Source organism: Strix uralensis, chromosome 1 (assembly GCF_047716275.1).
Source record: "Strix uralensis isolate ZFMK-TIS-50842 chromosome 1, bStrUra1, whole genome shotgun sequence".
NCBI lineage: Eukaryota > Metazoa > Chordata > Aves > Strigiformes > Strigidae > Strix > Strix uralensis.
Window position 1 is genome coordinate 53,635,251 of NC_133972.1, and position 117,382 is coordinate 53,752,632.

Below are 117,382 nucleotides of genomic sequence, written 5' to 3' on the forward strand. Positions count from 1 at the left end.
CTAAAGAGACAAAACACAAACAGAAGTTTTTCTTACCCCAGTGTGTTGGTACAGGCTGATGCCATTTACCTTAAAGTGCCTGCTCTTGGAGAAACTGGTACCAATAAAATACGTACCCGTAAGAAACCAATTTATGTACCAGAAATGACTACATGTGTTACATAATTAGAATACCTGCCCTGACTTCTGAAACCTATCGCTGCTGGGCCTGCTTTTAATCTAGCGTCGTCTCTTCAGCTTACGAGATGAAATGTAGCTGGGGAGCGTTATGAGAACCAGATGGAGAGCCTGGCTGGAGGGCTGACAGGGATGGAGACTACCTTGGCCCACTCCAAGCCAAGTGTACTGTGTACCTTCGAACGATACCTTAATCCATGATAAAGACAGACAGCTCACTTTTCCAAAATCAAAACCATATTCATCAGTGGTAGCCTCTTTCCAACACGGCACGGGCTACTGCTCAGAGAACTGCAGTCTGGAACGGCTTGATAGAGGCAGAGCTAGATGGCTACACATGCATAAGATAAAATCATTCAGCTACCTAATAAATAAATTTGAAAGATGTTCAAAGATGATACAAATTCAAGTACTAACTTGATTTATTATCCCAGAGGGATGGTTGCTCCACCTTTCAGTCACTGAATCCCAATTTATAGTACACATTTTTAGGCTTGATTTTTTTTTTTTTTTTTTAAGAAAGAAAACCTTTAAAATATAATGGTTGACCTAGCTCTCTCTGCCCAGCTAGCTTCATGCTGCTTAAATTAATACAACTCGTTCAAAGATGTAGTTGAATGGATGGGGTTTTAAGTCAGCAAGGATTCAGTTTTGGTAACTAAATGTTATTCCTACATGGTAAAATACCAGTAGAAGTAAAGTCAATAAACTCTAAAGGCAAATATATTAAAGAATTCTTATGCATCATGATTTTCCTCTTACCATCGAGGGAAAAGATTGTATTTTATACAGGAACTGAGATGTTTCCCTTTCTGTAGTCCTGTGTGGATTTAACTAAAGCAGCAACTAAGAGAAACAAGAGTTTCATAAAGAAAGCCTTGTTGGTAATTATAGAGTGGATGTAAGCATACGTTCATAGCCTTTATTTTTCTTGTTCAGAACTTTATTATGGATCTTTAAGTTTCAAATGACTCTTGATACTTCGCATGTGTGAGACAGATTTTAGGTAAATAAACATAACTTATTATTTTGGGACAATACTTCAAATATGTATTTTAAAGGGTGTGTTCTTTGTTTGACCACATACGACTCTTATAAATCTATAAGCTAGCTATTCAAAACGAGATTACCAGATTGTAAATAGGATAGGATGGAGCTAGAAGGAGAAATAAATACTGGTTTTAGTTAACAGTTCTAGTTCTAGCAAATCACCCTTACGTTAAGTCAGTATAAATTATGTGTTGATTGTTCAAAGTTTTCATCGTGGTTGGAGTTAGAAAAATTAACCATAAAAACATAAAACCGTTGTGTTCATTTGCCAAATCACAGGCTATATCTATGTTTGCAGAAAAGTAAGAAACTTTGACAGCTGTCTTTTGAACAATCTGTTGTTTCTTTTATCATCTGCATATTCTATTAGAAATTCATTGAGGAAAATGTGAAACTTAGATTACAAGGTCTGTCTACAAATATAAAATATCTTTTTGGGTAGGATTTTGCCTGTTGCTTTTTAAATTCCTCTTGAACTTCAGTAGTGTCATTTTTATAATGTAGCCCTGCACATGTGAACAATTTGGTGGTAGTAGTAACCTTCAAATGATTCATTCATTGATCTGGAAGAAAAACTTCAATCTATGCAACCTTTTTTCTTTCCAGGTAGAATTCTCTTTGGTAAACAATTTATATTAAACCCACAGTGTCCTCAACACCAAGAATATGACTGATGCAAGCCCGTACTCTGTGTTATATACCATAGTGTTTGAACCATTCTCTGTGTGTGTTGGTGAATTATTTTCACAAACCATTGATTCAGAAGGTTGTGAACTTCAGAACAGCATGTTTTGAAACTTTGAAGGCTTAACAAAAGACTCTCAATCCACCAGAAGAGTGTGATCTCATGCGCACAGTTTGCAGTGCTGCTGCTTACAGCATTTGATGGATATCCAGATACAAGCTCCATAGATTTCTCTTTGCTGTAATTTATTATGTCCAATTTTTGCTGGAAGTGGTAACAAAACTAGTCATACCTGTCCTTCTTTTTTCATAATTAAAGTTCAAAATTTCAGAGAGACAGGCCTTAAGCTGTATTCCCTCTGTTTTGAACTGGTAGTATCTCCATTTGCATATGACACCATGAATTTCTCTGATTTATTCTTTTAGTCAAGGAAGGATAAAAACTTTGAAAAGCTGTTTTAAGTTATGACAAATAAAATTACTGATTTCTTACATGCTGAAAAGCCAAGAGCCCATAGTCTGGTTGGTTCAGATTTGTTCTCTCCAAAGGTGTTATGCTGCTCTTTATTCATGCTTCATTTGGGATTCCAGCCATTTAAAGAATGCTATCCTACTAGTATATACAATGCATTTATTTTATTGCACATATTTACTTTGTTGTTTAATGCCACCCAGAGTTTTCAAGGTGGCTTAGAGTATAAGGGCAGTGTCAACTACTAACATCTACAATTTAAACCAGACCTGATACAGTAAAGGGAGAAATATTAATCACATGATGCTTGAGTGCCAGCAGTGGAACTTGTCCTTGCATGGTAAGACAAATCACATGGGCTGATAGAGCTTTGTTTTGGTCTGACTCCTTGGTATGCCTTGAGCAGCAGGTGGCCTTCTGGTATTGCTGCACCAAGGAAGGTGGTGGCAGAGCATCTCTAGAAGGGTGGCTCAGACCCAAACCAGGTGATGGACAGGAGGAAGAGAGGCATGATGCCCCATGACAGATCTACCAACAGGGAAAAGCACAGTCTTGGGAGTAAGTTACTCTTAAACCTGAGGCAGTGCAGAAAGGGGGGCTGTGAATGGCATCAGATGTGGAGACTTGCAGTGTGAGAGCTAAAACCAGTTTAATTTTTTATTTGTAGCTTCACTGCCTGTGCCTCAAAGGGATGTTTTGCATGGCTTAAGACAATGTGAAAGTAGGAGATGGTGAGGATGTGGGTGAGTTAACAGTCTTGTCTGAGTCGACATTCTCTGCCTGTCATTTGCTTCATATACAATATACTTCAGTGTGAAGAGCCCAGCTAGAGTGAATTGTTCCACAAAGAAGAAAGCTAAGCTTTTCACCATCTAATCAATATTTCCTGAAGAGGTGCCAATGTCTACTGAGTAGAATTATGATCTTTCTGCCATAAATCATGTCATTTCTAACCCTAAACCTTCCCTGCCCAGATGTCCTCTCTCCTGACAAGTGACATTTAGAACAGGAATATTAGCATTTAAGACAAGGACAGTGTGTGCTACAAAGTACATACTTGGGTGCTCTGCAGATAATAAACTGAGTTACTCATGATGATAATTTTGGGGAAATTCGGAATGCCTCAGTACATATGCCAGATTCCTGGATTTTGACCAAAAGGGTATTATAAATAATAAACATCAATATCATTGCCATCCACTGTAGCTAACTACCATCTTGGATGCAGATTAGTTTGTGCACTTGTATTGCACACAGACATATACAAAGTCTAGATTTCTCTTGAAAACGCTTGGTGTTTTGGTAACTAACTAAATGAATAAACATATAATCTTTCAGGAGCTGGCAGAACAGCATCTAGTTCTCGTTACCCTCTTTGTTTCTCTCCACCCTTTGGCTCTCACCATAATTGAAGACAACTGCTCTGGCCACTCAGCTCAGCATCTGCAAGATGAAGTTATACATCTTCCAGACGTGGCACCCAGTTGCCAGCACATTTCTTACCCTCTGGTATGCTTTGGGCCTCTGCTTTGGCCTCAGAGCTGTCTACCTGTCTCCAAGACTGCTGCTGATGCTCTTTTAGCTGTGGCGCGTAGTACTGGATTCCTGTGTTGCTCTCTATAATACTATGCAAAGGGAAAGAATGGGGAATGCTGTGAGGGACAATTACATGGAGCTAACAGTAAGCTCATTTTACTTGCAAACATACCCAGAGCAATCCGGTTATTGCAGAGCTTATGCCCAGCATTTTTCTGTGAAAGAAATGTGAGCTGAAGAGCGCTCTCTGCCATCGTGCCATGGTTCAGAGTACCTGTGTATTTCTGTAACAGCAGCAGTTGATTTTCTGTTTTATTTTAAGTAGAATGGTATTATCAGAAAATTGTTAACATTTGCATAGAGAAGGTTAACTCTTTTAAGTGGCTTCATGCCATTAAGTAGGAATGCAACTACTTCAGTATAGCAGTTTGTCCACGGAGAGGAAAAATAACCCTTCAAAACCCTGGCACCAGTTCCACATTAGAGCTAAATTACTGTAGCAGATTGAAATGACAAGACTCACATTTTTAAATGAGCATGTAAACGAGGCATGTGCCCAGATTGGCATGGGACAGGGATCCTAATTTGCACATATGCCTTGGGATTTGTGCACACACACAAAAACAATTAAAAAATAATCTGGACAAGAATATATAATACAAGACTGAAGGGAGGAGTTTAATATTCTTAAACCAGTGGTGCGTAAGAAGACTTAAGCAGACTTGAAATATTCAGTGTTTTATTTAATAGGTAATACCAGGACAGCTGAGGACAGCTCAGCACAAATGACCAAGGAAACCTGTTATGGCACATATATATAGAATATACAAAGTCTAGAGTATTTATATATAAATATAATCTAGAATAGAGACCTCTTAGTTGTCTTTTGTAGCCTTCTAGATACAATGCAAGAGATTGGACAGCCTGCACTTACCGGGCAGGTCATCTCCTCTCTCAGCAGGTGAAACATGGGATGTCATTCTGTCCTGGACTGCAGCAGTGCAATACATAATTTGAAACACTTCTTCTTGTTCTCCATTTCAGGTTATGTGTCCGGTAGTGTTACTTTATGAACAGCTCTTTAGGGGCCTGTTAGGTACAGCCAGCCCCATTGTGCTTTCCTGCACGTTCAATGAGAGAATCTGGGTAGCCTCAGTGAGGTTGAGGGCAGCTGGGCTGAGGACGTGGTATCCTGCTACACACCGGCGAGTTTTCTTCGTGACTAGCAAATTCAGGCTTTGTAAAATTATTTTCTTTAGCCAGCCATAAAAAAACCCACCTGTTTGAACTGTGAAGATCTGTTTGTCCTGGAGCACTGGGTGTGCAGTGGGGCACAGTGACAGTTAAGGCAGTATGATCAAAGGGAGAGGTTGAGCCTGGCACTGGTGCCATGCTGAAGACCTGTCTCTGCCACCACAGCCAGCCTCAGCTGTGATGAGTGCAGCAGTTATTTAGGTTGCAAGGTCAGCAGTGAAGCTGGCTGTACTGCAGCCTTGAGTACTAATTAGTGTCTTATAGCTTGTTTCAGAACTGCAGTGTCTTGTTTCCATTCTGGTTTCATGTAATTGCTTTATATACTTGAAAATTTATAATTGGACAAGTGGAAAACATTCTTTAAGGTGAAATCCATATATTTCTCAATGGAAAAGTTGTGTTTTAATAGTTTGCTAACATCAGACTGACAGCATTATGCTTTATTGTTATAGTGGCTGACTTTCAAATATGATGACACTGAAAAAATTGTAAGTGTCATTTAGTAGAAAACTATGAATAGAGGATTGGATCTCCATCAATCTATGTATAAGCACAGATGAAGTAACTGACCCTGATCCAGAAACCTTTCAGTTGAGCAAATGCAAGAGCTTTATCTGCTGCTCAAACCCAGTTTACATATCATATTTTTGCCTTTTTTATCTTCTATTTTGGGGAAAGCTGCACAGAAAGTCTTTGCTCTGGTTATGTGCATATGCATATACTCACTTACAGCCCAATCACTGGCAGCATTACAATGCACCAAATAATCACTTTTTAAAAGTTGGTTTTAAAGATGATATTTAAAAAAAAACCCCAACCCACACATAAAAAAAGTCATGGGGTGGCTTTTCCAATAACATCTTGAACTTGTAATTCTGCAGTGTTGTCTCCGAGCCATTAATGAAATCCATATTGCAGGGATGGCCTTGAAGTAATGGAGGAAGGAAAGAGCAGCTGTATTTGCTATTCTATGGCTCTGTGTTTTTCATTATGTTCTCTCTCATTTTTGTTTTGGGGTGTATTTTTTGGAGCAAACAACCTCTCTGGGGCTGGTCTGCCGCAGAGAGCAGGTTGAGTGCCTGGTACTGGCTCTCCGACGAGTGTCAGTTGTGATGCTGCAACCTGTTAAGCAAAGCACCGACGTGCTCAGAAGGGAGGAACAGCATTTTCTGTGGGTGAAAGTTCTGGCACAAGTATTTGGCTGAACAACTGTGAGTGTATTACCGAAAAGCCAACCCAACCAGCAAGATACTGCCAGAGTTAGCCTAATGTTCCAAGCATTTTACATAGCTGATGACCAGGACAGGCTTATCCTCTCTCAAAATGGCACACTGGAATAATATTAGCTGTCTGTCTGTAGCCTGGATGGGGCGTCTCCTTCGACATATAATTGTTACTGTCACCTCTCATGCTGTATGGTGTGCAAGGCTGATGCCTATGTAATTTGCCCATATGCCTTTTAAGAGCATTGGAGGCAGTCAGCCTTGAGTTCTGAACAAATAGTGATGGCTCAATTAATAACGGACTGAAAAAGCACAAAATTAAAGTATGTGTTAGAGTGCCTGCATTAGCTAGATGGTTTTTCAACAAGCTGTCAGCCAGTATATGTAAGAAAAGTAAAGCCACTATGGTAGAGACAAAGAGATTCCACTTAGATAACTAAAGTCCAACTCATCTTTGATCAGATTTGCAAAACTGGATTCAGTGTGCTTTTTCCTTACTTCATGCAACAAGTGATTGTTTATAGTCATTATGGTGGAGCAAAGGTTTGGAGCTCACATGGATGAAGAGAGCCCCAGAGAATGGTTTAATCCCATTCAGCTCTCTATAGTATGCAAACAAATCTTCCCCCTAATGAAAGACTACAAAACCGGAACAGAATTATTAGACACTGGCTATGTTTTAAAAGGATTAAAATACTATAGGCACATCGCTGCTTGGTTTTTGGCTCTCTAGTAACTAACTTCTCCCAACCTGAATCTGCACATTTGTAATGCAAAATGTTTTACTTCACATTAAAGTAAGAGTGTTTATTTATGCAGTTTCATTTCCAATAACAGCTATGCTTTACAGTGCATTATACAGAATGACAGCGGTGCACTGAATTGCAAGGTCACGCTATAGATCATACTTGCTCTGCCAAACACCCAGTAAGGAATTTTGAAGTAAGCTGTAGTAAGGGGCTGAGCGGCGAGCAGAGCCAGAAACAATACAGGTTAGAAAAATGTTTGGTTTATTTAGTGAAAGAAGAAAGAGTTTGACTTATTAGGGAGGCTTTTCCTACTGTACTCATTCTGGGTTCAGGTCCTGGAAAGAATGTTTGGGATGGAACTTCCTGTAGTTGACCCTAATCTGTCCTCAGAGCCTCATGTGTCTTCCTCTAAACTGAGGAGTATAGGGTGTGTTTCAAGATCTAACTAGCAGTTACGTTACCAGACTCTTGCCTTTTCCTATAATGAATGTGAGGCTACACGTCTAGTGAAAGTGGGGAAGTGTCACCCTCTGCACACAGATCAGGTGTGTGCTACTGTGCAGCTGAAAGTAGTGGGTCTAAGTAGTGAAAGTGCCTTATTTCAAACATTTTCAAGGGTAATTTGGCCTCCAGAGGAAAAATTTAGCCTAGGACAGAGATGGTGACAGAGGTAACACTGCACAATGCAAACACTGCATGGGTTTGTGCATTTTCTGTGTCTGGAAAACAATTTGAAGATAACTTATCAGATGTCTAGAAGGCCAAGAAGTGCCAAAGCCAGCATGGCAAATAACTTCTGTTTAGGAGTACAGTTTGCAGGCCCTGCTTCAGATGTGGAACAAGAGAAGCAGCACTAATGGTGAAAGCAGAGAGCCACAAGAGGAATTATTGTCACAACCACACAAAACATGAGAGCAAAGTAAAATTTCAGTATTGAATAGGCTGTTCTCCAGACATGGTTGGTGAGCTGCACCCAAAGCTCTGAGGTGCCTATAGTAAACTGGCCTCCCAACAGAATCAAAACTGAGCAACAACACTTGTATTGCTCAACAGACACAGCTGGATATTATTTTGGGAATACAACTTATTGGTGGGGTTTTACTGCCTGAGGGGAGCATGCTTTGGACAGCACAGAGATGGTGGTGCCATTTTAGAACTCTCCCTTTTGACTCAGGCTCTGCCAGGTTATTCCCTGTAGAAGAAAGAAATTGGAATGGATTGAGGAGCATCCTTGGTGCAGTCTGATTGATTGATTGATTGATTGAAATGCAAAGGAAGCATAGGAAACTTTTTCAGGAATTGGAAGCAGAAGATATCTCCAAGTCTCTCTTATTCACTGACTTTGGCAGAACTGCCTGTTCCCTCAGACCTACTTTTTATGGGCTCTCGTAGCAGTGATTCTGACCGGAGGTTTGGTTTGCTATTGCCTCTTTGTCTCTGTCAGGCAATCACATTCCTCTGGGTGGCTGTTATTGTCAGATGTCATTACAACATGGGATTGATGGTCCTGGGGCCCTTGCCCCACTGTTCTCATCACAAATCACGACTCTGAATTCTGTTGGTGACCTCATCCATGGGACTGAGTACCTGCACTTAACACAAGTGTTTCTGATGTGTTTTCATGAATACTGTCATCATTTTCACATGAATCAAGGTCAATCAAGAGTGAAAGATGAAAAACTGGGGTAGGGACAACCAGAACAGGTTATTAAAGAGTTGGTGATGGAAGTCCAAAACAATAGAGGACTGATGGGGGTGAGTTTCTCTACATGGATCCATAAAGATACTAAGTGTCTTCTGTGGTTGACCCAGAGGAAGGCTGGCTCTTCCACCCTGAACTTCAGTGAACCCAAGCAATAGTGATATCAGTGGCCCAAGCTGAGGAGCTTTCATAAAAATATGTTCTCCCTCACCCTTTCTTGTTATTGTAGTTCTTTACACAGACTGCACGCTTCTGAACATAGTGGGGTCTCCAGGATGTTACACCAGGTCAGTCCCTCATTCTCTCTAGCCAGTACATATCTCCACTTTTCTTGCAGCTGCAGTGGTTGTCTTCTGTCCAAAGTCCTTCAGTCTCATCATGTAGAAGGGTGCTGTCTTTCAGACAGCTTAAGGGAACTTTGCAGTGCTATGGCTTTTGTGGTGAGCATTGCTGCTGACAGTCTGATTCAAAATTTATTGACAGCTCTTCACTGAATCTGTCACATTAGTTGTTCTTGTTCCAGCCTGCCAGATGACTGAGGACCACAGTATCAGGTCAGATAAGTCACACCTTGGCTGTTTTAGCCCAGTCATGCTCTAGCAGATCATCACTGTGCCCACCAAGATTTTACATGAAATAGCGTTTACAGCTTAACACACTGAAAACATAATCCATGCTGTCTGGCAATACCAGAAGCTATTAAGAAAGGGCAACCGCTGTGCAGAGCTGGAGTCTTAGATCCATGCTGCAAAACTAGCTACATTTCTCTCCTGGATCAGAGAAGCAGGTTGTGACATTGCTCATGGGCAGTGCCCAGCTACAGTGAGCATCCCAAGTGCTGAGCTGTCTCTTAATGTGTGACCTATACAGATTAAGGCTGATGTTAGGAGCAGCTGGATCCTAGTCTGATTTCAGAAACAGTTGAAAAGTTATTGTTGATGGGCTTGTCAGCGTGTAGAAGGCAGTGGCTCAACTTACTGCTTCTCTGGGAGCTGTGCTCTTGCACAAGGTGTAAAGCAAAGGCAGTAAACATTACTGCCTCAGGGGACACTAGTCAACATACAGGTTAGGGATGAGTGGCTCTTGCTACTAGAAACTTCCTTTTGAGGAAGGCTTTCTCTGGACAGATTCACATTTGTGTCAGTGGTTAGTGCTGAAATTTCATTACTCCTCAGTAAGTGAAGAAAGACTGAATCTGACTGAAACAGAATAGATTGCTTTTATTGAATTCTTCTTTAATTAAAGTTCTTACTGGTTTCATGCTGTTTGGTGTCATAGTTTAGATTTTTACATTGAATGACAGGAGAAGGGAGAAAAAAGAGGAAATGTTTATTTAATTCATGCTATAGAATGTAATGACAAGAGATTGTTTCCATACGTACTGTTTTTGTTGACCTTTTAACATTTGGAAATGTCAGGAAATACCATTACTGTAGGTCTATCCAGCTTTAATGCTACAATAACTTTATAGCTATTCACAAGGGAAATTATTATACGTTGCCTGAAACAGTGAAGGTGTATGAGAGCATACACACAGATCTCTTTTTCTCCCTCCCTGCCAAATACATCTCAGTGGGTGCATGCAGTCTCTGTTAAAAATGCAACTTCTGTGTCCCTGTAATTTTGACTTTGCTTTCAAACCTGCCAGATTTACTGAGGCAGCAAAGAGGTATGTTTCTGGGAAGTTTAAAGAAACTTAAAATAGTGTAGAGTGCATTTTAGCTTACTGTGATTAGACAATGGCCAAAATTACATAGGTTTTTCAAATACAGATATTAACTGTTGTTTGGTTTTGGTTTTTTTGGGGAGGCCTGTTAAGATTCAGAGAGGTTCAAAAAGCGGTACTTTGATCTATGTATGTCATCTTGCTTTTAGAACTGAGGAATAGGTTCCAGTCATGACTTTGATACTTAAGTTCCAAAACCATGGGATTGCTGATGAAGTAATGCTCTCCCCGGCTGTGTTAGCGATGTAGCACACACCTGTGTCCTGTCGGGGAGCAGCCGTGGGTGCAGCCGAGTGGCGAGAGGACGTGTTACCTTGGACAGCACCAGGAGAGCCTCTGATTTATTGCTGTCCCCTTGCCTACAACCAAACCCCAAACAACGCAGAGACCCAAGAGAAAGTGATTAACAGCAAACAGGCTGCTTGCGAGATTCTGGCCTAGAAGTTGAACCTTCAGTGATTTGAGAGGGATGGGGTTTTTGTCCTTCGGTTAGAAAAAAAGAACACGGTAGGTGATAGGAATGAATCTTTCTCCTCAAAATCTCAGCTGAGGACTTCAAATATAAAACATGGGAAATTAAACCAGCAAGCACACATATGTATTTAAACAATATTTTAAAGGATTAAAATTAATATTGAGAATGGGCATAATTATTGCATGTTTTGCAGAACCCAACCACTTAAATGTTAGGGAATTACCTCTAAGTAAATTATAATTAACTTCACACTGTCTGCCCAGAATAACCTGGGCCTTCCACTGGCTGGTGGAGGAAACATTTCTGTCTTCAAGAGAATCAGTCAGTTGTGGATCTGGTCGATTTTACTTATCATGCATACAGTTAAAAAACAGTGATCCCCCAAAACACCCAAACAGAAATGCCCTCCATGAAAATTGTAATCTGAACTAATGCCAAGGTACTGTTGTTATCACTTCACAAGCTTAATTAGATTTTTGAACAAAGTAATCTTGAGATATAGCAAATGAGTAGTAATTGTCAGGTGTGATTTATTACTTTGCAGAAGTTTGGAAATGAGAACTGTGAAAACTGCTACCCTAGAGTATCAACAAGTCTCTTTTGTTGGCTGAGATCAAGCTCACAGCTGAAGTTTGTATGGGTTGATCCAAAAAACACATAAAAAAGATTTAGATTTTGACACAATTTGTTGAGATTTATTTGTATATAGTCTTTTAACTATATATATTTTATGTATGTTTTTATAAATATAATCTCATTCACACAAAATAATCTGACTACACTGAGTCTTCCTTTGTAATTAATTTGTATGATATCAGTATTACTAAATGTTAGCTTCCAGATGTACTGAACAATAGGCTGCGTTTAAGTGTTTCAGTCATAATTCACAAAATGCTTTTTAAAACTATGGATAGTATTCAAAACACTGAACGCTAATGGATTATCCTGATAATGATTTAAACTGCTTTGTTTCTTATTCATTACATCAGTTAGAAAAAAATCTAAATTAGCTTTAGAAAGTGTCAAAATTAAAAAATATCTTTGGTGGTCTTAGGATTTATACATATGTACACATGCATGTATATCTGTATAAATGTTTGTATATGTGGATACACACAGGGGATTCAGCTCTGTGCCTGATCTCAGCCAGTAGAAGAAATTGCTGCTACTTGTGGATAGCCAGTTTTCACAGCCTTTGTTTCCAAAATTTTGCAAAGTTGTAAACTATACCTGACAATTAGGACCGGTATAGTCATGCTCTCTCTAGGTTAGTAGCTTGCATGTACTTTATTACTTTGGCTTACATAGTGATTTATGATCTTTAATTATAAACTCGACACTCTTATGTTTGTGAATACTAATAGACATGCTGCATTTAGAGGTGTAATGTGCTTCCAAATTATTACATGTAATTGCTGGCAGTATCTATTTCTTTCTGACACCTTTCCCTCCTATGTATTAAAAAGAACTTTCCCTTTTTTTTAATCTGGTAGGTATCTGATGAATACAATTAAGCACAAAAATGGTCTTTAACACATCTGATCATTAACTTACTGGTGACCTACTTTGAGATACAGTTTTAAACAGGTTTTTCTGGACTATTTTACATCTGTAAAAGCTAGAAGGTTTATTGGCCCAAGTTGTTGCTGCTAGTACCTAAAACAGAAACACTGCTTCAGTGTGTTGACCTGTTGAGCGTCCCCACATGCTAGGACTGGAGTGATTCCCAGGGTGGGCCATGGGCAGGAGAAACAGCCTGCTGCAAGATGACTTAAAGGGAAACTATATAAAATAATTGTTTGGTATAGATGTCTGGTATTCCTTGTGAGAGAAGCTAAAAGTTGGGGTAACCCTCTAGAGCCCTCCAAATCAGACAGGCAAGATTTGAAGTTGGGTCTTTTATAACATAAGCCAGCTGAGATGACCGCTGGGCTACAGACAGGGGAAAGGAGGAAAGGAAGACAAACCCACCTTCTCCTCCCTTCTGGGAGCCAGTTGATGAACCTTCTCTTCCACATATGCCCGTGCTACCATGTAAATTGCCAGGAGTTGCGGTAGATGTTTAATCACAAATTGGACACTGTTTCTCTTGGTCCAAATCAAGGAGTTCATTTTCCCTTTGCAATCTGCCGAATTGAGCACCTGCTTAGCCAAAAGTGTGTCCAGCATTGCCAGCCATTTGTGCAGCCTTGTTACTTGGTTTCTGTAAAACTGTGCCTCATTAAGAGCTTTGTAGCCACATTACTTTAATTGCATAGAACAAGTGCATATCAAACAATAAGTATATGGGTGAAGTTATCTAAATAAGGTAGCAGTAGCCTTCAAAGGGTCACAAAAACTAATACCATTGAGGTACTGAGGCCTTGGTTTTGCAAAAATGTCAACAAAGTCTCCAGCTGGCTTCAGTGGCAGGTACTACAAGTCAGTAATCCAAAATGAAATATCAGTCATTAAACGTGAGGCTTACTCCCTCCTTGCCTGTACTCCCTTTGCTAGTGGAAAAGACAAATACTGCCTTTTCGGCAGAAGCTTTTGTCAGGAGCTGAACGTTCTTCAGGCACAAGTGGTAGGTGCTAAAAGGGAAAAATGTGCATAATTTGATGCATATAGATTAGCAATGAGCGTAGTGTTGAAAATTCCTGGCCGTGGGTCAGTTTAGCATAACATTTGGACAACATTTCCCTGAACTGAAGTTTCTTAGTCTGGAAATCCAAACTGGTGATAACAATTAGTTGTTCCCTTCGCTTCTGCCCTTAATTAGAAATCTGTAGGGAGAGACGGAGTGGGGGAGCAAATGAAAAACAGTCAATCATTTTCAAACCTGTCAGAAAGTGAAGGTCAACTTAAATTTAAGCTGTGGCTTATACTTGGTTTGTATTTGATCTGAGCCACCACACACCCCTCAGACTTTAATACATCCTGGCAATCAGATGTTCCAGGGCTGCGTTTTTCCCATTACTTGCCAGGCAACAGCTGGGTGGCTCCCTGCAAAAGGCTGTAAAGAACAGAGAAAGATGGGAGGTCATCAGTGACCACTAGAGGATCAAAGAGGGGGAAGTTGAGTGGTTTCATACAGTCAATCTCCTATGGTAAATGATTTTATATTGCTCAAAGTCCATCTCTGGTGCAGTCCATTTTTACTGCTTTTCTAAATACCCTGACTTTTTCAGAAATGCAGTAAAAGGCTTTCGTCTCAGCCCATTCAGCTTAAAAAATGGAAAACAAAATCCTCTTAATCCCTCCTTGGATCAGCCTGCACAATGAAGTAGCCAAACTGGTAGTCACAGTATTGCTATGGTGCTCAGGCTGCTGTGATTCCTACACCTCGTCCCTCTCAGATCACCAATGCGATCAGTCATTCTCTATGAGGCTGGAAAAGCTCAGAAAATAAAAACAATAAAAATGTTAAACGTGCTGTGGAATTTCATTCCACTTCTATAATGAGCTTAGCAAACCCTAAAGCAGAGAATACGTAATTTTAAAGATTTTTAAATAACTTTTTTGTCAGCTCTCTTGGAAGAGGAGCAGAGACAGCTGATGATACTTTTTCAGGAGCAGGAGCAGCAGCTTTCTGGGCTTGATCCCCAAGGTGCTGACTGCCCCTGGCTTCTCCTGCCATTGCCTGGAGTGAGGATGATCCTTCTGGGATCAGGACCTCTCAAGGGGATGGTAAGGGAGCTCCAGGGTGCTCCTACTTTCACCTATAGTGCAATGGTGGCAACACAAGAACCCCTGGCAACCGGGGATGGAGGCAGCCAGCTGGGCCTTGCAAAGGAACTGGCTCCTTTTTACTGGAGAACGACATTGCACAGCAGTAATAATTCCTCCACCATCTTCAGCTTCATTTAATTCCCCCCGTAACAGATGTCTGCTTTGAAGGAGAAGAGGAGAAAAGAGCTTTTTTATTATGGGATTTTTTTGGGGCACCTTAAACAGTGGCTATAAAGTAGAGGAGGAGCATTGCAATCCAACCCCATCACATCTTTCTCCAGAGTCCTTCTCTTTGTTCTTAATCTCATTTGACTGGTAACTGCTCAACAGAGCAATAAGAAAAGCATTTGAAGCATCCCATCAATCCAGCACAGATTTTTTAACACAGGCCAGTCCAATTAAACTATTATGGGTGGCCAAAATAAGATCCCCGCGCTCTTAATAAGTCACATGAATAAAGTACTGGATGGTCATGTAGTGAGCAATTTGAAGCTGAAAGCAAGAAAGTTTCTAGTCTCTGTTTCTGTCTAGAAAAGCAGACAACACAGAAAGGATCTGCTGCTCTTGATTTAAAAAAAAAAAAAGAGCTGGAAATGAAACAGATGAAACCATTAGTTTACTTCACTTGAAAGCTTCTGCTTTGAGGAGAGCTATGCCATATTGTTCTGTACAAGGACACCAGATTAATCGTCTTTTCTCTCCTTCACCTTTTATAGTGATGCTGCACAAATGGTATCAAGCTGACGGAGAAAATTGTAAATATACCGTGACTGCAATTTAGCAGCATTAATCACACAAATTTAGTAGTTTTAGATGGTAGTAGGTCATCCATTAGCTGAAAAGTTGACAGTTGTAGCATAGAAGCCTGAGTTCAGGCCTCATCTTCCCCTTTCACGTCATCTATTTCTTTCTCGGCAAAAACATCTGGTCATTTCAAAAGTGTAATTTTCATACATTTTAGCTAACAGTGGAATGTTGAAAAGCTGTTCTGAAAAACATAGTTCTTTCCTGTGCCAAACCAGTTGGCCTAGAGTTAGCAAATGTTGTTATAAATCTTCCCTTTGCTTTTTCAACAGCTCTAAAACTACAAAATTAAATGCTTCATAAAGACTAGCCAGTGGGCACAGGTTAGTATGCTGAAGAAGTTGAGCATTCAAAGCCACCAAGACTTCTTGAATGCTGCCCCAGTTACCCCAAGGAGCTCAAGCCCACAGAACCCCCAAGCTGCCTCCCAACCCCAAACCTTAGACGGAGGATCCTTTGGCTTTCTTTCCCTCCTCCTAAGCACAGCTTAGTATAAGGCATTGAGTAGAGTCAGAAAGAAAATAACAAAACAGAAAGCGTGCCTTCAGTCACACGTGTGCACACTCTCTGTTAATGTATGTCAGTGAAGATGGGCCTTCTCACTGCTTGTCCTTCAAATCTTACCCCAGCCTTGAATGTAGAGTCATAAATAATGGACTGAAGGATTTCCCCCCCACACCTCATTTATTTGCTGAAAAGAAGGAAAAAAAAGAGAGAAAGAGCAACACAGCATTTTTTTTTCAACCTAAAAGAATTAGCAATATGAAGTGAAAATTTTGGAAGTGATATAATAAATTTTTTACCTTTCCAAGGTAAATGTCATCCAGAGGGAACTGAGGACATCAGAGGCATGCCAGCTGGTGTGTTGGTTTGTCCCACTAAACAACAACCCAAGAGCCTGGGAATGGCAAACCCAACTTCTTCTTCCTCCTCCAACAGATGTGTAATATGTCAAATGCAAGGAGGGGGACACTGGAAGTGTTCTACCCCCACTGATCCTATGGCACATGGCTAGGATGTGCTGTGCACAGACCTGCTTTTGTTGGAATCCCTCTTCTGTGTTAGGCATAAGGATGTTAAATCCCACCTTCCCTCCGCATACAAACCCCCTGGCTTCTTTGTGGAGACTGGTGCAGGAGAGATACCATCCCCTATGCTGTGAAGGGTGCATGGATGCATGCACACATAGGGAAACAGGATGACCCATTCAGTCAGGGGCAGGGTTCCTGGTTTGCTGAAAATTCAAGAGCTATTGAAACTTTGGATCTGAGCCAAAGCAATTTTTTATAATTATCATTCTGGTTTTGTGGTCCTGATGAGGACAGCAGGAACGGAACATTCTCCACTACTGAGTCCTAACATGCTAACACCGCTCATCCAGACCAACAGCACCAGGACAAAGCAAGAGGAAAATACTGACTGCAGTGGGTATCTTCTCAGAGACATGACAAAATTCCTGGTCAGAGAGAGACAGCTGTATTTCAGAAGAGCAGAGCATAATACTTGTTTAACACATGGAGAAGGAAAGTTCAAGTTGCTTGTCTGTCTGGCAAATCCCAAACAAGGACCTGGCTCCCAGAAGCACTGGGGCTCGCTCACTCTCATGTTCATCATCTGTCATTGGAGCTGTTCTGCTTTGTGCAAGGATTAACCAGAGTAAAGATTAAAACCAACCACTAAGCTGTGAGCTGAGTGTCTGTCTGTGGACTCGTTCACAACAGTCACTAGCCAGCAAGCATCTCTTCTCTTGTTCAGTAGAAGGAGGCAAAGACTTCCAAAGCCTTCATTTGAGAAAGAACAGGGACTTAAACACACGTCTTCACCAGAGTAGGTAAACAGCCTCAAAACCAGGGCTCTGGATCAGGGATCTTGCAGGCTCACTTTTTCAGATTCTACATAAAATGTGAAATAAAATGTGAAAATTATGATGTCGTGGCTATTACAGAATCATGGTGGGATGTCCCCCATGACTGGAGTGCACCAATTGATGGCTACAAGCTCTTTAGGAGGGACAGGCAAGGAAGGAGAGGTGGTGGGGTGGCGCTGTATGTTAGGGACTCTTGTGATTGCTTTGAGTACAAGTGTAGTGAAGACAGGGTAGAGTGTCTTTGTGTTAGAATCAGGGGGAAGGCCAACAGGGCAGATGTTGTAGTAGGAGTCTACTATAGGCCACCCACCCAGGACAGAGAGGTGGATGAAATATTCTATAGGCATTTAAGGGAAATCTCACGATCACTTGCCCTTGTTCTTGTGGGAGACTTTAACTTCCCAGACATCTGCTGGAAATACAACACAGCAGAGCAGGACCAGTCTCGGAGATTCCTGGAATGTGTGAGAGATAACTTCCTGACACAGCTGGCGAGCGAACCGACCAGAAAGGTGCCCTGCTGGACCTCCTCTTTGTGAACAGATAAGGACTGGTGGATGATGTGGCAGTTGGAGGCCAACTTGGGCACAGTGATCATGAAATAATAGAGTTCTCTATTCTTAGAGAGGCCAGGAGAGGGGGCAGCAGAACTGACATCCTGGACTTCAAAAGGGCTGACTTTGTCTTGTTTAGGCACCTGTTTGAAAGGATCCCTTGGGAGACGATCCTGAAGGGTATAGGGGTCCAGGAAGGCTGGGCACTCTTCAAGAAGGAAGTCTTAATGGCTAAGGAACAGACGGTCCCCAGGTGCTGTAAGAGTAGCCGGCGACAGAGAAGACCACCCTGGCTGAACAGGGAGCTTTGGCTGGAACTCAGGGAGAAAAGGAGAGTTTTCAGCCTTCGAAAGAAGTGGCTAGCCACTCACAGTGCTTACAAAGAGGCTGTGAGGCTATGCAGGGCAGAAATCAGGAGGTCTAAAGCCGGGCTGGAAATTACTCTGACTTCAGCAATCAAGGATAACAAGAAATGTTTCTATAAGTATGTCAGTAGCAAAAGAAAGACCAGGGAGAGCCTCCATCCCCTGCTAGATGCAGGAGGAAACATGGTAACAAGTGACGAGGAAAAGGCTGAGGTGCTTAATGCCTTCTTTGCCTCAGTCTTTCATAATAAGACTAGTTGTATTGAGGGAATCCAGCCTCCTCAGCGAGAGGACAGAGACTGGGAGAACGACCCCCCCACAATCCAGGAGGAGATAGTCAGTGACCTACTGCATCACATAGACACACACAAGTCTAAGGGACCGGATGGGATACACCCGAGGGTGCTGAAGGAGCTGGCTGGGGTGCTCGCCAAGCCGCTTTCCATCATTTACCAGCAGTCCTGGCTGACCGGGGAGGTCCCGACAGATTGGAAATTGACCAATGTGATGCCCATCTATAAGAAGGTTTGGAAGGATGATCCATGAAATTACAGGCCTGTCAGCTTGACGTCGGTGCCCGGGAAGCTGATGGAGCAGCTCATCCTGAGTACCATCATACAACACATGCGGGACAACCAGATGATCAGGCCCAGTCAGCGTGGGTTTATGAAAGGCAGGTCCTGCCTGACAAACCTGATCTCCTTCTACGACAGGGCGACCTGCTTATTGGATGAGGGAAAGGCTGTGGACATAGTTTACCTTGACTTCAGTAAGGCCTTTGACACCGTTTCCCACAGCGTTCTCCTGGCAAAACTGGCTGCTCGAGGCTTGGATGATCGCACACTGGCTGGCTGGCCGGGCCCAAAGAGTTGTGGTGAATGGAGTTAAATCCGGTTGGCGGCCGGTCACGAGTGGTGTCCCCCAGGGCTCAGTTTTGGGGCCACTCCTGTTTAACATCTTTATTGATGATCTAGATGAGGGGATCGAGTGCACCCTCAGTAAGTTTGCAGACAACACCAAGTTGGGTGGGAGTGTTGATCTGCTCGAGGGTAGGGAGGCTCTGCAGAGAGACCTGGACAGGCTGGAGCAATGGGTTAAGGCCAACTGTAGGAGTTTCAATAAGGCCAAATGCCGGGTGCTGCACTTGGGCCACAACAACCCCCAGCAGCGCTACAGGCTTGGGGAGGAGTGGCTGGAGAGCTGCCAGTCAGAGAGGGACCTGGGGGTGTTGATTGACAGCCGGCTGAACATGAGCCAGCAGTGTGCCCGATGGCCAAGAAGGCCAATGGCATCCTGGCTTGCATAGAAATAGCGTGGCCAGCAGGGACAGGGAAGTGATCTTACCCCTGTACTCGGCCCTGGTGAGGCTGCACCTTGATTACTGTGTTCAGCTTTGGGCCCCTCACTGCAAAAAGGACATTGAATTACTCGAGCGTCTCCAAAGAAGGGCAATGAAGCTGGTGAAGGGTCTGGAGCACATGTCGTACGAGGAGCGGCTGAGGGAACTGGGGTTGTTTAGTCTGGAGAAGAGGAGGCTGAGGGGAGACCTCATCGCCCTCTACAACTACCTGAAAGGAGGTTGCAGAGAACTGGGGATGAGTCTCTTTAACCAATTAATAAGTGATAGGACAAGAGGTAATGGCCTCAAGTTACGCCAGGGAAGGTTTAGACTGGATATTAGGAAGCATTTCTTTACAGAACGGGTTGTTAGGTGTTGGAATGGGCTGCCCGGGGAGGTGGTGGAGTCCCCATCCCTGGAGGTGTTCAAGAGGCGGGTTGACATGGCGCTTGGGGATATGGTGTAGTTGGGATCTGTCAGTGCTAGGTTAACGGTTGGACTAGATGATCTTCAAGGTCCTTTCCAACCTAGATGATTCTGTGATTCTGTGATAACCGTCTTTTCATTTTGAGAAAGACGATTTTTCATCTCCCCAAAGTAATAGATGCTGGGTACCTGAGCAGGAGTTTTTGTGGTCACAGAAGATAGGAACCAGTCATACATTATGTTAGGAAGAAGAATCATGCAAAAAATTTATCTCTGGCTCCTTCTGCTGGTCCTGAATGTGGTGTCTATCACCTGCTACCTTAGCCACTGGCCTCGGATGCTCAGCATGCAACAACAACTAGAACGGGGTCATTCCTGCAATCAGAGTACAGCACTAGCAACAAAAGTTGCCTGTTTTTTAACCCTGATATTATGATTTGCTTTCAGGCAGATCCCCTCAGCTCAGCCAAGGCCTTCTCCAGCCTTAAAGTTATCAAGCAGGCAGATAATACCCACCCTTGGAGGGACCAAGAAATACAGGTACAGAAAGAAAGGTGTGAATCCCGGCTGTTGGCTGGCCAAGCTTCCAGGCTCATGTTTCAGTAGGGCCCATGCGGAAAAACACTTCTTATTTCCAAGTCCTTCAGCCAGTCATGGTAAAATTGCAGACTAGCTCCTTATAAGCCAATGCCTCCTGTTGTTTGCTGTCCAGGAATGTGGAAGCACATTCCCAATGGAAATTAATTGAGTAATGCTGTTTGCCTGCCTCCAGTCCAGGACTCTCAACACCCTGATAATGGTACAGGAGAAGGCCTTCTTACCCTTCATTTCTTCTCAGCCTAAGTCCATGTACCCTTATGCCTGTACAAACCAGTATAAAAGGCTATTTTGCTGGCATGGTGGTGTTTTATATAAAAACTACACAGATAGATGGTGACTTTGCAAGCTGTAAGTTAGGTAGGAACCAGATTTTAGTTATCTAAACAACACTTCCAGATCCTAGAAACAGCCTACCACCTTGAAGATCTGACCGTGTAGGAGAGGGACAGGTATCTGTAAGACATCTGTTACCCAGTCTCTCACTAGCACACTCCAGTCCCTCCACCCTGAAGCCTAGTGTTCAAGGCAGTAGCAAAGTTATTTCAATACCACAAAGAGATCTGGCTTTGGTTTTAGCTTGCCTTCTAACTGAACTAGTTACCCTGTTCTTTCTCACTGCTGGGCTTTCTGCCTGGGCACATTTACCTATAGCGTGCTGATGTTGCAGCTGATAGTTATTTTGTAAGAAAAAGTGTTCTCCAGCTCATCCATCTTGCCTCTACCTTTGCCAGCGGTAGTCACCAAGGCTCCTCTTCCTCTTCTACACACTGGTCTTCTCTTATAATTAAGGTTTCTACATGGTCTATAATCAGAGGACCTGTATTGAATTTTAGAAGCTGTATTTGGGAAGTGTGGACTTTTTTCCTGCCCCTTCTCCAGTGGCTGTAACCAGCGGCCCATTTATAGCTCTGTGTTGTAAGTGCTGTGTGCTGTGTTAGCCCCTTCTGGGCTGGGAGTGGGGTTTCCTGGCCGGCATTCAGGGCTGGCAATCACACAGGCTGTGACTGCAAGAGCCAAGGAGCAAAAATTTAGAAAGCTACTTAACAAAGAGATTGCATATGTGCCGCTCGACCTGAAGAATGAACAATTACTTTCCTGACTGGTCTAAAAGGGGGCTGCTTTATTTCAGTATCAGAAAAGAGATTCTGGCTTTCTCCCCAGTTTCGGGCAGAACAATCCTTCATTAGTGATGCTGCATGGAGACCTGCATCAGCCTCAGAGCAAGCTCAGCTCCTTCTTGAGCATGTCCCAGTTCATTGTCATTTTCTCCTCCCCATGAGCGTGAAATGGTTCTTGTTGTCAGCGAGGCAGAAAAGGGGAAGACAAGAGCCCTTGCTCACATCCCAGCACTGTCGGCCAAGATGATCAGGGGAGGGTGGTCTCGTGCATTGCAAGGGAAGGGTTGTCACTCCTTTCTCCCACTTTTTCAGCCATGGCTCTTCTGTTTGGCCCTCCATACAGTGCAAAACAGAAAACTATCCCTACCCACATGGGCAGAAGGCACAAAACAAAATCTTTGAAACTCAAGGCAAGGAAGTGAAATTCCTCCTTTTCATTATGTTTAAATCTGCCACTTTAAGATGTGCTGCTGCTTCTCCCCTTCCAGCTTTTTCTGCTGCTAATGGGAGCATCTCATGTAGAGCAGGACACCGAGTGAAAGGGGCTTCAAATCCCAGTCAGACCTTAGCATGAGCTACGGATCCCCTTTTTGTTGGATACATCCTTCACCTCTGAACTCCTTGCAGCAGAGAACATCTCTCATATGGCTAATGCCCTGTGATGGGGTGTTCTTTATGGCCAAAACTTCCAGAGATACTACTGTAGTACATGTCAATGAGAAGGGGCCCATGGTGACTGCCAAAAAAGTTGCAGGAATATTCTCTCTGCAAGGGGTATCAGAAGGGGTGGAAAGGACTGGAGGCTGAAGAGGAGGAGACAGATGAAGTCTTGCATTCAGAAAGTGCTGGAGCCCTTGCAACGAGCTCAGATTGCTTACAGGGCATTCTGTGCAAACTGTTTACAAAGGCCCAAGGTTTAAATTATGGTGGTGTCAGCAACCATTAAAGTTTGCTGCACTGGAAGTATTTTATGCTTGTCAAAATTCACCTTCTGCTCCAATACTCTTGAAAGAATTTCAGAAATAAAAATAAAAGATGACTTTTTTCTTTTGGTTTCATCCCCCTGCCCCCCAAAAAACGCAAAAAAAATATCAAAGTTATCCTGAAAGGAGCTTCAGTTTCATAATTAAGCTTTCACTGATAAAGTGACATTTTCTGTAGTAATTAGGACAGACTGTGCCATCCAGAGACTTTATCTCCATGCTTTCTGTGGGGAACTGACATTTTTTCCTTATAATTATTCCTAAGCATTCCCTAAATGCAGTTGGACGCTGTAGAGAGTGACTGCATAGAAAAAAAAAAAAAAACAACAACTAGGTAACTCTCTCAGCAATTGCACCACAGCCCATACAGTTTCATATAGAAGAAAGATAAGACTATGCAAGCATTTAGAAACAAGTAGTATTTGCACCATGATAACAAAGGTAGATAATGCCCTCCCCACCCCCTCCAACCATAAAGAAATTGTTAATTATCTATCTGTGCTGAATGGGATTAAGCCAAACCTGAAACTTTGATGTTGTTTTCTTCAGGCAGGATCACCTCCCAGAGGATTTAATTGATATTTGAGCCTTACTGGGAGGGCCTGAAGGGCTCACCCTGCAGCACAGTGTTTATATTAGACCAACATAGTGGGGTCACTGTTGCTCAAGTCTTAATTTTATCCCACTCCAAACTGCTTGGGGCAGGAAACTTCAGGTCTGGTCTCACGGCAGTTTCCAAAAGGCAGAACTCAATTTGCTGTTGGGGGCTACTCCCAAACTATACAGCAGCACAGTAGGACTTGGAGCTCCTTTGTGCAGGGAACACAGAGATGCTTTTCAATACCTGCTGCCTCCGTCTAACACAACCAATGTTGTGTTCCAATTAACCTGTCCTCCTTTTGTAGAGCTCAAAAGCAAGCCTTCATCTTAACTTGGGTTTCTCCAGGTAACAAACAAGACTCTCAGAAAACAAACATTTGTAATTATCCTCGGCCACCACTGGATGTCAGTGATTGCTGGACTTTAGCAGTGGTTTTGGTTAAAAAAAAAAAAGGGCAGCATTTTCAGACCTGCCTGAGCCACAGGCAGGACTAGAACCAGGCAGTGCAAGTGCAGCCAGATGGTGGGGCAGCCAGGCTGAGGACCAGATGTGCTGATTTGTCTGAGGCTGCATACTTGCCTTTGCACCCACACACGCTTGTATGCACTCGTTTGTAAAAGCATATTTTAAGACAGAGAAGAAACTGGTGAGAAAGAGATGCCCTTTTGGCTGATAGACACATTAAAGTTTAATGGACTCCATTTGATCTGCTCAGCTTGAGGCTTACGAAGGCATTTCAGAAGTTGTAGTCTGAAAATGTGGCACGGGCACATAGACACAAGGAACCCATCGAGAAAGAAAAGGCCGTTTGTTCATGCTCAGTGACTCTCCAGAGCAGAGCAAAGGAGGGCAGGAGGCTCGACAGAGCAATACAAGATCTTAGACAGGCCCCCTGATTTTTGCAGCCATAGACAGCAGAGGTATGTGGTGGCTTGTGTGTGCTCGGTGCAGTCAATGTTGATGACTCCAGACTAAGCAGACACAGGATTTGATCACAGAAGCAATACTCTCCCCTATACTGTGCGTTAAGAGCATGCTGGATGCTTCCCCTATAGATTGCTGAGCCTGTAACTGGGGAAAAAATACTTAAATGGAAACACTTGAAGACTGATCTGTTAACACACTATAGCAGCCTTCAAGAGTGGGGAAGAAAAACCTGTAGAAGCAAACTGGGGGACAGGAGGGAGGGAGGGAAGGTTAACATGCTCAGTTTCTTCTGCTTCAATAGTTAAAATGTGAGGAATGTACACAAGATCATGAATGATAAAGTAAATAGCAATGTTGCACTTCAGAAGGCAGTTGCAGTGAGCAATCCCCAGCTCTAACCACTGGGCTAGGTAGGAGCATCAGAGGTCGTATCACTGGACACATTTTAAGGAAAGGACTTTCCACAATTTTCTGCTAAAGCATGATCTAGGATGTACATATGCTCTGAGAGCAAACTGAACCCTCTGGGGACTTAGGAAGAGAAAAACCTCAAGCCCTGTGTCCCAGGTAGTTTTAGGTAAAAGGTAGGACTGCTGGCCTAAGATGGTTCAAAACGTATGTTCTTTGGGATACCAAAAAATAAGTGGGGCCTGAAGAGGGGAACTAAGCACTGTGAGGGTCACCTCTTAATAAGGGACTGTTTTCAAGATAATCTGTTTTAGATGTAGCTATTTAAATCTTTGGCTTTAGACTTTAAAAACATAAAGAATCCACCACAGCCCTAGATAAGTGTTCTGGTGGAAAAATATCCTAACACTTAAAAGGAAGTATATTTTAGTACCTTAAATACACCTTCAGCAAATACCAAATGGATTTCATGAAAGCTGGGTAGAAGAAGAAGAAGAAAATGGTTTCATGGCAGCAGCAGTACAAGATGCTGCTGATACCAAACCGCTGTAAGCCTGCCTTATAACTTATGGCATTTGAATAGACCTGTGAGATAAATGAATAAAGCTACAAGGATCTAGTCACAGTACTTCACTCTCCTCCACAGAAGCTGAAGAGTGTGCACACCATTGACCATGACTAGTAGGACACTTCAGCAAGTGCCAGAGTCCAGCTGCCACTAAGAAGAAGATGGAGGGATCCTACCACAAGTGCCAAGTATGGTGAAGTAGCCCACATCCTATCTCAGCTGCCTCCAGGCGTTTCAACACAACCAGGTACAGAAGTTTCACAGTTGTTCCTATACTACACACTTGTGACAGCTTTGAGGTATGCTACATCTGGGACTGCAAGCAAAGAAGAAGATGAGGCAAAAATAGTGGCTGAAGGAACTTCAGCTCTTTGCAGCTCTCCTCTGAGCAGCTGCCTTACACTCGAGTGGTGGCTTTGCACCATACTGCAGGTACCAGCCACATCCTATAGAACAGTGGAACAGTCATGGGGAAGCTGAGCCTGCTCCCCTCCACCCTTCCACCATTGCAGCATATTTATGACTTTGGCTGTAGAGTGTGCAACGCCTGTGGGAGAGGTGGCATGGTGGGATCCTGCTGGCAGGCTCAAGGAGGGAGCTTGGGTACCAGGGCAGGGTGGGAGCTTGCTCTTGGCCACATGTGCTACCCCTTTGGAAAGCCAGTGCAGGCAGCACTGCCTGACACTGCTGTCACTCAAGGCAAGGAGGTCCCAGGACAGCTTTTACACTCCTACTCTACCTACAGAGAACATGTTCTCTGTTTATTGTAGCTCATGCTGAAAAGACACCTAGAAACCCATTACAGAGGAAGCCACTGGGGGTACCTGATGTGGGGTAAATAAACTTTGACATAACTTACTAGGAAACCAGGAATAGAGGGTAAAAGTCCTTTGCTCAAAGCCTGTTGCTGAAAATAAAGACTTCTTTCACTCTATTGTTAATGTAAGTATTGAGACAGTCCTCCCTTTCTAGACTCTGATTTTCCCAGCCCATAGGGGCCTGCAACAGGTCAGTACCAGGCTTCGCCCACCCTCCCTTGACACCACATCTTTGATGCTGTCATTGGTAAGTGCTTTCATTAAATAAGAAACTGTTTGGATTATTTGCCACAATCACATGCTCAAAATTACTTTTTTTTACAACTAAAAATGATCCCTTGTCCTAGCTGTCATCATCTTGCTTGTGAATCAGATTTAGCCTGACTGTCATGGGATGTGAATGAATGTTGTGCTTGACTTCAGTACCGGCTCTGTAGAACATTGTAGCCATGAGAAAACACTTCTGCACTGATGGCCAGCCCTCTCCCACGCCAGGTACTGCAAACACAACAAAATCAGTGGGGACACGTAGATTTCCAGCCTGCCACACACAGGGTGTGACTGCTTTGCCTTGAAAAGACAACTATAACGAATGAAGCAGTTTTCCTTCATGACTGTATGCTTTTTGCTTTACTTTTTTTTGAGCAGTATTTTATATTTTCACATATATCCAGAGGCACATTTTAAAAGTCCCTTGGAAAAATGACACACATACCTTATTTCAGATTCAGTAATTTTATGTCATGCTACACAGAAACTTCAGTACGTTATAGCAACCGTATTTCTCTGGATGCATTTACCATCACTATTAGTAGGCTAGGGAAAGAAGAGTGAAGAAAGCTGGCAGGTGTAAGACTAAGAGGAACACATTTCAGAAGGTCTTTTTCAGAGTACCAAGCAAAGTTGTTATATGAACCCTAATCTTCGGACTAAAAAAGTCAGCATGAAAAATTTTCTCTCCCTTCTCCTCCCACCTCCCCCAAATAACCCATCATGGTAGTTGCTGCCATTAAACTTGCAGTTGGAGAGCTCTGACAAAGGGCAGCAGATTAATTTTAGATCTATCCACTCTGTCCTATCCAACAGGTCATAAAAAGTGAAGTTTCCTTTGAAAGCTCTTGCACTTCCCTGCTCTCGGGCAGTTTTAGTAGGCAACATAGCAAAAAGGGTTAGGAACACCTGTACTATTTTGGCAGTGATTGAGCCAGGTTTTTGGATAACCTGTTTGACTCACAACAAGAAACATGCCCTAAACCAAGCCAGAGCCCCTAACGTTTAGCCTGATTCTCCACGTAAACCGATCTCACAACCACACAGCCACCTGGCATCTTCCAACCCAGGTGGCAACACAGGTTTCCTGCTGCAGCCTAACCCTTACAGCAGTGCCAGAAGAGCTGGAGCAGGCAGGCCTGCAGCATTCACACAGCAGCTGATTTATTATCCTCTGGACACACACGCATGACTTCCATTGCTAATAATAGATGCTGCTCACACAATGAGGGAGAATAGACTCCCAAACTGCTGCTGACATTCGCTTGCCTCCTGATCATTGTATCCCACGTGCCCGTGCTGGTCTCCATCATACCCTGCTGAAGCGCTTTGCAGTCATTATGGGTTTGATTCTCCACTGCTTCTCACCTTGTGCAGTCATTTGCACCTATGTAAAGTGAGTGCAAAGTGAGTTTACATCTACTTTGCACAGGTGTAAATGATTACACGTCCATGGAAGCTGAGACTCTATATTGAACTGCTCTGGCCAGAAATTGCATCTCTGTTGAAGCATAAAGAATCTGTAGAGGGCAGGTGATACAATTACTCAGTAGGGGAGAATAATGAATATGCCATGGAGAGAGTCCTTTTGTTTTAGTATGAGCTTGCCACATCTTATAGAACACAACCATAGTTCTCAGAGATGCAATGGTAATATGTAACTTGGTATTTGATTTTTTTTAAAGCAATTCTGACATTTGGTGTTTTGTTACAGGGGAAGGGAGGTGAAGCTAGAAATAAAATATGGCTAAAAGAGTTTATTTAAATAATTTCAATGGCTTGAAAGAATTTCTAGGTAACACAGTTACTGCTAGCACACAGATGCATGTCACCTCCTTCTGAAAAGGACAGGTTCCTGCCTTGCTTCTGTTAGTGCTACAGAAAACAGGGTTTGACAGTTCTTTTTGATGGGAAAAAAGTGAGTGGTAGTTCTATCAGCAATCAGTTGATTTTATAATGTAGATTAATTGGTTTGAGAGAATCTGACATTGAGTTATATAGGTGAAGAGGGTCTTTTAAAGACAATGTTATAAATAAGTCTGCTGAATACTCACATGCAAAGTTCACGTAAGTTAATGATATTCTCAAAAGGTTTTAGAAAAAAATAAAAGTATTACCTTTTTGATCTGAGTGGCCACAACTCATAGTCCTCTAGGTAGGTTCTGTTAGGGAGAGAAATTGTTCACTAAATAATGTGGTTTTGAGGCTAGCCTCTTCATTCACAGTGATCATCCAAAGCTTTTTCTCAACACAGGAGGAATTGAACAGCAAGAGTTCAGCATTCTGCTCACAGTTCCTTGTCCCTTTTGCAGGACACTTGGCCAAAGAATTATTTTTTTTTCTGAGCTTTTCACCAAGCTTGTTTGGTCAAGATACTCAATTTCTTGCTCTTCTGTTATATTGTGTCCCTACTTCAGACACCCAAGTTTCACAAAATAAGACCAAGACTTGTCTTTCCATATACGCATGTGTAGTGATGTCCATGTTTCATATGGTGGCTGTTGATGTTGAGTTCCACAAAAGGGCTTAACTCCTCCCAGTTGAAAGGCAGCAGCTATGTTTAATCCATAAAAGCACCTTTGCTTCATTCTCACCAATGTCATGAGTCTACAATGGTGGGAGTCTAAAGAGTATGTTTTAGACAAAAGGAAAAATGGTATCTATTATAATCATATTTTAAGTAGTTATTGTTAAATAATAATCTATTACATAATTACACAACACTCTCTTGACAGAGTATTTTCATTTTGCTATTTCACAATGATTTCTTTCCCATCTAAGCAGTAGTGAAGATATATAAATAAAACTTTTACCCCAAGGTGTGCTTCAGTAATACAATAAATCATCTCAGAGACCTGAAACTTTTGCTGCGATCAGGACCCTTTCAGATCCTGAATGTTGCTGTAGCAACCCTGTCTCTATAAGTTCAGTATCTGTTAGCATCTGTTTCTTATGTGAAAGGCATTTTAAAATCCAGAAAAGCAAACTGTGAATGGTCACAAGAGCCTTTGTAACTCCACAAATGCTAAATTGCGTTCTGGTGACCATTGCAATGGTTTTCTGTAACAAGCTCACCCAAGCTAGCTGGTGTGCAGTATCTGCAAGCTTAGAAGTAAACCTCTTGTTAGGAAACAAAGTCCTCCCCAATCCTGCACACCCAGGAGGAGCAGCTGTTTCTGGACAGCTCCACTGTCATTGTGTCAGTGGAAATTCCTCCTTCACTCCCCATCTGCCCAAAGCAAACGGCTTTTTTATTAGGAAATACTCTCTTTCTTTGGAGTTTTATTGCAGCCTGGCAGACTTAAACTTGTCTCAGACCATCTGTAAACCCACCAGGTAGGGGCCACAGCTTTTGATGTGTGCAGCAGAACTGCCCCACCAAGGAGCTAGAGGAGATAGTTCCCTCAGAGCATGTCAGCGCTCCCAGGATGAGCTGGGACATGCACAAGACAGAGGTACCAGTGTCATGTGGAGATGCTTAAAAGCAGTTTGACCATGTCTCTGCAGGGCTGTTCTTGAGGTATAACCCCTTACCCCATGGCAGGGGCTAAGCAGCTGTATTCAGTAGCCACTGAGGGCTTCATTCTGCCTCTGTGAAGCATATCTTTCTACTGAGGTCTACAGCTGTTTGTCAGATCCAGAGTGGAAATCTAGGCTGCAGTGGTCCTTGAAGCCTTGAACAGGACGTGGGGCTGCCCTCCATCCTCTGAACAACCCATGAAGCCCAAGGTGATGTGAAACCTCAGTCTTATCTTCCTGAAATTTCTAGCCACCCAGAATATCTCCTGCACTTGGCTTCAGTTAGGCAGTGAAGTGGCTGCTCCATGGCCACTTTCCTGTATTTTGGTCATGTGCTGCTTTGGCAATGATAGGGAGGACAACTCTAGAAACATCAGCAGCAAAGGTTTGTAAGGCATCCTCAGCACCAAATAACAAGCTGCATTCATTTATCTCCACTCTTCTTTCCCTGCTAATTTTCTTCTGTATATTTACTACATCTGTTTACTTCGTCATGCTTTCTGGTCCTCATTCCCTTTTTCACCCCTTTTATTTGCTCCTCATCAGAAATGTCTAGCACACAAGGGGGAAGAGATTCCTGCTTCCAATATACCAACACTTGAGCAGCTAAAATCCCTTTGAGCTCCTAGATCTCAAACAGGTTTCAGTCTCTGGGAAGTGATTTCTTTGGCTGGAAAGCTCCCATGGCATGTCACTTATAACGGTGCCGTTCCCTGTTCTTTGCAAACCAGTTGTCTACAAATCATTTTGCTCACCTGTGCCACATATTTATAAAGAATTTTCACAGGCAGGGTCTGTAAGACATGGTTTCCTGGCACTTACTCAGCTATTAGGCATAATGAAATCCAAACTGTTTATTAGCTCATCCACTATCTCGGCTATCCAGAAATCTAGCTCAAATTCCAGATGTCCAATTTGCAAGCCCAACTTTCCCAACTGTTGGATGAATACTCGTTTCCCTGTCACTGTCTCCATTTGAGACCAATTAGTTGGTTCACTTTTGGACCGTCTACTCCTTACTGTTTTTAGCATGTCTGCTCTATTAATGGTTATCCTTGAGGCAGCGTCCACTTTTTCCATGCATTTCACAGATACCAGCAGATGATTTGTAGCCAGTCTCCTCCTTCTGTTGTTCAACTGCAAGGATCTAAACAAAAACCTAGGGCCTCATTTGTGTACCTCTGGGCTTCACTGACATAATGTGGTGTCCTTGCAACTCTCAGACTGGGAAAGAGGCTTTTTACTAGGCTCTTGTGATGTTTTGTTCTGGCCCAGCCTCCTATTATAACAAGTTGACGTTTTATAGAGAACTTTTTCACTGTACCAGCACTTAACTCAACTGCTTTCTTTAGTTTTTGCATTATTGCCAACTTCTCTTGTTTTACAAACCAAATCTATCACTTTTTCTAATTGTTCAAAAATGCCACAGACCAGACTAGAGTCACCTTTTCCATTTGACGTATCTGTGCTTACGGGGCTCATGGAATTAATGTCCATCTTTCTTGCTAGCAGCTGCTTCCTTTCTTGGTTGGCTGCTACAGAGAAAAACTCAAATGGTGGGGCAAATTCCCCAAGCCCTTGGGGTGTCTGATTTCCTTTTGCCGATCTGGCCCTGCAAGTTGAAGTCCAGCTAAATGTGTATAAGTTGTTCCACTGCCCATTTATCCTGGGAGTCCTTGTTTGCACTGGTTTATGCCAAGAACAGGTCTCGTCTGGTCCTCAGCCAGGCCAGAGGATTCAGCTTTCCCCTTGCTGCTAATTCTCTGATCTGGCTCCTTCTGCCTGATGGCTGCCTGCGCGCCACATCTCAACAGCTCCTGCAAATTTGGAGTGCTCAGTTGTCTGTCATGGGCTGCTCTGTAGCATGGACAGAGCTGGCGTGCGCGGGCTGGCTGCTGGAAACCTCTCTATTCCTCTTCCTAGCCACTTGCTTGGGTGAGACACTGAGCAGAGCCAAGAAGCCTGTCAGGGAGTTTTCCCTCAAAGAAATCAAGTTTTGCATTATTTGAGCTGGACAATCTCTCCTCTCCCTGACTGGCCTCTGAGGCTTACAAATGGAGTAGAAAATAGTTTTACTGAGGTCATTTGGCTAACCCACTTGTGCAGCCAGGTGGCTGAGTGAAGTCTGCTCTGACCTCTGCCCCTTTCATTGCTTTCTCAACACAGTTTCTGAGATCTGTTATTTCTTGCTGCTACTCACGTCTATTAGCAGGTTTCAGGTTGTCAAGACACCTTTGAGTCTCCCTGGTTCCATGGAAATCCTCCTCGTTCAGAGCAGACATGTCTCTGCTTCCAGCTATAAGGCTTCCCAGTTTGGCTAGACACGGCGTAGCTGTTGCTCCAAAAGCGATTCTGGTCCACCTACAAGTCATCTCCCCACCATTATCAAGAGACTTCTGAATGCTTCTTCCTTCTTTATTTGATGCTTTCCCCTTTAATGATGCCTCATGCTGCTGGCTGTAGGTCAAGGGAGAGTTTTGCTGAGGGGGGCTTGAATGAGTTCAGATGTGCTGAGGGTTGTCCCAGCCCTTTCCCAGCACCACACCAGCAATGCAGATAACATTGACAGCCCCATGGCTGATGTGGGACAGCTCTGTCCTTCTGCCAGTTGGCACCATAGAGTCAAGAGGAGTTGAGGGTGGAGGGGCAGAGGAGCACTGGGGAGAGGAGGAGGCAGGAGTGCTGTTGGAGGGTGAGATGGAGGAGGGATGGAGGTAGAGCAAGGACTTTGGTTGCCTGCAGGCTCTGCAGGATGCAGCTGCAGATCAGATGTAGCCTGTGAGCCCTATGCTTCCCATCTGGCTTTCAGATTTGCTTCCACCATGGTTGATTTTGATGGCATCTCCATTACCCTATCTCTCTTGAACCTGTGCACATACAGGTCCTCAGGTTTTCCTCCTGGAGCTTGACATCTGTAAGGAGCGGTAATTTCTTTATATTATTTATGCAAAAAGGCATGTCTCTGTGTGGAGGCTGCTTTGTTTTTTCTGGTTCCACAAAGCATCCCGAAGGCTTTTGTTCCTTGTATTTATCCCAAAGGGTGGCCTTAGTCTAGTCCAGTTAGGTTGGTGTCTGTAGACAAACCGCTGCCCTAGCTGAGAACTATCTTGAGTCCGTTAACAGAAAGTCACAGTAATGTGTAGGTCTGGGGGAAGGAGCACTCTCCACTGCCCGTCTGAGACGGATTAGCACATCACCATCAGAAAGGCAGCTCAGCGGCTTCTTGTGCCTGCTGTGGACAGCAAATGGAGTCTTCAACCTCAAGAACAGTCTATCAAGGTATTTCTGCCAATGCTAAATTCAATCATTAGGAAAAAAGTGCTCACTGGGGACCTGTTCAAGTGTGATGCAAAGCAGCATGGGTGGGGAAGAGAGGTAGGGAACCAAAGAGTGGCTGGACCAAAGCTCTGACTTTGTAATTCAAATGGAATGAGCTCAAATCCTTTGAAGGTTGTCCATTTGAAAACATTTCTGCTAACTTTTTTCCTCACATCAATTTGCTTATAGATTAATTTTTATAAGCTTTCCATGGGGGGAAAATTGATAATGTGACCCAAAATATTTCGCTTCCAAAAATGGCCAAGTTACAGTGGAAAAAAACAGTTCAGCCACATAAAGATGTGATAGTTATAAAAGCAATGTGAGGGACTTGCACAGCTCTCCACCTGCAGCAGCTAATTAAGAAGCAGCAGCTGAAGCCAGGTCTTTCCCTCTCCTCAAAAAGGACTGCTTCCTGTCCGCCGGCATGGCAAAATTTGGGGCTTGCTTCCCAGGTTATCTGCTGCCTTCAGCAGACAGCCAACATGGGGTAAGAATTAGAAGCCCTTTCCCAACAGTCATTGCTCTTTCCTGGAGTCAGCGAATAATTGCAGAATTAGGCCCTTCTGTCTTTCTTGTAGGGTTGCAGCTAGGTGAGTGATCAAAGCAGCAGCAGTCTTAGGAAAGGATTAGGTATTTATACAGCCAAATACACTGGTCCAACACCCACACTGGTGCTGTTGTGTTAGGCCTTCTACTTCCATGTGGATGGACAAAGCTGAAGCAGCTTGTCCTTGGCCATGGCCCTCTGGGGCTCAGTTCTTTCATCACATCTGCACTGTCCAAGGCATCCATAGGGTACCACATACTGCAAGTCCTTTTGACATCTCCAGGCATTGCCAATGGTCACCTCTCACTGACTCCCCTCCACCCCTTGCTGCCCCTCTGTGCCCTGCCTACCCCATTGTGCCCATACTCTGGGACTCCCCAGGATCAGGCAAGGTGGAGAGAATGCTGAAATCTCCACAGAAGATTGAACAGGCACCAGTGGTGGTGTGCCAGCCGTGCAGCTTGTCTCACTGCCTGGGGTACAGGCCAACATAGACTGTCTCAGATGGACCTAGGGCTTGACTAGATGGGGGCCACAGCCACTTTTTGGGTTCACATTTGTGATCTAATTTTTGTAACGATTGATGCATGCTCTATATTTGTTTATAGACCATGGTAGTGGTCAACATTTGATGATACACAGACAGAGAGCCAAGTGCTGGATTCAGAGACTGCAAGCACAGAAGAGAGAAGCTGTGTGGCCCTCTTTAATTTTCCACTTACTGTACCTCCATAGGCACATGCTGGTGCCTCATATTTGTTCCTCACATGTCTTTAAGATCCAAGCCAGAGCAGGTCTACATGTCTTTTCCCTTCTCTCTCTACGTAGCATATGTCAAGCTATAGCCTAAAGAATGTCTCTGGGTACCACTACTGAATATGGGATATGATGCATCTTCTTAACTAATTTCTCAGCCAGGGTGACCTGAAATGACTGAGCTGAAAACACTTTCTAGCTCTGAACACACCAAAACTTTGAGGAAGGTGTGCTAGTCCCAGGAGGAATGCTGTCTGCTCCTTCCTGCCCTGCCTGGGGTGTTAATATTATTCCTTGCTTCTGGAGCCAGCAGTCCTCAGAGGGCTGTTTCTCCATGTCAGTTCAAGCTGGGCAGTGCTGGAAATTCGCTGCCACAGCGTGCTGGGCATGTCCCATCCAAGGAACAACAGAAGGCTGGGCAGAGCATCCAGCATGTGGCTGCGATCATCACAGTGGTGCTGGAAACAGCCGCCTGCTGCTGCGCTGTAGCTGTTATGCATCTCTGAGAAGGTTTCACTTGGTGACTAACACCTAAAAAGGGGTATCTGATGGGAGGTGTCCACAGGTGTCTGAGCTAGAGGGGAGATGTAGGCAGTTCAGCAAGGAAACTCTGTTTTAGCGGGGGCAGAATCCCTCTGCAGGCTCCACTGGCAGTTTTGATGAGATCTCCATCATGTCAATGGAAATTTAAGTGCCTGGCTCATGTGGAAACCTGAATTTTGACTCCCAGATTTGGTGTCTTGAACTGAATCATGCCCCCAGGGCTCAGCAGAATCTGCTTTCAGGAGGAGATGCTCATCCAGCTTTGGGCTGGCTTATGGGCCTGGAAGCCAGTCCCAGGAGTTCTGTGAAAGCCAGGCTGCTATCCACAGCTTGCAGTTATCCTGCCTGCATAGCTTGGGTTTGAGATATCTGCAGTCCCAGCTCCTTCTGGACTCGTTCCTAGGAAAATCCCAAGGGAGCATGCTTTAAGCAGTTAGTAAATGCCCTGTAATACTGTCTGTGGCACCCCTGTGTGTTCCTGTGGGTAAACAACATGGGAAGGCATCGGATCTGGGCTTGACAGTTCTACGTGGCAGACTAGTGCAGCTAAGACCAAAATCTGAGTCCATTCCATGCCTGAATCAAGCCACCCATTTGAACCTGGCCTTCTACATCCTGGCTATCTCAACCTTTAAACTCTGACATCCATTACTACCTCTGTCCTCATCCCAATGACATTCAGTTGCCTTTAGATAGAGACTCAAGAGAAAGATGCCAAGTGGTAGGCTCAGATATTAGGCTGAACCTGAATAATGTCCCACAGAGACTGCTTCAGCAGCTGGTTTCAGGACCAAGTGTCAGGTCTGTTGCCAGCCTCTGCCTGGTGGCAGGAGAAAGTCTAGTGACAGCTTCCTCCTTCCTCTCTTGGAGTTGAGCCTCAAGTTCACCACATGCCCCTGAACTTGGAAAGAGAATATACTTCTTGAATGTCCCAACTCGGCTACCACAGCTGTGCATGAAACCTTGCTGGTCACTGTGGTTGCAGCATGCGGCACTAGTGTAAGTTTGTTCTTCACCGTCTGCATGCATTCTCCCAGTGCCTTCTGGTGCTTTGCACAAAACCAAGCATGACCTCTGCCCGAAGGAATTCAACCAGGCAATGAGATGTCTAGCTGCTAGAAAATCACCTGCAATTATTCACACCCTCAAAATTGCAGGAGCAAAATGAGAGCCTGCTTTTCAAAATCAGGTCCATTATGTGTCTGCAAAGTATATAATCTCCACATAATTCATCAACACCATTAATCTAAACTCCTAGGTACTGAGCTCAATAGCGCATGTGTTTTCCATGTGTGTGTAATATCAAACAAACCTGTGTTTAACTTGTCAGAATATAATCAACTTCCATTAATTACTTCAGTATGAAGTCTCCAGTACCAATGGTTCTTCATATAATCACTCAAAAAGCTTTTATTGGGGAGCTAAACAGCTCAATAACACTAATTAATTGTGTTTCTTGGACAACTGAGATTGTATAAGTGGAAAGGTGGTTTTGGTACATTTCCCACTACATTGATTTTCACATTTCTGGAACGCATTTCCCCATAATAGTCATTAGTGCACAGAGAGAAGAGTTGGAAAGGTGCGGTAGAAGCACGGCATTCCTGAAATATGATTTGAGATTTGTACTGGATCTGCACTGTTTGCCAGAAGTTCAAACTCTGGCAAATAACTTAGCCTTTCTAGGCTGTTTGCCCAACAGGCTGAGTGAAAAAAACAGCAAACCTAAAAATCTGCCAATATTTATGTACCAGTGTGTGATTCAATTGTTTTATTGCAGAGTAAAAGTGACACAAGAGAGAGAGGAGGAGGACGGAAACTCTGCAAGTCCGGAGGAAAAATATGAAGCATTTCAATGTTAGTGTTAAAGAATTTTAAGACCTTTAATTAAACCACCCCAAAACTCACAAGCTCAACAAAACCGAAAAAGAAAGAGAAATAGAGCAATTGTTCTCCTGGGGCTTTCAGGGCTTTACTTCTACACATATTTTTCTAATTCCACACAGAGGAACAAAGAATGTGCTTTTCCCACCTGAGAAGTGTTGTTTGGTGATTCATGAAGCTTCCTCCCTTGTCTGAAGCAGAGATTTCTCAGTTACGTACCCCAGGGCTGTGCCGTTGCAGAGCGGAAGAGAGCTGGCTGGGAGGGGGATTGCCGGTGGGGAGGGTGTGAGGCCTGGGGAGCATTTCGGATCAGCAGGATATTACTTAGTGTCGTGTGTGTATGTATTTATATATCAGGAGTAAATGAATTGTTGCACTCAATAGCATGGAAAAGTAAATAAAAAGCCTCTCTCGGCTGGATTGTGAAGGCTGGTTGTGGGTTTGGATTTGTGTTTCAAGGCTCCATTCACTGCTGGTTTTTATGTTTTCAGGCCCTCTATGCAGCTCCAGCGTTATCACAAAAGCACCATCTTTTTGTCTACACAAATACTCAGCAGCACTCAAAAAACAAATCTTATCCACATGTTCATAGCTTTTTGCCTTTGAAGTCCCATCCGTCGCCCCCATCATAAAATACACATTCTACTCAATGGAAATGTATGGCACAGCCAGTGTCTTGGTAAATCAAGATCAAAGTGCGCTTAAACCCTATGAAATTTTTCTTATTTAGTAGCTTCTTCTTCTTTAATAGTAAACATAGTCACAAAGAAGTCATCATTTAGTCCTGTGCCCTGTTGAGCTAGGCTCTGTAAAAGTCAACCCATCCCATCTACAAGGCAGCAAAGATGCACTGGAAAGTGAGAGGAGGGAGGGAGAAAACTTGTAGACGAATGTATTGTGAAGATTTAAGGCTTTGCATTTCTCTTAGTCTAAAGGGCAGAGTTAATTCTAACCTGTAGTTAACTGAAAATGAAGTCTGCACTTTAATTCAGTAGTTTGAAGAAAGTAATTAAATAATAAATAATAATAATGATTGCCAGGAACTGGAACATCCACTGCTGTGTTGCTTTTGCTGGTAATTTGAAAAATGGGTGGACCAGCAATTCTAAGAAATAGAGAAAAATCTTGTCATTGCATATGTGCAGACCGTAATATCTTAAAAGAGCAGTTATAGATTCTTGACATTTCACGTGCTTTCATTCTGACTGTGGAGTTAATATTATATTCTCCAGGCAGACCTCTCAAAAGCCATTTGATAAAATGCTGGTGCCAAGAGACAGACAACAGTATCAGTATTATGCATTGCTCCTGCAAGGATCTCATGAGACATTTCTGCCATTTCCGTAAGTAAGTATGTTTTCACAAGTCGGTTTTTGCAACTCTTGTTAAAGGAGCAGAATCTTAATACAAGAAAATGGATGTTAGCCTAAATAAAGAACTAGACTTGTAGTCTTACTGATGTATTGCAAAGTCACAGGAAGGGTCTCTTTAATCCCTGGCACCAGGTGGAGGTAGAGAAGGAATCCTTGTTCTGTCGCTAACAGGTGATGTCCCATGTTGGTCAGATCTTTCAGATCTAGGACATTTGACTGGTTTCCATCCTCCCGTGATCAGTAGTTTAGTTTTATAACCAGCTCCCATTAGCAGTATCTGTGATATTCCTCTTTCCTACCTTGAGAGCCAAAGCCTATTTCTATCATGCTGCACTTGGATTCATTTCAGGTTTCATCATCCTCCTGAACATTTCTGACCACTTATGCGAGTCTTTTGCATCAAGAATAGCTCATTCGGCACACACAAACAGTCAGATTGTCAGTCTTTGCAGCAAACACCTTGTGAATCATGTAGCTGGCAAAGAAAGGGGATTGAATTTGCTATAGTCACTGGATCTGATACAATGGTAATAAAATTCTTGTCTCTTTCATATCAAAAGTGATTGTGTATCTCTTTGGCTAATGGAATTGCTGGTGCTTGCAAAAAAAAAAATCTTATTGTAATGAATGTATGCAAGACTCTTAAATTCTGATTTACTTTCCCCGTTTCTATTTCTGGCTCAGTCTCCATCTTTGTACATAGCTTGATTTTGCTTTGCCTCCTAGTCCCGCCTCCCCATTTCCCTATCCACTAGTTTCTTTCTGAAGTGAGCTGCTCATACCTAGAAACATATTCAAAGTGTCCCTTTGAGTCAATATACCATGTCTTTCCATTCCCAGCAGAGCCTTCCTTCTGAATGATCCATCTTGTGACATAAGGAACATTCCTGATGTTTTTTTTACACATCCTGCTGGCCTGTGCACTCTCTCAGAGCAGCTCTGGGGATTCTCCATCAGCAATTCCCTTGGCTTTGTGTCGCAGAGTGCGAATCCCCACTCGCACTACAGGCATTTGTTTTCCTGTTAGTTAGCAGCCTTGACCGCAAACCAGCCTGTTAGAAAGGGTTTCGGTTAACATGTTCAGCAACCCTTTTTGAAGCTTGAGGCAAACTGTGAAATAATTTCTTCCCCTGTTGGCATCTTTTGTGAAACTAGAATTTCTCAGCATTCACCAGAGGCTCTGGAGCAAGTGTTATTTGAAGCAGCTTATAGGATCTGTTCCCGTGTTTTTCTTTGTGGTCTGTCTGCCTGTGTCAGGCTCCAGAACACAGCAAAAACGTTCAGCATCCCATGACATTGAGTGGAGGGAATATAGGCTAATCCTGCAACGTAGCCTTCAGAAAGCTCAGTGCAGGAACTCCAGATTCTGCTCAAAACAAACATACCTTCTGGAGGATTTCTGCCCAAGTATTTTCTGTGGAGGCCAAAGCACTTACAGATCTTTCAGGAGTTGTTCCATTGCACCTAACTGGAAATTTCCTTGCTTTCTTCTTCTGGCAATTTTAACTTTCATGTTAAATGTACATCCCTCTCTGTCAGCTTCCGTGTTTTTCAAGTCTGTTGTCTTCCATCTGGGAGCCACCTTTGTCCTTTATGTTAGGCTCTGAAAGGCTGGGAAAGTTAAACAGCCTCCGATGGATGGCTGCCCAGTCTCCTCTGCTGGCTGGCTGGTGGGATCAGAACTCGCTGTCCTCCCCCTCCACTCTTACTCCTGGAATGTAAACACACCTTTGGAAAACAGAGGGATAAACCAGCTGCTATTCACTCTTTTAACCATCTATTGAGCAACAGACTCCATGCCATGTGTATAAGGCAGACTGCTGAAATGGAAAATAAGGGTGGGGAGGCGACCTCGAGAGGCCATCATGACCCAAAGTAGGATCAATTACAACTATCAAATTCCTGATTAATATGTCTCTAACTTGTTCTTTAAAAAATCTTCAGTGATGTCTGAAAGTGTACCACCCACACAGGCAATATATTCCAGTGCTTCCCCATCTGATCCCCCTTCTTCTGTTGGCATGTTCTACCCAGTAACTCATCTACCATCTCCTTTGCTGCATTTAAAACCCATTATTACTCAACTGTACTATGGTACGAAGAACAGATTATTCCCTTTCTCTCTGTGCTGGCTACATATACCTGAAGATCATTATCTTCTCTACATTTAATAACCCCAGATCAACCAGTTTTTCCTTCCAGATCATGTTTATGCCTCTGGTTGGTCCCTATCTCTTGGAAGTGCAGCCCCAACATTCACTTACATGTTATATAGTCCAACGCCTAAATATACAACCCAGGGTGTCATTTCTTTTTTCACAGTAGCAGGATGGTTTTGGATCATCTTCACCTTGTGATCAGCCGTCACCTTCTGCAGAACTCCTAGCTATCTCCCCATGCTCTGTGTAGTTCATCACTTTTGTTCACAGCTCCTTGTAATACAGTTGGTTAATTCTATTATTTTTCAGGCAATTTCTCTAATGTATCAAGGTAATTTTGAATTTTAACCTTGGACTCTGATGTACTTGCAAGGAGCACCAAGTTGACAACAGAAAATGTAACAAGATTCGGCATTGCAACAGCTCTGTTTTTTTCTGCTTGAGACCACCATGAAGAACAGCAGAGGTGGAGGGAGCATGCCCTGGCAGCAGCAGCCAGAGGCCTTTTCAGGGCTATGTGTCCCCTAGGAACTGGTTGTATAAAACTAATAGCACATATTGCACAGCTGGGGAACCCCTCCTTTATTTCTTTAGCCACACTATTGATGAAAATACTGAACACAGTCAAGGACAGACCTCTGTGGAAGTCCTTGATGCACACTTCCATTTTGACAATGAGTCCCTGATAACTTCTCTGAGTTTTCAACTTGTTTTATACAGTCTTGATGATAATTTCAGCTCCATGATATTTCCTTTACTTTTTTATGAGAATGTCAAGCAAAACCTAACTAGAGTCCCAGTAGCTGTCTGATCTACTGCGAATATTCCATACACACAGTTTGCTCTACTGTTACAGAAGGAAATCAAAATGGTTTATGTGATTTGTTTATAAGAAGTTCATGCTGAATGTTTCTTTCAGTACCTTGCTGTCTTCTAGGTGCTTATGCACAGCTTGACTGGCTGTTCCTGCAGTTCCCTGAGATGTCAGCCAACTGTCTGGACTTCCTCAGTTTGTCCCTCATGCAGATGAGCAGCATGTGTTTTGGAGGAGCAGTCGACACCCTTGTACAGTGCAAACAGCCAGATATGGGTCTGCTTATCCTGCCCTATGGGATCAAGAGCAGCTATGTCTCTTACTGCTCCGCTATTGCAAAGAAGGTGTGGGTAGGATCTGGGTGCAGGTGAGCCTCAAGTGTTTGTTCTGGTGGTTTCCTGGCTGATCTGCAGGGACTGGAAAAGTGGTAAAACACAGATGAAGGGGAGTTGGCTGCATCTTGGAGCACTTTGCCTGTGATCTACCCTCCTGTCTGGGTTGGTGCAGCAGTGCCTCAGGCTAGAGCAATGCTGAATTGCCAGCACCTGAAGGTTTGCTGCTCAGCGTCTCTCTGAGCTACAGCTTCTCTGAAGTGTATTTCCTGCCTGAGCAATGGGAGCCACCAAAACAAACTGCTGAAAGCAAGACATCGAAGTATATTGCCAGAATTCTCAGTAAGAGGTGAAAAATTGAGTCTCTGGGATATTTCATGCTCAAGTGGAAACCAGTATCAAAGCTCCATTGGTTTTGATGAAAGGAGAATTCAGCCCAGGGGCTGTGACATTTAAGACTTCTCAGATGAAAAAGTAACAAGTCCTCTTGGTTCTATATGGGACTGTTTTTCTTTTCATTCTCATAGAACAGGTTAAAAAAATTACACTTGGCATTTGGTTTCCATGCTACCATTTTGTTGCTGTTGAGGGAATGCAGCAAGAAGTAGCTAAGTATTAGTTTACATAATAATGTTTCCATGTGCCTGTATTTAATTTCCAGTTGTAAATCCAGGTTCCACCAAATCTCACTCTCATGCTGGTACATGTCTTTGTGAAACAGATACAGGGAATATTTCATGTTATAAATTGGGTATAGAGTTCCCACCTCAGCTGCCCATTAGGAAATTGCAAAAAGATTGCAACCTTGTATTTTTGTTCCGGAAAGGGAATCTGATTGATGCCTCTTAGAAGATGTTTGCTACTGACTGCATTACATAGAGATGCATATATAGTTGTTTTCATAGTAAACATTTTATTGTAAGTGGCCTTGTTTGAGATAGCAGTAACAGAAATGTGGTTTTCTAGGAACTAAGACCATAACGGAAAGCTTTTATTTAAAAGGTGAGAGAGGGTGGGTAAATATAATTTGTAACTGTATAACACTTCACACACTTCAAAGTGACAAAAGCACCAGATTTTCCAGCTGGAGTCTCCTCCAATTTGGCTCTGGGCATGGCCTGATGGGGGTATGCCAGCCTGGGCAGGCTGCTCTCAAGAAGACCTTTTTGCTGCCCACCTACAGGCATCTACTCAGCAGATGTCAGCTTCGGGAGTGTAGTCAGGGGTTTAAAGGACTGGAAATGACTAAGATTTTCTATGCTCTACATCTTGAAGCATAGAGAGACACTGTTGGCTGTTTGTGTTGCATTTTTCTGCATGTGGTTTCACTGCCAATGAAGTGTTGCAGCAAATCTTGGACCTCTTTGCATTTTCTGGTTGTCATTACACTGCTGAGAAATGCATTTATTATTGCTGTTGCAGTCTCTTTTTAAGTGATGGGGATCCCATCTTTAGTCTGATATGCCTGCTTTCTCTTGCTTTCTCTATTTAATCAACAGGCATGAACTAACATCACATAGGTTCTTCCATTACCACAGCAGGTGTCTGCTCTCCAAGGATGAGGAGCACTAGCAAGTACTACGCTCACAGTCTTTATTTTCTGGCTGAATGCATATTCTTTTCATCATCCCAGAGAGCAGCAAAAGTCTCACAGTTTCCCTTAAACCCTAATTTTTTTGAAGGCAAGAGGACACTGATACAAAGGTCACCTACAGCAAAAGCAACATTGTGCTTGCTGAAGTGATTCAGCATAAAAAATTGTACTCTCAAAATTAAGTACTGAGATACAGACTTTTATATCCACAGCTCACCATGCAAAAGTGCTCTCATTTTCAAAACACTGAGCAGTAAAAATTCTTCCATGCAACTTTGGGGGTGTGTTTTTCCATCCTGCGGAAATTTTTGAGATGTTAAAACTTTCTGGTTTTAAAATGGGTTGGAAAGTGTAAATATATAAACAAATGAATATGAATAGCCAAAAGAACATTTTAAAAAAGTCAGTAAACATAATTTGGTAACCTCAATATTTTGATAAGTTTCAATGATTTCTATTTTGGCTTTGATTTCAACCTTTTTTTACTATAATTATCTTACATTTCAAGACAAAAAAAATTAATCTGGAAAACTAGACTTCTTCATTATGAAAAAAAAAAAAATGGGGGGGTTTGAGCATCTCAAAGCTTTCTTAAAAGAAATCCAAAGAAATTAAACACAGTTGTCCTGTTCCACAAAATGTTTCTATTTTGCTGACCTGGCATTTAATTTGCAATGATCTAGCTGAAATGCTGCTGACCACTTTTCATGACTACACTGGCTGCCATTGAGTACTTGGAACATTTTAAAATCCGGCCACATATTTTGTGGCCATTTCACAAGATCCCCAAAGTTAGATTCACATTTTTTAACTGCTGCCCAAAGCGTTTAGCCATGTATTTCATTTATTCACCCTCCTGCCTTCCTGTGAATAGAAGGCTGGGTTCATTTTTCTCTGTATGTGAAGACAGCAAATGTGAATGGGAGATTTACCTTTGAAGAGAAACCCATCTGTGCAGTGCACTGAAGGCAGTGAAGTCTCCAGCATGGTGTCTATGGGGCTTCTGTCCTCTCCCACCATGCCAGCATAGGGCAGGGTTATCTTTTGCTGCATGACTTCTGGATTTCTTCTGAATGTGATGTGCCCATTCCACAGTTTTCACTTCTGGCTGCCAATTTCTTAAAAGGGTGCAAAAAAGGAGCTTAAAACCCCTTAGAGTGAAGATTCTCATCCTCACACCAGTTAATATGAGGAAGGTCAGACAGCTTTGCTGAACATTCCCAAGTCACAGGGATGGTCCTGAGTGAAACATTTTATCTTACACCTGGAATTCTACATCCACAAATTTCTGGACTGCAAGAAGTCTTTTTTAAACTGGAAAGACACATTTCCCCCCTCCTAGCATGAGGTTTTCCAGGTGCTTCAGTATGCTCCTCAGTCAATGTTGCAAAGGAAGGTACGTAGTGGTGGTCTGAGCCCACCAGGTCTCTTTATGGTGTGGGACCTAATGTCTTGTTTCTTGAGAGTGTGGTTTGTCTTTCCTGACTTGAGATGTGTCAGGTTCGGGCATCTGGTCTAGTGTAGCTTGTTCTCCTGCTGCAGACAGTGAAGAGATGGAAGTGCTGCAGAAGGTGATGCCTGCTCTGGGACATGTGTCCGCGATGCAATTTATAATTATGCTTAACATCAGATACCTACAGTTCCTTAAATGCGTCAAACTGAGTGTGCCACTTACAAAACAGCACTGGTCTCTCCTACCTTCAGAGCCTCATAGCAGCAGAGTGAGCAGTGAGGGACATCTCGTAGATGGGATCCTCATCCCACATTCCTTGGTGCTTAGAGCATCCCCAGGGGAGAAAGCCAGCTTCTCTACATGGATCAAACTCAGGAAGCCTGTGGCAGAAAAGGGCCTTCACTCCAGTTCTTTATCAAATTGTCAAAACTATCTTCCTTATGCTCAAGATAATGCACCTTTACCGTAAAGAAAGAAATGTCCCTAATTTGTGGTTATTTACAGCACTGTAAATCAGGCACATGCCACGAAGTACCAATAAAAATTGTTTAAAATCAGCCTTAAATAGCTAAACTCTCAACAGCAGCTCATAAAATGAGACTTGGCAGTTCTTAGGTAGTTATGGTTAAATTGACAGTCCTTTTGGGAGTTAAGATAGCCAAAAGCAGTAGTAGTTAGGAGTGAAGTGATAGATGGTGGAGCTTGTTGGTTGAAGAGCTTCTATTGCACACTCCTGGGTTTTCATACGTTCACTGGCCCTGGACTGGGAGAAGGGAGATACCAGATTTTGTCACTGAACACCAGCTTGTTGAATCATACATCCTTCACCTATATGGCCCTAGAAACTGCAAAGCCTGAAGAATGAGCTTTGGCGTGAAGGATTCCATTGCTGTCTGCATGTAACAGGAGACTTTTCAGGCAGGAAGAAAGACAGGAGAATCCAGTCCAAAACAGGCTGAAAGGAAAGTTAAGGAAATCTGAAGAAGGGACCAACACGACGAATTAAAAAAAGCCCATCCATAAAGAAACCAGATCTCAGCTCCTTTTAAAAAGTCAGGTGCGCGAGTTATATTAGCCTCAAGCCAGGTCTAACTTCCGCTGCCAATAACCACTTCCACTGCCAATAACCCAAGCTGACATAACACCAACATTAAGGAGGTTTGGTTTTATTTTTCTTCTGTTGCATTAGGCATTCATGTCTCTTTTCCACTTCTTTTTTTTTTTCTCCTTCTTTTTTTCACAAGTTACTTGTATTTTAGCCAACCTCCTCCCTTCTTGTTAAACAAGAGGAGTTTCAAGATGGGGCCCAAAACTAAACACTGGCTCAGCAACCCAGCACTATGAAAACCATGGGTTTGGGTCTCGATTCTGCTGCTAATGGGGATCAAGCACACCCAGATGCTGGCAAACAGACTTGTACAACATGAACTCACATCCAGGCTGAATTCCTGTAGCCTCCCTTGCAGCGTGTCAAAGAAGTGCTCTCAGGCAATTCAGCCCTTTGCGTCATGCTTCATCTCACTTTCTGCCCTAGCTAACTAGGCTAGGTAGGTATTTCACCAGAGCAGCTCCCAACTATCAGTGTCCTCCTACACACAACAGCTCAGCCACGCAGAGCAGTATTAGTCCTCTTTGAAATGCTGCACCAAAGCACAGAGAAATTTGATGACATTGCTGTGGACAAGTGAAGGCATAGAACAAGCAATGGTCCAAAAGCTGCACAGACATGTTCTCACCATGCTGAGTCCAGTCCATGCTCTTCTGGGGCCCTTGATGTAGCAGCTCAGGCTTGATGCCAAACTTGGTTACCCAGTTTCTGAACTAGGCCACCTTTCTGTCCAGCTGGCTCAGAGCAGGCATGCAACTGTTGGCACTTGGCCATGGAAACATGCCTTGGCCCTCCGACCTTCAGAAATGCTTGTATTTGTTAGATTAGGAGTCTGGATCCCTTTGAAGTTCTCTCTGATTCTGCAAGAGTCTCACAGATTGTTCATAGTAACACAGGAATAAAGCAGGGGTCTGTCATGCTTGAAGCTGTCACTGTGACCACTGAATTGGTGCCCACTGGACTTTAGAGCTGCTTGTAGAGTACTGGAGGGTCTGGCGTTCTCAGTCTGTGACAAGTCCAGGCTCCATTTTCCTGCAAGTAACTGGCCATGGTTTAAGAAAGTGTAGTCACACTAAGGACTGAGTTGAAGCACAACCTAAACTCATAGCTTCATAGCAGAATGTGATATTTCACAGCAGAAATCATTGGTACGTGTGAAAGTCAGCCATGATAGAAGACAGCTGCTCCCTTCCCTTTGCTACATAGTAAGTGGGCATCTGAGACAGTAACCAGCCGGAGGAGCAGTGACAAGCTTTGCTGTTGTAACTGCTTTTCTCTCCCAGCAGTACAAGGAAACTGGCTCTGCTGGGGATGCTCTGAAGTCCTCAGTACTCTTCTGAATGTGGAAATTATGAATAAGAGTTGTGTAGCCCTGGTGGAGTTCAATTTATAGGAGCTTTGTTGCAGCTTTGGGAGGTTGGATGACTAGTCACACTTTCATCTTCCACCCCACACAGGGGACTTAACAGCAGATACACCTGTCTCCTCCAGCCATGGGAAGCCATGCAGGGGAATATGGCCCAGAGATTCCTCAAGACCAAAAGAAACAGAGGCATAACTGAGCCTGAAGGATTCCTGAAGGAGGCTCTGATCTTGGTGGCTGCAGCGTCGCTGCTTGGCAGTGCTTTGGTAGGCAGGGTGGGGTGTGCTCCAGCGGCACACTACCTAATAGCCCTGACTGGCCCTGCGTGATTTTTCATGCCAGTATTCACTCATTGTGATGAAGCAGAAAGAGAAGGCAGTTCCCTGGTACTCTAGAGCATTCCTGGGGCAGTCACAAACTCCTTCCCTGAAGCAGGTCCTCTTTTGACTAATGCAGAATGATCCTCACACTCTCCCACAGCTCGGGATGTTGCAAGGGGTACAAAGAAGGACTTTCTGCACATTAAGAGTATGGTGAATTCCAGAAGCTCATGATTATCAGAGATCCCACTCATTTTTATAATCAAAGCTGCTTCCTGTAATAGCATCTCACATTTGGTGTTGTGGATCTCCACTGATGGATAAGTTAGGTGGATAAAAACATCATTCATCAAAGCCAGGGCACATAATGAACAGCCAGCCGAGTAAAGCAATAATGGAAGAAATAGGTTTAAGCACACATAGCCTTCTCCCTAGCCTAAGCTAAATCCATTCTTCCTTGCACAGTAGAGAGGTGCTATCAACCTTCCTTCCCCATTTTCTCCTTCTAATCCACAGTGCAGTGGTTACTTCATGCACTTGCATGTGGGCATCCAAGCCTAGCTGCCATCCTTTGCCAGACTCCAACTTAAGCCACCAAGTTATCAGATGTCCTCAAAATGGCCTATGTGTTGTCCTGGGACTTGCTCTGTCTCCCTGGTGGAACTGCTTCACCTGGCATATATATTTATACATTGGGCCACCAACTGAGAACATGAGGCCACAAAGTGATATAGTTCAGTGGTTGTAGCTGTTGTATGATGCTGGAAGAGGAGACTGTAGTCCTGATCCCAATGTATATTCTAACTACTGAGCAACATGGCAAAATTGGAGCTCCCCTTACTCTCAGTGGTTTATAAGAGACTGGGAGTGCTCAGCTCTTGCAAATTATGTGACAGAGTAGGTGGAAGCACTATGAGTTGGTTTCTTCATGTCAGACTTGGGTACAAAGTAGATGCCAAGAAGCTCAGCATCACTAGGACATGGGTATTTCTATACATTCCCAACAGCAAAAGTAATTCTGTGCATATTCCCTCAGGAACTTGCATATCAGCTGAATATCCAAATCTCCACTGACTTGTTGGACGGCCACAGTGGCATACATCTATCACAGATAAGCAGGACAGAAAACCTGGAAGTGCCAATTGCCTACCAAAACCTTAGTTATCAACCTTCCCATGCAACTGGAGGAACTTTGCTGAGGCACAAAAGTTAGGAGACCAGTTGCAGTACTATGAACACTAAACTTCTATATGGGCTGACTGCATCTCCTTCTCCACCAAGGCTTCACAGCCAGAGTGTATCCATACATGGCACTGTTGACAGATGTAGCTTGTAGCCATAAAAAACCCTAAATGACCAAAGTCCTTCCAAGCTCATGGACCTTCTCCAGTGACTCAGGACAGTGATTAGCTATGGCTTCCCTCTGCAGTCCTCCAATGTGGAGGATTTATAAACATCATGCCATGTTGTCGTTAGCCTAAACTTGCTGAACAGCCATCTTCATCAGGGATGTGCTAAACTACTTCATATAACTGTGTACCACAAGGTGTATTAATCAAAAGGGTAGCATTCTGTTTTGTCTTTGCCTATCACATGCTTGTATCCCAGTATAGAGAAACCTTGACTATAACAGGAAAACAGAAGTGCAAATTACTAAGGACAGATAAATGAATATTTAATTCAAACCAGCAAGATGTTTGCAGTTATTTATTTTACTAAAATGGTTACATATGTTGAAACAAAGAAGAGCAATAGTAATAATGTTTGTTTTTCCAATATCATAAATAATTATTGAGTCTTCATTAGCTGTTGGCTCAGCACTGATCATGATTTTTGTTATTTAAAAAAAGACACACACATCATTCATTAGAATTTGTGTTTTCAGAAAACTCTAAAGCAGCAGTAGAAAAAAAATAAATTAAAGGAAATCGTAACAAGAAATTATGCCAAGTATTTCTTAAATTTAAAACCCACTTGATGTGTTTTACAGATTATTCTTTGTGCTTTGATCATTTAAAAAAAGAACCATGAACAAGTTGTTTATACAATGGCTTGTCTTCTCCAGTTTTACTCCAGAGAAGTCCCCAAAAGTCCCTTTTTTACAAGACAAATTTTGTTGTCATTTATACAGACAAAAACACTGTGAATATTTCTAACAGAAAAGTTTGTCAAAACCATCAATTTATTGTCACAAAATATTTAATACCAGAATAACTTATAATAGTATGAACAAAAGTGAAGTATTAACTCTCTGCTATTAGTTATAAACTCACATTATTATGTCAAAATCCAGTAAAGTATCAAAAATTAATGTCATGGAATCTTAGACATATAATGATGCAAGTCAGTAAAACATATACTTCAACTGTTCATACAGTCATGACATACATTTCTTGCTTGGCACTTTAAGTCAATGCAAATCAGCAATTTAGAAAACAAAGTAAAAATATATATGTACAAAATATTTTCATATCAAATCATTTTCATTGTACACTAAATAAACCCAACAACATGTTATGTTACATCAAGAAGTTTCCTAAGAAGTCACACCAAGGCTGGTATTTGCAATGTATCTTGACTATTTTAGTGCAACTGGAACAGCCTCTACTTGCAAGTTAGTTTCATCATTAGCACAGTTCTGCTTCCATTGAAGTGGGAGTTCTGCCATTAAACTCAGTGGGAGCAGGACTAAAGTCTTGTCTTGTTCATTGATGGCTCACCAAAAAGAGAAACAAGGAGAGGGATAAGTAGGAAAAAACCTGACAGGATACCCACAGGAAAAAATCCAAATCCTAGCAACAATCAGCTCTTTTCCAGTTTTCTGTAACTGACTTGGTATAAATTGGTTTTGGCTTTGCCACTGTTTATTCAAGCTCCGTAAACCTCATTAGACTATTGTTATATGACTTAAGAATAACTTGTACATCTCCCAATAAAACTTAAAAATAAACTTGGTTTTATGCTAGTTGTTACACTCAACAGCAGTCAAGTTTAGAGACATGACACTTAATACATGGTTTAGTATCTACTTAAAACCTTCCCACCTTAAATGCTGAGATTTTTTCATGTCCTATTTGTGTTTCTAGTTTGGGCTTTGATAGTTTATATTATAGCTTTTTCTCACTGAAATGTGAACTGTCAATCAACTGTCCTCATTTATGCAGTACCCACAAAATAAAAATGCTTAAACCACATTAAAGTAATAAGTTCCACCATGGAAACTTTTTTGAGCTCCATTCCAAATAATAAATGGCACTACAGATTTAGTTTTGTACAAGAAGAAATCAATTTTACTTCTACCAGAACTTCAGTAAGTCACTAGCAAAGCTTTAAAATTATAGAAATTCAACTTGAATTAACAGCTAGTCTGGCTAGAATCTTCTGAACTAGAAATCCTTAATGAGCAACACAGCTGGGAGCATATGTATAAGTTCAAAATAATCTAAACAATTAACTTATTTCCTAAATTTGTGTGTTCTAGAGTATTGCACTTTTCAAAGGAATGATTTTGGTATTTTAATATACTGCATATACAGGTAAGAAACATGCATAACAACCTCATTGTCACTTTGACAAAACATACTGTACAATTTTTATAACACTGTTGATTAAAAAAAGAGAGTGAAAATGATGTAACGATTTCATTAAGACTTGTCAATTTGGACAAGTCAAATAAGCACAACTCTCCAGGGCCTCCAGCAGTAATGTGTTTAGCCCTAGGCTGCTTAAGCCCACTTGGAATAATATACAAAGTTTAAGCATTATGGCATTGTCATTTTGAGGCATAGTACTGTTGTACTATGCCCACGTTATAGCTTATTTTTTGAAAGCAAGGCACTTACTGTAATAGCAATGCAAACATCTTATGCGCACTTTGATTAACATAAAATAAGTTAATGTTTTGATAAAAACAGGGATTTTTTATAATTTACATGCCTTTTATAGAAGCAATTGAACATTTCATTTAACACAATGAAAACGTCTGAGTCAGAAGAAACATTATTTTTTTTAACTGACCGTACTGTAAAAGGGGGCCTATTTTCCACATTTGCCTCATATCTGTGAATCTGATTTTGCTGAAAACCAATCCCGCGAGGAAAATGTCCGTTTGACAGGAAAAAGAAAAAAGGACCCATCTCTTAAAACTGCTGAACTAATGGCACTTTAACAGTCTTTACTTCTGATATATGTGATGATTTCTGAATGATGCAGCTGGTAGTTCCCTGCAGTTTATCCTTCCCCTGGGCAAGGTTCGTTAGGGCCATAGCTGCGTTGATCTCCTTCCAGTATGTTTCATCTTTGCTGGTTCCTTTTCTGTTAGCTGCGCTAGATTCAAGCAATAACAAATATTTACACGTACAGCTTACATAGCTACGTGATGGTAGGAAAACTGTGATAATAATAATAATAATAATTATTATTATTATTATTATATTATTATTTTGGAAAACTGTGAAGTCCCTTACTCACCTTTCACACTTATTTGGTCCATTCTCCAAAGTTTCTGAAAACAGAAGAAAATAAATGTCTATTTTCTTTTAATAGTTTTTAAAACAAACAAGTTCATGGAAGAGGCATATGGAAAAATAACTCAAGATTAATTCCAAAATTGATACCAGATTTCCAAATAAAATCTTTGCTTTGACACATAAAAAGGGCCAGCTTCATGCAAGTGTCTGCCTGGAGAAATCCACACTGAACTTGGAGGAGGGCACATGTGAAAAATAATGCAGTGGGGAGGTTCCTCAGACATGACCTTACAGAAATAGGCTTTGGTGAGGCAGAACCTCACTCAGTCTCACTGGCAGAACTGGTGCTGAACTCTGCCCAGCACATCCCACACCAGCCTATGTCTGGGAAAAGGTTATCTTGGCAATAGTGAGAATAAAGCTAGTCTTGGAGGTTCACCTACATTTTGCAGAGTGATAAAGCTAGCTCTTTTAAAACATAAATCCCAAGGACATAAGGAATTGCAAAACCTAAAAATAAAAATCAGCTTCATTGCCCTTCAGTGAATGCCTTCTTGTATGCACTAAAAATAGGACTTTCACCCATGCACACATGATGTGTGCGGTTTTTAATGCGCCCCTTGCCCAGGCTGCGACTCAGTCACAGATGCAGGCTGAGAAGGACATAAGTAACAAGCACACCTGGTTAACAGCCTTCAAAGATGAAATTGCATCACAGGCATAAGCTACGCTTTCCCATCAAGAGTCACATTTGTTCATTCATTAAGTCCTCACATCGCAGAGAAGCCAGAAATATTTACCAAGCAGAAATGTATAAGCTTTATTCAGTGGGCTTGCTATCCTGACACAGAAACACATTATAGAGGAATGAGAAGCCGATGCCTAACTGCAACACCTACGGAGAACGAGTCAAACAAAAGAAACATCAATGACATGAGCACTGATGTCTACAAAAAGCCCCTAAACGCAGCATAAATCTCATAAAGTAATACACCTCTTTATGAGGCTACATTCCCAACTAAAAATCAACCTTGCTGCTTGATTTCCTTCAGATTATTAATTAAAAGTTGATCTTCTCTTTAAACAGAGCTTCCGGTGAAATAGGTCTCAAAGCATATTGCAATCCTTAGAAGCTCTCCACTTATGAATGACTTTGCCCACCGCTGACCAGCAGCCCATTTTCTCATACATACAACTCAGCCCAGCCACACTCCCCAGCACTTGGAGGCAACCACTGAGGCACAGTCTCACCAAAGAAATGCAGGGAGACCAGCTGTAATTTCAGAGGTCAGATGTTTGCCAAGCTGTTTGATTTAGCAGGCCTCCATCCTTTCGCAAAACAGCTTTATAAATAAATGTCCACAAGTGACCAAGGTTCACATTTTGTTCCAAAAGAGCACATCTTAAATCAGTATCTCTTAAGCTCTCCTAGATCAATGCTTGAAGAGGATTCAAGAGGGGGAAGATCGACCTATGCAGAGGAGAGGGAACCAAGGAAAAAAGAAACATTTGGTCCAGAGAGGTACTGAATGACACTAAAAGTCTCCTTCTTCATGCCGTACTTGGCTACAAATAATTTTTCAGCCCTGCTTTTTTTTTTTTTTTTTGTTAATAGAGACAATTTTAAAGAGGTTTAGGACTGAATAGGTCAGTAGGTATAGAAATGGAAATGGCAAGTAATAGAGAACATCGTTGCCAGAGCAAACCTGGATATAAATACACCTCTCTCAAGCATCTGTCAGTTTCTTTTGCTGTTGGAAAATATTTCCTATGAACAAAAAAATTGCTTGTACAAACTTCTGAGGAAAGTAGGTGTGAATGGTGACACACATTCCAATTCCAGCGTTTATTTGAAGGAGTATTTGCAAATATTTTTTACTGGTGTTTAGCCAGCTCTAAAAGAAAGCGGCTTGCCCATGGTATATAAAAGTGGTAGCAAAGCTAAAAAATAAAATCTAGGAGCAAAGAGCTACCCTTGCTGAAGATTTTTCCTGAATTACAAGTCTTTTTTTATTCCATTCAGGTTTTATGTTTTTTCAAACAAATAATTTATGTCAAAGAAACTCGAAACTGGGTTACAATAAAACCATCATTGATAATTTGCAAAGCTCTTGCTAATAACCGCTGTAAAAGCATGTTAGTACAATGAAGTCTGAAAATCCATCATTTCAAAGCACAGGCCCCCTTTTTCTTGCCAAAAATCCTTTACTGCTATACCAAACCTCTGACAGCATATCCCAGTTTGCACTACCATAGCATCCAAGCAGCTGTCTGAACAGCCCTTAGTGAAGGAAATAAGTCTTACCATCACTTTTTGGATGGGGATAACCACATTGAGAGAGACAAAGACCATTCCCCATGCTCTCCTTGAAATCTTACTGGTCAAACCAACTTGATCCAACTGAAAAGGAAGAGTAGGGTTCACCTCACTTGTCATGAACCTGCCATCGAAGTCATGTAACTTTATCCAGACTAGTTGTCCAGACTCCATTCCCAAATGACAGAGATGTCCTCCAAGAAGTGCTTTCAGCCCACCTGTCTAGCACCACAGTCCAACATCCCCAAGTGCTGCTGCAAAGCCAGACTGCGAAGCCCTCTTCTGTGGCTACATCCTCCCACTGTTTCCCTTTGGGCAGCATTATCATCCATGTGGGTATGCTGTGAGCTGGATGAAAGGAGGACCATATCTCTCCTTTGGAGATTATACTGGTGGTGTAACTACAGCCTTAACTGCTTAGCTCAGCCTAGAAGAAATACAGTCTGGCCATGCCTGGCTCTTCACTGACAAGAAAGGGAACATAGATGACAACATTTTATCAAATTTAAAAAAAAAAAAAGGTGAATCTTGCCTGACATTTTGCTTTTTCTTCATCTTTTGCAACCTACCTGCTCAACCTTCAACTACTAATTAAAGCTTTTGATAATTAATGCTTTTGGTATTTGCCATATCTGTACAACAATTGCAACATATATTTCAACTGTTAAAGCAACCTTTTGGTGAGACTGTTTCATTAATATAATTGAAGAACAGCATTCTCAATAAGGAAAGTGGTTTCTTGACCATCGCACAACATAGGTTTCTTCTCTGAGGCCATGAGGAAATGGCACTGGAACTGGGTAATATCTCTGAAAATGGTGACGGAAGGAATGGAAAAATGATGTAGCATACTGAATCTCACCAACTAGCCTCAGCTAAGGACTCACCCCAGAGCAAATGCTGATGGGAAGACCTTGCACTTCATTCATGAGCCCTCTCTCACTACTTGAGAGCACTTTATACAAGGTACCAAGGATGCACTGTAGCTATCCTTTCCAAGCATTGTGGTTAACTTTAATCTAACACATCTTAGGTGGCTGCCACGTCTGGTCTCTCCTGAAAAAGTGTGGTCCTCTCACTAATTGGATCAAGAGCAGGCTGTCACACAAATTTCAACCCTTACAGACTTCTTCAGCTTAGATAAATGTGTCAAGTGGCTCCAGAGAAAGCCAATGATGATGCATTATTATATTTCACACAGTTCCCCTGTGGCCCCACTGGCGAGCACAAATACCTTTCCTAAACAAACTACGGTTGTGCTCAATAGCATATTTATTAATTGAAAAAAAAAAAAAAAGAAGCTGCTGCTGAAGATGGTTTATTCTGTCTCAGAAAGCAATGTGCTTCTTGTGAAAGGCTGCTGGTAGGCTTTCAGCATATGTTGAGATCCTACAGTAAGTCTATTTAATATCAGAAACATTTTTTGTTACAAGTTCGGAAATCACTTAAAACAGCGGTCATTTGCTCTACAACTGGAAAGTTTTAAGCACTATGAAAATGGAAGCTCGATCATTTATAATTAGGGACTGTCATTTATACCTCATTTTCTGGTGTTTCATTCTGCTCCCAGTTGCAAGCATTCAGAGAATCAGCTTTTGCCTGGCCAGGAATGTCTCATTCTGCTCTCACCATCCGCCCAAAGAAACCAGCAAGGCGGGATATTTGTTCCCTCTTGTTTATAATAGGAAGTCACTATAAATCACTTACCAATGGAATCCTGTATACCTTTCCATTAGCATGAGTTTTCAGTATACAGTTTACTGTAGCATGCAGTGCCAAGAGTGTAGTCACTGGACAATACCAGCTTTGTGATACAGTATGGTATTTTTCAGGACTCACATAATTATTAATAATATATGTAGCATATATTTTTTTTTTCACCATGAAATTTCTTCATAAATATTCACTGGCTGATCCTGACAGCTCTCTTGCAAGGTAGCCTGCTGTCCCATTTTAGCAGAGATGGAAATGAGTTTCAGAAGTCCAAAGACAACATGCCTACGCAATACTTTGACCATTTCAAAAGCATTTAAGAGCAGAATTTTCCAGGATTTCTCCTATATTTAAAATGTTTTCTTTTGTTCTTCTGCTATCAGAAAGGCCCACCCAAATAAAATAAACCCCAGGGTTCTTGCAGGCAAACCCATCCTTAAACTGGACAATAGCATCACTTACCTGCAGTACACTGCCACTGCACCTGACTGTTGTCAAAATAATATACAAATAATTCACAAGAAGATACACATCTAAGTACATGCACAGTGCCCTTTTACATGCTGCATCCACTATTAGAGAAGAAAGCCAGAGCATAAATGCCGTAGCACATATACCTACTCCAATTTAGAAAATACAAAGGCTCTCTGGCTATGTGGCACTTGCGGCACATTGAAATATTTCAGAACAATTCAGACCTTTACTGTTCGCTGAGTCCAGACTAATAACTTTTACATACTTGGATGACTTCAGAGGTGTGCTAAATAATGTTAATTATAGTTACATTTTATTCTTTGGATCTAAGAATTCTGACCTAAGAATATCACACGTGTGTGGTGATGAACTGACTTCTCCTAAAGGCCCTGCTGGGACCAGCAAAGGAAAGACCAACCACTTACGTAGGACCAAGAAGCATCCACGTTGCTCCCCCGCTTGGTGTTATATACAGCTCAAGCCGAACTGCAACAACTGGCTTAAAATCCTGCTTTGTGTTATCAGGTAACACTGACAAAGAAAAGATGGCTTGAAACCAACAGGGGAAAGAATGTGTGAATGAGGGAACGAGACAGAGAGGAAAGGGTACAGAACATTATGTAGAGGGGAAAAAATGGACAGGGAAGTCAAGACACAACAGGTCAGTCCCACATACCATCATATTTCTTGAAGCTACTTAAACATGTACAGATTCCTGACGAATTACACACCTTCTACTCTAGCTCAAAACGGAGGGAAAAAAAAGAACTGCTGGCCCCAAATAGTGAACACTGTAAAATATTTGTTGGTTCAATAAAAGGTCCTGTATAACTTATCTTCATTTTAAAATTGGCAATGTTATTCAGCTGTTTCTCTTGCTGCCTCTCCTGAACTTTTCTTTTGTTGGTTTTGGAGACTCTGGCTTAACATGTGTTGACCAGCACTTTCAAAACAAGCAAGAAGAGGAAAAAGAGGAAGGAACAGGAAATAAATTGGGGCAGCTGAATGAAAAATGAAGTTTACATGTGTGAGTAAATTAGTGGTGAGATGAGGTATTTCTGTAGGTCACATACACACACACCTTGACTCTAGTATTTTCCAGACTGCAATTTCAGGGCACATATGGCTTTCAGATCTCTGGTTCTCCAAGAACAAAATTGGGTTAACTAGCATTAATATTCCTGTACTCTTCTGCATTGACATAGCTTCTTTCCTCCCAAAAGATCCCAAAGTAAACCATGAATCACACAACATCACTAACATTCACCCACATCTGGGGAGGGAAGGTGGCTTAGCCCAGGCTGCTCAGCAGTGCAAGGGAGGGGAAACTGTAGCCCAAAGCACCAGGCCAGGCCTTTGCTCTTAAAAGAAATGTCATTTAATCTTGGTGCAGACCGTAGCATCTTTTGAAAAACCCCAGCACAGCAAATGTCGGCTCCTCTAGCTTGAATTGGAGGAAGCAGGTGTTGGCCTTCCCATTCTTACACTTGCAGGGCTCCCATTTTGAGGCTGATGTGAACAGACAAATGAGTTTCTGAAGGCTGATACTGCTCAGCCACATACCAAAGGCTTTCTACACAGAGACAGGACTCATCCAATCCAGCAGAAACTCTTAAAACTCTTTTCCTTTTGCACCATCCTCTCAGGCTTCCTCAGGGACATCAGACCTATTAAGGATGAATTATGGAGAAGCGCAGACAGGAAAGCTCACGCTGGAAGAGACTCCAAACCGCAGAAATCTCCTACAGAAATGTTCCCCAAACTCACCCTAGTGGCTGACCTCCTGCAGACCCTGGGCCACCTCCACACGGGATCTGCTCAGTGTTGTCCCTCGTGAAGCCATTCCTGCCTACAGCAAGTCCTGGACTGGGCAGATCTGTGTGAAACCACCCGGTTGGGGCTGGCAGTGCTTGTGCAGCAGAGCTTTTCGGTGGAGGGACGGAAGTCCCCGCTGGAGTTTCAGATGACCTGTGGCTGCAGACACAGCGAGGCAGTGTGACGTGAGAGTGCGCATGATACCAATCGCAGCTGGTCCAATCTCAGGGGGGTACCAGATTTCTACTGACAAAGATTTATTACCTTGTCCTTTTGTTGGGTGGGAGGAGGAAAGCTGTCAAAAACTTGCAGGAACGAGCTCTGGGCCCAGGCTCTAGAGAAAACTCCTTTTCAGCAAAGCTTTCATTTCCCACTGCTCTCTCTTTCTTCCAGCAGGAGGTTATGGAGCAGCTTGTAATGAAGTCACCCCCACAACCCTGTTACCTCACTCCTTTGGCTTCACAGTGACACCAAGTATAACAACTGACCTGTCATCAGCTGTTACGTCCTTTCAAGATGAACAAACTGCATAATGACAATTTATGTTCACAGTGACAGCTACAGTGAGTATTTTTCCCTGTTATTCTGGTGTTTTTTTTCCAGGAACAGCTTTAGCCCTGGTCTGACCTCTTCTATTAAGACTCATAGGTTGGTCTTGCCAATGTCAGAAATATCCCTTTCCCACCATGCCTCAGACAAAGCCTTTTCAGGGAAATCTTTCTTTGAAATTTGCTTCTTACACCAAAACATCAAATGTAAGCTTTAATTGTGACGGACTGGTACCTCCAGTTTTTTTCCTGAATACCTGGGAAATTGAAGACTTTTTTTCCCTGTGCAGCCTGGAGCCAGCTGAAGTGGGAGTAGGCATCTAGTTACATTTTAATAGATGTGATTTTTATAAAACGAGTGTACATGCCCACAGAGACTGGGATAGGTGTATTTTATAAACCATAAAAGAGAACTGAGTTTGCAAGTCTATATTAACATTTGCATTAATAAGTGCACTGAAAGCCCCACATAATAATAGGCATGGTGCAAATGGTCTTACAGTCTTGGGCTATGCACCTGCATGTAAGAATTTATGAGTTAGCAAACTAGATACAAACCTGGTGTAAATCACTTCATTGTTCGGGCTGTCACGGCTAGCTCTAAATTTCCCATGACCAGTGACAGTGTGTTCTCCTTGGTGAGATGCAGGGCACTGTGTGAGACTTGTTTTCTTAGCCAGACTTTAGCAGAGTTTATAATGGGAGTCAGGGCTGTGTACCGTTGGAGGCGAGCTGTTAACGAACTGACGGTTATACGGTATTATTTTCTTTTCAGGTTTGCTGCAAAGCTGACTGAAATCAAATCTTTCCTTGTTGAGTTGGCATGCAATTAATAGTGTAATGTTGTCAGATTCCTTGGTGATGGTCTCCTACATGCATTTCATAATGGATAAACAAAAATCTGACCCAGGCTTCATTTTTCGGGTGTTATTTAGAAAAGGATTTAGATCAGGTGCTGTGCTGACTGGAAGGATGAAATAGCTCTCCTATTGCAAACTGTTATGGGTTAACAGTGAAAACCAAGTTAGGCAGCAGGGAAGGGGGAGGGTGAAATAAAGAAAAGAGGAGAAAGGAGAAGAAAAAAATAAATAAATAAAGGGTATGGGAGAAGTTAAAAAAAAGGAAATGAGAAAATGACAAATGAAGATTCATTAGGAAAGAGTAAGGAGTATGAAAGGAGAAAACATATCACTGTGTTAATTTTCTTCATTTTTAATATAAAAATATCTTTTTCCCACCCAGGAATCTCGCTGTTGTGCAGGCAGGCACGTTCAGGCTTTCACTCTGGATCTAAAAAGTTTAATTGGGAGCTCTTAAAGCCTAAAATAAGGCTTTAAAAGTAAAAGGCTGAAGTCAAATGCAGCCAGGGTAAGCACTATTACACTCCAGCCCGATTGTTTTTCATTAAAAAAGCAGGGTGAAAGGGAGGGTTTCAAAGCCGTATTTCAACCCTAGGCTGACACTACAGCAGTAAAATCTGATTTTGTTATGCTAGTTGGCTGTGGGTTTGGGAGCAGACCCTACATATGCGGTGTAACGTTATGATATGAATGCATGCACACAGGATATTTTCAGAAGCCTCCTGCAGAATTCAGAGAAACGTGCTCCCTGTTCCCGCAGCCCCTCTTGTAGAAGCCAGCTCCTCTCCTGCCCTTGGGAGCCAAGCGGGCTCAGACATGGCATATGCTGCACAAAGGCAATTTAAATTACAAGGTGCTGTATTTTCAGGCAAGTGGAGGAACTTCTAAGTGAATGCCAGAACTGATTTCCAGGGTGTGTTTAGCCAGCAGCATGCAGTAAAGAATGGATAAGTCTGTCAGAGAGAGGAAATTCACTGTTTCTTTCACTTGCCTGTAAGATAAAGAAAGGACTGACAAATATGATCTTTTTAAATATAGCTACTTCCATGGACTGCATGGGGTACTGGGATGTGCACAATACTTATGTCCAAATACTAAACCCCAGGCACCTAAGTTATGTCCCAAACTCAGTGCACTCTGTGTGATCACAAGCATAAAAATTCAAGCAGCTTGTATGGAAGTGCATAAGCACATACAGGGCTCTAACAGTCAAATAGCCTTCAAAATGGCTGTAAACTGCATAAGAACCGCACGGTAATCCCAGCCAACTGTTGCACAACAGATCCTACAAATCAAAAAATTACATGTGAAATTTAAAAAGTTATTTATATCTATAAGGAGATACAGATATGTTTATATATATACATATCTGTATTTGCTTCTATATTATGTGTGCATAAAAATGGGAATGCCTAAGCTGTCTGCCTTCCCACTGAGCATACTGTGAGAAACAGCAGTATGATCACATGTGGTATTTTCTGTGGTCACCACCTCCCTGAAGGTGCAGGACAGACCCTCTCCGGGGCTGAACCCAGAGCAGCAGGTTAGACCTTTCCCCACACAACCTCAGTGCCACAGCACAGCAGCTCCAAGGCTGTTGCGGGAGGGGAATGCAAGAAGATTAAAAAGATAGTCAGATGGATTTAACAATGCCAGGTAAATCATGTTAGTGATTGACAGTCTCTCTGATTGTGCTACAGGTTTGTGTGGGGCTCGGTAAGCTGTTCTAACTGACCTTTTCACAGATGCCCCAGTTCATTCCCCAGTCTCTGGACTCTGACTCAAGAGCCTGGGCTCTCATCTTCAGCAGCGCTGAGCACTTGCAGGTGCCAATGAGGTCAACAAGGGCTGTGCTTTGAATGTATAAAGAGCCATGAAATCGTTATCAGCCACAAGATCTTAGGTTATCTAAAATGACTTCAAATTGTGATTTTTTGGTGCCTCGGTTTCCCATTTGTGAAATCCTACAGACGTCATATGAAAACAAGTTTATTAAACTTTGCAAAGGACCAGATGGAATGTATCAAATGACACTGAACAGCAGATCATGAAATTAATCATCCTGTCCTAAGAGAAGCTCAGCTCTATGTTCACATTAGTGATTTTCCGGTAGAGAAATGGCAACGAGCACCCAGTGAGGATGTGAGCTGGGTTTTGAAACTTCTTTCAAACTGGGCCAGCTCATATATATCAGAAAAGTATCTCTTTCCTCATCTAGCTAGAAATGTGATGAGAACCATTTTACTCAGCATCCTGAGGAATTACAGGAACCTAGGCAGAAAGCTGTAGTCACACACCTCCCTGATCATATGTAGAATAACCAGCAGAAAGGAACATTGCTGAGTGAGCTGCAGGGAGAATAGTTGCCTGTGGACTAGTCTCACCTCCAATTGCACAAAAATTATTTTAGTGTTTCATTGCATTATTTTTGAATCAACTTTTTAGTTCTGCTCCCTTTTCTTTCCCTTGTGAAGCTATTGCAGTCTTCATGTTCCTTCTCACCACAACTTGCACTGTTATTATTTCCATTACAGGATTTCTTCCCAAACCTAAATATTCCCAGACACCTTCTGAACAGGCCCTCAGAGATTCTAGTAAACTGGGAGGTATCTCAAGAAGGGCCGTGTTTTCAGTTTTCCTATTCACCGAGCAAGTGAGAGGCAGCACAGCAAACCAGGCAAAAGGGAGAAGGCTCTTGGAGCACAAAAATCATGTGCCCAGAATTATTCAGGAAGATGTACTTATTTGCCAAGTGGTTTTGAAGAAGCAGAAACACCTCCTTCTTCTCCAAACATCATCTTGCATTTAAAATGGTTTGAGTCCTAGTGCAGTGCAATTTCATTGACTCTGCAGGAGATTCGTACTTAGAAGAGCTCAAAGACCATCCTGGCTATCATGGAAATTGGTGCAGTGCAATAAATCAGCCAAACTGAGCTTGAATCCTCAAGGAGCAGCAAAACCTTAACACTGCAGATGCTCACTAATTGAAAGTTGTAAGAGCCCTTCACAGCAGAGTCTTTGCATAAGATCAATGAGGCTCCTGCACTCCAAAGGAGCATGTGTGGGAGGTCCTGAAACAGTAGTAGGCCGGTATTTAATATTGCAAAGGCCTGGGATGTGAACAGCTTTGTGGAAGAAGATGGAATTGCTCTTTTGGCAAAACATGTGAAACTGTCTGTGATAACGGGAATGAGAGCAAGGATGACTGAACAAATATTTGCACTGAATGTCTTGTCAGGACAGGGGAATTGCTACTGATATGATCTTTACTTTCAATGTTACTGCTTCTGACAGTCTAACAGACTTTGCAGATGTTTATTGGCCACTAAATCATTCTTCAAGAATGTTGGCTCCATTCCCAAACCTGAAGAGTCTGAATGTGAAGAGGTTTGTTATTCAACACACACTGCTGCTGCTTTTGGAGACAGTGATTTTCAAGAAACCAGCAGGGAAGCATCGTCAACTGATAACAACACGGGACTGAATTCAGACTTCTCAGCACTCAGGGCCTCAGATGTTGAGGCATGCTTGAGTAAAGGAGCACCACGTAGCAGGGCATCGTGTATCCACGTGGCATAGCACACTGTCTGAGCCGCAACAGCAATGCTACGCCACATTAATGGACGTGTATCGTAGCAAAGATTGCTGCGGAGAGACAGGGCTTACTAACTCATCCTGACCTTGATATACTGCTTGCAGTTCTTGGTATAGCACAATTGCATGAATTTTGGAGCCTCTGTAAAATTCACTCCATGACGCTGCAGAGATTATTGCTGTTCCGCGCGCTACTCTAACTGTAGAACACACTGCATAACAATGAGGCGTATTCAAACCCTCTGCCATTCATCCCAAGAAGAGTAGTTCGCAAAGACGCAATTGCTGAGCTCTAGAGGACTCTAAGCCACAATATTTCAAGCCAAACAGATTTGCTTTCAAATAGAGAGTATCCGAACCATGGGCAATATGCCCAGGCTGTCTCTCTGAGTGAAGATGCCGATTCTCTGAGATCACTGCAGAGAGCTCTCACCTGAAAAAGCTACACTGGACACTGGAAACTATACCTAAATAGCAACTACACCAAAACAGTAGTAATAATAATTGTGACAGTAATAACACATATCTTTTAAATAATGAGTGATAAAAAGTAATCCATGCCTTTGTACTAATAAAATGACAAAATATTGAAGCACAATGTACTATTAGCACAGAGGAAAAATGTATTATCCAGAACTATTAAACTATTAAACATATTTCTCCCAAAAAGGCACTAATTACCTTGACAAGCATAGTCCAAGTCACAATAGCGGACATGATCTAACAGCAGCTAAAGCCAACAGTCTCCTCTAAAACCTAATTAAATTGCTGGCTAGCAGCCTCCAAGATCAAAGACAATGTTATCTAAAGCAGATCCTTGTAACATTTTTCCTGCAAACAGGGTGAATATTGTTTGTTTAAAAATGTCACGTTGGCGCAGAGATAGGGTGCTTCAGAAATATGCAAGACAGGTGCAGAAGGCAATAATGCCATATTTACTGCATATTTGTTTTGCGTTAGCTCATACATATTTTCCTGGAAGTCAGGAGATTTCTATTAGGGAATTCTCTCCTGCAACAGTTTGCTATATCAGACTTAAAACACTCATACATATTTAGGGTAAAGCCATATGGTATTTATGGTTAAATCAACCGACACTTAAAAAAATATTAATTTTGAATAATTTGAAAGATCTGTAGATCAAAAACAACTCAGAAGCTTTATTAGCATGCATAAATAACCAGTCTTCCCTCCTGCTACCATAAATCAAAAAAAACCCCTTCACTCAGCAGGGTTTGCGATCAGGGGAAACTGGGCTACATATACATGCATAAAAATATGGAAAATATCTGCATTCATAGAATGCAATTCCTCACACAGATGCAGTTGGAAATCATTGTGGACTTTTTGCTTAAGGAGCAACCACATTTATCTCACAGTAACTCACACTTCTGTAATTTGCTTATGTGTCTTCCCTGACTTGCTTAGATGCTTGCCTAAGGGTAAGCAGCATCTGCAACAATCATGTATTTGTACAGATAGCCTTGCATCCTCACCTCCCTTTTAAGAATGAAGATCCTGAATTTCCACTTCCATAGAGAAAAGCAATGAGACAGGAAGCCATGGTTCCAGACATAAATAACATTCATATTTTTGGGGGAGTAACTATGGTGAAAAAAACTGAGATCCTTTGATCCCTCCAACATAGTCCACACTCTAGGCTTTGAGCCTTTGGATGGAGGATAAGAGGAGGACTCTAAGCAGCCGCGCAAGCCAGGCAGCTACAACACAAAGGCTTTACGCTCTGTGAACTGAAATGTTACGTTCTCTAATTGACTTGCTGCTATTATTAGTAGTACTTCTGTTTCCACTTTTAAAACAATAAAAGCTTTTTCTTTCATTTTGCAAGAGTTTTTACTTTTTACTTTTGCACGTGAGCCAAAGCTTTCCCGTAGAGTGATAGCCTATACATCACAGTTTGCAATGTTTATGGAGACCTGCAAAGGATCTGCAAAGCAGATGCAGCAAATCTCATGTGCAGACAACGCCTGCTTTCCTCCTGTAGTGGTTTGAGCCCAGAGGTCAACCACGCAGCCGCTCACTTACACCTTCCCCCTCAGGAATGGGAAGGAGAAATAAAGCAAAAAGGTTCGAGATAAGGACAGAGAGGGATGACTCACCCATTACAGTCAGGGGCAAAAGACAGACTCATTAGGGGAAGAAAAGAAGAACATCAGTTTAATTCAGACACTAACAACAACACCACTTAACAGACAGAGTAGGACCATAAGAAGTATTACCACATCTTAAAAACAACTTCCCCTCCCCCTCCCGTCTTCCAGGGCTCAGCTTTGTTCCCAATTTCATTACCTCCTCCTCCGCAGCCGTGCAGGGGGCAGGGAATGGGGTTGCGGTCAGTCCTGCTGCTCCATCCTCCTCAGGGGAGGACTCCTCACATTATTCCCCTGCTCCAGCGTGGTGTCTCACAGGAGACAGTCCTCCATGAACTTTCTCTGACATGAGTCCTTCCCACAGGCCATAGCGTTTCCCAAGCTGCTCCAGCATGGGTCACTCTCACATGTTGCAGTCCTCCCAGAGCTGAACTACAACAGCAGGGCCTTCTTCCCACAGAGTCCTGACTTTCTTCAGGCACAGTCACCTGTTTCAGCGTGGGGTCCTCCATGGGCTGCAGGTGGGTCTCTGCTCCACCATGGACCTCCATGGGCTGCAGGGGGGTGGCCCTGCCATCTCACCACGGCACACAGGGGAGTCTCTGCTCTGGCACAACTCCCCCTCTTTCTCCTTCTTTCTTCCACTGACCTCTGTGTTCGCATAGGTGTCCTCCTCGCAACTGCCACTCCTCCTCCCAGGCTCCCCTTCTTAAATATGTTTTCGCAGAGGTGCAGCCACCATCACTAACTGGCTCAGCCTTGGCCAGAGGCAGGTCCGACTTGGAGTGAGGGGAACTTCGAGAAGCTTCTCACAGGGGGCCACTGCTGTAGCCCCCTCCCCTGCTACCAAAAAGCCCCGCCACACAAACGCAGCACACCTCCCCACCCTCCTTCTGCAACAGCAGGCAAACAGACCATGCACCACCAGCAAACATTATATTTGAGGGTACAGATTCATCAGGGAACACAAAACACTCATACAACCTACCTAGTTGGCTGCCATCAACTGTTTTACTTCAGATGAACAAACTAGGAAGGTGCTGGCAAAACTAGCCCCCCAGAGCACCACTGAGAGAGTGGTTCACCCAGCCTGCAGGCAGGACTCGACTAGCGCTGGCATGCACCACCAAGCCCTACTGCAACTCAAGGTTAAGCATACCTTTTTTAAATGCTTTCCTGAGAGCACTTCCTGGGCAACTACCATCTCAGGTAGGAGCATCCGGAGGGCTGCTCAACACACCCTGAAGGCTGCTGACCACCCACAGCCCCATCCGCAGCGAGGCTCTCCCCTTCCTCTTGCACCTCAAACCCAGCCAGCTGCTGCGAGCTGTTGTAACTGAAGGCAAGTTCTGCCTCATGGTGCTAAGCTTTGCAATTAGTACCTGCCTTGCAACCTCCAAACACCCAGAGGCCCACTTTGTGGGCTTAGATGGCACCTGCCACATTCTAGTTTTATTTTTATTTTTACAAGCCTCATTAGCCTTTGTGGTGAAGCAGAAATCCCAGAATAAGAAACAGGATGCCGACACTCTGAGTGTCTGTACCCTTAGTCTCCAAGGAGGAGCTGCCCAGAGGAAACAACAAAGTGTCTAAAAACCCTGTCATCAAGGCCTTTTCCAGATGATTCTGGTTAATGTTAAGAAGCCGCATTGCTCAGCCAGGCCTGGAAGCAGCATCTCCTTCTTTGTTTTTAAAATCTGTGTTTCGGTACAGAGAACAAAGTATAGGAATATGTAGGAATGTACAGGCACATCCACTCTTTGCAATTCTCAATTTAAATAGCTTTTCAGTCATGTTGTCCTCTTTTCTGTCACCTTCTTCCTCTTCTCCCTGCTCCCCATTTCAAACTGCATCCTCATTTTTCTTTTGCTACTATGATAGGGCAAGAGAAAACTGAAGCAAAAAGAGACTTCTGCTGCGGTTCTTTCAAAAAATATCCAAGACTACCTGCTGGGATGGTACCTGGCTTGAAAAGTCAAATACTGTAGCAACCCATCAAATACAAGGTGCTGTGTATGCTTGGCTGCTGGCATTAAACTGTTGTTGCCATAAGAATTTGTTAGAAATTTTAAAATGGTAATTGCTGCCCCCAAAAAGGCAGACTGGGAAGTATGACTTGTGGATATGAGGCACAAAGACTTAGGGAAAGTCTCCCCTGGCTACAATGCTGTGCACGTGTCCTACCCCTGAATTTGGTGCGTAAGCTGGTTTATACACAGCACTTAAAATTAAAAAATAACCCTTCAAAATAAGTGCCTTGAAACAGAGATACTGGCAATTGATGAGACTCACTTGCTGTAATTACTGGAAGACAAATTTTTGAGCAAGCCTCCTATTTGACTTCTGTCCATAGTCTCCCTGAGACTCCAAATGTTGTGGCCTTTAAAATCAAGGGAGCAAAATGTTTTCTGTACAAATGATTAGTGATGTAAGAGCAGAAAATTTGCATATTAAAACTGAGGTTTAAATTGTACTCCTGTTTGTCAATAAAATCAGACTTGTTTATTTTTGTGTCTCAGAGAAAAACAGGACCTGTAGAAAATGTGTAGTAGTAGACTAAGTTTTAGAAAAATAGGCAAAATTTATAAACAGAAGTACTACTTTTTCAAGGATCATGAAAACAGTATCTAGATATGTAGTGGTATAAAATCTACTCTCTACTACGTTTACTTGCACAGCACATTAAAAAAAAAGCATTTATATTTCAAGGAAACAGTAGAAAATTTTCTCTGATTATATAATGAAGCTTCAGATGAGTCTACAGCTATTTCTCTAACTGTTGTTCTTGTTCTTATAGATGCATGTAAGAAACACTCCTTTACAAAACATTCCTGCTTTCTAAGCAGCAGAAAGGATGCCCTCCTTTGGGCAAATACGCACTTTTCATTTATTTGGACAAAAAAAAAATTAAAATTAAACAGAACAAATTTCCAATCAACACTTCTTAATTTGAAACACTAAAAATTCTTCCATATTGAAAGCAGATTGCTCTGAAGAAACGCTCATTTTCAAGGTCATAACAGTGCTGGCAAAACTCAAAAAAGTTGTAGTCCAACTTGCTTGTGTTCAGCTGTGTTTACTTAGTCTCAATTTGACAAAAGTCTGCCTCTGATTATACATAGCAGTCATCTGCCCACAGATAAATAGATATTACACAAACGTTTGGAGGGAATGACATTTGGCTACCATTATTTTTGGAATAATTTACTCTGCATCCTGAACTTAAAACACCAAAATGATTCATAATGTTTTTTGGACCCAAGTATTTCCATTTAATAAATAAATTTACCTCTATGACCTTTGTGGACTTTATATTTTACAGGTTAGTGGATTACAAAAAGGTAATTTATTGTTAAATATTCTGTATGCTTGGGAAAGGTGGATTTATACAGAATTCAGATGAAAGCCAGTGGCACATCTGGTGCACTCACTGCAGCAGGTCAGAGCCCAGCACCTGTGCTGCAAAGTGCTCAGGGTGCTGCTGGAGAGGGGGCTCTAACTCAGCTCCACAAGACACCCCACCCCATCGTAACCTGCGAGCACGTGTATACTGCTCAGCTCTCTGCAGAGCATGCACCTGCAGGTAAAACCCTCACTAGCAGAAAACCTAATGGCAGTGCCCAAGATACAAATGTGTTTTCTATTTCGAATGTACCTATTTCAAATGTATACTTAATAGTTTTCTGCCTATTATTTTTGAATACATATGAATACATATTGGATGCCAAACTGAAATTTTCTTTACCCAAGGCAGGTAGTTGTTTCGTGACATTTATAAAATAGCTTATATTTTAAAGCAGACCTGCAGTATTTCTCTGATGTGGATAGAAATTTTGTCCAGTTAAAGATACTACTTAGCCTAGGTCATTTTGTGTTATAAATTATACAGGGATAAGACAAAAACTTACAAATAAATTATAGTCCCTACTCCCATTCCTTCCCTGATGCCTCTTGCTAATTCTCTCCCCTTTAAGCCCCTGTCAGTTCCCCAACATCAGCTACCCCAAACCGTGCTTTCACATAAAGCACTGGAAGTATTGAGGGCAATTGAAAGTCCATGAGGGATATTGTTACCGCTGTACATTTAAAGTGAAAAATGTTTCCAGAGTGTGGTGATAGATGGAAGAATAAAACCTAGACCCAACAGAGTCAGATAGATTAGTTTCTGTAAAGTTAGCATGCTTTCAAAAATGTCTTTTCAATTAGAATACCAAAATTAAGACAGCCTCTGATGCAATAGGAACCATATGTGTTTGACATATCCAGCTTCTCTATCTTTGACATCTAAATACTCAGTTTAAAGAAAATTAAGACATTCGTTTACAAAGAACTAGTTTATGTGTTTACAAGACTAAGCTGAATGTTTTTAGATGGAACGATTATATACTAGTCATTTCCCCTCATTTTCCCTTGTTTCAGGAAGGAATATTACTGTGAAGAAGGAATGTGTTTTCGATGTGGACAGCTGGAGGTACAGAAAACAGATTTGTGTCACATGGAACAAATGCAGCAAATTCCTTTTTTACGGGCTGTTTCCTCACAGAGACTAAGTATTAGGAGCTCATTACACTATGATTCAAAGCCCTACTCATTCAGAAGTGTGCTAATGATTGTGACCCAAAGAAGAGTTAATTCAGATGGAATCCAGGAAAATGAGGCAGCACAGAAACCTCATCAGCAGTCCAATCACATGACAAAACGCGAGGCATCTCCAAAGCCACTGCCTGCCAAAAACAGAAAGGCTGCTGCAAGAAAAATACTTTCACAGCTTGATATCTGGGTCTTGTGACTGCTATCCAAACAAGGAGTAAAAGTGGTACTATATAATGTGGCAGGGTAAACAGAACCACCCACTCGTCATCACCAATCATGTTTTTAATTCAGATAAATTCTGTTTCTTTAAAAAATGATTGGGGAAAAGGAAACAAAACCTTTTGTTGAACTTGAAAATTATAGGTATAATCTGATCTGGCATGACATGTTGTATGTTCATATATATCGTGAACTATACAGGAATGCATGATTTGCCATTCAGGAGCAAACTATCAGTCCATCCTGGGTGATGCCCTTTCTATGCTACTGACCGATGCTCATCTCAGAGGAGCACAAAGACATTGCCCTCAGCCAACTATGCAATAGGTTAAGAAGATATTCTGCCTGCAGCTTACAGATGATGACTTGAAAAATTTTCCAATAGAGTATCTGATCTGAAAAATTTACAGAAAGGAGTAGACCTGGGAGAAGATCAAACTTTCGGGAATACTGGGTCAGAGAAGCCTCCACAGTTGGCCAAACTGTCTTACAGTAGCCTGAAAACTATTTACAGTTTTCAAAACAGGTCTTGGTGGGATTCACCAGAGTCCGGTTGGATATGATTAAGGCAAAGTATGAAAAGTTTTCTATACTTTTGTGTCCAGCTTAGTCAGGGATTGTGGATTCACCAAGAAACTGGGAAATTAATAACCATACACCTGACATGAACAGATACCCCTGCCACTACCACCACTGCCACCAGAACTAGTGTATTTCCCAGTCCCAGGCTAAATTCTGTTTTTTGCCTGAGTTATGAGCAGCAGTTTGGATTAATTTGTTTTGTATTCTAAGCAAGGTCATACCCTTTTCTGGGAGTGTATTTGCTCTTAGCCTGTGTAACATGGGAAAAAATCCCAAGACATAGTAATTAGATTCAAAGGTGCCTTCCAAGAAGAGTGGCAATATCTTGGATGCTTATCTACCCTCATTTCTCAAACACTCTGAAAAGGAAAATGTCAAACTTCTAATTTTGGACTGTGAAAAATGCTATTTCCTATGCTTCTCCAATTTATTCTAGAGCCCTTCCCCATTACACTCCAGATTCCTAGCAGTATTTCCATCATATCTGTTTCCTCAGTATTTTCTCTTACCTTCCTCCCTTTGATCTCTTTTCTTTCCTCTTCCTTCCCCTCTATCACTCTCTCCTTTCCTCCTTCTTTTTGTTCTTGTCCTCAATTCTGTCCTCAGTTGTTCCAACAATTCTTGTCCTCAATCCTTCCCTCTCCTTGTTCTCTCCCAGCACTCTCCTCTCCTCTCCTCTCCTCTCCTCTCCTCTCCTCTCCTCTCCTCTCCTCTCCTCTCCTCTCCTCTCCTCTCCTCTCCTCTCCTCTCCTCTCCTCTCCTCTCCTCTCCTCTCCTCTCCTCTCCTCTCCTCTCCTCTCCTCTCCTCTCCTCTCCTCTCCTCTCCTCTCCTCTCCTCTCCTCTCCTCTCCTCTCCTCTCCTCTCCTCTCCTCTCTTTACAATCTTCCAAAAGTTTCTATTCTTTATTTTCCCACCCGTATTTATTTCTTGGCTATGAGTTTTCCTTTTTCCCTTCATTCCCCATTCTTTCTTCTATCTTTTGCCTCCTAGAGCTAAAATGATACTCCAGCCATAACCTACCTGAAAAAGAGAGGTACATCTTTTAAGTCCATTGTCAGTACAAAAGGGATTGAAAGTGTCTCAAAAAAAGCTAAACGACTATTCCAGTCACTGTCCCGGACAAACAAGTGCAGCTCCCACTGACAGCTGGGGGAGTTCAGTGCCTGAGTCAAGTTATTCCCCATTTGCCACCAGTCACTGTTTGGCGTGGGAGTCCTGCTATAGCAATCTGTCCCCACACCAGGTCATGGGAGAGACAGACAGAATTTTGTGCAGTGGCCACAGGGTGTTGGTGATGAGAAAACCAACGTGGATAGTGTAAATCCTTTCTTCTCTCTTAACTGAGAACAGCACCTAACATAAGCAAAAACTTTACTGAAACTTAAAAGACTAAGGAAGAGGTCTGTATAAATATGGAGACAGTTTTGCACCACTTCATCACCTCTATTCTGCTGGATCTCTAAGAAAATACCAAAACACAAGAAAAATTCCTTGTTTGGCATGAATCGTGTAATTAATATCACAACTAATGAAAATCTCTGTCTTGGCTTCAAGTGAAGTGGTTTAACATCCTGTGAAAGGACAGAATTACACCACACAAGCAATTAGGTCAAGAGGATAAAAAGACTAAGAAGCATTGATTCCCCGAACTTCTTGAGACCTGCCCATCAGAACAGTAAATGCTTGCTTTCCAAGATGAAACAAAGTAATAGAAACATGTACTAGAAATCATCTTTATGGCCAACACTCCAGAGAAAACACTGGTGAACACTTTTGTTTTTCATGGTGAATGTATTGCCCCTGTAACACCCCCAAGTCGAAAGCCCGGCTCCCCCCTCCAGCTGGTGCTGCCTGGACAAACTAGAACTGGCTATGTACGGCCCAATCCAACTTGCACACCCAGTCTTTCAAAATTTTCTCTGTTTTCTTTGTCTCACTCTTTTTATATTGCTTCTGGTGGTTTTTTGTGTGTGTTTTTGCTGCTGCTTGCTTCCCACCCCTTACCGCTCTCCAACTGCTTGCCGGGCAGGCACAGCAATTCCATGTAAGGAACGCGGGGAAGAGAAGCATTCCTTGATTCTTCTGTGCACAGTAACTTGCACGACATTTGATCATACACAGAGATTAAGTCATTCATGAATAGGGCCCAAAGGGAGGAACAACTCCAGAAAAACAACCCTCCTCGCTGGTAGTGCAGCGTCCAGGACTCCACAGTCATTACTGCCACACTTACAGTCCGTAGCCGATCTGGCAAAGCAAGGAACCCAACTGCAGGCTCTGTGGTTTAAATAAAATGTATCTACAGCAGCTTGGATCAATGTTTAAAAATGTTCCATGTTATTTTAGTCCAAGGACAAGCTTTTAAAATTAAAAGAAAACTTTGGCTTTAATTACAGATTAAAAGTGAAAGTTGTTTAAACAGAATGCATATTCTGAGAAGAACAGTAATAGAAATGATTTAAAATTTAAAACTCATTCTTCTCTCTCCCAGCATGTGACAAGTCTCCTTGTAAATATTTAAATCAAAAGTTTGAAAGAGATTCATTTGTGGACAATATTTAGGGTGCTTCTCCCTTGCTGTTGTGGATCTTTGGCATAGCTCAATTTTTTCCTACATTTATACTTTCAAGCTAAAATAAGTGTCAGATTTTGATGCACATTGCAATGGCCAAAAAAGGACCACAACTGTAACTTTCACCTCCTTTCCCCCTAAATTTTGTTACTACATATGTGTGATGCAGCAAATGTCACCACCCTATACATAAATGCAAAGGATTTATCCCAGATCAGCTACAAGCAATGCGATCCCAAAGTGGTTAGGTGCTACAGTGGAGAAGCTGCTGCTCTTGGGATGATTTTCAGCAACAATTGCCCATCTGAAAATCATTAGTGCATAGCAGTGGATTTTCCACATGTTCATATGCTGGACAAGCAGGTTGCCCTTGAAGTATGGTTCCCCGGGGGAAGAAGGAAAACCCAGAGAAAAGTATTCTATTGTCAGATCACGGTTTCGCTAGAGCCAGACAAAAATATGGTCAAGCATTCACTTGGCTGCTCTGCTGGCAAACCGATAGGGTACCGAAACGGAGACAGCTAATGAGGAAGGCAAAGAATGAAGCTCAGGAGGAAGAAGATCTTAAAGGAGTATAGATATTTTTTTCTTTTGAAAAATCAGAAATAGGGTTAAGCATGCAAATTTAATGACTTTCAGATTACTGACCTTTATTTTTATAAGGCCAAACAGGTTTAGAAGGGATAGTATTTTCCCAATAAAGTATCTCATCTTTTAATTCATCTGTGTTTGAAGCACCAATGAGAAAGTATTGAAGGAGCCTAAACAAAAAAGGTTATGAATATAACTAGGCAGTATTTGATATTTAATGCCCCATTAATCGATAATTTGGCTTGAAGGAGGAAAAAAAGTTGGCACAAGGGGATGGAATTCTTTAGCTCCTTGTTTTACTTAAGAAAAATTCCCAATGGGCTTCACTTAAACAAAGAACTTTAGTTTTCCACTGGAAAGACAAAAAGAAAATCTTGGTCTAGCATGTCCTGCCACATGCTTTAACTACACAGTAAAAGAGTATGTACTTGGATCCCAGGCACATTTCAAAAGTGTAGTATTTATTAGCTGCTCTGTTGCCAAGTTCCACTATTATCATTTTATTATAACTAAGGTATATTTTTACTAACTAAATTATATTTAGGTCTCTAGTTTAAGCATTTGAAGGTCTCAGAGTGTCACGTTCAGATGACATACAATATATCACAGGAATTTGTTGATTTTCTCCCTCCTCCTCTCCCCTATAAACAGTTACCCTGTATCTGTGATCTCAGGGCATTTGACTTTCCTAAACCCATAATCCAGCTGTAAAGACACGCACGGGCCAAGGGAGCAAAATCCTTGGTTGGAGCAGAGCTCACCAACGATGAAGGTGAGCCCTGTTACCAGATAACCTATGGCACGCACGTCCCTCGCACACGGAGGGGCAGCGTAAACCCACCTCTCTCCACTACTCCCTTCAGACACCTTGCTCCAACCCTCCTCTGCTGCCCTTCACGCAGCTCACCCAGACCTGGCTTTTTGCTGAGAACTGTTCCCAGTCGGGGCCGCAGGCTGTTTTTTCATACACAGGATGTCTTGTGTGGTGGGACACAGGCTCTCCACGGGCAAAGGTGGGCAGGAGCTGGTGGCTCATGAAAAGTTTGCCCAGGCAGACCCATGTCCTGCAACCCCCCATTAAAGGAGTTTTGGTCCTGTGGGGAGCATGGAGCTGCTGCCTGGAGGCTGTCAGGATGGGATGGCAAGAGGACGCAGCCACGAGGCGGGCGAGGGTTTTGGTGGGCTCACATTGGGCTGGGTGTTGCCACTGCTCTGGGCAGGGAAGGGATGTCTCCAAGCAGCCACAAAACCCACAGAGAGATGACAGAGTTCCTCAAACCTCAGCAAGTGCAGCAGTACCGTGGCACTGAATATAGCCTTTATTTTTCCTATTTTGTTCAAGGAATGAAGCAAAAGCAGTACCCAAATATGAGCACTTACATTCTCCGAGGGTCACAGTCTTTGATCTGTGAGCAAAGATCCCACTGAAAGCAGCTGGAGTTCACCAAATGAAGTTTGGAAAGCTTTGAAAACACATGAACATTGTGTGTCAAACCATGTAGTGTGCTTTGGGGCCAAAACACTCAAAAACCAGACCAGATCTTGGCGCACTGGATTTTTGCTTTGTCCAACATAAAGCACTTCCAAAGGCTTGGTTTATAAACATCTGAGTGCCTGTCCATTGATTATCAGGTGAAGCTAAAGGCACTTTGAGTTGGACATCAGATGTAATTATTAGCCCCTTTTGAAATAAGAGGGCAGAGAATCAGGGATATGAATCTGTAAGTTGAATGAGGTATAGAGGACTGAGAAATATTAATGACCTTTTCCCTATATAGATCCATGGCAAATGTAACAAACAGACATTAATGCTTAAGTGCACTTGTAGTCAGGAGAAATTATTATCACTCACAGTCTCATTAGACAAGGACTGAAAACAGCAGCAGAAATGCTGGGAGACAGTACTAAAAGGAAAACATGCTTGCCATTTCTATTCATTTAAGATGTTTAAACAAGCATTTCTTTACTTTGGTTTAGCCAGCAAAAAAAAGGCCTTTGCATAAAACAAAGGATCACTGGGATCAATACCTGCAGGTCAGCTTTGTCTTCTCTGCTGACCTCCATGAATAGGATCTTGGGCTTTGCTGGGCAAGCTGGAGTAAGCACCTCAGTGGGGTGGCATTTGAAAGGGAAATATCTCACTACTTGTGGATAATACAGTTGGGAGCCTCTTTTCCTCTGTCTTTGCCATAGTGAACTACTGCATAGCTCTGAGCTGAAGGAGTAAGATCAGCAAAAGGGCAAGGCAGCAGGCTTGAATTCCACAGATATCATCATTGTAATAGAGCACTGAGGAAAGATATGTGTGTGTGTATTTATATACATGAAAGACTGTACGGTTTACAAACACCACTACCGTCTCTGGAGCTGGCCAGAGCAGAGCAGCTTTCTTGGGTTCTCCCCACTTCAAAAAGTGTCTCTAAACATCCAGTACTACTGAGATTCAATAATTAGGAAGCTCGTAACAACTGCAATTCTGATATTGCAGAGAGGGAAGGGTGCCAGGCTTCATCCAGCACCCATGCTCCCTCAGCCTGCATTAGTATCACAGGCTGCAGTGGGCCCTTCCACTGCCAGCACAAACAGTGCTACGGCCACCCTGAGATTTCCCTGATAAAGGAACAAAGACTGTTGCCTTCTGGAGGAAGCTCCTATTTGAAGATGATCCCGGGGAAACAAGTTAGCGATGCAGTAACCAACAGCTACACCAACTAAACAATACGAGAGGGAGAAAAGCAGGCCAATGAATTTTAGCGTGTCCATGTAATGGGCAATCCACCATCCCTCCTGTGCAAAGCTGCCATCAATAGTCAGGAGCAGACTGTTTAATTTGCACACCAGCTCCAGGACCTGCTCCGTGAGCAGCCGCTGGTCCGGGCTCCACACAGCTTAGCCCACAACAGGGCAAAGTCAGACCCCACTCCTTGGGGTGGGAATAGCGATTAGAAGATCAGGGACCTGGGATGAAAGTCTCCCTGAAGTCAATGGTCGAGACAAATTCTCCAGCACACCAAGATCTCATTAAAACTGCCCACAGCGTCTAGCCCACAAAGTACATCTAGTGCAAGGAGAGCAATCCTGCTGCTGTTTTGCAATGCATTACAAAATACCTTGGCTAGCAGAAAGAATTTGAGGCAATTCGGTCCTGAAGAGCCAGGTCGTGAAGAGCCTTCATTTTTCCAGCAAGCTGGATTTAAGTTGACAAATAGTAACTGAGAGAAAAAAAGCCTGACAAAGTAAAGGGGAGATGGAGAAACCGACAACATTTAACTTGATCTTCAATGGTGTAAATCTGTCAATACCCACCAATGACCACAAGGCCATATGCCAGTTTTTACTCTGAGATACCATAACTAAGACATTTGGCTGGTACCTCACATTGGAAAGAAAGTTTTTACATTTAGAAATGTAAAACATTGTAACATTTAAGGAATTTTGGCTACAGCCCACTAGCCAGCCTTCCCCCAGCTTCAGCTAAGGGATTATTTTGAATGTTGCTTTGCTTTTCATGCATCTGTTGCCTAAATCAATGTGGAGGCATGAGGGAGGGACTGAAAATTGGCCCTAGAAATAGCGGTATATTTTAGTGTCATAACTGAGAGTCTTGGCAATCCCTGTTAACTTGAAATGTCAGTGCCATACCAAATGATCTGGTCATCATAACCTCAACTTCTGGCCATCAGTGAGAGAACAGAGATAGAGTCTCCAACATCAGATTTCAAGGCCACTGTGAAAAATTAAGGAAAACACATTTCATGGCTCGTTGGAATTTTGCTTTACCTATTTTTGTGCATTTCTTTTCAGCTGTTCCAGCTCTAGCTGTTTATCTGATCTCTTTCTGTTTGAATTGGTTTTACTTTTTCCAGATTTTCTACAATGCAGTTTACTTATCCAACTTACTTTCCTGCTTTAAACTCCTGCTCCTTTTTTTGCACCTCACATAAAACTCCCTTATATTATACAAACCTTTTGTGTGCTTTGACTGTTAGGACATATTTCTCCTTTAACAGAACTAAAGTGACTGATACCAATTTAATGCCACAAAGCATAAAAGACCTCAAATGGACTTTAGTAATCACTGATAATTTCCACACCTCCCCCTTGTATCTCATACTCAATTTTTTAAGTTTGGAGTGAAGTAGATTACATAAAACAGAACCAACTCTGCTTCTCTCTTTCTGGATAATTAGAAATTAGAAATTGAATTTTACAGATGAAGGGACGTTTTTCCAGAACACATGGTTTTATGAGCACACCCCTTCCTCCATCAGGATGGCAAAAATCTCATGCACAAACAATACCCATAATTTCCCAACATTTTCTGAATACAATCAAGGAGTTTTCCAAGTGGTCGGGTATAAACTCATCCACAGCCTAATGTTAGCCCACGTAGAGACTCCAGGTTCCCCCTTCAATCCACTTCTCAAATTCTGCCAAAACCCTCCTGAAAGCTTCTCTGTGAATACACATGGAAGATCAGAAGTCTGGTCTCGCTAAACTGCTTTCATCATTATGTTTCTGGTATTCACATTATGGACAAATGACCTAAAAAAAATTCAGTTAAACACATAAAGGAGTTTTTTTTTAAGTTACAGGATTGCTTTCAAAAACCACAAATCTGCAAAGGGAAATAGGATTTGCTGGATCAGATAAGATTACTAGTCTATCTGGTCAGGCACGTTCAGTGTGTAACTTTTTAGAAAAGAAAATTAAAATGAGAGGAAGTGACGCTGAATAATTTTGCAGTTCAATACTGAATCACTTTTGAAGATATTCAAGATGAATTCAATCAAAAAATCCCACTCAAAAGAAAACAATCTGGTCTTTTTATTTCCCTATTTTTTTCTATTATGATCAATAGATAAATTCTACTGTTCTCACCAGCGTGAATACAATTTCTTACGCTACCTAGGAGTGATCAAACCCTGCTTTGGAGCAAGACCCTGCAGAGTTTCAAGTATTTGCCATGCACATCAAAATATTGCCATGGTAAGGAAAATGCATGTGCTTGTGCATGTAAGCAAATGCAGAAAAACACAAAATATTTTCTTTATTTACAGCTATATGACTGAATACAAACAAGCTGCTTTTCACTAGTCTCACCACAGACATAAAATATTTCAAACTCCAGGACTACTGAGAAGCTCACAGTTTTATTCAGCAGTCATCATGCTCCAAATTTACAAGCCTAACTCGGATGGTTATTACTGGGATGTACCTGCTTAAATCCCTTCCACAGATGGGAGAATGAACGCTGCCCATGCCAAGTTTCAGTCTGGACTGAATTTTTACAGCTGGGTCATAAATTTGCGGATTAAAAAGGTTCTAATGGAAACACAGATACAGCCTTAACTACAGCAACATGAACAGCAGCACTGTAACACTGCACAGGGGACAGTCCGCATTACAAGCAGAATCTACCAGGACGTTACCCAAAGTCGCATTATTTCTCCCCAGAAGCGGAAGGAGGCTGGGACATGCAGGAACCCCACACCAGGTATGAAGTTTCAGTTCAGACGTTTTTCCAGAAAGAAGTGAAATTTTTATGGGCTCGCCATTCCTTTAAATTTACTGCCCCAGAATGTGAAAAGCTCAGCCTTCGTCCCCCTCCGGCTACTACCCGGTCCCACCTGCACCTGACTTTCCTGCACTCATCCCCTCCTGGTCACACTTTGCTGCACTGCATATAGATTAGTGTGTTAATAAGTGTCACCGGAGACAGCGGTTACTGGTGAAGGAGATGATAGATTTCACGTGTAAAAGTCATTCACTGGGCAAAAGGAAGGGTTTTGTCTCTGTAATTTCCCTTTCTTTTCCATGCAGGTGCCATAGGCAGGTGTCTTGGTGCAGGGGCAGAGCCAGCTGGAGACCCATGTGAGCCCCAAGGAGCACAACAGGCACATTTTGGCATCGGAGCCTGCACAAGTCTTGCTCGCAAGCCAGCACCGGGGTGATCTGCCTCCAGCCATGACTTTGCACTCAAAAGCACTTTCCAATCAGTGATGTATAAAGTTAAGTGTGTGATTTCAAAGCTATTTCTGATGGAGTGACAGCATGTGTCTTTGTGTTCCTATCTTTGCAAACACTCTTGTGTTTTGTTCCTCTTTTTCTCTCATGTTTAAAATTGTGCCGTATTTTTCATGTTCATTGGCATGCATCCCCTCTTCGGCACAAACAGCTGATAATCTCACTTTGGTGCCAGGTTTCCTGGGTAGGGGAGAGAGCAGACATACCCTCCTTCGTGCCCCCAGATGCGTATCAGGGGAAGGCTGCTGTGGCAGGGTCCCTCTGCATGCATGTCAACACAGCACAGGGTGGCCAGGCTACAGGGACGATCCATGGTACGCAAAACCATGCTCCTGCCCGGTGCTGCACCACTCCGTCCCTGGCTGCTGCGCCAGGGCTGCAGCCCCCAGTGCTTTCTGCTGCTCCGCTCCAACCGGTGCATTTCCCCATTCTCTCATCTCGTTATTTCTCCCCTGAACCCCCCGCTGCCCTCCTCGTTTGAGCAGTGCTTCCTTTCCCAAGGCATGCAACCGCTCACAGTGGCAGTGGCTGCAGCCGGCTGGCATTTGCAAGGCTGAGGATACCCTGAATTGTTGCAAGAGCCACACCAGCTGACACACTGCAAGGCAGCATGGAAGCCCTGATGTTTCTGCTGTAAGTGATCTGCACAGAAATTTGGCTACTGGGGAAAATCCTGCTCAGGCAGTGTTAAGGGAGAAGGAATCACATTCATTTCACTAAATCAGTTTTCCCAAACTGTAGTTTCACACACTCTTTAAATACTCCTTAAATTAACTGCTAATTTTCTTACTAATTTCCCTATTATATTCATTACTAGCCATGCAGTCTACAGCTAAAACTGGAAAACAGTCTGATTTATGATCATGTGCTTTTCCATGCACATAATTTCCTGAAACATTCACATTTGGGCTGGCCCCAGGTTTTAAGACCAAGCATAATTCTGAAGACATTTTGAACAATGGGAAAATGGGGATAAATATTTCTTTCTCTTTGAACACACACCTTTTCTAAATGAATGAGGCCCAAGGCTTGCCAGGGAACAGCCCTTGCTGAGGCCTGGAGCATTGGCTAACTCTAAAGAGGAGTATTAAAATATATAGTTGTTAGCGATTGGTGACAGCACCATACATTTTTCCTGCTGTGTCTGAGAGAGGTCTTGGGCAAGTGCAGGGGTCTGCTGCTTTTTTGGCCATTGCTGTGAATATTTGCATTGGGAAAATTTTAATGGTCTTGGAGAAACAGAGGCAGGCTGCTATACCAGCACAGGCAGCAGCAACCTGTGGTCATGGAAACATGGCTGATGCCCTAATTTTTTTGGTCTCTCCTGATTTTTTGGTAAGATGTCTTTTCCATTTCAAATCATTAATGCAAGAACATCTCATTTTCTGTGATGATAAAGCTGTCAGGAGTCCTGAGACGTGCTGCCCTGAAGCAAGCTGACTTGAAGAAAATTCTCTGTGGCCAAACAACTGACTCAAGCTAGTTATTACTTAAGTATGGGGAAAATTTGCCATGACATCAACAGAAGCAAAATCAGCAGAGATGCACGTGTACCTCCTCTGCTCCGTGAGGTCTCCACAGCAATTATACCCAAATTATATCCATGAACATGCTGCTATTGGAAGCACTTCTGACCCACACATAGCCCAATCTCCAGAATCCTTTTCTCAGGTTACAAAAAAAAATAAAATAAAAGCTGCCCTAAACATTCATAACAATTTGCATCTGAAAAAAAAAAAAAAGATAAAATAAGGATGCGCAGTGTTTGCACCCAGGACCTGTGAGAAAACGAGTACTCTCTTTTCCCACAAAACTTACCATTAAAAGCAGGGTGGGGAGAGAAATGGCTCAGAAAACGTAACACTGCCATGAGGGCCTCTTTCCCTCCCGGCAGGCTGGGGCTCCAGGCAAAGCTCTCCCCCACCCTCTGGCAGCCCCTGGGTGCCCAGGCTTTTGGAAGGGTGCTCTGCCCCCAGCACTGTCCATGCTCCCAGCCCACCCAGCACACTCCTCCTCCACTCCCCCACCGGAGAGAGGTTAAAATTGCCAGCTTTCCACAAAAAAGATTCAGTTTTGATGAAGCACTGTTTTCCAGGGTCATGTGGAAATAAACCTGACCCATTCCCCTTGCAGCTCAAATACTGAGAAAGCGAGAAACTAAAGGGAATTAAAAAACCGCTTATTTGATTTCTGCTGTTCAAACAAAGAAATGCAAAAGTGAACAACCAAGTTAACTAGCGGGGAGCAGGCAGGATCTTTAAAATTCTCAAGTTTGGGCTATCACATCTGGTATATTAAACCTGACACTGTCCCTGTAGTAAAGCCATTTCCTTTTAATCTTTCTTTAGAAAAAACAACAGAACAGCAAATTAAACGCAATCCTCTCCTCAATTCTCAATTCCATGCTATTTCAGTGTTGACGAATCAGGTCATGTAATAATAAAATTCCTGCAGAAATATGATCTTAACTGTGTAACCTTCAAATTGCAGTTACGCTGCTGTGTGCATTTAATACTGTACTTGACATTCCCCTTTTCCATTTCACTTCTGGATGACATTAGGATCTGCAACAAGGACGTCCTTCAGCTCTCCCAGATTACCATTTATTTTAAAGTATCCCCAAGGCCTCCAGCACCGTTTAGATCAAACTTGCAAAAGTTACTGGTACTAGCGGTTTTTGCGGGTCCCTTGAGTTGTTTCTGAAAACAGGTTCCATTGTGTTCATATTATGCTTTTAAGTTTTATAGCCCATTTTTAAATTACATGTTAATTTCTAAAAATGTTAAATTGTGAGGAAAAGTTGGCAAGGACCACACAAAATCACAGCGCTGTTCTGCAGTTTGTGTGTGTCTTTCTATAGTACTTATGTGCATGGCTATACCTTTACATTTAAGTGCTCTGTATGACTGTGGGCCTGATCCTCCAGTGTGCTGAGGGTCTCATCAGAGGTACTCAGTGTGCTGCAATAAACAACCCAGGATCATGCTTTATAAATCACAGATTTTGTAGGATCTCAGTGAAAGAGAGAAAAGAAGGCGAGAGGAAAGCAAAAGGCAGTAGTAATGAAAACATCAGAAACAGAGCACACTCCTGAGTATAAACGTCTAAAAATAGAGATCAAACATCTTCAAAAATCAACCAGTCATTCAAGAGGTTTTTTTAAAAGCCACCCTCCTTTCCAGGCCTTTAGTTTCCTCACTATTTTTATTTGTTCTGGCTTTTCTGCTGTGCTAAGTAACATATAAAGTGAAGTCAATGAAAATCTGCCTACAGAAAAAAGTTAGAAAATTCCCTGTCCTGCCATTTCTTCTCTCTTTCTCTCGTTTTAATTTTTGCTTTCATTCACCAAATGCAGCTCACCAGACAGCGATATCCCAGAAAGTTGGGATTTTTCATTTCCTTGTGCTATAACGATGCAGAACATTTTGTTCCCGCAGGTGACTGACGATAGGGTACTCACAGAGCAGTGCAGCGTGATTACAGAAAAAGTCAGCATTTTAGTGATCCATAAACCAAAGACTGACGTTGCTGTTTTAGATTTATGTCCAGCCTCACTATAAACATTATTAGCTCTTTTCCTTACAGATTTCTGGAGTGCTTGTTGCAGTCGGACTGTTGTTTCTGCGTGCGTTTGTACAACAAATACAGATAGGTAAATCTGGTTTCAGTTATTCCTGTCACACAGAGAACCTGCTGTGAATGACAGCATGCCAAGAAGTTAATGAAAACTTGTTCTCCAACATGGATTTTTAACTAAACAAAAACACTGGACCAAGCCTTTCAGTGGTCAGTTTAAGACACATATTTTACCAATTATATATATTTATATATTATACCTGCACTAGGATTAATCCAAACTGAAATTCTCTGCCTTAAGCGAACACATTTGCGTATGTCACGTTATACACATAAGCATATCAGCTTACGACAGAAACGCTTACATATGTGACACATCCGCGTACGGCTGCACTCTTTCCCGCGGCAGCTCCCCGGCTCGGGCAGCCGGAGTGGGACGGGGTGGCCGGGGCAGGCAGCACCTGCGAGGGAACCGGCGCGGGATTGCTGCTCCCACCCCAGCACTAAAGCCAATTCCCGCGAGCTCGCAATAATCATGCAGAGGTATAAAGCGAAGCCGCTCTCCTGACAGTCCTTTATATAGCCTGCCCTTGATCTTTACGTGGAATTTCCCAGTTGCATGAAGCTAAAGTAGCATATGGTACCGCGTTTATAAGCATGTTAATGACTGAAATGGGAAACTGTACAACCCGTTTTCCTTATAAACTTTAAACTGCAATTTCTTGTTTTTGTCATCGGACACTGCACTCGTACCCTGTTAATTTGGCGCGAGCTCCTGAGATGCACGTGGCCATGCTGACCGCAGGCACTGGGTGAGCAAAGTCACTCCGGACACACTAATCTACCTGAAATCAGGATCCGGACCATAACATGAACCAGACGCCGTGAGTAAGCTTTCTACTCATGATCTGCTACAAAAAGTTGCTTTTCCAGGGAAACACAATAAAGAATTTTCTTCAACACCAATGACTGCCTGCTCGTAGGAGCACAGCAACCTCGCCAAACGTTTCTCAAAAATAAAATGTCAATCAGTTTTCACTCTGTGCTTTTTTGAAATACTACTCAAAATGTCTTAATGAACTAAAACATCTAGTAGAGACCTCACAATTCTGCTTCAACTCCTTTGTGTTAAAATTAGCTGTTTCACTTAACAAAAAATTGCAGTGGGGAGCTCCTTATAAGTGGTGACATCTCACTTAAAAACACACTTGCTGCTTTCAGGAAGGTGTGAGTGGTACAGTCAGCCATACCCTGTTGTTTTGCTTAACCAAAAGGGATTACAGCTATTTCTGAGAACACAGATACAGGTCTGCTACACAACTGCACTGAGAACTGCCATCCCAGATATTCAAATTACAGAGAAAAGACATAAAAAAATAAAACGTCCTTCTTTATCTCTTCCTGTCTAACAATCATTTGGATAATTTCATCTATTTGTAAATAGATTTCATAAATGGACAATAACTTCAAGATATCTGCTTTGTTCATGAAGGGTTCAGTTCCTGCATGTTATAATATCATCAGAAAATCATTAATGGGACTGTAACCTTGTAGCTGAAAGAAGCCTATTTGTACCTATTTTTTCCTGAATGTGCACACAAATATAGGAAGGATATACCACATAATATAGCGTGTGCACATGATCTTTTTCTTTCTATCAGCAGACTACTGCTTGTCTGCTTTGGAAGAAGAATAAAACTGTATCCTGAGAGCTGCTGGTGTGTTCTCATCAAAGGCACAGCACTTCAAAATGTTAGCAAAGATATTTAAGAACTGACTTACATATGATCTCAAGAGGAGTTCCAGGAATGTCAGTTATGAACTTTAAGGACAAATATACTGGGTTTTAGTCATTCCAGCCCAGCTTGTGAATGCACACAGTTACAGTATGCCTGTCTCAGCCCTCTCATTAAGGACCATATTTTTCAGTGCAGCTTGAAACTTGGCAAGAAGAACTTAATCCAGTAGCAAATTTATTACAATTTTTAAAAAGTCATTGTGTCCATTTTTAAGTTATGGTATAAAAGTACAGAAAACAGAAGTTTACATATCTGAGCTGCTGCATCTGTTCTTGAGTAACTTTTCACTTAAAAATAAAACTTGGCAGACAATATACCCATAATGTGGACCAAATGCATTTGGTATGTTGAAAAAAAAAAAGCTAAATGAACAGAGAGAGTTAATTTTGAAACTTATTCATCGTGCATGCACTATTCTTGCTCCCCACAAGATCCTGTTTCTCCATGGGGCCCCCACTCCCCCCTCAGTCATCCCCTGACAACCTGCACACACCAATGCCCTCGTACCCCCACGAGAGCACTCAGCCTCCTGAAATCCTTGTGGCTCCACCACAGGGACAACAAAACCACATGAAATGTGCCAGGAAAGAGAGGGTAAAGGCTGCAAACTTGAGACATTGCAAAGGCAAGGGGCACCCAACCTGCCTGCCAAGGAAGCCAAGGGGAACCAAGTACAGCATCTAAACCTACATTAACTTCAGTGCAAAGCCCACCGGTACTTTTCATCAATATGCATCCCAAAAGTGATGCTGCCTGCAGGGTGGTTCCTGGGCAGAATAACCCCCCAGGAAAGGCCCCGGAACAATGCAAAGGGCTCTTGCGATGGGTGGAAACCCCGAGACACTGGCTGAGACCTCCAGAGCTTGGGATGCAAAACTTCATTTTTTCAAAGATAAGGGGACAGCCTTTGCCTTACATCCCCAAAGAAATAGAGAACAAGCTTCACAAGAGGAGCCTTCCAGCACTCCCTGTCCCACAGGGACCTGAGCGAGTCCTGATCTTGTCCTGATTTACAGCAATTTACTGGCATGAACCAGGCAGTCCCATGTGCCTTCCTCTGACCGGTAACACAGCGTATGATATAAATCATGCTCTTCTGTTTTTATTTATAAGATTAAAATAATAAATTACATGTAACCCTTCAAAAAAACATTAAGCTAAGATATTTAATGGCCAAGTCTGTGGCCCCTTAGCTCAGTGCACTGTGTCTGGAGAACGATGCAGACATTGGTCTGAACTAACCCATGTATTTCTAAAACATGCATGAGCACCAAAGGGCCACGCACCAGAGAAGGCACTCTGAGGACAGAAAAGATGCTGTACAACAGAGGAAGGTGTTCACGTGTACTCCACTGGGGGGCACGTGGCTCATGGAAGTGCCACAGACAGCCACCTTGAAATTTCAAAGCCCTTTTCCTCCCAGCTGGGGCCATGGAGAACTCCAGTCCTCCTCTAGTCCTCCCTTATTGTAATAGAATGCTCAAGAGTCTTCTTCTTTAGGCTTGTCTTAGTGCTGCCAAAACCAGCCTGTGTCATTTCAAAAATCAGTCCCATAGCTCCATTCAAAAAGCAAACCAGCCTCACAGCAGTCAATAACAGCATTTAACTTCAATACTGCATATAGAATTTTTCCAGTGAATGAAAGGGTGGACGGAGTTATCCACTCTCATACGAGAGGATTGACACTCACAGGAGTGATCTACTCATAAAATGCACAATCAGGTGACACTCATTCCAGGTGACACCATCCACCCAAGCTGGCTGTATTAGAAATGATCCATAAAGAATCCCTTACCTGTCCGGTAGACAAAATTGCCTTCTGTCTCTGATGATGACGGAGACACCAATTCCTCCTCAAATTCATTGGAACTAAATGAACCAGAGTGATTCCTTTGCCTTGTTTTTTCCATCATAGCTGCATTAGTAGCCATGACATGTCTCAATGAGTCATTTAGGTAACGATTCAGTAAGCTGCTTTTGTATTTGGGGGGTGACACGTAATCCTCATTGGCACTTGTTTCTGGTCTCACTCCTGTTTTTATTACTGAACTTTCAGTTTTAATCACAGTGTGATGAACTGGTTTGTTATATCCCCCTTCATTCATATGATTTCTTGGAGGATTTTCTCCATCTGAAAACAAAAGAACAAAGATACAGTAATACATTGAATACCTAATATTTAACAAGAGGCGTTCTCTACTTGTTTTAAATTGCTATATATATAACTAAAACTAGACAGTAACTTTAGACTTAGCATTAGACAATGATTTTCATTTTCTTCTATTCACACATTGCTCACAGTAGTTCTCAGGGTTCTCAGATGTTCCAGCTATTTCAAATTAATTAACTGTAGAAAACAGTCTGAGTCTAATTTGTTCATGAGCAACACAAGGCAGGTAGAAAAAAACTGAGAAATGCCCTAAATCAATGATAAACATTTAAAAATCTGTGTGAATAAGCTGAATTCTTATGATCATAACTTGAAACTTGGTTCTTCTTAATACTACAGCATATTTAAGTGTATTTGCTTAAGCTGTACTCTTTTAATTGTCCTGCAACCAATCTTTTAAAGGGAAATACATACAAAGAATGTGAGCACAAACTGAAATTGGAACAAAGATAACTGAAACTGAGTACAAATTGAAACATATTCTTCTAAAAATTCACAGCTTTCTGATAGTGTTCTGTAGTATTTGTTCCTGTCAATGTATCTCCTTGTCACAACTGACTAAAAAAAGTACCCACAGACATAATTAATACAAATGTTCTATTAAAAAATATAGGGTGCTATTTAAAAATTCCTGTATTTGTTAATTTGGACAAGAAAGAGTATTTCAGTGCACCTTTTAAGAAAAACATTTGCTGGCAAAATATATAAAACAAATAACAGCAATATTCAGTTTACCATATCATAAGCCCCACTGAAGTTAATCAGATTGTCTTGTTAATCAGATTCTTTTGTTAATGATGTTACATTGCTACAGCCCTTCCATCAAGAAAAGTAACAGTCAAGAGATTTCTCATTTCCCTAAACCAACAAATGTAATCGATTTTTGATTTTTTCCTTTAATGCAGATTGAAGGAATAGGCTTATAGAATCTAATGAACTAACAGTTATCTTTCTAGTAACAATGCTGTGTGAAACAGGCAAATAACATGCAACCAGACTGTCACCCTGATTAACCTACACAGTCCTGCATTGCAAGGCTGCACAGTAGTCGGAAGCTGAAAATGGAACCAAATTCACAAAAAGTAAAGGTGGATCTACTGAGGGCGTTTTGTGAGAAATCAGAGCTAACTTAGGGTATCTGATACTTTCTAAGTAGATTTTAATCAGTTTAAAATTGATAAAAAGAGCATCAACAAACCTTCAGAGCATGAGTCATCACTGCTCACGCTGAGTCGTTCAGCATTTCCTTGAACATACTTGTTGTACAATTTTATTCGTAAAGCCCAGCTAAGATCTGGTTGCCTGACAGTATTCTTCAGGCGACGTCTTGCATTGGCAAACCAGTTTGATACCTGCATACAAATGAATGTATTAGTTTCCCTTGAAAATGATGCAAATAAACAAATCTTACCTGCATGAGCTTTATGTAAGCCCTAAGAAAACTGTAAGCAAGGGAAACATGAACAGGAGTCAGTGAAACTATCATTGAGCAGAGCAGGAACCTCAGACAAGAAGGCAGGTTCAGGCTTCCCACCCTTCTTCACAAGTGTTAGCAAACCCGCATTATGAACAAGGTTTTAATCAAGATGTCCCAAAATACTCATTTAATATTCATCTTTCTTTTTTTATTTGAAAGGCAATGCCCTGAACTTTCAATATGAACCTTCAATATATTACTAACATCCTAAATTAAAACTAAAAGCTGATGTTCAGTGATTTGCCTTTGACATTTATGTAGGCTACAATAAGGCTGCTGAACACAAAAACCCATTCTGAATTTGGCTACATAAAAGCCCAAATTCTCCCTCGTGCTTTATCAGTAAGTCTGACAGGTAGTGGGTATCAAGAAAGTCTTACACAGAACACAACGTACTTTGAGTCACTGCAGAAATCAACAATTTGCTCTACAGAGCAGCAGCTGTTATGAACTCTTTCTGTTGTAGAAACCCTAAAAACCAGCGAAGATGCAGATTCCTCACAAGGTGACTACTAAACAAGAGACTGGCTTGTCTTCCTTCTCAGCTGCAGAGCAATTTTCTAGAGTTTGACATTGCAAAAAGGATACACGTTAGTACCCTTCTAACATACAGGGTAACCACAAAGTCAGGCTCAAACATAAGGATGTCACAGTGCTTTAGGCACCGGCACCAAAGGAGCAAAAGGGCATGGTACAGTCTTCTGTGCCTACAGTGCTAATCAAATCACCAAATGGGATGCATGTACTTGCAGTGACTTTGCATGAAAGCATACCTGAGGAAATGCTGGCCTTGATTCTACTGTAACTCAGAAATATATAAAATAGGAAATACTGATACTGACAGAGTGACCTTACCATAACCTTACTACGAGCAAGAGCAGAGGCAAGCTACCTACACTCTAACAATATTTGTTTAATGATAAATCAGGTCTTAAAAATGCTATTTACTCCTTGCAGGAATATGTGTGTTTTGACATGACCTCTGCAAGAAGGAGGCAGAGTAGCATTACTTGCAAAGGAGAATGTAAAGAATGTCGGGAGTCTACAGCCCCACTCACATCTTTGTGTTGTAAAAGTACACACAGAGGAAGCCTACTGCATTCATATTCTGACCTGCAAACGATCTTACCATTTAATTTATGTTAACCTGCAAAGCAAGTTAACACATGGTTTACCAGTACATGCTAGACTACAGCTAGACTGTAGACTTCAGTGTTGGATTTTGGCCCTAGTTTTGTCACCTGTCTACTGTAGCTAAGGTTGTCTACTGTAGCTAATAATTTTTGGCTAATTATTCTGGATCCATAATCTCTTCTAGGGTGATTATGAGAAAAATAAACACTATCTGCTTAAAGGAAAAACAAAACTTCAGTTCAGAGTCCCACCCAGAATTTAGCAGTGGCACCTTAAGCCTGTCACTTTAATGTTACTTAAAATCACATTTACATGAACCAGGGTTCCACCAAAAATACAGTGAGCCCTGATGCCAAAGTGCTCAGATGCCAAACACATAACTTTACACACCATGTAGTTTACTATGACAGGTTAGAAGACCAAAACTGAATCTGGCAGAGAAGAGTAAGTAATTTTCATTCTCTTCCAAGGCTACTTGTTTGTATTAATCATATTAACACAGCAATCATTGTAGTAAACCAGAAAGGGTGGGCTGGAATCCATCCACTTTCTAATGCCGTTAACAAACTCACTCTAGGCTGCTCAGCAGAAGCTGCAGTCACCTGGCTGCTGCATGATTTAGTGTAACTCTGAAATCAAGTATGTAATGATAGGGATGGATCAATCCAGGGCCCCACTGAATATTATAGCAGTTACTGCAGCATCTTACAAAACTGACAGCTTTCCAACCTCTCATGAGAAAGATTTCGTTATGCTCCATTTCATTACATATTGAAATATTTCATCAGTGAAGTGCAATGTACAGAAAAGAAAGACAGGGCGGTATTAGTGTGACTCATACATAAAAGCAATTAAATTTAGCAGGAGTGATTTTTGCATGGTACTCTCAGTTTATTTTGGGCTCATTCTTCCCATGCCAATGCTTTGCTTTCTGCATATCAATATGAAAAAATGAGTCATATTTCAAGTCTTTTGCTATGACAGGAGGAAATAGTACTATTTGATCATTATGAAAGAACATGAAGTCAGCATTTACAAGAGAAGCTTTCTGCTAAAGCACAAAGCAACAAACTCACTCCCGAAAACTCTTGTCCCAAATGCAATTACAGCAAGGCCCATTAAAGCTGAAGGTAAGTTAGCCAAATGCACTTAAGAGATTTTTAGGCTAGATCCATGGTGTGATATCTCTGGGTGCTTTCTTGCTTTTGGGCACTGGTGTATACAGCTGGAAAATCCTGATCTCTAAGACAAGAGATTCAACAGCTCTCCCACTTTTCAGTCTTGGACAACCTCCAGGTGTGTGGACTGGAAGAGGCTGCATGGCCACAGGCTGTACCAGGCAGCATGCTCACCCTGAACTCCAGCCACCCCCTGGGTTATTACAGGCTGTTCCTGGCTCCTTTAAAGCCAAGGACAGTTTTGTCACTCATTTCAACCAGCCCCAAATGTTACCTTGTGTATCCATGTGGTCTTTAAAAAAGTTGCATGCCTACTGCTGTAGGTCCCACTCACTACAAGTGCCTGTTTGCACCACACTTAAGCCATTACAAAAAGAAACAACCAAAGCTGCCAAACGCCATCCATCCTTTACCATGGTCCCAAGTTACACTACTGGACCTCCAAAAATAATAAAAAAACCCAAAACAATGATTTACGTACAAGCCAGTGGGAAAACCTTTGTCTTGGAAACCTCCCAAAGAACTAAAGCATCTTGGAAAAAAGCATGATGAAACTCACTATGCTTGTAAAGTAACAATCATGTAGTTCTTCAAGAAGTAAAAAGACAAAACCCAAGGAGAACGGTAATAGATGTGCTTTCCAGCATTCATATTTTACAGCACCTCAGTCATTCCCAAAGAGCATCAGGTACTTATATCAGCATCATGAAATATTAACCCTCTGGCTTTACTTCTGAAGAGACTCTTCAATTTTACTGCTATTTGTTCTACTTCACTGCTTAAGAGAGGCCAAAGTTTAGGAAGGGGAACAGAAATCAATCGATTCTCCTCCTCCAGTAATGCAGATATGCCTTTATGAATCTGAATACTATTAAATCCATACCAGCACATGACCAATATATTAATCCTAGTATTGCAAAAAAATTCTCATCAACAATACAGCCATTCATATTACTTTCTGGAAGGAATATACAGCCATTTTTCTTTTTTATTTCACAAGAACATCTAAATCAAAATTTAAAAGAAAATAAATCAAGCACTGTGGTAATAATACAAATGAAAATGTAGCATATTAATAGGACAAATTATTGGATTTTGAATTGGAATCTAATTGGAGTAAAACATAAAATGCCTTTTCAAACTATATTGCTTTCTTGGTTTCCTGCTTTGGCAGTTGGGGAAGCAGAAAGCTTTGGACTGTTGGAGTGAAAGCTGCAATAACATTTGCCTTGAGGACTCCCGAAGACCTTGTTGGCCTGCTCAGGAATAAGTCAGACCAGAATTTGCCCCAGGTTTTGCTACTACTTATTAAGAAACAAGATGATTTATGATTCCTGTGAAATCCTACCTCCTTGAAAGAGTGTGACTTTCCTTCTGCAGTGCTGTCGGACACGCAGCTGGAACAGCTCCCTTGCTGTCCCACTGCACCCAGAAACAGGGGGTTAAGCCAAAGTATTAGTGAGGTAGAATAAATTAATTTAAAATCAGTCAACTGGGTGATAGCAGAACTAATGAAAACAAAGTTGTTGAAGATTTGACATGCAAATACTGTCTTAATAATAACAGTAGAAAACAGGGATGGATGTTCACCTCCTTGTCTCACAGAATGATCGATCAGTTTTATCTATGCCACAGTCCTGCAAAAGCTCCTTTGGATAGTTGGTACATGCTGGCATAAGGCTTATTAGATGAAAGGAAAGCATGTGGAGAAGAGTTACAGATATATTATCAATACTACTGTGACCAACATCATCTTACAAGGTCGGCATTCAGGTGAAAAAACCCCCAACCATTCATTCCCTAAATGGCACTTTGGCGGAAACTCAAAGGGATTTTCAACAATATCTTTTTCCTTCCCTAGGGCTTCCAATGACAAGGCATCAGCACATGAAGGATGCTGGGAAGAGGCAACAGCTGTCAGCAGACAACAGCCTCCACAGGAGTGGAAAGCTGTGGGGGTAAGTGTACGTTCCCACCAAAAGCAAACACCATGGGACAGCACCGAGAAATGGAAGAAGAGTAGGAAACACAAGACAGGTCAGCAAACGTGAAGGTGTGTAACCCGGAGAAAACATCATACACTGATTCCTGGTTCAACGATGTCTGGTGTTACTAGATTAGAAAAGCAATCACAGGAGACCCTGGTGGATGCTTTTGCAAAGTGCCCCTCCTGGGACAGAAGCAAAGCTTTCCAACAGATACCAAAGCCCAGTCCAGAGCCTGCTCTTGGTTATACCACTCAGCTGAAAGAGCACAGCCTTCGGGGAAGCTATGTCTGATGTACCCAGTGTGGCTGAGATCACAGCCTGGCGCCTTCTCTCTCACTCTCAGAGAACAAGAATTTTGATCTGGATTACAGTCTTGTTCTTTCTGGGCATCCAAAAAGTAGATGTGGGGTGTGTGTTGTTTTGTTCTTCCAGGCTCAGGAATTATTGCTGGTGCCAGACATATGTATTTACCTCTTGTACAGATGCTATCGTATTCCTGGATTAAAAGAGCATTGCACCCAAATGATGGAAGAAACATCTGGGGTTTCTTTTTGATGTTGTGCTTCTGTAAATGAAGATAGACGTACTGGTTTGCACAGCTCTTTCAAATATTGCAGTTCATAGAAAGAACGCTGGTCAAATCCAGCTTCAGTGTAAATCCACTAGTCATGGGGGTCTAAGAGAGATAAACGTAGCCCTCCAGGATATTCTTTAATTTTATCCTACACCTTATGTAGGTCGTAAAACTCTGTGGAGTAGTGGCCGTGGCTCACTTGATGCTTTTATAGAGGTTAACACAACATATCCCCATCAGGATTTATCAAAGCTGCCACGAGAGAAATACTGCAAAAACCCACCAGTTTTTTTCCCTTGTCTGTTTGTTCTGAGGCATTTGTAAAAGAACAGGAGAACTCATCAAGATGTCATTAATGTGAAAGTCTCCCAACATGTATTCTGGATGTATGTTTTAAATCTCATGTAAAAATACAGGAATATTCCAAAAGCCATCGTCCAATAAACTACTCCTATTGAATTGTGGCATTGGATAGTGTTTATGTAATCATATTTTTAAAAGTCTGAGCAAACCTTTCATGTATATTTTTTAAAAGCAAGAGAAGTTGTTTTAACTATATCTTCCAGTTACAACTGGCATTTTCTGAGACATTAATATTATTTTTGTCAAAGCTACAGTGTTTTTTCTAGTGCAATAGTTTCACAGTGAGGTACTGAAGTGTAAAAGTTTCCCATTTTGCCGTTACCAGGATTGAAGTTCATAGCACAGGCTTTTCTGAAGGAGTACTCAAAATAATAATAATGCTAAATTACCACCTTCTTTTTCTAATACTTCATGTTATTTTGATATCTTCATGTCCTTTGCAAAGTGACACATAATGGGTTAGGCAGAGCACTGAGGACCCAATCCTGCAAACACATGTGTTTCATTTTATGCACCTAGCAGTAGCTTGCAGTAAGGAAATTAGATTATTCACAATGCATAAATCTTTGCAGCATCCAGACCTGAGATAGCATCACTCAGCAACCGATAGCATTTAACCACATATTTCGATAGAATGCCAGATGGCAAAGAGAACAAAGAAGTAAGATTTATAAACGCTTGCAGCCAACTTTATACCTCTTACTGCAACACAACTGCCAGTCATTTCAGGGGAGTTTTACCTGAGAGCAAACCAATTACTCCCCATGTCTAATTAGACTGTAATGATAATTCCTGCAAGGCTGTGAAGCACAGTCTCTGCATGCTGAGCTGCTGCACGCAGTGTGTATGGTAACACTAACGTCTGTGCAACAGGTGATGATTATTATCAGAACAATAGAACTGGTTCCATTCTAGCCCATTTTTCAAAGGGAAAAAAAGTAGCTCCCCACAACTTCCTCAGCATTTCCTATTCTGTGCTGAAATCTTCCATTACTCTTTTTTTTTTACCTGAAGATATTTAAAGACTAAGCAAAAATATTTCCACTGTACTTATGGATGAGATTAAAGGATGAGGGCATCTTTTCCTAGGAGGGAAAGCACACACCTTTTGCCGTCTGCCTTTAGCACTTCCCCAGCAGGACGGCCCAGATGTGGGAATTCCTGTTTGGGGGATACAGTCCTGCTGGAAGGGCGGCCCTGGGGAGGGCGGAGGGAAGGATGCGCACAGGACCCCTGGCCTTGCTGGCTGCACCGATGACCCCGATACCAGCGCTGCCTCCCGCCCAGCTCACAGAGGGGCTTTGGCTGACGCTGCCCCTGTCCCTCCCGTTCGTGAAACGCCCCAGAGCAGTCGCCGGCGGTGGGGACGGGGGTTCCCTTACCTGCACCAGGGTCATCTGGGAGCCGAGGGCCAGCAGAATCTTCTCGGTCTTGGTGGGGTAGGGGTTGTCGCGGTGCTTGTAGAGCCACTGCTTGAGCGGCCGCGCCATGTCCTGCAGCGCCTGCCGCTTGTGCCGTACCTTGCCGCCGCTCTGCCGCGCCCTGCCGCGGAGAAGGGGCGCTGAGGGCCGCGGGTAGGGCGGCGGGCACCTGCCCGGCCCCCCCTCCCCGGGCCCCGGCCCTGGCCCCGGCGCCGAGCTGCCCTGCGCGGCCGCCGCTGCGGGTGCGGGAGGCGTGCAGGGATGCAGGGGACCCTGCTCGGGGGGGACCCTGCTCGGTGGGGACCCTGCTCGGGGGGCTGCCCCAGCCCCGGGGTGCATCCCTCCCGGGTCTGGCCCTACCCGGGGGGAGCCGAGCCCCGTCCTCGCGGTGTGCGCGGGGACTTTCCACGGCCGCAGCCCTCGCCCCGGGCAGGCTGCTTCGGAGAAGGCGATGCCAGCAGCTCCCCTGGCCTCCCCGGTTGTGGGGAGCGGACCCCGAGGGGAGAGGGCGCTGGCCGTCATGGTGCGGCGGACCCGGGCGGCTCCACCGCGGGGGTTTCAGTGGGGTGAGGGCTCCGCCGGTGCGGGGTTTGAGTGTCCCGGTGCTTTCGGTGCTCGGCATCTGCCAGGCGTGTGGCCGCTCGGTCTGTTTACAGGGGGGCTTTCCAGAGCGGGGGGGACAGCGCCCGTCTCGCACGGCCCCGGCCGCTCACCCCGGCGCGGCGCAGCCGGGCGAACAGGGCTGCGGTGCGGGCTGACCCCCGCCCGGCTTTATCTGGCAGTTCTATTCAGCGATGGCCGCGGCACCGAGCACGTCCCGGGTCATCTCTCTGTGCGGAGCCGGCGGCGAGGGGTGGTGCCGGGGGAGCCGGCGTGCCGCTCCCCGACGCCGCCGGCAGCGACGCGAAGGAGCCCTCAAAGCCCCACGCCTGCCGGGGGAGAAAGGTTAAACCGGGGGGAATAAAACGCAGGGCCCGTTAAAAACTAAAAAAAAATGTTAAAATAAAACAAAGAAAAGGGGTTTCTTTGTAAAAAACGGTCGAAAATAAAAAGCGAGTGAACATGGACCGGGGAAGTCGGAAGGAAAACCCCGAGGCGGGCTGGGGCCGGCGGCGCGACGGGCGGGCAGCGCGGCGCGGGGGCTCCCGGCGGCGCCGGCAGGGGGCGCCACGGCGCCGTGACGTGACGCGCCGCGCCGAGCCGGGCCGGGCCGAGCCGAGCCCAGCCGGGCCGAGCCCAGCTCGGCCGAGCCCGGCCGGGCCGCGCCGTATCGTGCCGGGCCGGGCTGGGCCGAGCGGCCGCCGGCGCTGCCTCGTCCCGGGCTCCCTCCGCAGCCCAGCTCCGCCGCGATCGGCTGCTAATAACATGTCGATGAAACATAACCTGCGCCCTACCAACCAGCACCGCCGTTGAAAGTGCGAGCTGATGCAATCGTTAAGGTGGAAATTCGGCAGTAAAAACAGCTCCCCGGGATTTCTGGGTTTCGGTGCCTCCCGACTGCGCTCCTTAGTCTCTACTTGGTAAAGCTGGCCCGAAATGTCTGGTCCGCGCTCGCCAGTTCAGCCCTTCGAGCTACGGCTGACAACACGCCGGAGAGAACACGTCCTCTCATCACCTCCTATTTCACCTGTTCCAGCACCAAAAAAAAAATCAGCGGCAGACGGCTCAGCCTCAGCTGCCTTTTTAGCAAAACCGACCCTAACATCACCCTGCTCAGCCCTTGCCCGACAATCGCGCTAGTCCGTTTTAAATCCCATCCCAAGGAACGCACCGACAAGGCAGCTCCCTCCCGGCCGCCCGCTCAGCGCGCTGCGAACCAGCGGCGACGGCGGAACAAGTGCGGGGAGCTCCGCAGAGCCCCGCCGCGAACCGGCTGCCCCGGCCCCGCCGGCGGGGTCGGCCTCGCGGCTGCCCCGGCCCCCAGGTCTCCCACGTTCCGCCTTGCGCCTCTGTTTTGGGAGCTTTAATTACACGAAGCGCCCGAGCAAACCGGACGAGCCCTGCTTTCCCCGGTTTGTTTTTGTTTGGCGGCAGAGAGAGGGAGGTCAAACACCGCAGGACAGGGGCGCTCTGTCTGGCACATTCCAGTCCAATCGGACGCCTCTGCATCACCTATTACCGGAATTTCCCACCGTAGCTCTGGAATGAGAGTCACGGAGAGCATGGACCCCGGGGGCGGGGGGGCAGGACCCGTCTAGAAACCCCTCTCGCAATCCCAAACCGGCTACGCGGGTGCCGGGAGCGCCGGCAGCGGTACGCGGGGCCGCCCCGCGGAGCCGGTGCGCGGCGCGGAGACGAGCGCACGGCATACCCCGTCCGCCGGTTGCGCAGGCTGAGGCTCTCCTTGATGGACGGGCTGTCGGGGAGCAGCACCTCGGCGTGGTGCGGCCCCTCCACCACCCCCACGTAGGGCCGGCCGCTCCGCTCCCGCTCCTTGGCGTCCTCCTCGAAAAGCACCTGGCTGCTGAGCTTGCTGAAGACGATGGTGTTCATGGTGGGGGGCTGGGGGCCGCCGTTGGGCTGGCGGCCGGCTCCGAGGTGCGGGGGCTCGCTCTGCGCTGCGGGGAGGCGGCAGCGGTCACCGGGCAGCCGCGCCGAACCGCCGAGACCCGCCCGGCGCGACCGGCGGGGAGGGGGGGCAGCGCGGAGGCACCGGGCGCCGCCTGCCCACCCACGGGAGGGGGGGCAGCCCGCCCCTCCCACGCCCCCCGCCCCCCCCAAGCTCGGTCCGCTGTGCCGGCCCGGCCCGCTCCCACGGCCCCCGCGGCCCGGCCCGCTCCCACGGCCCGGCCCGCTCCCGCTCGCACCTCGCCGCCGGCCTCCGCCGCGCTCCTCGCTCCGTGTCGCAATAGTTCGGAGCGCGGGGTTTCTGTTGGGTTTGGTGTTCCTCTCTCGCTTGCTCGCTCTCTCTCTCTCTCCCTCTCCTTTTTTTTTTTCCCCTTTCCCTTCCCCTCCCCTCCCCCGGAATGATTTTCCCCTTCCCCCTCCCCAAACGGGGAGGGAAACAAATTGTTTCTAACGACCACCAAATGCGCAGAGCCGGCGCCCGGAGGCACAGCCGCCGCGCAGCCACTCACGCTGTCGGGACCGCCGCTCCCCATCCCCCGGGGAGGGGGCACCGCCGGCGAGGGGACCCCGGCAGCGCGGCGTCGGGGGGCGGTGCGCGGAGGGGCGGTAGGAGCCCGGCGAGGGGCAGCCGAGCGGCCGGCGGCGCACGGCTGGGCAGTCCCGGTGTGCACGGGGAGGGCGGTGGGGGGTCCGCCGGGGAAGGCGGCTGAGGACACCGGCTGGGGTCACGCTGCCCGCGGGAGAGACCCCCGTCGGGGGCGCGGGGCACAGCCGGCGCGGCGGCGGCCGTGCTGGCAGCCGCAGTCCTGCGCCGGTCATTAACGCCGGCGCTTAATGAAGCCAGACCACGAAACATCTCCCCCTACCCTTCTCCGTCGCCTCTTGTGTGTCGTGTGTGTGTCCCCTCTGTGTGTCGTGTGTGTGTGTGTCCCGTACAAGGATTGTAAATTAGACCTCAGCCCAAGCCGGGAGACGGCCCCGCGCCCTTTAGCATCCTCGGCGCTCCCGCAGAGATACGATGCTCAGTGGCCGGCGAGGTCTGCGGGCGCCCCCGGCCCGCTCCCACGGGGGTGCCCCGGCCCCCCTGGCTCCCCCGGCCCCGCCGCTGCACACCCCCCGCACCCCCCGCGGCCCGGCCCCGGCTCCGCCGGGCTCGAACATTTGGGTTACTGTGCGCAGAAACGAAGATGGCCACAGTCAATATTTACAAGGATGTAATTCAGACGTTATTTGACCGCCGCGAGTGAACGGGGAGCAGCCGTCTGCGCCCGCGGGCCCGGCGAGACGTGCGCGGCGCGGACCCCCCGGTGCGCACACCCCCCGCGCCCCACACCCTCCACGGCACCTCGCTTCCCCATGGGCTCCCTGTCCTCGTCCCCGCCACCCGTGTCCCCAAAGGACCGGAACCTGCACAGCCGCCTGCGGCTTTATCCCTTCCCCTCTCCATCACCCCGGCTCGTCCCCTCCCGTCCTCCCGGGACGGAGAGGCCACCGCGGAGGGGTTACGCGGTTCTCCGCGGGCCTCGGCGCTGGAGCGGCGGGGACGGGCGGGCTGGGGTCTACCGCCTTCCCGGCCCCAGAGCCGTGGCGAGGGCAGGTACCCTCTCCCGGGCTCTGCCGCACTGTTTCTGCCCCGCCGTGGGGTGTTTTCTGCGACCTAACACCCCCCCGCACCCCTCCGTCACGGGCGCGTGACGTCACGGCCGCTCTCTGCTACATCACACAGCCGTACGCGTTGGGGAGGGGGTCCCTGGAAGAGGGGCACCCTGGCGTCGGGGATCACCGATCCGATTGTAATTCTTCTGGTTGCTGAAGGGAACCAGGAGGGAGGTTGGGGAAGGGCGATGCCCTGAAGGCGCCCCGTCGTTCAGGGAGCAAAATCGCTCCAGGGTGGGAAAACCCCCACAAACAACTTGCTGCCAGTCCCCGGCCGAGAAAACAAAGGATAGAAACGGGCGTGTCAGCGGGAGCGCCTCTGTGCAGCCCATGCACCCTGCGCCTCCACGGCCTTTGGGCCTTCGAGGCTCCCCCACAGTACATGCCCTGTCCAGAGAACTCAGAAACAGCCGGGGGGGAAGGGGGCATACGGGGACACCATGGGACGAACACCTCGCTGTTACTCTGGGCTGACCTGCTTATTAGGGGCTTGCTGCAAACCATGCCCTGCCGCCCGAGCTGTTTATGACCTGGGAAGTACTGTTGTATTACAGCAAAAGGTGACTGAGAAAGTGGCAGGCTTGATCAAAAACAAGCTCCTGAGGGCTGTTGCTCGCTCAGGCAAAATGGGAAAGTGATCTCAACCGTTTGCAGCCTCGTACAGGCATCTCCCCTGTTGTCTTCCCATTCCCCTCTCCCAGCCCCTCTGACATGGCAGGGGTGATCCCCTCCGGCCAGTCAGGCACAGGCTCTGGCCCCCAGCTCCCGAGGGGAGGCACGGATGGGGCACGGCAGATTTCTGTGGGCCACTGGCAGGGTACAGAGCATATGCCGTCAGAAGAGCCTCCCCTCCTGCCTGCCCACCCTGGTGGGATGGATGCTCATTCCCTGCGTGGTGGCTCAGGAGGAACCAGGAAGGCAAAGATAATCCTCCCCCGTGTCTTCTGATGATGGCGCTGCTTGGGCATGGGCTGGGGGAATCATTGCCTGCACTTGCAGGGTACGTGACTGTACTCGAGGACATCTGTGGTCCCCAGGAGCGGTGAGGGTGCGCACTGCCTGCCTGCCTGCCTGCCCAGGGCCGGGCAGGGCACAGGCAGCCAGGGCAGCAGGTTGCTGAGGACCTGGCAGATCCCACACCCACACCCGGAATAAATCACAGCAACAAGAGCCGAGGGCAGAAATCAGCATTTGGAAAGCGGCTCTGGAAAAAAACGAAAGTCTGTGCGGGGCAGGCGCTGCCAAGCGCGGCGAGGCAGCGGCAGGAGCAGTTGGCACCGTGGCGCCTTACAAGCCTCTAAAGCAGCGAAATCTCCCAAATCATCACATGTAAATCTCACACACGCCCGCCCCCTCCATATTTTATTACTTAGATCACAGTTGAAAAGCTTAAATGAAAACAGGGTTTCTATTTTCAGAGCTTGTTTAACATCGCAAATGTGATACAAACTGTGGGCTTCATGTTTTTAATTAAGGTTACTTACCCGGCCATGCACGGAAAAATAAGTCAATAGCAGCTGGCCATGTACTGTGGCCCGCAGTCGGCTCCCCTGAGGATGGTTCAGCATCGACTGCTGGGAGTGCTGGGACTCCCATGCATCCCGCACAGGGGCCTGGGGTGCAGGGGGAGTTTGGGCACCTGCTGGGCTGCAGCTGCAAGAAGCTCCTTGCCAGTCTTTGCAACACCCCTCTCCCAGCCCATGCACATGTGCCCAGCCTCAGACAGCAGGTAGGCCAGGCTGGCATGCCAGAAAGGGAGAGCAAAGCACCTTTCCAAGGGATATCATGCAGAAAGAGTCTAAAAGTGGTGCTCTGGGGCCTAATCTGCCTCACTGGAGGAGCCAGAAAAAAAAATCAACCATGCTGTCAGGCTGAGAGGAGAATTTGCTTCCGAGGCTGCAAGTGATGGAGCTCCCCAGTGCCAGACCCTCTCCAGCCAGTGGAGAGGCTGAAGCCCCAGCCCGGCTGCCTGTGGCGGGCGGCCGCCCCGCAGAGCCCGGCTGGCACTGCCGGGGCAGGCTGGAGCGCTGCTCTGCCCGCTCCCTCTTCCCTGGCCAATCTAAAACCAGTTTGGTGGAGTCCCACCTATGCTCCTAAACACGGTCCTGGTTTCTGTTTTACACTCCCAGCAAAATGTTGCTTTTGTCCCTTGCTTCGTGCTCTGGCTAGTTTTTAAATGCGTTCAGCAAACATTTCCTTGGCGTTGCATTCTCAGAGCTCCCCCCTCCAGCTGTGGATTCCTTCACAGTAAACATATATGTTTGAAATTCAAAGAATTTCCTCACGTCCCTGGTACAGTCTGCGCTATGACATGCTGAGTGGCTAAATAACTATGGCCATGTATGTCGAAGGGCCTGAGAAGTCAGGTAGGTGAGAAATTGTTTAGGATTATGCAAAATGAGGTGTTATCTACTGCGCGAAATAGCCACATTTTCAGGGAGAGCAGCTGCAGAGACCTGTTGCCATCCATGGCAACAGCTGGGTCAGTGCTGAGCAAAGTCCTGAGGCACATATAGACAAGGATGAGCCTTCTTAACCAAGGTGGCTGAAATGGTGCCTCAACGGGTTTGCTCTGCTTCTGCGGGCAGACAGAGCTGGCAGAGCCACAGTCTTAGCAGAGGCTCTTCCTGCTCCATCTGGCAGTCCCCAAAGCACTGGGGTGACATAAAGTAGGGGTGAAGTTAAATCTCTTAACATGGAGTTTTGTTAAATACAATCCTAAGGAAGGAAGAAAAACTCTCCCCTTTGAACATTTGGCAGGACCAGTGTCTGGCTTAGAGCAAGGGGGGGGCCTCAGTGCTCCATCCCTGAGAGCAGCAGGATCATCTAGAAAGCAAATATAGGCTCTGAAGTTTCTACCTAACTACAGGCCTTTTTGCATGCAAAGAGCTGCAGAGAAATGAGCTTTGAAAGGTTTCTCAACAGCAGTGAAGGAGCGCCTAAAAGATAAAGTGTGTGTTTATTTCTCTTCTTTATGGGTATTTGGTTTGGAGGAACTGGTGAGAGGGTGTGCTGAAATGGAAATGTGTGCAGGAAGCAAACACACCAACATCATGCGTGACGGTCCCTGAAGCAGCTTTGCTGCTGGTGCTGCGGCAGGTTATATGGTCAAACCACAGGGCCAAAGACTGTGGGGAGCAAAGAGGGCAACAACAGCAAGAAGGTGAAATCAGGAGGTTGTCAAAAGGACATCCTGAAGCCTGACAGATGTGACCATTAACTGAACCCTGGTTTCCAGCAAGACCAGACTGAGACAAAATTATAGACTGTACCTCCAGTGTAGCACTCAGTGTAACTCAGATATTGCCTTACCATTTACATCCCGGAGAGGTGTTCTTCAAGGGAGCTGGTCTGCTGTCAGCAGGGCGCTGAATGCTGCAGAAAAGTGGACCAGACTTCCACTGATGAGAAAGCCAAAAACAAGAACTGCACTGGACTCTGGACAAATGTGCAGGGCAACCTGATCTGAAGGTCCAGTTCTTGTCTTCCACAAAACTGGAAGGATTGCATGCTATTTGTGTTTAGAAAAGAGTACACTGAGGGCACTGGCTGGGTTGTAGAGCAGACTCATGTGCTATGACACATAATATTTTGCCATCTGGCTTCTAGCTCAGCTGAGCGATGAAACCCAGAGCCTGGGTTATGGCATGGCAAGGGGAAGTGGCCAGGGAGCTTCAGCTGCAGGAAGAGGTTAACCATGAAGCTGTGCCTCGAACCCGACCTTACACAGGGCTGTCAGCCACGGGGGGACCAAGGACACTCTGGAGACAGGGAGGTGGGCTAGCAAACATGGGAAGGGGGCAGGTGCCTCTTTGGGAGCTGCAGCAGGCACTGCTGTCCCCTGTTTCTGCTAACAAGCAGGGCACCCTGTGAGGTGGTGTCCCTGGTGACACCCTCAGACTCTGGAAAAAGCACTGGGGTTAGTGGCAGCAAAAGCCCCAGACAAAGCACAGACCAGTAAAACCCTCAACCCATAGCTGTTGCTTCATCTAGGAGGGTGGAGGACCGAGTCCTGTTCTGCATCTTCTTGATGTGTTTTGTCCTAAGAATTAATAAATAAAAACGTAACAATATCTTCAGCCAAGGACTAGATCTCAGTTCTTTCTACTTCCATGTGAACCCACTGCAAATGGTCAGAAAAAGAAGCTCTTGTCTGGTGCTCAGGCACTTTATTTTTTCTCGCTGCTCTGTTCCACCTTCGTTTTTTGTTGCATTTTTCAGATTTCCATCCCCTGGGCCATGTAAAACAAAGCTCCTTCCATAGGGCCTCTGCTGTGCTTCAGCTGCTGCGTGCAGTGGACTTGAGGAGGAGGAGGAGGGCCGTGGTGTTTGCAGGAGCTGTGTTTTCCCAGCGCACCTTAACTCAAGCTCTGTCAGCGCTCTGTGACCAGCCACAAGGGCAAAAGGGCTCCAGAGAGGTGCCAGATGCTTTTCCTGGGAATGACAGTGGTGTGTAACGCGATGTTAATTAAGGGGAAACGTGGTTCACAGGAGAAGCTCTGCAGTTTGGTTTGGGACAGAGTTGGTGGCTCAAGAACAGGCCTCTTGGTTATTAAGCTTCATTCACGTGTGTGAGCTGTTCTCCATTTCATGCTCATAGGACCCCGGTGGGCTGTGTGTGTGCCCCACAGGAGACCCCACTTGTGGCTCTTATGGCCCATCTGGTTTCTTCAGTTCTCTGCCCTCCATGAAGTCAAGCTGTGTGGGTTGCTCCAGTCTGCACCATCCCTCCTCTGCTGCTCATTTTGCTTAACACCAAGGAATACAAAGCCAGAGACTCAAGCCTTAAATATGTACACAAGCCCTTGTTTTTGTATGAACAGGACTTGAAACATCCCAAAAGAGGCTGGTTTTCTTAATTATGTGTAACATATCAATATAACCAAAACCAGTAATTTTGCTATGTTATATATATTTTGTTCTTTTCATAACCATGTTTCTTATAACTGAGTTTCAAAATCCGTATTTAATATTCTCTGAGGAAATTCACACCTTCGGTGCCTTTACCAGTCAGGGAATGATTCAGTTCCATTTCATGTAGTATCTCAGATGGTTGATGTCTGCCCTACATTTGAAAAATGAATGTGGATTTGTTTGGATTTAACATTAATAGTTGCAGGTCACATTGCAGAAATCACTGCTTTGAAAAGTTAAGGATAAATGTTGATAACAATAATAATTAAAATTCTAATTTTTCTTCAGCCACCTGCACAAAATTAAGCACCAAACTGCGTTATTGAATTCCTACTATTTATTCCTGTTTTCCCATCTAGCTCCACCCGAAAGCATAAAGTCAGGTATTTTTATCACCAATACTCCAGTATTACAGATATAGAGGTCAATCTGTAATTTTAAATAATTATCTGCAGAATGGATCAAACCATGAGGAATTTTTGCTTGTCTGTCCTTTCTGGGCAGGGAGAGAATACGATATGCATGTGAGCAAAGACAGTGCAGTAATGTGCAGGGACACCATGGTTCACATGGCATCTGCCTGGGACTCCTCCCCTGCAACTTACTTTACCAGCCCCAAGTCTCGAGCATCCCCAAATACCTGAAAATGTGAACCAACCTAACAAGGTGGGGATACGTGTATGGGCTGAGGGGACAGAAGGGGCAGCTGTGAGGGGGTGACTCCATTCTTCACTTGAGCCACACGCAGTTTTGTGTGACCTCGAGGATTTCACAATTCCCGTGCCTCTCTTCTGCAGCTGTAACACGGGAATAATAACGCTTCCTCCCCTTTCTCTGCTTCCTACTCTGCTTTTGGCACACTGCTAATACAAGAGGGCTTGATCTCAGTTGGAATCTATCAGTGCTACTGACATGTTAATAATACCAGCAGAAATGTTTCCTTTTTTCTTTGTACTGACAAAGCTCTGTGCGGGGTAGCAGCTCCCAACACGTCAGCCCAGAGCGTATTCACTTTCAACCCCAAATCTGAGGCGTTTTCCGGAGACAAGACAGAGAGTATACAAGATTCAGGCTGACTTTTAGGATTTTAAACAGGGAGAAGTAGTCATAACATGCTTCAGTTTGATGGCCCTCCAGTTATTGCATAAAAAACCTCTGAAATATCCTCAGCCTCTTGGCTGCTTGCACAGCGTAAAACCTTGTGCGGTTGAGTCAGGGTTTTGATGATTTTCTGTCTAGAAGCTCCTCTGGTAGATATCGGGTCCTGGAGGGGACAGACAGAGTTGGAGAATGTTGCCTCGGCAACACAGATGTAATTGAGGGGATTTTGTGTCTTGAAGGAAAACCTCAAAGTCAATGCCAGTTTCTATAAAAACTGTATGGGGTCGGGCACCCGGAGCTGCACGGGGAGAGCTCCCTCTGGGACATGGGAATCTCACTCTTTCCCTCTCAGTTCAGGAGTCACCCAGTAGTGGGTTGGTTTCCTGCAGAGGAAGCCTGAGAAAATCTGAGCATAAAATAAGGTTGCAGAAAGATTTTTCTAAAGATGACTTGCGATTAATGTTTTTGGCCTGAGTTTGAGAAATCTCCTTCTTATTGCTTGCAGTCATATAAAAACATCTCCCTAGTTGCTCTAGCTCTTACATAATTGATAATTTATAAATCTCTAATGATTTAAAAGTTCTCTTATAGTTTTCCAATAATAATAAATATGTTTATTCAAGCAGAATAAAGGTCAGGTTGATCATATTAATCTGTTTAACCAGTGTTGATAGCTGTATTATCTCCTTTCTAGTAGAACTAAAGTTAAACCTCCGTAAATAGTTTTAAAATACACAAATGCTATTTTAGAAGAGGCTAAAGCCAAAGACTCAAAATGCAGTTTGGCTTTGATACCTATTGCCAGCCTCGAATGTCGATATCCAAGGAGAGGCAACAAACTCATACTCTTGTCTGTGCTTTCCTACTTGTGTATGGAATAGATGGGTTCTGCAGGGTGCAAAACATGAGGTGTAGCAGCATAACTCATGTACAAACCATTACTATTTATTATTGGTGAGGCTGAGGCATGCAAGCCAGCAAAGGAAATAGCTGGCACATCTTCATTAATTCCTTCTGGTTCTAAAGTAGTTTTCAGGAAATAATTCTCCAAGACCTTGGCTACACACACAGCGTATTTATTCGGAGTTGGCAGGGGTACCAGAAACCATATAGTTCATAGAGCCCTCATTTCTCTGGATCCTGAAGGTGTTTATCAGAAACGATTTTTAGACAGATTAGAGCCACACACATACACGGTACCAGTCCTATGACAGTTGCTGGTGTCTTCAAGCACTTTAGATTTAGTTGTAACCCCCATCCACCCTATGAATAAGCTTCAGAAATTCCCCAGTGGCATTAAGGGTTATTTTGAGAATAAGGAGCCATGCACCTTAGCATGTTAAGTGAACACTGGGTTTTTCAGGGTTTTTTTTCTCCACGTTATCTGAACATAACTCTTATCTTTTCTTCTGTATTGTGACTATTTGACTTGTGACCTCAGGGATACTTTTCTGGTTGCTTTGAGATCTAGCCGTGACTAAAACCAGAAATTTAGATATATATTCAGACTTTTTTGTCTGAAAAATAGCCTGAAAATCTTGAATATCAGTCTCTCTCATGAGATGTCCTGATTTCATGCATTACAGCAGGGCCAGAAATAACATGAGAACAGCTTTTCTCACAGTATTTCGGTAGTTCTTTTCTGGCCACTGCCAAAAGCAGGATGTGAAGACATGCACGAACATTAAAGCAAACTCTTATTAGAATAGTTCAAGTTCCTTTTGCATTGTGGTAAAAATTTGTGTCAATTTTTATTTTATTCAGACTATTTCAACCCTTTCGGTACTTCAAAAATCTGTCAGTGTTTTTTCTTAATAAATCATTCTGCTAGCTTAAATGTGATTTGTGGGTTTTCATCTTTTTTTCTGTTGTTTTGGTTTTTTTTTTAACACAGGCCAAGAATATGACAAAGTGCTCAGACCCAAATTGCACATTTGATTGTACGCATAAATGTTGGCTATCCCACTGGCTATCCCATTGGCTTTGCAAGCATTCCTCATTTGTGTAACATTAAGCATCCAGTAAGTGTTTGTTGGATTGGGACAGGGGCTGCCCTCAGATGCCCCAGGGGAAGGCCTGCAGCTGCCATCAGCAGGGCCATGCCCCAGGGTGTAAGGACAGAATCAGTTTCAGGTTTGCATAATTAAATTGTTTCCTTCAAAGCTGTCAACAAATTCAGGTGTCGATCACCTCACAGTGTTTCCACAAAGTAGCAAAATGGTATAAAGTTACCTGCTTCAGCTGCCAGGGTAAATACTGGGAATAAGTGCAAGCACAAAGCAGGGTCACAGCTTGCTGCTGTGTGCTCCTCTGGTGCGGGATGTGCCCTGGGCAGACAGCCCTGGCAGAGCCGGGGCAAATCTTGGTGCTGTGCCTGCCCTGTCCTGGCAGTGCCCGTAACAGTACTCACAGCACTGTCATGAAGTGCTCCTGCCTCTTTACAGAGCAGTAGTTGAAACGTGTGCTCTGCCCAGACAGTGGCTTGGCCCCTCCTGGAGAGAGGCTCTCCACCCGCACCAGTCGTGGTGGCATCAGCCAGGGTTACGGACCTCTCTGCAGAGCGAGGCTTTCCAGATATCTGAACATGGGGGCTTCTCAGGGCGTGGCGGAGGTCAGCTAAGCCCTACTGGACTTTACCACCTCCATCAGGCTGAAGCAAGGCATATCCCAGCCTGCTCTAATAGACCAGGGCATCCCTTGCTTGCCTGTCTTTCCTCTTCACTTGTTCTGTAAGGAAAGAAACATGGTGACATGGTGAGCAGCTTGACCACGCAGCACCTGCAGGGTTACCTCACTGCACCAGCAGGCCTTTCCTGATGAGGAGCGGGCACGTCGCCCATAAACTAGATTCTCCAACCAGAGGGAAAGTGAACAGAACTTTGGACTGTCCAGAGCAGCAGCGAAAGCCCAGATCTCCTCAATTGTTTGCTAACTGCTAACCTCAGATCACCACATACCACCAGGTGGTTGGCTCAAACACTTGGTCTTCTTAGGAAAGCTGTCACCCCATCAGGTCCTGGGTAGAGTGGGTCAAGCCACTGTTACGCACAGAGAGGAGACCTCTACTTTTTTGCTGAGAATTACCCTGAGGACAGCTAAGGTATTAGTGTCTTACTCCAGACAGGTGAATCGGAGCATGAAAATATGTGCCTGGCAAGACATGAACTGCCAGGCCATTTACAGGATCTAGTTCAGGGTTTGTGGATCCAGCCCTGGGATTATGAATCCTAGAATCTCAAATCGCAAGGGGACTTCAGGAGCAGTCAAATCCTAGTAGAGAGTTTTGCTGTTCACCTTTCTCCATACAATAACAGGGCTAAAACCACGTGGCTACAAACTATTGGAGTTGAAAATCAACCCCCTTCTCAACATTTTTTTGATACTCCTTCAGTGGCCTATAATACCTTTCTCCATTGGTTGGGATGCAGACATCTGGGGACAAACAGTTGGTCTTTTGCAGTCCACAAGCAAAACACTGTTGCTTTTATAGAAAAAGCCCTTGAGGAGGACATCCTCAATAGCTGCTGGGCCTCCAGGTCAGATAACTTAACTGTGAGACCTTTTTCAATGTTGTCACAACCACTGTCCTGTAAAAGGCTGTGACTGAGGTGCCTGGGCCCGCTTGGAATGCTCTCTCCAAAAAAAAAGCACTTCGATTTGTGCCTGTGTTTATGTGGGAGACTCTCCATGGATTGAGCCATAAGGTCCCAGTTAAGGTAATTCTGTCTGGCAGCAGCACTAGGTAGTTTGCAATGAACATTTACAAACTGGCCAAGGAATACGATTTTTTACACAAAAGAAAGGTTCTTAAGCATGAAGCTGCTTCAAGCAATCCTCATGCCTTGGTCCTCTCTTGGATGGGATCTGCAGCCCTGGACTAGGTGGCTGATAATACAGAAATGCTCAAAATGCCTGGAAAGGACACAGTCGTGTCAATCGTCTCCAATGAAGGTAGCAGTCACAAACACATGGGTTTGCCAAAAGTCTCTGGCTAGTTCCAAGAAGCCTTCGTTTGTTTGCATTGCTAATCTACCAGAGACTGAGACTGCTCGGAGAGATATCAAGCCTTTTGTAAGCTTTCTTTCACTCTGCTTCTGTTGGGATCTGCAGGACAGCAGCCATCTGAGAAGGTTTTGGGAGACTGCACAGTTATCAGACTGAGACAGAAGGAAATAGTCTGAGCTGGAGGCAAGACAGCCTGTGCAGCTAAATGCACATTTTCATTCTTCAAGTCCTCTTGCTTCCCCTGTGGCTCAGCTGCTTGTTAGGGCTGGCAAACTCAAGGTCTCACTGCAGCAGGGTCTGGACAGGCTGGAGGAATGCCCTCCTGAGATGTACCCCCATGAAGTTCAGTGAATACTGTGAAACAAGGAGGGCATTTGACTCCCAGATTGTGTTGGGATCCCCACTGCAAGAAAAATTTCTGTAAGGCTTTTTGGAGCTCCCTTCTCATAGCAGAGTGTCGTGTACTTTTGAGTCTTTATGGAAAGGAGAGCATCATGAGGGTAGCACAGGGTGTACGTGGCACGTGTCCTTTTCCTGAGTAGAAGCAACACGGTTTCATGCCCCTCATTGGCCGGAATGATTCCCCAAAAGAGGGGCTGGCTTTGGATCCTGGCAGCCTGGGTTGCCATTTTGCCATGCAGCATCCCAAAATCTGCATTTATCAAGCTAAGAAACTAAATTGTCTTTGTTTGCTTAATGAACCTTAGTAAACCTTTCTTTCCACCTTGTTTCCTTCCACACAGCAATGTGACTGACCAGCACCTCTCCCTGCAGCTGAGGATGCAGCTGCACTCTCATGGGCCCTGCAGCAAAGAACAAGGAGAGAAGCAGAGTGTGTGAGCGCAATTGTGCTGCCCCGGTGCTCCCAGGGCTGGAGCACACTGGGTACCTGCACATCAGCTGCACACATGGGAATCACTGGGAGTGACTCTCCCATCCCTCCCCTTAAATTTCCTTTGGGTAGGAGTGATATCTTTCAATCCATGTTTGGATTTTCATGCTGTTACTTATTACCCAGAGCTGCCCAAGGGAACTGTTCCTGGTCACAGCAGGCTGGGTTTGCAGCACATCCTCAGCCATGAGGAGCAATCCAGGGGAAGTCTGCAGCCTGCTTTGGCTCTCATTCAGATATTTTGCCATCATTTCATTTAAAGTTATTCAAGACATGCTTGCCCAAACCACACTTGCTACTGGCCAGTGCAAAATGTTACCTGCACCAGCAAAGTGAGATTTCACCTATTTTTCCACAAAACTTATTGATTAAAACCTTGAAGGGGTACCTGCAGGTGGTAGCCACTTTTTGTAACTGAATTCCCTCCACATTCTTATTACTCTGTAAAACTGTTACTAGTTGATTATAGAAGCACAATCTTGTTACTTCGTTGGCCTGTTTCATTTTAGAAATGTAAATCTGGTGGACTTCTGACAATTGCTAGCTTTCTCATTGGATTAAATTCTTAGACAGTTTTATTGTTTCATTCTGCAAGGTTTTCCAGGGTTTTCTTTGGCTGGGTCAGCTTTTCTAAACTGCCACTTAGATTTTCTATGAAAATATATGCCTCTCTGCAACCAGTGCACACCCCGCCAGATGCACAGTGGAAGCCTGGAGTCCAGGCTGCTTACCAGACCCCTGCCTGCTGCTGCAGGACACTGACAGATCTCCAGTGGGGCCAGTGGCATTGGGAAGTGTCATGAATAAGCTCTGTGCTTGATGTCAGGGACATACATACTTACTTGAGGTTGCAAAGAGATGCTCCACATCCCTAAAGCTGCTTCTAGAGTTGAGCATTTTTGGCCAGCACTTTCTGAGGCCCCAGCATCACAACTGCATTTTGTCCTGGTTGTAATGGTTGCCCATGGTATGGAATAGCTGTTCCCAGGCCATGAGGATCCTCTCTCATGTTGGCTTTCTCTGATGGAGACTCTCTGAGACTTGCAGAATGTCTGAGGGTGCTGTGGGATACTTGAGTTTGCATTTCCCATCTCCTGGAGCAAGAATGTACATGGTATTTTCCTTTTTATTTAAGAGTACAAAGTATTTTCCTCTTAAAGTTGAAATATATTTCACTTTTTTGGGATGGTGGGTGTGGATGTGGCAGCCATGTAGGAGAGAAGACACGTGATTCAAATTCAGTTCTAGCAAAAGTTAAAGTGGTTTCTATAACACATTCCTACAAAGTTCAGAACAGATTAAGTGGTAATTAGATGTCAGTAATTGCCAGTGGAACTAAAATCATAACACAGATCTCAGTAACTCTGTTGATTTAGAAATGTCGACAATAATAAGTCTACACTGGTACTCATAGAGCCCTACGACTGGTGAAAATGAGCATGTCCATGCAATGGAAGTGTCTTAAAGATATGCAAAAATCTGAAAAGCAACGCAGGGGGGACTGAAAAGAGTTCTGATTTGGTTTTGTTTTTTTGTTTTTTAATGCTGAGTTTGGAAAGAATTAGGCCTCAGTTTCTTTAGAGAAATCACTCCTCTTTGTTTTGTACCTCTTCACACCACATCAGACCCAGTGTTTGGCAGTCACCTATATTCCTTAGTTGCTGCGCTTAAAAACATTCACCTAGTCATTACATTCTGGGAAGCATACCAAGGCTGGCCCACAGATGTCCACTTTTCCAAATATTTTCCTTTTGCATGACACCCCACCACAGATAGTTGTGGAATGGGTTGGAAGAAGGCATCAATCTGACCATAACTTCTGCTTCTGAACAGATTTTGCCCCTCATCTGCAAGTGCACATGGAATATTTCTCTCCAAGAGTTGCTCCAGTTCCACTTCGAATATTTTCCTGCCTAACCTCACACAGGGGTAAGGACTAAGTAGTCTGTTTTCCTAATGGTGTAATTAGAAAAGAAAGTCAGTCATAAGTGAGTTCAGTGAAGGTCTACAGGGCAAGACTGGCAGCCACGGGGACAGGAATTTTCCATATACTGGGCAAACACAGCACAAAAAGTGGCTATCGTAGAGCCTCTGCACTATCGCACCTATTGTGACCGACCGCAGTTACCAAGGATTCTGCGACTGGTTATCAGACTGAAGCAACACTGATTTCTTCTCTCTGAACATTAGGAGCTGCCTTTCCTTTGGACTGGTTGCCCCCTGGAAAGTGGGCAGAGAAGATTGACTGGTTTATTACATGGTATGGTCCACCAGGGGGTCTCAGATTGGCCCTAATCAACCCCAGTCCCACAACCAAGGTTTACTAAACTGCTGACCATCTATCACCAGCCTACTTGTCTCTTTTTTTTTTTTACTTTTTGAGTGTCTGTTTGTCCCAATATGTGTTCCCCCACCCTTCCGTCATTGGAAGGTTTAATGCTGAGTGAAAAACCACGAACAGCCTTTGAACATGTTCTGCCAAGTCTCTTTACAGTACAATACTGGCAGGAGTAAAACACTGGGGCCAGGCAAGTATGCAAGCTTCATCACATTAAAGGAAGCAGAGCAGCACGGTTATTGCATCATTCTATGGCTTCCCAGACATTGTTGTTATTTTTTCATTAGAGCAACAGAACTGCACTTGGTGCTTTCTCCTGAAGAGCCAAGGAGGCCCCAAAAGGTTGTCAATTGGAGGACAGAATGCGGCAACTGGAAAGACGAGTGGTTTACTGCACTAATTTTATAGTGCAGCCTTTACCAGTCTGTGGTAGAGGGAACCAGCAACATGATCTGTGTTCACATTTTTTTTAAAAAAGACACGTAGCCAAATACTTAAAACTATTTGCTTGTTCAAGACAAGTTATTTGGAAATTTAACTACTACTGAATCAACCAACATTTTTCAACACTAAATCATTTCAATTCCATATCATATGTTTTTAATTTTATCAGCATCTGTAACTTTTTAATTACCATTTTTATTAAAGCCTTTTTTTTTTTTTCAGAAGCAGTACACAAATCCCTAGCTATTTAATCTGGGCATTAGAATGTGCAGTTCAAGGCTTGGCCATTGGAGCGAAATTCTGCTGCCAGATGCACCCACTGGACCACAGGTGCTCTGCATTGTTCTCCTGCATTCACCAAGCCCCTTGGAGAAGTGAGGTGTGTCACAACATGGCTGGACAAAACCTTACCACCAACATTGTAATGAACAATTTTGCCCCCCAGAATCTTCTAGGCATATTCTCACCTAATGAAGAAAGGAGAAGCTTTAAAGGCACTCAGGATCCTGGTGCAATGGAGACTTGACTGAAAAGTGCTGGTTTATGACCTATTGTTTCACGGTTCAGCATTAGTATAATGTCATTCTCCTGGTCCTTCTCCAATACACACTCAAAGTCACAACAAGCAAAGGTTTTGACTGGCCAACTACTATTTTGTCATGTCAAGATTCTCAAATGATGGAAGAAAACACATTAAATTAGTAAAGATGGTTTTGTGCCACTGGAGAACTGCAAAACCGATAGGATTAGGCCACATCATATTATATGGTAACCAAAGTCAGAGCTTCCTTACACAGGTTTACGAGCCTTTCAGAAAGAAAACATTTGTGTTCAAAGTAGGATTACAGTTGTTGTAAAAGAAAGATCAAGCAGCTGAAGGGTACCGTGCTCCATGTAGACTAGGATAAAACACATAACTTGCCAATGACAACAACTGGAAAAGAGAGAGGAACTTGCCAGCTGAAAGGTGTCTGGCAGATAACACAGAAACAAGTCAGGAGGATAAACACAAGCCATGCTGATGCTGTCCATGGAAATTCTTCCCGGCAAATTGCGAGTATTACTGAACTGATAACTAGTCAAGAGGATGAAAAGCACACATTATGATGTAAAATTGCACTCAATGAAAAGATTCATGAAAATGGGTGACTTTTGGCTGGCTTCAATAGCCAAAGCAGCAAGATATTGATCATTAAGGAACATCTCTGTTTAAGCAGAGAAGGGAACAATAATTGGTAAAATTAATTCCTCCAGGAACGGTGTACTGTAACTTCCCATTGCAATGGCTGCAGCTGCAGACATGCTGGTCCTGGCCCGTGTTGGGTCACTGAACAACAGATTAGGTTGTGTGAACTGAGAAGTGGCCAAGATGCAGCACTGCTTCCTTCTGTTGTTCTGGATCCTGAGCAGTGTGTGACAAAGTTTAAGTGGGTAAAGAAGAGACAAACCACAATTTACAGTTGGGGAGCAGTCAGCTTCTGACTCTGGAAATAAGCTCTGCAAACAGCCTGCATGGAAACTTGAATACCACTGCTGAACAAACACATTACACATTTCCATCGCAGTCATCCTGCTGTCATGTGTAAAACAAAGATTATTTTGGTGGAAATATGCAAGGAACAACCATTTAATTTATTATGAGATGAAATTCTTAAACTAACATATTATCTAGTTCAGCCTTCTGGGAAGATTCACATCTGACCCCCAGCATCAGCAGCTTATTTGTCTCATTTTAGGAGATGTAGAATGAAAGAGGTACTACGCTTTCACTCAAAGCGATCAGTTAGCCTGAAGCAAATTAGTGAGTCAAATCTCAAGACAGCCCTGTGAATCTCAAGCTCATTTACTCACTAAAGGAAAGTTTTGGTGATGGAGCAGAATAACAAAGCCCCTAATATATCGCAGATCCATTACACCCAGGCCGTGAAGTTTATATTTCCCTAACAACTTGGAGACAATATCGTGTGTCAGAGCACATGCACTTGTCATTAGCATGAACATTAAGAAGACATGAACATAAATCCCAGATTCAAATGTGTAGTTTGAACATCCTGGGACAATTAAATTATTGATAATGGTTATCTGTCACCAAGCAATAAATCATAAAGTCATGGAGTGGTAGAAGAAAAGCTATCTTGCTGCTGACAGATGCATAGATGAAAGATGTGGTGGGCCTTTAAAGTTCCAGAAATAATTGCATAAAGGTGAAAGATTTCTTCTCTTGCTTTTTTTCTCATCAACTATAGTATTTCCATACTCAAAATAACACTTTCTCGTGACAACTTTTCTTACTTGGCCTCCATGTTTTCTGACATTTTAATGAAAATGAGGAAAGAAGCTGAAAATGAGCAGCCGGTGAAGAGCAAGCCTGGCTTTATGGCTGCCAGTTGGAGCACAGTGCTCTGTGCAGAGCTGGGAGCTGGCTCCCGAAATTGTGAAAAGTGATGGATATTCCCTGCTGATGGTAACATCAATGTAAATAAACTGAAAAAAAAAAAACCCCTATATTACAAGACTGTGAAAATACAGGAATAGTATAGAGAAAACAAGGAGGGAACAGACGACGGCAAATGAACAGGACAGAGGTTGACCCCCTTTTTTAAACCACTTCATTTTTGCAACTAAAATAAGACTCTGTATTGAATTTGTACATCAAATCGCTCTGCGCTGAACATAATACTGAGTTCCCGTGCTCTGTATAAGGTTTATGTAGACAAGTAGCAGCTGGTGGAAAGAGAAAGGAGTGAAGGCATTTCCCTTCCAGGCCTGGGAGCCGGGGAACGGGAGCTGGCTGGTGCCCGGTTATACACGGTGGGAATGCCGGGCCCGGGTGGCTGCGGCTGCTCGAGTTGGTGCCAGGGCTTGAATAGGCTGGCAGGCGCTGCCAGGAGGGGTGTGTGAGCAGCAAGTGGGACCCAGCTTTGTGAGGATCCCTTTTCAGAGGGCTGCAGTGCTGTGAAACTCAACGCAGCTTTGCAGAGAAAGTGGAAGCTTTTCAAATGTACAGGCTGTACTGCACCGCTCAGAAAGGCCAGGGATCACATTCATTTATTCATTCATTTTCCAACAACTAAATCTCTTTATATTAATTATATGGAATTCACCAGTTTTGGCCAAAAAAGATGTATTTTTTCTTAATAGGGATCCTTTGCCTGTCTGGCGATCTATATCGATTTCAACACTTCTTCTCCTTGTACGAAACTTAGAAACTGCAGGCATGGCAAAGGAAAACAGCACAAATAAGTCATCTTAAGTCTGGAATTAACTCTCTGAGGTCTTAAAATAAAGACTTCAGAGGAACTACTCTGAGGCATAGGGCTACCAGTGTGAATGAGAATGGCAAGCTGAGGCTATTTAATTGTCAGGAACATGACATTTATTGCCCTGACACCTGTATCATAAAATTACATTTACTTTGGAACTTACTCCATTTGAAATCCACGCTAAACAGTCAAGAATGCCTCGAGAGGTCATGTTAAGGACAAGAGTTATTGTCAGGGAGTTTTTTTCCCCTCAACAGTTAGAAAAATAAGCCACCATTTAATGTATTATTCATAAGCAAGACAGTGATAAACTATTTGTATCTACAGCTTCTCTCACAGAAAAGACAAAAATAAAATCAAGCCTCTCCTCTCCCAAATGAATTTGGCAATTAGCATTTATTGTAGAAGTATTTTTGGGTATAGTGATGAAGCATATGATACTACTACAGCTGTGACATCAGTAGTATATATAATATGGATATATTTATTCAAAATAACATACCAGGCCTATGGGGCAGAGCTGGAAAATACCTAATATAGCA

General features: G+C 43.8%; 1 protein-coding gene and 1 long non-coding RNA gene across 2 annotated transcripts; one reads left to right on the forward strand and one right to left on the reverse strand.

The window, feature by feature from the left end:
* Positions 1-49,187: 49,187 nt before the first annotated feature.
* MKX (mohawk homeobox) lies at positions 49,188-98,152 on the reverse strand. The gene is made up of 6 exons (XM_074866747.1): positions 97,971-98,152; positions 95,621-95,780; positions 88,723-88,876; positions 87,150-87,485; positions 51,964-51,997; positions 49,188-51,819 (listed from the first exon to the last, which is right to left on the reverse strand). The coding sequence occupies exons 1-6, from the start codon at positions 98,150-98,152 to the stop codon at positions 51,633-51,635; spliced, it is 1,053 nt and encodes a 350-aa protein (XP_074722848.1). The 3' UTR covers positions 49,188-51,632.
* On the forward strand, positions 56,770-65,123 carry LOC141942794 (uncharacterized). Its single transcript, XR_012628745.1, has 3 exons — positions 56,770-56,991; positions 58,113-58,844; positions 62,224-65,123. It is a non-coding gene; the product is annotated as an uncharacterized LOC141942794 (long non-coding RNA).
* Positions 98,153-117,382: the final 19,230 nt, after the last annotated feature.

Bases quoted from the DNA above. Each gene is read 5' to 3' on its own strand.
- MKX (XM_074866747.1), bottom strand. From the start codon at position 98,152: ATGAACACCATCGTCTTCAGCAAGCTCAGCAGCCAGGTGCTTTTCGAG. The intron at 51,998-87,149 runs GTAAGGGATTCT...TTCTGTTTTCAG, and splicing joins CAATTTTGTCTACCGGACAG to AAACTTTGGAGAATGGACCA. The intron at 51,820-51,963 runs GTGAGTAAGGGA...GCTTGAATCTAG, and splicing joins GGACCAAATAAGTGTGAAAG to CGCAGCTAACAGAAAAGGAA.